The 138,762-nt window shown below is 56.8% G+C and overlaps 4 protein-coding genes across 6 annotated transcripts; 2 read left to right on the forward strand and 2 right to left on the reverse strand.

Annotated features, from left to right (window-relative positions):
- Nucleotides 1-5,278: 5,278 nt before the first annotated feature.
- On the forward strand, nucleotides 5,279-36,269 carry MAEA (macrophage erythroblast attacher, E3 ubiquitin ligase; the record flags this gene model as incomplete). Of its 3 annotated transcripts, XM_079716458.1 has the most annotated exons (9): nucleotides 5,279-5,347; nucleotides 20,669-20,851; nucleotides 22,972-23,175; nucleotides 26,966-27,088; nucleotides 30,478-30,554; nucleotides 31,496-31,604; nucleotides 34,538-34,671; nucleotides 34,960-35,155; nucleotides 35,398-36,269. In XM_079716458.1, the coding sequence occupies 9 exons, from the start codon at nucleotides 5,279-5,281 to the stop codon at nucleotides 35,491-35,493; spliced, it is 1,191 nt and encodes a 396-aa protein (XP_079572584.1). In that variant the 3' UTR covers nucleotides 35,494-36,269. The 3 variants fall into 3 exon arrangements, with proteins under 3 accessions (XP_079572584.1, XP_079572585.1, XP_079572586.1); XM_079716459.1 differs by lacking the exon at nucleotides 26,966-27,088; XM_079716460.1 differs by lacking the exon at nucleotides 22,972-23,175.
- An 8,499-nt stretch (nucleotides 36,270-44,768) lies between these two features.
- UVSSA (UV stimulated scaffold protein A) lies at nucleotides 44,769-69,557 on the forward strand. The gene is made up of 13 exons (XM_079716380.1): nucleotides 44,769-44,869; nucleotides 46,026-46,356; nucleotides 47,454-47,574; nucleotides 48,396-48,686; nucleotides 49,470-49,582; nucleotides 49,675-49,803; nucleotides 57,681-57,798; nucleotides 63,001-63,145; nucleotides 63,557-63,682; nucleotides 64,402-64,585; nucleotides 65,014-65,125; nucleotides 67,741-67,906; nucleotides 68,934-69,557. Exons 1-13 carry the CDS (start codon nucleotides 44,772-44,774, stop codon nucleotides 69,025-69,027), a joined length of 2,028 nt encoding a protein of 675 aa, XP_079572506.1. The 5' UTR covers nucleotides 44,769-44,771; the 3' UTR covers nucleotides 69,028-69,557.
- A 1,727-nt stretch (nucleotides 69,558-71,284) lies between these two features.
- Nucleotides 71,285-72,127, reverse strand: LOC307057992 (TRAF3-interacting JNK-activating modulator-like; the record flags this gene model as incomplete). Its single annotated transcript, XM_079711307.1, has 1 exon — nucleotides 71,285-72,127. One exon carries the CDS (start codon nucleotides 72,125-72,127, stop codon nucleotides 71,285-71,287), a length of 843 nt encoding a protein of 280 aa, XP_079567433.1.
- Nucleotides 72,128-82,990: 10,863 nt separating this feature from the next.
- NKX1-1 (NK1 homeobox 1) lies at nucleotides 82,991-86,539 on the reverse strand (the record flags this gene model as incomplete). The annotated part of the gene is made up of 2 exons (XM_079716446.1): nucleotides 82,991-83,844; nucleotides 86,089-86,539. 2 exons carry the CDS (start codon nucleotides 86,537-86,539, stop codon nucleotides 82,991-82,993), a joined length of 1,305 nt encoding a protein of 434 aa, XP_079572572.1.
- Nucleotides 86,540-138,762: the final 52,223 nt, after the last annotated feature.

A 138,762-nucleotide genomic window follows, 5' to 3' on the forward strand; every position in this document is an offset into this window, starting at 1 on the left:
ACCTAAAGGTGATAACTGAAATACTCTTAAAAACATAAGAATTTTTTTTTTTTTTTTTGCAGTATGCGGGCCTCTCACTGTTGTGGCCTCTCCCGCTGTGGAGCACAGGCTCTGGACGCGCAGGCTCAGCGGCCATGGCTCACAGGCCCAGTGGCTCCGCGGCATGTGGGATCCTCCCGGACCGGGGCACGAACCCGTGTCCCCTGCATTGGCAGGCGGACCCCCAACCACCACGCCACCAGGGAAGCCCAAAACATAAGAATTTTAATAACATATTTTAGTCACCCAGTTAACAAAAAACGTGGATCATCTATAGCTTTAGATCAAAAGGTAGTGGGAGTGCATCTGAACATCAGTGCTTTTAGGTTCAGTGTTCTGTAGTTCCTACCATTGTCCTAATGAATGAAACTAACACAACTTTATCAAAGCAGGAACTAGTTTGAACTCTTAGATAAGAGAAAATCCAAAACAGAAGAAATGTCACTCAATTTTTTCCTCTGGGCCTTTTAAGAAAGCAGGCCAATTTATAAATTATTCAAGGTTCCTGTTGAGCAGTGGCGTTTTTCTGTGTGTAACTGTCTAGAGAACAAACCCCAAAGAACCCCCTAATGTTGTGACAGTGTTGACCCGGCCTTCACTCATTAGGAATAAGGAACCTTGAAGAGCAGTTCAAAGTGTTCTCATACACCCCCATCCACCCTGCTTTTTTGCCAGCTATTATGGCCAATGTGTTTGGGGGGCAGGCATGTTCAACAAATTAGGCTTAAAGACCTTCTCTGGTTGAGTAGAAACCCTTCTAGAAAGAGTTGGCCATGATTTGAAGCTATACTATAAAGCTTTAATAATTAAAACAACATGGTCCTGGCATAAAAATAGACACATAGACCAATGGAACAGAATAGAGAGCCCAGAATTAAACCCCTGCATATACAGTCAACTAATATTTGATAAGGAGCCAGGAACATCCAGTGGGGAAAGGATAGTCTCCTCAACAAACAGTGCTGGGAAAACTGGAAAACCACATGCAGACCATGATATTGGACTCCTGTCTTACACCACTCAAAAATGTTAACTCAAAATGCATCAGATGTAAATGTAAGACCCAAAACCCTAAAATTCTTAGTAGAAAACATAGGGAAGAAACTCCTTGACATTGGTTTGGGCAATGATTTTTTTTTTTTTTTTTTGGTATGGCACCAGAACCACAGACAACAGTGGAAAAAAACCAACAAGTGGGACTATATCAAACTTAAAGTTTCTGCACAGCAAAGGAAGCATAAACAAAATGAAAAGGCAACCTATGGACTGGGAGGAAATATTTGCAAAACATAGATAAGGGGTTAATATCCAAAATCTATTAAAAAAATTAATACCACTCAATAAGAAAACAAAAAACCCATTTAAATTGGACAAGAAAGACTAAACAGGCATTTTTGCAAAGAAGACACCCAAATGACCAACAGATACATGAAAAGATGCTCAACATCACTAATTATCATGGAAATGCAAATCAAAAGCACAATTAGATATCACCTCACACCTGTTAGAATGGCTCTTATGAAAAAGATAAAAGATCACAAGTGTTGGTGAGGATGTGGAGAAAAGGGAAACCTTGTGCAACAGGCTTTCTCTAGTTGCATCGAGCAGGGGCTACTCTTTGTTGTGGTGTGTGGGCTTCTCATTGCAGTGGCTTCTCTAGTTGCAGAGCATGGGCTCTAGGGGCGTGGGCTTCTGTAGTTGTGGCACATGGGCTCTAGAGCACAGGCTCAGTAGTTGTGGTTCCTGGGCTTAGCTGCTCTGCGGCATGTGGGATCTTCCCAGACCAGGGATCGAACCTGTATCCCCTTCATTGGCAGGCGGATTCTTAACCACAGTGCCACCAGGGAAGTCCCCAGAGTATTTTATTTTTATACTTCTGAAATTTGTAAACAAGTCAGCCTAGGTTAAACAATACAGTTTTCCAAAGCTGCATGTGCTCATTTCATACTGTTGAAGTGAAGAGTTTTTCTGCTTGAAGTACAAAAACAATTTCCTAAAGCTCCTAAGCAGGAACACTACTGTTCTTATGATCTGTGATTAGATGAACTGATCAATTTCAGTTGGTAACATCCCTTTTTTCCCTTGGCAAGTGTTTAACAAATTCTAGAACAGATGCATTTTTCCAGGCTTACACCAACAATTTCATTCCAAATGTCTCCTGAGGGGCATGTACCATACACGGGAATCCATCCCTATCCTTCTCACTTTCATACACTCCAGAAATTAGCGTGGACAAGCTCACCATTCTGTGTCTGTTCACCAGCAGGAACAGGGTGTCAGAAGTGGGATCTGAAGGCATCAAATCCCGAGAGGCAATGGCCCCCAGAATTGAACAAGGTACTCACACTGAGCCCCTTGTGCTCATCACTTCCATGAATTGCCACCTGCTTTCATTTTGGTGAATCTCTTCTTAGACTTCAAGCTTTGCTCTTTTTGCGTTTTGAGCTCTCCAACTTCATTTGGGATCTGGAAAGTCTTTGTCGTTTCAGGGGGAAAGTTTTGTCCATTCCAGTTCAAGACTTTATCTTTGGTGAGTACTCAGTTGTTGTCTGGAGCATGGAGTGACAAGATTCTTTCTGGGGGATTGAGCTGTGATCTAGGAATTCGTTTTATTCCTTTTGGAATCTGGGCTAGGACTCTAGCAACTTTATTGGGTTTCCAGGAGAACTAAGGGAAATGGGATCCCAGTCACCTAAATGTTTTGAGGGCAGCCCTCCTTCAGGGACTCCAGCCAGTTTCATGTTTAAAAACTATGGATCCGGGCTTCCCTCATGGCACAGTGGTTAAGAATTCACCTGCCAATGCAGGGGACATGGGTTCGAGCCCTGGTCTAGGAAGATCCCACATGCCATGGAGCAACTAAGCCCATGCGTCACAACTACTGAGCCTGCGCTCTACAGCCAGCGAGCCACAACCACTGAGCCCACATGCCACAACTACTGAAGCCCACGTGCCCTAGAGCCTGTGCTTCACAACAAGAGAAGCCGCCACAATGAGAAGCCCGTGCACCACAATGAAGAGTAGCCCCTGCTCCCTGCAACTAGAGAAAGCCCGCATGCAGCAACAAAGACCCAACGCAGCCAAAAATTAATTAATTAATTAATAATTTAAAAAAAACTATGGATCCCCCACATGCACATTTTTAGCTAAGTGGACTGAACAAACCAAAAGTAATCTGGAATTACAGTGGCCATTATGGGGAACGTTCAATCTCCCTAAACTTGTTTTTCTTAAGATTAAATTGGAGGACCGTGGTTCTAAAATTAAACAAAATGAATGGCATATTTGTTTTCACTGGTAACTGGAAGCTTCCAAACATGCACAAAACTGTAAAATTGCCTCTTTGCAAGATACCATTTCTAAATTGGCTGAAACAACCAAAAAAAAAAAAAAAGTAAAGAAAAAAAGGAGAACAAAATGGCTTACAAAGTCTTGTGCTTCTTGTGTCCCTGCCCTGCCCCTAATTTGTTTGTCTCAGGTAGGGTCTTGTGTGTCTTCCCACTCCCTTTGCCTCAGACTCTGCCCCTAGAAACCATCTTGTGCTCAGGCCCTGCCCCCAACACCACCTTCCTCTCTCCTCCTCCATGAAAACCTGCCTCTTTAAAATGAGAGCCTCTGAAGATCCAAATGCTAACCCTAATTACTGGTTTTAAGTTAACTGGGGCAAACCACTAGGTGAGGAGATCCTGACTCTTGATCAGTGATGCTTTCAAGGAAAGATCTTGAGCAAAAGGGGAAAATGTAGCATTAATTAAGGAGCATTCCTCTAACCTTTGGAGTCAGGACAGGTCCGAAGGGGGTGCTCTCACACCCACCATGCATGTCAATTATCCCAAACAGGAAGATGCCTCTGCCTACTATCCAGCAGGAAGAAGAAAACTTCCCTTCAACCCCACCCCCCAGCAGCCCAGCCAATCAGAGACTGCAGTAGTTCAGCCAATGGGAAGACTCCATGCTTTGCCCCGCCCCCAGCTCTTCCAATGGATTCTTCCGTTATCACAGCCCCTCCCAACTCCTCGTTTTCCCTGTAAAAGCAAGTCCCCATTTCTTGTTCTCTGGGTTTGCCTGTGGTTTGTCCTTGTTTGCATATTCCGAATCGAAGTTCCTCCACTATTCCTGAGTAAACTCACTTTTGTTGGTGAAATAACTGGCTGTCATATTATTACAGTTGACAGAGGCTTGAGCTTAGCCTTGAGCTGCACAGGCTCTGATTGCCTTGATGCTGTTACTCTGGTTGATGTGATCAGGTTCCAGGAACTTGGTTTTATCCAGGACAGGAAGCTTCTCATCCACCCGTGGTTCTGTTATTGCCATGATTCTGCTAGAATGCTGCAGGGCATGGGGGCTGGTGGAGGTGAGGGTAGAGTCCGAGTGGCTCCCATTGCGACAGTGGCTTTCTTGTGTCACCTTAGGTGATTTTTTCAATGCTCAACTTAATATTTCTTTTAAAAATCGTTTCAGAAATGAGTGTGAGATGTGGCTTAATTTGAAAGTCTTCTCTTAACTAGTGAAACCTAATTTAATTTCTATTTTTAAAAGGAATAAAAGGGAATAAGAATGTGAAGTGGTTGAAAGGAAACTAGAGTTGGTGTGGATGCCAGGGATGCTGGATGCTCTCCCCGCACCGGGTCCTTGTTACACTGTGGGAGCCTCTTTCCTTAACCAGTTCAGTTCTCCTCCTCCCCAGCGGGAACCTGCGGCTCCGTGTCAGGCTCCAGACGCATTCCTCTGCGGAGAGGGGCCCATGGAAAGTAGCCGGCTGACAGGCACCCGTGGCCTGCAGAGATTCTGGCCACGACTACCACGCGGGGTCACTGCAAGGAGGGGTCCTAATCAGGAGGGAGGGGTCACTGCCTCCAGGGGCCGCCCCACGCGAGCCCAGTCACCCCCATAGCCGCGCTCCTCGCAGAACCCCGGCCCTCGACCCCCGGGGGAGCTCTGGGAAGGCAGCACTGGGGCTAGGGCAGCAAGCGAGCGACGGGTGGAGAGAAGCCGCCCCGCCCCGCCTCAAGTTCAAGGGGAGACCACGCCCAGCCATGCTTCCCTCTGATTGGCTGAACGAGAGAAAGGCCGGCGATGATTGGGTGGAGCGGACGCCTCTCGGCGCCCATTCTCCGCCACGGGGCGAGGGTGGACGTGACTGGTGCAGGCATCGGCCCGCCCCGCCCCGCGACGTCACTACCCGGCGTGCCGCGCGCCGCGCTTCCGCTCCGCCCGCTAATGTTTTGGCCGGTCCAAGATGGCGGTGCAAGAGTCCGCGGCTCAGCTCTCCATGACCCTGAAGGTTCAGGAGTACCCGACCCTCAAGGTGGGGTCTGCGGCCGGGGAACGCCCGCGCCTGGCCGGGCGGCCTCTGGGGGGAGGGGGAGGGGCGGGGCGAAGGCCGGGGCGCGGCATGGGGCGCCGGGCGGAGGCCGGGGGTCTGGGGGCCGGACTTCCCCGGGGCCGGGGGTCTGGGGGCTGGGCTCCCCGAGGGCCGGACTCTGGTGGCCGGGCTCCCCAGGGGCTGGGGGCCCGTCTCTCTGGGGTCCGGGGCTGGCGGCCGGGCTCCCCGGGGGCAGGGGACCTGAGGGCCGGGCGGGTGTGGCGTGTGGCTATCCATGCTCCCGCCTGCCTTCGTGACAGGGCGGGGAGCGCGTCTGCCTGGCGCCCCGCTTCTCCCTCCGGAGCCCGATTGTGGCCCCTTCGTCCTATAATACCGTGAACTGCATCAGCGACAGTCCTGGTCGTAGACAGGCTGGTGACTTTGGAGGCTGGGGTCTCAGGGCTGTGGGGTCGCGGGCGCCCAGCCAGAGTGCCCACCGTGACTGGCGGTTGGTGTCCAGCTATCCTCCCGGAAGCTCGTGTCAGACTGTGTTGATGGATGGCTTCCAGCCTCTAATTAGGGAACCTGTGAGGAGAGACCTCACGACCCAATGGGAACCCATTTGCGGGGCGTCACCAAACCTGAAATACAGCCTTTGCCACTCGGTCGCCAGTTGGGTGACCTTGGATGGTCGCTGAGGCAAGTCGACTTACGCTGGGATGAAATCGGTGTTCCCGGGAGAGGGGCCGGTGCTAGTTCTTGCCTAGTTAGTAGAGGATTCAATGGTGATTGACTACAGTGAAGCACCTGGGAATAAATTCCTTCAACGCTCAAGGTTATAACATCCCCAGGAGAGCTGCGGCCGAGCCTACGTGCGTCTGAATTCCTTTCCCGGGGGCCACGTCGCATCTCTCCTCCCGGAGGACCCAGCATCCCTGTCCACGTCAGTGGTGACAGAGGGTGGGTGCGGTGTGGCCAGGTTGCTGTGAGCTCTATGTTCACTTCCTGGGAGACCTCGGGAGGGTCCTCAACGCCTCTGAGGTTGTTTACTCCTGTCAGACGAGCGCGCCTGGGTGGGCTCAGGGTGAAGAGAGGGCTCTGGCTGTGGGAAGGTAGCTGAAGGGAAGGCAGGGAAGTGCTGCTGGCCTGAGCCAGATGCCTGTTTGCTGGACCGCAGGTGTAGGGCGTGCTGTTTTGACACTCCACTCCCGCAAGACCCTGCGGCTCATAGGCCACGATTCTCTGCTGCCCGAGGCACCCGACCAAAACAAAGGGGCGTGAGTGGGAACCGCTGACTGTGAGCTTTGGTCTCAGCCCCTGCCAGGCCTGCCGCTTGACGGACAGACAAGAAGGTTCAGAGATGAAAACTGTGGTGGTGAATGTGGGGAACACCAGACAGGCAGGATCCCTCCTGCGAGTCCTCCTCTCTCGTTTCATAATCGTGAACGGAGTCTGAGTTGCAGACTTATCAAACAGGCTTTGATTAATGTAGTTAGGCAGATACTCCTAGAGGTAAAGGATTTTGTTTTTGTTTTTGTTTTTTTTTTTTGGCTGCATTGGGTCTTCGTTGCTGCGCGTGGGCTTTCTCTAGTTGCAGCGAGTGGGGGCTACTCTTTATTGCGGTGGCTTCTCTTGTTGCACAGCACGGGCTCCAGGCACGCGGGCTCAGTAGTTGTGGCTCGCAGGCTCAGTAGTTGTGGCTCATGGACTTAGTTGCTCCGCAGCATGTGGGATCTTCCCGGACCAGGGCTCGAACCCGTGTCCCCTGGGTTGGCAGGCGGATTCTTAACCACTGCATCACCAGGGAAGTCCCAAGAAATATTACAGTATCATTTCAAGTGAGCTTGCCAAATAAAGACATTTTACTTCTTTTCTGGAATGATTTTAAAAAGTAGAATTTTTGCAAGGTACTCTCTCCGTTTTCCTTCACAGATTATTTAGATCCCACAGGATAATTCCTCTGTTCTCTTGACACGTGTGTCACTGCTGAGTTAACATTTTTATCAGGAGTAATTCCTACTGGATAATGAGGAAGTTTCACCAGGAACATGGGAAGAGCTGTTGGCTCGTGAGCTGTGCTCTTCATGGTCTGGAGGGAGTCCAGAGGCAGGGGGTGTGGGGAGAGGGGGCGGGGGGACAGGGCCGGGGGCAGGGGGTGAGGGCTGAGGGTGGGCGTTCTGGAAGGCATAGGTTGTGCTTCTCTAGTCTGAAGGCAGCTTCTCCTGCAGGGTAGCAGGGACGAGCATGCAGCGGGCAAGTCCCCTTCACACAGGATGGGGACTCCTCCCTGTTGGAGGGCTGGGCAGCCTCGTCACAGCCTCAGGGCTGGTAAGCTCTTCTGCTCTTCTCTCCTGGCAGAGTGGCCAGAGGGTGGAGCGGCCCTCAGCTGCGGCTCGCGGTGCGCTCTGACTGGGCCTTCTCCTCCCGGAGCCCCTGCTCCCCCCGGGGCGGGGTGGGATGGGGACTGGCCCAAGCCTGTGGACGTTTGGATGTGTCTTGGCGACGGGAGCTGTAGGATGCTGAGCAGCAGCCCCCGCCTCGGCCCCCAGATGCGAGGAGCACGCCTCTGGTGCCTCTAGCTTTGCCGCTTGTCCTGGGCCGGGGGCGCAGGTGGTCCCCATGAGAACCACTGGTCTGCACCTTGCTGTGGGGAACTCGTTCTTACCGCACCGGGCGTGTCCAGGCGCCTTGTGCTCCGGCCCTAGCTGGCACCTTTCCCTGCAGTGTGTTGGGTTGTGGGTCGTGCCCCTCAGGCCTCAGGGAAGGAGAAGTGGAAACTTGAGTGCATGACCCACCATCGTCAACCGGAAACCCTGTTCTAAGTATGTTTTTAGAAGTTTTTTCTCATTATAAAAGCAATTTGTGTTTATTCTCCAAATTACTTTGCTAATTATCCCATTCGTTTTTGGAGTTTTTACTTCTGTTTTTTTCCTTTGGACAGCTGAAGGAAAATCATATTTTGGAGGCCTTCTTTGTCACCGTCCAGATAGGTGGGAGTTCGCTCAGCCCAGGGGAGGGACCTGGCATTGTAGCTGGAAACCTGCTTTGGACCCTGACTCCTCCCCCTGAGCTCACCTGGGCCCACCTCTGGGAGCCTCATCCTGGCTCCCCAGCCCCTCTCCCAGCTGTCCCCTCCTCGTCACATGTGACAGGCTGGGAGTGTGGCCGTTGCTCCCAGCTGGGCCTGGAGGCAGATTCTCCTGTGTCTTTGAAAAAATCTGCTGCTTTTAATGTGGTGACGGTCTTGTAGACCAAGTACTGCCCTGCAATTTCAAATCCTGGCTTTGTACTTGTAGAGAGTTTGTGTGCCAGCTACATGCTAAAGTTATAACTTTCAGTGCGGTTTTACAAACTTGGTCTCAGCTGGGCTTGGGGGATCACGTGTTCTCAAGTTTGAGAAACGCTGGTAGCATAAAGTGTTTGGGCTTTTGAGACAAGTATCTGATTATGCTGTGTCCCAGGTGGTGGCCGTGGCTGGGGCCTAACCTCTTTTTACTTTAGGTTTTGTGATTTCCTGAGTGAGCCAGTCCCTCCCTCAGACGCTGGCCATCTCTGGTCCGCAGCTGCATGCACCATGATTGCCTTCTTCTCAGGCTGCAACCTCATCACACCTTCAGGGCAGTGTTTGTTCTCAGCTGAAAGAGCCCGCACGTGGCCTTGGCTTCCAGAGCCCCACACACCCAGAGCTCGGCTGCGTGCCCCTCTCTGAAGTGTGTGCCTGCCCCGCGCGTCCTCCTGGCTTCGCGCTCCCCTCTCTCTCACTGTCGCTGGAGGGATGTTTGACCACACAAAGGCAACCTGGTGGCGTGTCCTGTCCTTGCATCCTCTGCGCCGGGCCCTCCCAGAGAGACGTGGGTTGACGTGAGGGGTCCCTGCTCGCTGCTTGTGTTTTTAAGTATTGTTAGTGTTTTAAACAGATTTTAAGTCTGGAAAAGAAAGGGCTTTCTAATCTCCATTTCTCTGTAAGGGGTGGGCTGTTGGAGCCAGCGCTGACCCCCAGCCCTGGGCAGGTGGTGGCAGAGCTGGTGGGGGAGCCGTGTGGCTGCCACACACGCCTCGGGCCCCTGGCTTCCGGCCGGGTCTGTAACAACCATGATCACTGAGCACGTGACAACTGCGCTCTTGGAACTCTCAGAACAAACCCAGGAGAGGGGGTCCCCGATGGTGCACGACAGCGGGGCGGCCTGATGGAGAGACGGGTGAGGCCCCGTCCTGGTCACACGCTTGGTGGCAGGAGGCATTAAACGAGGGACACAGGGTTTCAGCGCACTGGTTCGGGGGTGGCCAGGGAGGCGTGTTTCGGGGAGGAGCCATGTGGGCTGAGTTTTAAGTCTTGGCAACCCTGACACGGAAGGCTCACGCTCCCACTGGAGCGAGGCAGCTTGGACGTCCCCAGAGCCCTGCAAAGAGGGCAGGGGCCACTGAGTGCCCAGCTGGCGACACGGGCCGGGGGGCGGGGCGGGAAGATGGGCCGGGAAGAGGCCTCAGGCAGGCTGAGGTGGGATGTTTGATGCTGACCTGAACCTGGCCAAACAGTTTCCGCCGGGGTAACAGTTGGTTATTTTCAGGTGTACGTTTTTTACAACCTTTTGAAAACTAGAATTATTCACTGTTTCAATCACTACTAACCAATAGTTAACAACTAAATATTGCTGAGTAGTTTGATAACTGGACTAGCGCGCAGAATGTGGCCGAGGGGAGAAAACCCCCAGCTGGGTCGATGGCCTCACTGTCCACAGAGCCAGCCTTCCCCTGCCACCACATGCAGCCCCTGGGGCCTGGCCTCGTCCCCTTTCCCATCATGACAGCGGCCTCCCTGCCCTGCCCCATCTGAGCCAGACCTCCCCCCGGCTCCCCACCCCATCCTGTGTCCCTCCCAGGTCTCTGCACATGGGAGCCAGCATCCTAGCGCTCCACCAGCTGGCTGGGCCAGGGCACTGCTGATGTGTCGTTGCCCATGTGGCCCCAGGCCACCGCCCTGAGCCGGATCCGGCCCTGTGGCCCCTGCGCTCTGGCCCTCGCCCTGGTGTTTTCTTCCTGGCTTCGGTCACCCTCTGGCGCTTTTTCTGTCAGATGCCCCCTTGGGACGCTGGTCCTCAGTGAGGGGCCGTGTCTGGGTGGTTGTTGCCCTCCCAGCGCCTGGAAGAGCTGGCCCGTGGGGGGCACTGGCGGTAGCTGTTGGCCGAGCGAGCGTCTCCTCTGTCTGGGGGGAAATCCCTTAAACATTCACATCCGGGTGTGGCAGCCTTCGGAGTTTCCTTTCTCACCCCCCCACCCCGGCCCGCACCCCTCTCTCCTTCCTTCACGGCTCAGCTGCTGGGGAGGAGTGTCTGCACCCTGCCCCTCTGTCCACTCATGGTGTGCATGCCGTGACCTTCTAGGTGACAACTGGACAGCACCCTCGGGGCACCCCCTTTGAGATGGCCACCTCCCGGTCTCATGAGCGGTCTCCAGGCTGGTTTTGCCCCATCACTCCCTGGCAGGCTTCTGGCCAGGGTCTCCAGGTGACCCCATGGTGCTGCCTGAGCCCCTGACAGCGTCTGGTGCCCGCCCCCACCTCTTACCACGTGTGCCACAGGCTGCCCTTCCTTCCCGGCGTAGGGTCCCAGGTGGCTCCCGTGACGCCACCCACGCCTGGCTCCTCGCAGGCTCACAGCCGCCCCTCATCCTCCTTGTTGGGACTGCTCGCTGCCTTGGTGACCTTGTTTGAGGACCCCCGTGTGTACCGATGACTCCCAGCTGGATCCCCTCGCCAGCACCAGAGCCTTGGACCCGGGAGCCTGTCAGACGTCCCCTCTTGGGTCTGTAAGGTGTCTCAGCATGTGGAAGTCTGAACTCGTTGTCTTACCCAACTCCTCCGCAAACCCGCTCCCCCATCTTCCTGGTCTCAGTGGGGGACAGCACTTCCATCCCATTTGGCTCAGGCTGGAACCTTGGAGCCAGCCTTGACCCCTCCGTTCTCAGAGCTCACATCCAGCCTGTCCTCACATCCTTTTCACTCTGCCACCGTGGCCTAAACCAGTCCCTCTCCGGGTTGTTGAAGGAGCCCCCAGCTGTCCCTAGCACTGCCCGTGCTTCTTCCTGGCAGCCTCCCGTCTTACTCGGGGTAAAGTCCAAGGTTGTTAGAGTGGCCCTCCAGGGCCTCATAACTTGGCCCCCTCTTCCTTCTCCCCCACGACCTCCTCCCCCACGTCGTCCTCCTCCCCCTCCCCCTCCCACCTCCTTGCCTGCCCCTCCCCCCGCCACCTCCTCCCCTCCCCCACCTCCACTCCTTTGGACACTGAGACACAGTGGCCTCCCCGCTGCTACAGGATGTGCCAACATGGGGGGCCTCAGAGTCTTTGCTCTTGTTTACTTTGTCCAGAATCCTTTCCACCAGATGTCAGTCTGGCTTATTCCCTCACCTTCCCCTGTCTCTGCTCAGGTATCACCTTCTCAGTGCGACCACCTTATTGAGACTGGGAGTCCCACCATCCCCTCTTCTGCTCTGTTTTTCTCCTTAGCTGCCACTGCCATTTGACTTAACTATGTTTTGCTTCTTTGTTTCTAACCACTGGGATTATAAGCTCTTTGGAGGGCATAGAAGAAATAACTCTTCAAATAACAGATTAATTATTAAATATTATTTTGGCAGTTCTATCCAAAGAAGATTGAAACAAGTAAATGTAACTATTAGAACGAATGAGACAGAATATGTTTATGTACCCAGAAACACAAGCAAACTAACCAGAAAATGACTGCAATTAATTAGAAAGGTCAACACAGTAACTGGGTACATGAAAAATAGACAAAAGTCAGTCACTTTTCTGCATCCCAGTAATAACCAGTAGAACATCTCCCGGGAAAATGCCAGGAAGAGTAAAACGTTAGGGTGACTGCAGCACACCAGCAGTGGGCACCAGTGGAGGTGCCATGGCTGGCAGCAGCAGAGGGTGCTGGGTTTCTGTTTGAAGATGCTAACAGTAGCTGTAAAGATACCATCTGACTTCTCTGTGTGCTTGATCAGACCTTTCTTATTTATCATGAGGGAAGCTCCAAGAAGGGTGTCTCTGCTGGACACCAGGGTCTGGTATGAAACTGCGAAAGTAACAGCCTTGTTGCAGAATTGCTGGCTTTGGTTATGTGTTGTATGGAAAAGGTGAGACAGTGTTTCCCTGGTGTTATGCATACAGTCGGCACTGGTGCCTGCTCGGGCTCTGTGTGTCGTGTTTGGTCAGTGAGCCATCCCGGGCCTGGAGACGCTCACGTGGAGGCCTGGTGCCAGGATGCCTTGTGTGCATGACGGCTAACTCAGCATTTGCAGCGTGTTCTGTTTTACCTGTACAGCCCTTGCTGAGATGGACCAGTGGCATGAAAAGATGCCTGTGAGTAACCAGCAGTCGCGGATGAGAGGACCCTGCCCCCAGGAGGGAGAATATGGAGGTGCTGACAGTGCCCTTCCCGCCTCCAGCTTTGTCAGCACTCCATGGAGTGAAAAGTCCATCTCATCACATCCCCTTAGAGGTGGACCAGCAACATGTCACTTTTCAAGAAGCCGATTTGAAAGAGGGGGTTTGAAGCACTCCTGCCCTTCATGAGCCTCCCTCAGCTGTGTGCTGTGGCCAGGGAGGTCAGCCCAGGAGAGCGTGGAGCCACTGTGATTTGTGAGACTCCCGTGCCACATGCCGGAACACGAGGCACAGCTCTCCAGGCCAGGCAGGGGCGTCTGCTGCCATTCAGGGCTCAGTCCAACACTTTACAAGATGTTGTTAGCTTTGTGATAAATATTTAGAAACCTCTTCTGAGGTTTCTTAATTGTGAAAGATAAAAGGCCTCATGCCATTGGGGAAATACTTCCTTCCTGTGCTGGTAAAAATGGCTGAAAACATTATGAGAACAAACTAAAATGCATCTCTTTGTCAGCAAATACTGTGAGAAAACCCACAGCAAACACTGGAGAAGGTTTGAAGAAATACGTACCAAAGCAAATGGCACAGTGTGGGAAGGCTGCTGTGGAGCTGGATGAGAGTACAGATGTTTCATACAGGTCTCGATTAGGGTGTTTGCCAGATTCTGTTTCAGTTATGAAAACAGGAAGGATTACTTTTTGCGAGTCACTTTTTGCGAGTCACTGAAGGGGAAAGAGGTACTGGAGGAAACATAATTTAACATTCAACTAATTAAATGGAGAAATTCTATGATCTTAAAAGCTGTAGTGAAACAAATTACCAAGGAAACATTAAGTAGATTTGGCTAATACAAATTTAATTTTTTGGTATAACCAGATAAGATAAAACCAGAATTTAAAAGCAAGTAACAAACCTTTAAAAAATCCACTAAATGTGAACCATAAAAAGCTGGTTCAAATTGATGAGAAAGCTCCAATACCCTCTTCCTTGTTGAGTATTGGGTGAGGAATACAAACAGAAAATATGTAGAAGGAAAAATGTGTTGAGTTGAACCGCATAAAATCACCCTTTTGTAAAAATGATGGCTGAATAGCGTATACCATGTAAAAAGATTAAAAAAAAAAAAAACTTCCCATAAAGAAAACCCCCAGGACATGATGGCTTCACTGGTGAATTCTATTAAATGTTTAAAAAAGAGTTAACATTGCTCCCTCACAAACAGCCAGAAAATGGAAGCGGAAGGAAGTTTCCCAGCTTGTTCTGTGAGGTCAGTTCTACCCTGATACCAAAACCAGACAAACAGTACCACAAGAAGACTACACATCAGTCCTTATGAATGAATATAGGTGCTAAAATCCTCAACAGCATGCCAGCAAACTGAATCTGACAACATATAAAAAGGATTATGTACCATGACTAAGTGGGATTTACCCCAGGAATGCAAGGTTGGTTCAACATGTAAAAGTCAATGCCATACTAATAGTATAAAGGACAAAAACCACATGATCACCTCAATAGACACAGATAAAAACACTTGACAAAATCCATCACCCTTTCATGATAAAAACACTCAACAAACTAGGAATAGGAGAGAACTTCCTCTACCTGATAAAGGGCATCTCTGAGAAAACCACAGCCAACATCATGCTTAGTGGTGAAACACCAAAAACTTTCCCCTAAGATCAGCAAAAAGACAAGGATGTCCACTCACCATTTCCATTCAGCATTGTCCTGGAGGTTCCAATTGGGCCATTTGGGCAAGAAAAATAAATAGCAGGCATTCAAATTGGAAAGGAATAAGTAAAATTCACTTTGCAGATGAAATCATCTTGTGTATGGAAAGTCCTAAGGAATACACACACACACACAACACACACACACACACAAACCTGTTAGAACTAATAATCTGGTTCGGCAAGGTTGCAGGATACAAGATCAGTTTATATAATAGAAATAATTTGTATTTCTGTATCCTAGAAATGAACAGTGAAAAGGGAAATGAAGAAAAAAGTTTTATTTACAATAACACTGATAAATTGGATTTCATTAAAGGGAAGAAGCTTGTGTTTCAAAGGTATGCTGTTAAGAAAGTGAAAAGACTACTCACAACAGAAAATATTTGCAGTTTTTTTTTTTTGCGGTATGCGGGCCTCTCACTGTTGTGGCCTCTCCCGTTGCGGAGCACAGGCTCCGGACGCGCAGGCTCAGTGGCCGTGACTCACGGTCCTAGCCGCTCCGCGGCATGTAGGATCTTCCCGGACCGGGGCACAAACCCGCATCGCCTGCATTGGCAGGCGGACTCTCAACCACTGTGCCACCGGGGAAGCCCTGCAGATCACTTTTGATAAGGATCTAGGATCCAGAATATGTAAAGAACTCTTACAGTTCAATAATATAAAGACAAATAACCAGATGTAAAAACAAGCAAATGGTTTGAGGAGACTCCTCTGAAGAAGAGATACAAATGGCTAATGAGCATAAGAGGAGATGCACGACATCATTCATCATTAGTGAAATAACGAAACCATGATGAGGCACTGCTTTTACCCATGGGAATGACTGTGATCAGAAAGATGGACAGTAACAAGTGTTGGATGAGGGTGTGGAGAAACTAAAGTCCTGATAGACTCTGAGGAATGTAAAATGGTGCAGCCACGGCGGAAAGCAGTCTGGTAGTTCTTCAGAAAGTGACACAGAGTTACCATATGGCCTAGCAGTTCCACTCCTAGATAATCTACCCAGGAGAAGTGAAAACGTGCCCATACAAAAACCTGTGCAGGAATTTATAGGCTTATTATTCATAATAGATCCAAAGTGGAAGCAACTAAAATGTCCATCAACTTATGAGTGTACAAACAAATGTGGTATTCGCATAATGGAATACTATTCAGCCATAAAAAGGAATGAAGTACATGCTACATCATGGATGAGTCTTGGAAACATTATGCTAAGTTTTAAAAAAAAAGCCAGACACAAAAGGCCACAGAATGTATGATTCCATTGATACGAAATGTCCAGAATAGGCAGGTCCATTCAAGTAGACAGTAAATTAGTGGCTGGTTGCCCGGCTATGGGGAGTAATTCTGTAGGCAGCAGGTTTCTTTTTGGGGTGATGAAAATGTTCTGGAAGTAGATGATGCTGATGGTTGCACAGCCTTGTGATGATACTAAACACCACTAAGTTGTCTACTTGAATTAAAAGGGTGAATTTTATAGTATCTGAATTATATCTCAATTAGAAATTGGTAAAATAAAAAGTGATGCAGGAGGACTTCCCTGGTGGCACAGTGCTTAAGAATCCGCCTGTCAATGCAGGGGACACGGGTTCGAGCCCTGGTCCGGGAATATCCCACATGCCACAGAGCAACTAAGCTTGTGTGCCACAACTACTGAGCCTGCACTCCAGAGCCTGCGAGCCGCAGCTACTGAAGCCCATGTGCCTAGAGCCCGTGCTCCGCAACAAGAGAAGCCACCTCAGTGAGAAGCCTGCGCACCGCCACAAAGAGTAGCCCCCGCTCGCCGCAACTAGAGAAAGCCCACACGCAGAAACGAAGACCCAATGCAGCCAAAAATAACTTACAAAAGGGGGGGGGTGGTTTAAAAAAAAAGTGGTGCAGCTTACCTTAAATTATCTTTCAAAGGGCGAAAGTTTTAGTTTTGGTAAAGACTAATTTACTGATTCCTCTTTTACAGTTAGTGCATTCTGTATACCTGCAAGAAATCTTTGCCTATTTCAAGGTTGTGAAGATTTTCTTCTATGTTTACGTCGAGGATTTTTACAGTTTCAGCTTTTATGTTTAGGTCTGTGGTCCATGTCAAGGGAATATGTGCAGATTGTATGAGGCACAGGTTGAGGTTTGTCCTTTTCCCACGTGGGGTCCAGTCCCGGCACCTCTGTTGCGGAGACAGCCGGTCTTCTCTGCCCTGAATTACCCTGTCTCTTTGGTTGGCCACACGGGCTGTGCACGTGGGTCCACCCCCCGGGTCTCCCACCCTCCTTGGTCTCCGTGCCTTCCTGGACCAGTGCTTTGAATCAGGCACCATTGCCCGTATGTCACCAAAATCATTCAGGATATATTTTTATCCAGGTAGAAAACAAATGAACCATCTCCATCATTTCTAAGTGTCTAGCAGTGCTGTATCACGCTCAGATCTCTAGGACTCTCTAAGTCAGCTTGGGCCACTCTGACAGAACGCCCCACAGCACACACTGTTCCTTCGGGTCCTGGAGGTGGAGTCCCAGAGTAGGGGCCGGCACCCCCCAGCACAGCTGCTTCCTGTTCCCGCTGGGAGCGTCCCGAGGTGTGCGCTGCTCTCCTCGTGGTTGTGACTGGCGTTTCCCCGAGTGTTTGTGGTGCTGAGCGCCTCCCACACGTGTCGGGGCCGTGTCTCTCTTCTTCGGAGAAATGTCAGTTCAAGTCCATGGCCCATTTCTCAGTTGGGTTGTCTCTCTGTCATGGAGCTGTCGGGGTTCCTTATGAAGCCTGGATAGTAACCCTTATCAGGTGTGTGGTTTGCAAACGTCTCTTCCCGTTCCCGTGTTTGCCGTTGCACTCTGATGATTGTTTCCTTTGCTTTGCAGAAGTTTTAAAGTTTAGTGTAGTCCCATTTGTTACCCTTGTTTTTATTGCCTGTGCTTTTAGGAATGTATTTTTTCTCTTGGTCTGGCTCTTTGTTGGTTTCCCACCTCACTGACATTTCTCATGTCTCTGATTTTGTTGTCTCACTGAGGACTGTCTGAGTAATTTTCCTCCCAGAAGGGGTTTGGCTGCTAAGGGGTTTGGAGCCTTGCCTATCAGAAAGCATCTCAATTTTGCCTCGTTCTCAGTGATATTTTGGCATGGTTTAGAGTCTTCAGCATTTCTGAAATTCCACCCCTTCTTTTGGCAAAAGCCCCTTGGGAAGGAGCCTGTGGAGCTGTTGGTGACAGAACAACAGGGGACAGTTGGGGAAAGGCAGGAGAGGCAAGGCCTGGGCGGCCCAGTGTCCCCGGGAAGGACATTGATTCCAGGTGCTCGTGCAGGGGGGTGGGTGGCCGAGCTCGGGGTGGGGCATGGGCAGCAGAGGGTGGGACCCGAAAGCTCAGCCCTGCAGAGCGCGTGGCCCAGCTGGCGTGGCCCCCGAGCATGTGGACCGGTGGTCTGGGGTGTGGGAGGATGGCCAGGGCCAGGAGAGGCGTGGGGCTGGTGCAGGTGCAGGGGAGGCCTCTGGGGGACGGGAGTGTCCGGAGCTGTCAGGGGCTTGGGCGGGGCAGGGTGTGGGCCACGTGCGGGGGCGGCACCCTCGCTGCCACCACCACCACCGGCCGGGCTGTGCCATGGTTCCATTCCCACACCGTGGACGTATGCCAGATCCTGAGTCGGCTTCTTTCCTCAGAAGAGAAATAAGTAAGCTTGACTATTACCTTACAGTATAAATTGTTGGGACTGGATCCTAACGGTGGACTGAGGATGAATGTGAGAGCATCACCGGCATCTTTTTTGGGTAAGAGTTAAAAGTCGGATCCCCAGCCCACGGAGCTTTCTTCGGAATCCCCCTGCCTTGGTGACGTGCACGGGTGTACCGGTGTGTGCCCAGCCCGTGCAGGCTCTCTGGCCCGGGACAGGGACTCGCGGACTCCTGGCCCATGATCGCACCTGTGCCTGTGCAGGCATGTGACTCTTTTCTCCTGTGTCCTGGTTGTTTTGATTATATTTATTGGAATAGAATTTTAACGTCTGGATGTGATAATAAAAAACAACTTAGGAGCTTTTGTTTGTTGTGCATCGTGGGATTTGTTCAACTTGTTTTCTAGTAATTCCACTTTGTTTTCTTTTATGAATTCATCGGTCCAGCTCAGATTACAAATACACAATGTGTTCACGCAGACGGCCTGCGGGACCCGGGCAGGCTGCCTCCACTCCTGGCCCCGGGTCCTGAGGGCACAGCCGGTGACCCACTTCCCAGTCGTTCTGGAACTGAGTGCTCACTATTTCAAGCAGTAAAATTAACGCCTACACTCACTTGGGCTTAACAAACAGCCTGGAAGGGAGTTTGCGGTCATCAGTGAGACCCCACCAGCCCTGACTCAGCCCACTGCGGGTGTCTCTCCCTGTCTGCGCACCATGGAGGCTGCCTGGGGAGGGCCGTCGGGTCAGGACGGTGGCGTTGGGGGGCAAACCGAAGGCAGCTGAGTACCCTGGGGCATCTTCCCCGGTGCCGGTGTCACACAATCTTGGGGTTGCTCTACGTGCCGCTCCCATTGCAGAGACCCATCCCCCCCCAGTCCTGGTCGTGGAGACCACGGGTGGTGGTTGAAGGCTGGGTTGTGCCTCCACCCTCCAGAAATCCCATCCTGTGGCAGGACACACCCTCCACAGGAGCTGGGGGGATCCTTCACCACACGTGGTTTGCTGTCTGCCATGAGCCTGGCACCGTGTTAGGTGCTGTACGCAGTGGTCACTTTCTGACCAAGTGGACACCGAAGGAGCCCCTCCGTTTTTTCTTACAGGAAGTACTGAGTCCAGAGGAGGCGGCCAGTGTGGGGGGTGGACCACAGAGACCAGGCCGGTGGCCCATGCAGGGGGACCCACGCCGCCCACCAGCAGCAGGTGGCCCCGAACATCCTTGTGAGGCCGTCTCCCGTGTCCTGCTGGGCTTGGTCTCTTAGCTCGGTTGTGCTTTGATATCCACCCCACAGCAGGTCATCAGCGAGCCCGAGTGCCAGCGGGCTGACCACCCCTTGCCGAGCCCACCCCGTCACACATGGCAGATGTGGCTCGGCTCGTGGCATTCTGCCCCTCAGACTACTGATGAGACCCAAGGCGTGAACAGGCATGTTTACGCACTGCTGAATGGGAGTGGTAGCTGATGGCAAGGACAGTGCTGGCCTTGCTGGGTCTCTGGCAAAGAGTCCTGCTGTGGTGGCCCCTCTGTGGCTGGAGCCTGGCCCTGCCCGTCTCTGCCATCACCCCAGGGTCTCTGCTGCTGGGAAGCCCAGGCTCTGAGCCAGGCCTAGGTCTCCTCCCTGCCAGGCACAGTACCTGGCACACGGCTGGTGCCTAGCAAGTGTTGGTGGAGCCAGCAGTGCCCCGGGAGTGGGTGCTTCCCTGCTGGACAGGCCTGAAGACAAAGCGCTCACAGGGCCGGTTTGTGGCAGCCATCGCAGAACTCCACGGAGACCCGCCATGTGAGCGGGGAGTGCTGGCAGGGAGTCCCTGTCTTCGGTGGGTTTCCCTAGGGGTCCCCAGGGTGCGGTGCTGGACCCTGCCTGCTGCGCTGTGATGACCGTGGGGCCGAAGGGTGTGTGAACAGCAGTTCTGCAGACTTTTCAGTGATACTTCGTGGGTTTTCTATCTTCCCGTGCTCTGGAGCGAATGGGTGTTCTTTTAATAACTCAGGGGAATGGGCGTCCTCTCATTGAGATCAGTTAAATGTGTGCCTGTGATCTCCCATGGGTGCTGATGCCGTCACTTTCCTAACCCTGAGGTGCACCTGAGGTGCTGCTTTCTGTCCGGCCTCAACCTGGTGCCCGCCAGGCTCATCAGCATCTCTGCTGCACATCGTGGGCTTCCATGTCCAATCGATTAAAGCCCCCAGTACTGCTCTCCTTTTTGGTCATTTCCTTAACTGTGTTATTCTAGATGAATTTGGTGATCTTTCTGTCTGCTGACTTATGGAGGTTTCTGGGAAGAGTGGAGGCTGCACTACATCTTAGATGTGGGTCAGGGTGCATCTCAGCCTTTGTGTCCTTGTCTAGGAACACAGGTGACCCTCGCTCACATGGGCCTTTTGTGGGCCTCGGGCAGGTTTTAGAGGAGATGCATTTTTAGAGAATGAGAAGCTGAAGCCTCTTGCCTCAAAAAGTGCCACGAAGGAGGCCCGCACATCCCACGTGGACGATGGGTGGTGCCCACCCGCCGACAGTGTGGACTAAGTGGCCTTCTGTCTTCTGCAGGTGCCCTATGAAACACTGAACAAGCGCTTCCGTGCTGCACAGAAGAACATTGACCGGGAGACGAGCCACGTCACCATGGTAGTGGCTGAGCTGGAGAAGACCCTGAGCAGCTGTCCAGCCGTGGACTCTGTGGTCAGCCTCCTGGATGGTGTGGTGGAGAAGCTCAGTGTCCTCAAGAGGAAGGTCAGTGCTGCTTCCAGGCCATGCTGCCTGCCCTGCCCCCAGGCTGCACGCACCCCATGGGCGCACCCTTCACCCAGTTGTCCTGAGAAGGGGCCGCCTCCTGGGGGAGCTGCAGTGGTGGGGGAGCTGCGGTGGAGGGGCCCCCCTCCCCTGCTGTCCGCGCTCTGGAGTCTGTCAGCTGTAAGGCCGGCTTCCCGACCCACATTGCTGTTCCTGTAGGGCCAGGTTATCCTGACTCCAGATGTCCCAGGGAGCCCAGGTGGGGGAGGCCAGGATGGGTAGTAGATTGATTTATTATTTTCACAATTTCACCTCAAAACAGCACATAGGGTATCTTGTTTCTGGGAATGGTAGGTATGCCCACTGGTAGGCCCTAAAAAGTGAGATAAGATATTTGAAAACATTTTATTCACCAGAATTGGAGAGCAGGGTGTCAGGTGGGCTAGAAGGCGAGGGACCCCTGCTGCCTAGAGAGAGCCCCCAGCAAGGGCCTCGCTGGTCAGTGACTCAGGGCCATGAGAGTTGGGGGCCTGATGGCAGGACCCAGCAGCACTACACCTCAGGTGAGGGTGCCCAGAAGTGGACTTGCCAGGAGAAGCACTGCCGCCCACCCCCTCCTTCAACCTGGTCTGAGTGGTCCCAGCGGGTGCTGCCTCCAGGCTCCAGGTAGAGTAAATGCAGTTCTCTTGAGTGGAGGATGCCTTCCATCTGAGCATCAGATTGTTCAACTACAGTAACCAGGACAGGTACACAAGACACCACGACTGCGATACAGCAGGAATAGAAAGAGATCTGCACAGACTTCAGGTACAGAAACTATCAAATACCATACTTTACTGTGCTTAAAGGATGAAAAAATAGCTTGAAAATATCTGCAGGGAATAGAAAATATGTCATTTAAAGTTAAAAAAAACCAAGTAAAAATACAAGAAGTGAAAAATAGAAAATGAAAAACTCAAATGTTTGCTTACAACAAACATTTTAACACTTAACAATCAGACCAAGCTAAAGAGAGAGTTAGTGAGCTGGAAGGTGGTTCTGAGGAAATTACCTAGAATACAGCACAGGGATGAAAAGATGAGAGCACACGAGAGGGTGAGAGATTAGGGAACAGAGCAGGGACTATGCAGTGGGCCAGAGTCCAGGAGAGGCGGGCGGGAGCAGAGATGTGCAGGGAGAATGACAGGGAGACCTAAACAGGTTAAATAAAAGTAAACGTAACTAGGATTTTCACATAGTGAGACTGAAGAAAAGAGAGACAGAAAAATCTTAAAAGCAGGTAGAGGAAAATCTGCTTGTCAAGGAGCAGCAAATATCCTGACAGCTGACTTCTTGGTGGCAGTTGGAAGCCAAACCATAGTGGAATGTGCTGGAAGGAAACAAGGGCCGACCAGAATTCTGGACCTGCTGTCCAGTGCGTAGCCACCAGCCACCTGTGCCCTAACATTTAAATGGAATAAAATCAAGAATTCACTGCTTGGGGCTTCCCTGGTGGCGCAGTGGTTGAGAGTTCGCCTGCCGATGCAGGGGACACGGGTTCATGCCCCAGTCTGGGAAGATCCCACATGCTGCGGAGCGGCTGGGCCCGTGAGCCATGGCCGCTGAGCCTGCGCGTCCGGAGCCTGTGCTCTGCAATGGGAGAGGCCACAACAGTGAGAGGCCCACGTACCGCAAAAAAAAAAAAAAAAAAAAAAAGAATTCACTGCTGGGGTTGTATGAGCCACACTTCAGGTGGTTGACAGTGGCTGCTATGTGACGCGCAGGCGTAGAACACTTCCACCTGGCTGTCTTAATTTTGAGCAAAATTGCCTTTAAGGGAAAGTATTATAAAAGAAAGTCATGTTATAATGACAAGTAGTTTCATTAACCCGGAAGCTATGACAAATTTTAAGTTCTACGCCTCTGGCAGCATAGCCCCAGCGTATGTAAAGCAGTAACATCCCTGAGGAGGTGGACAGACCCTGCCGTCCCCTCGGTAGCAGCAGCCCCGCACACTCTTGCTGCTTGTGGCCCTGGGCCCCAGCTCCCCTCTGACCTCCCTGCCTCCTGGTCCTCGGCGGTCGGGTTGGGGTGCCTGGTCTCTGCCCATCCTGAGCGCCCCCTCTGTTCGCGTGTCACAGGCGGTGGAGTCCATCCAGGCAGAGGATGAGAGCGCCAAGCTGTGCAAGCGCAGGATCGAGCACCTCAAGGAGCACAGCAGTGACCAGCCAGCAGCGGCCAGCGTGTGGAAGAGGAAGCGCATGGACCGCATGATGGTGGAGCACCTGCTGCGCTGCGGCTACTACAACACGGCTGTGAAGCTGGCGCGCCAGAGTGGCATCGAGGTGGGCGCGGGGCTGAGGGTTCCCAGGGCAACGGGCTTCCCAGTCCTTCGTGGAGGCTCCACTCGGCCATTCGTGCGTCCTGAGCTGGGAGGTCCCCTCCCACTCGTGACGGCTCTAGGGGTGCGTTGCACCTGCCGCAATGGTTTACACATGTTCCGAGGAGCTAGAGTGTGGACAGGGATCCCTCCCCGCACTGCTGCCCGCTTTCCTGCTGCCAGGTGCGTCCCGTGACCGTTCTCCTGGGGGTGACGCCTTTCTCTGGGGTCAGGCACGTTTTCCATCTGTCCGTGTGTGGTGGCCCTGGGGGTGCAGGTGTGGAAGTACTTGATACCCTAGGCTGCTGGCCGGTGGTGAAGGGGGCTGTCACCACCCCCCGCCGGGCCTCTGCAGGTCGGCCTGCGCCTTTCTCTGGCCTTCGGAGCGGTGTGGCTGGGGGCAGTGGTACCCTGGTGTCCCAAGGGCAGCCTTCACTGGGGGGCGGGGGGGCAAGGAACAGTTGCTCGGGCTGCTCAGACCAGAGTGCGTGGCCACCCGACCCTGTCTGCATCCTGTGTTGACTGGAGCCTCTGGCGGCAGAATCCGTGTGGACGGCAGTGTCTCCCTCGTCTCCACGTGGGGTCCCGTCTCAGCCTGCTCCTCTGCCACACGCTCGGGACCCACTGGTTCCGCCCCTCCTCACTCTTAAGTTCTCAGTCTGAGCACTGCTGGCCGCCTGGGGCCCACCTGCCCCCCGCTCCCCCCCCACCGCGAGTCCCATCCCCTGGCATGGCTTAAATGTCACCCGTGTGTGCGTGGCTCCCACCCTGGGTTGAGGGGCTCAGCCCTAGTGGCTCGAAACCCCAGCATGAGACCCTGCCCCCTGTCCCGGCAGGTGGCCTTGGGTCCCTGACAGCATCGTGCTGTCACCCCCACACCGGCATCTGCAGGTCCTCGCTGTGCGCCCTGGCCCCACTTCCTGCTGTGTCCATGTCCCTGTCTAGTTCCAGCCCTAGGCCTTTCCTTCGATGTGGCTGACACACTTGTGCAGTGGGGCTGGGGACGGGGGGCTCCTAACTCTTGCACCCCAGCCCCGGGCAGCTCCCTGGAGCTGCGTGTGCCGCGTGCCCAGGCTCCTGCTGTGGACAGCAGGGCCACCAGTCTAAGCTCGGTGCCCAGTGGTCCCTGGTGCCTGCTCTCCTCACCCCTCCCTCCTCTGCCCAGCACGGCCAGCTTCTGACCAACGGGCTCTCCTAGCCTCAGTGAGATTCCTGGCACAGCCTGTCCATCTGCAGTGGGCATCAGGCTTCACTGCCGCGTGCTCCCCCCAACCCCCCTGCACCTGCGAGGGTGCGGCCACGCACACCTGCGGTGGCTGGTGAGGCACGAGCTCCCCACGCCTCCTGGCCCCCAAACGTGCACCTTGTAGAGGGGAGGAGCACGAAGCCAGGTGAGATTTGGTGAAGGTGACATGTCTGCAGAAGTGCCAAGAGGGACCAGAGGGTGGCGGGGGAGGGGCTGGCGGTTCTCAGAAGAAGGTCACAGCCCGAGAAGGTTGGCATGCACCTCGTCGAGGAGACAGTCCTGGAAGGGGGTTTCCACAGGAGCCCCCAGCTTCACACAGAGCGCAGAAATCCAAGTCTCTTTCAGAAGCAGATGCAGGAGGACATCCTCTTGGCCTTGGGGTGGGTGAGGCCTCCCAGGAAGAGGCTGCAGCTGGAGCTCCTTCATATCAAGAACTTCTTTTCATCAAAGGACACCACGAGGAGGGGGAGTGTGGGCTATGCAGATGGCCAAGAAGGGAGGAACGCCCGGTGGAGTCCGCTGTGGTCCCTGCGTTAGCAGCTTCCATGCTTGCGCCTCCCGGGAGCGGACTGTGGTTGGCGCTCACTCTGGCCCACCTCCCACTGGCTAGTTTAACATCTTCACTGTGGCTCCCATAACTGAGGGTCCGAGGATGTCAGAGGACCGTCAGCAGGAAAGGAAAGACCTGGAAAGACCCGGGATGCCGGGGGGTGCAGGCAAGAGAGGCCACCTCTTGGATTTTGAGCAGAACTGGAAAAGATGGGAAATGGGAGAGAAGAAAGAGTAGAATGTCGTCTGGGGGCCTGGCCTTTGCCCAGTGGGAAGGGTTCAGGAGAAAGAAGACAGTGGAGAAATGGCCAAGGAAGCGACATGAGAAAGCAGCCCACCTCTGAAGTGAGGGCGGTGAGCAGAGAACTGGATTAGTGAGTCCTGGTTGCAGCAGCCACGGGGCACCTCGTCGTCAGAGCTCCCCTCGGGAGGGCAACGCCAGGTAGCAGCCGGGAGGAGCAGTGGCCGTGGCGCTCGGCCCGCCACACTCCCAGCCCTGTCTGACTGGGTCCTGTTCCGTAATCGGCAGTCAGGACGGGGAGGTTGGGGGCGCTTCCTGCGGGCCCAGCCGCCGTCCCTACTGAGGACGTGGGTAGAGCCGCCCTTGCGTGGCCACCCTGACCTGCCCGCTGTCTGGAGCGGCCGTGCAGGAGCTGGAAAGCTGACAGGGCATCTCCAGTGTGCCCCCCCCAACAGGAGCACACCCCGGGCCCTCTGGTCAGCTGCTCTTCTGCCCTTGACCCATTTGGTTCCACAGGAGATGCTTCAGGAGCTAGCGGTCCATGGGTGCCACCTTGTTGCCAAGTAACTGTACTCGATTATTCCTGTTAATTTTGCTGTAAGTGCCTGGTTTTCACTGCAGCATCATTAGCTATATGCATTCAGTGACTTTCTCTTGAAATAGAATAGGTGTCTCTTACTTAAAAGCTTGCACCTTAACACTGCATCCACCAGTAGGACTCTGTGTCCTTTTGCAGCACAGCTCCTGCAGGGAGCTTGACGTGGCCCTGGTGCCTGGGTACAGAAGTTCGGTGGCGAGCTCCTGGCTTGCTTTGCTGTGGCAGACCTTGGTTGAGAGAGTGTGGGCGAGAAAGCTCTCTTGTCCTGTGCTCTGCAGTGCCCAGCAGCCCATGAGGCCTGAGTGGGGACTCTGGAGACACGGGGTTCCAGGGATGTTTGTGTTGGGTGTTCCACCTGGTAACTGAGAAAACGATCTTCACTAACGTTTTCTGCTGGAGTCTGTTCCAGATGGAAGAGAAGTTTACCTTTTGAAATTTTCATTTTCTTCTAATGACCCCCCTCCTTTTGTGATGTCTGAGCATTCTTCACCTTGCCGTGTGCGACCAGGGAGGTCCTTCTCGCTGGCTGTAACCCAACCTCTTGCTGGGGGCCTTGCACTTCCTGGCACCACACAGAGCCCCCTTGACTACAGCAGGTGTGCACTTGAGTTGGTGGGTTCGTTACTGTGGGTCCCTGGCCCTACTGGGATCCTCCAGCCCAGCAGATGCAGCTGCACTTGGCCTGCCCTCCCAGATTGCCAGGCCTCAGGGATGGAGAGAAGGGAGCAGACAACGGAGGGCAGAGAGTTGCAGCCCCTAACCACCCTGCTGCCCCTTCTCAAAAATCTAAACTTTAAATCAATCTGCAGAGCAAAACACAGAAAATGAGAGTATGAACTGCTGGGTCTCCGTGGCTGCCCTGAGAGGTGATGGCGGGCAGACCTCTGCCCTTCAGGGCCCCAGGTTCTGGCAGGACCTGGGCTCTCAGGGGGCCTGGGAGCCAGCATCTAACTGGGGCGCAGGCCTGCCTGCTGTGCAGACCCAGCCCACGGAGGGGCTGCCCCGGCAGGGGGCGGGGGTGCTCCTATAAGATGAGACTGCTGGGCACCGGGTGCTGTGTGGGGCCGGCCTTAGGCGGGTCCGGGGTCCCGTTCTCTGAGCCGGTGCTTCCTTCCCTGCAGGACTTAGTGAACATCGAGATGTTCCTGACAGCCAAAGAGGTGGAGGAGTCCCTGGAGAGGCGAGAAACGGCCACCTGCCTGGCCTGGTGCCACGACAACAAGTCCCGGCTGCGCAAGATGAAGGTGTGCGGGGCTGCGCCTGGGCCGGGCTCCTGGGGGCGGGGCTGCGCCTGGGCGGGGCTCCTGGAGGGGCGGGGCTACACCTGACAGGGCTCTTGGAGGGGGCAGGACGCGCCTGGACAGAGCTTGCAGGGTGGGGAGGCAGCTTTGCCACCTGCAGTAGAGCCGAAGTGCTTTCACCTGTTGGTTCAGAGTTCTGGGGTTCTGATTCATAGTGGAGGGTTATTGGGTTTGGTGTGGGTTTTGGGGTTTTATTGGGGGTGGCGTTTGGGTTTTAGGTAAAATCCCTGAAAAGTGCACCCCCTCTACATTATGGTTTGGACAGAAGTTCTGAGCATGAGGTTCTGAAGGCACGAGGTGTTGACCGGGCTTGCGCTGCGCGTGGCCGCTGCGGGGGGTTGGCGCCGGGTCGGCCCCCACACACGTGTGGAAGCCAGTGGGAGCGGGTGCCCGCCTGCCAGGGTGCAGAGTTCCAGGCTGGGATATTCTCCAATACAGCCTTTCTTGAGACCCACAAGCAGCTTAAAAAATAGGCACTTAAACATAAATTGCAGAATTTAAACATGCTTACCGAAAAGTGTCATTTGCCTTAGGGCTTGCAGAAATGCTTGATTGTATTAACCTTTCCTGCCTCTGTCAGAAAAACTTTGTCTTCTGTGTCCTAAACTGAGTGCCTCTAACCCCGCCCCGTTGAGCTTGTCGTGTGCACATAGTCACCAGCCAAGGGTGACACTCTCTGCCACTCAGGGCCGCCAAAGCGAGCACGACGCGAAGACGGGACGGAAAAGTAGAGTGGCCAGTGGCTCCCCTAAAGAGAGTGAGGATCTTGGTATGGAAACCATAAAAGGAAAGCCAGAATTGGTATGTAACCCGCGCCCGCTCTCCTGCTCCACCCCCACGGCTGTGCGCTCGGTGGGGACCAGGGCAGAAGGAAAATAGGCCTCCGGTCGCGACAGGCGGTTTCTGCAAGCCCTGTTCCCTCCCAGAGAACACCGCTGCTTGGCCAGGGCACACCACGTGGGCCGGGTCAAAGCGGGGGCCTTGCAGCTACCAGGGGGTGGGCTGGCAGGGACCGAATCCACGGATGGCACATTGCTGTGACCTCGCCATGTAACTTGAAGGAGCATAAGTAGTCATCCAGAAGCGCACTTGGAGGACAACCTGACGACACCGGAACGTGCTCAGTACAAAATAGCGTCTGAACACAAGTCAGCACGCAGTCACTGTACAGTTCGTACATGTGTGGGCACACATGAGCTCCCGCACTAGATCACACTCGCAGGCCAGGGAGGGGAGGGAGCTGGGGTGGGGGGTCACGGGTGCCCGTGCCAAATGCCAGGGATCCCTCAGATCAGTGATGAGATTCTAGACGAGAAAAGAAACTCTGAGACCCACGTTTCCCACAGTTGAGAAATACTTCCAAGGATAGGCGCAGCAAGGAAAGTCTCTGGAGTTGACCTGGGTCTCCGGACACGTCAGGCTAACAGAGGCAGCAGCGTGTGTGCTGCGTGTCTGCAAACTCGGAAGGGGTCATAAATGGGAGAACACCACGCCTTTCTCAGACAGCACAGGGCGTGTTCAGCCAGCAGCACGTGACGTCACCCAGATCGTAGCCGTCCACGTGGAGTGTGACCGCCTGCGTGTGTGCTTCCCTCTCAGCAGACTGTTTGAAGGTTAACCTGGAGAGAGCAAAGAGCCACCGCAAATAACGCCAACACATTTCCACGTGTCAGTTGTGTAAAGCTGTGGCCCAGCGTTTACCTGTGACGCTCCTCGGCTGCACATCCACTGGCGGCCCCAAGCAGCAGCAGTCACCGGGCCCCCGGAGGCAGGCGGGGCCTCTCCCCGCTGCTCCCCCTCTCGGCCCTGCTGGTCTGGCCTCTGAAGGGGGCGTGTCCTCTTCACTGGTTTGTGCGGCACCTGCCAGGCGGCCCACGTCCTGCCCCACCCAGTCGGGGGTCAGGACAGACTGCTGCCCAGGGCTTAGTCCCCCGTGCAGAGGGCAGGGAGGGGGGCTCGGGCTGGGAGACCGCCTTCCCTGAGCACCTGTGGGGTGGATGTGTGGGCACCAGGTAAGTGGCTCTCTGCATCTCTGCCGTGCCTTGGACGCCCTGGACAGCACGGTCCGGCGGTCAAGTCAGCCTGGCCTCACCCCGTGTCCCTGGGGCGGGGCTGGGGGCTTTGTGGAGGGTGTCCTCCCAGGGTCCGGCCCAGGCGCTTCCCCAGAATGCAGTGTGCACGCCGGGGCTTGGGTGGGGAGCTGCAGGGTTGGCAAACTTGAGTTGAAGCGTCAGGCGTAGAGCACCGTTCACACCATCTTGTGACCTGGGCGCTGTGGCAGTGACAGTGAGGTTTGCGTCCTGTTCTGTTAATTCCATGTATTCTGTCTCTGGTGGAAACCATGTTCAAGATGTGATCATCTAAATTACTTCTTTTGTAAAATAATCCAGGTTTTTCACCTTAGGTCACGCAAGTTCGTTTTGCCTGCTTGCCCTCTACCCCCAACCGCAGGGGTTTTAGCCCCAATTGGATTGATATCGCTAAGATTTCACAGTTAGTTTGGGCTTCCATACAAGCGACCCCCTGGTTGGGGCCCCGTTAGCCGCCCGCAGAGTCTCCCGTGGAGCTTTGGGACTGACGCCTCCCAGGTGACGCCTTTGGGAGACAGCCACCTCATGGCACAGCAGCCCCAGCCCCAGACCCCCTGCACCCTCGGCAAATCCTGGGGCTCCCGCCTCTTCCAGGAACCAGCCCCTGACCGGCTCTCACTACCTCTGCCTCCTTCACCTGGTCCCGGCCAAGTGCCCCAGGCCCCGCCCCCCCAGGGCCTCTGAACTGGCTCATCGTCTGCCTGGAGCATTCTCCTGGAGTTCTCACGGCCCCCACCCTGAGGGTCCTCGCCCAGCGCTCCCTCCCACCCACCGGGTGCCCAGGCCTCAACACGGCCTGGCTCCAGAGCCGCCTGGCGGTGGAAGGCGCCCCGTGTGGCTGAGGGATGCCGGCTGGCGGGGCTGGAGGTAGAGGAGGGTGTGCGCTCGCTGACTTACAGGAACTGGGCCGCTGTGTCTGTGCGGTTACCTGCCGCCCTCTGCGCTGCCGAAGGCTCACTCTGCTTCTCGCCCCCGGCGCCGCCTGCTGGCCCTCCCTGCCCTCCCCGGCCTGGTCCGAGGGACGCACTCGGGGGCACACTTGGCCGAGGCTGCGCTGGGAGGGGCCGGGCCCCAGCCCGTCAGAGCCCAGAAAGCCACGACTGTGGATTGAGATCACGGTTTCAGTGGCAGCCCTGCCTCCCTGGCTACTCGGAGCGGCTGTCGCTGTGCGCGTGGCCTCAAGCTGGCACGTGGCTCCGGTGACCCCGTCTAAGCTGCCCATTGTCTTGTCTTCACCCTCAGAGCTGCCTGGAGTTCAGCCTCAGGATCCAGGAGTTCATAGAGCTCATCCGGCAGAACAAGAGGCTGGATGCTGTGAGGTAGGCCTTTCTCCTGACTCTCGGGGCGGGCATTTTGGGTCCCCTCCCGGTCTGGGTTGGGGGCAGGCAGAGCGGGTGTCTGGCAGGTCTTCTCTGGCTGGCTGGGCCCTGCCCAGGGACGCACGGCCGCTTCTCTCCCATTGCTGAGCAGGGGTGAGGCCGCGGGCGCCCCCGACAGGGCCAGGCCTCCGCCGCACTCTTCCCGTCGTGGTCCCTGGAGCAAATGGCCGTCCCAGGTCAGGCTGTGGGCAGCGGGGAGCACAGTGTCCCCAGGGCAAGAGAGCCCTGGGGAGCTGTGTCGGTCCTCCCGCTGCTGCAGCTTCAGCCTCGCGCCCTGAGCTCCGCCTCCTGGAGGCATGGGGCGCCGGGCTGGGGGGCTCCCAGCCCAGGATGTGGTGGTTAGAGGGTGTGCGGGGCCAGTATTGCTCTCCACAGGGAGCCTCAGGGAAGGAAGCTGGAGTGCAGGCGTCGCGGCAGGGGTCCCCGCCCCCTCCTGCTGTTTCCACCTGCACAGACAGGGCTCAGCGCCCGGGGTCTGATCGATCGGTGGATGCGAGTGAGGCTGTTCTGGGGGTCACTGCAGAGCCGGAAGGCTGGACCCTCTCTGGGGCCCCAGGGGCTGTGCAGGAGGAGGGGCAGGTCGGATCCGGGTGCCACGGATGTCATTGGGCCAGGTTCGTGGCACCCAGGGTCACCTGGAAGGGCTCGGGCAGGTACCGTTTGCGTTCAGGCACTGCCTCTGGGTGTTCTCTGGGTGGGATTCTGTACTTGGTGCCTCGCAGCCCGTCCCCGTCCCCTTGAGGGGGGGGTGCCTGAATACTGAGGCTTTGTGCGTGTCTGGGTGGGGGCGGGGCCCAGGATCCCGCAGCTGCCGTGGAGCCGAGCTCAGCTTCCCGGCGCTGGGAGCGCAGACTTCAACAGGCCACGCTGTCCTTTTCCAGACACGCGAGAAAGCACTTCAGTCAGGCCGAAGGGAGCCAGCTGGATGAGGTCCGCCAGGTCATGGGCATGCTGGCGTTCCCGCCGGACACGCACATCTCCCCCTACAAGGTAGGGTGCGCCTGGGGGCCCTGGGCGCTCGTAAGGTCTGGTCTGTAGTCACTGCCACAGTCGAGCGTGGCCCACGCACGACTTGTTCCTTTCCCGTCTTGGGCCTGATTCGTGGGACCCAGGGTCACTTTTCCCATCTTGTTCCCATTATGCTGGTAAAAAAAACTTAAATCAGAAAACCTCCCGAAGCTCATCAGCTGCAAAGCGCAGCTCCAAGTGCCTGACCGCTCCCTTTCTCTCCCCAGGGGCGCCTCTCTCTCTGGAGTGCCTGGTCAGGGCTGGACAGGCCGGGGCCTCTGCACGGCTCTGCCAATGTCTTTCCCGACCTCGCTTGTTCCTGATTTGCTTTCTCTTCCCTGCGCCAGGATCACTGGGCACATCTGCCCTCGGTCCCTCCCCCTTGGGTGGCTCTCCTTGACCTTGAGGGTCCATGTGGGTCTGGGCAGGGGCATACCCCCCACAGCTGTGGTCCTTTTGAAACCTGGGGGCCGCCCTAATGACCTTTGAACCTTCTCTTGGAAAAACACCGCAAGTCCTGTCCTGTAAAACCTAAGAGGTCTGACAGCCCCCCTTCATTCCTTCCCTTCTCCTTCCCCTGAGGTTCAAACTGGCTGTTTTCCCTGGGGTGGCCCATTGAGTCCTGGGTGCCGCCCACCACTGGTCTCCTCAACAGCCTTTCTCAGTGTTTACAGTGTGAACAGGGTTTCCCAAATGCTGAAGTTGTGCTTCCTTTTGATGAACGATTCTGTCTTTAAGTCATTCCTCTCTTCTTGGTTTTTGTTATAAACACTCAAGAGAAGCCCAGCTACACCTTCAGCACTTTGCTCAGAGACAGCTCATCACCCACAGCTCCCTGTCCACGAATACAGCTCGGCCAGGCTCGGCACGCCTCGTAACAAGGAGCCCTCCCTCCAGTCCCAGTAACACAATCCTCGTTCCATCTGAGGCCTCATCACAGTGGCCTTGACAGTCCACAGCTCCTAGGTTTCTCTGCGGAGCCTGGGGCACTCCCTGCCGCTCTCCCCTCCTCCTCCTAGGCCCACCTTTTAATGGTCCATTCTGTGTGGCGTCACCTCCAAGTTTCTAGCTGCTGCCCATTGCCCAGTTCCAAAGCCACACCCCCGTGTTTAGGTATTTGTTACCTAAAGCATCCACTTCCGGTAGCCGGTTTCTGTCTTAGTCCCTTCTGGAGTCTGCGACAACACACCACAAACGGCTTGTGAACAGCAGAATGTTAGCAAACGGTTCTGGAGGCTAGAAGTCCAAGATCAGGTGCCAGCGGGGTCTGGTGAGGCCCTCGTCCGAGTCGCAGACTTCTGCTGTGTCCTCCCGTGGCGGAAGGGTTGGGAGCCCTCTGGAAGCTCTTCTTAGACGGGCCCTAATCCCATTCATGAGGCTCCACCGTCGTGACCCCATTCCCTCCCAGAGGGCCTCCCTGACCATCGCCTTGGGCCTCGGCATTTCCTCGTGTGCAGGGAGAGGGTAAAACCCCTTCTTTGTGTGGTGAACCAGCCCTGTGCTCCAGGCCTTGAAGCTGGTCTCCGTCCAAGGCCCTGAGTGTTTGCCCTGCAGCCCCGCCTGCCCCGCAGAGTTCTGTGGGGCCTCTGGCAGACCCGGCCCCTGCCGCCCAGGGCGTGTGGCGCAGGCCTTCGGGAGGTGGCTGGAAGCTTCTCGCCCTGACTCAACTCACACCTTCTGTAGTGTTTGAGAATATGAATCCGCAGGTCACAGAGATCTTCAGGTCTAAACTCAGGTTTTAACTCACAGCGTTTGGTCTTCCTGCTCTGGAGATTTGTTAGAAGTGCAAGAAAGGCCGGCCTGCCCTTGGGGCCAGATGTCCAGCTCAGGAGGGCATGGAGCGTGTCCCTTCCTTCCCCGGTGCGGCCTTGCAGGGGCTGTAAAGAGCCAGGCGAGTGCTGCCATCATGGCTTTGCGGACAGGAGGGGCCGAGCCTCAGAATGGGCTCCGGGCCAGGGCGGAAGCCACAGCCGCCAGGGCAGACGACCCTTTCCCGGGGCAGAGCTCTCCACACAGCCTCCCACCTATGAAGGTTGGTCAGACAGATTGAGCAGCACAAAAGAGAAGACCAAGATGACACAGGAGAACCTCGGCTCAGAGCAAGTGGGGGATCTAGGGTGCGGGAAACTCAGAAACAGTTGGGACAGTGGAGTGTCCTGGAAGCAGGAGCAGGGGGCTAGATACTCCTGAAACGTGCTGGAGCAGCCTGGTTAAGGGAGCGAAACCCTTGTCCCTCGTGGTGGCAAGTCACAGGCGTGTCCCGACAGGTCACGGCGGGAATGGGACGAAGTGCTTTGTTTTGAGAGGCTGCGCAGGGCCTCGGAGTCGGCACTGGGCAGTGCCAGCCCCAGGGTGTGGACCTCATTCTCCGTGGGCTTGGATAAAAGAAATATTAAAAGCATTTCTTAAACGTTGGAGTGCGATGTGTACCGTACGCCAGGACTCTTGAGGAGCTCACACAGAACCTCTGACTGTGCTTGTGTGTGTGTCTCCCCCTCCTTCCCTGCGCTCTCTTCTTGAGTCTAAACCTGGGCGGTTTTAGGCATGGACATGATTTAATCTTCTCTTCTAATAAGTGGTTTCCTGGAATAAGGCTTCCCCTTTCAGACCTTAATGCTCTTAGCAAGAGGCTCTGGAGCTCGCTCCGTGCCGAGCTGTCCTTGCAGCCCCAAGTCCTTGACTTGCCTCGAGGCCGCAGGACACATGCTCCAAAGCAGCCGAGTCCCCGCCCAACAAGTCGGTGTCCCAGAAAGCGAGTCAGCAGTGGGCTCGCCGCGGGCCGAAGTCAAGGCTGCCCTCCAGCCGCCCGCCTGCGGGTTAGTGGGGTGACTTCCTCCAGTCACCTTTCATCTGCAGGGAAGAAGATTTCGCGTTTGTTTGCTGTTGGCACCCCAACTCTGCCCCGCTTCTTCCAGGACCTGCTGGACCCGGCCCGGTGGCGGATGCTGATCCAGCAGTTCCGGTACGACAACTACCGGCTGCACCAGCTGGGGAACAACTCCGTGTTCACCCTCACCCTGCAGGCCGGCCTCTCGGCCATAAAGACACCGTATCCTTCGCGCTGGGAGTGGCTCCCCGTGTGCCCCCCTTAGTGTGGGGCTGGGGTCCAAGACCCCGCTCCTTAGCGCCCTCGTTCTCCACCTTGAAACGGGCGCTGCAGCCCCACGGTGTTGAGACTGGGGGAGGGGGTGCCCAGTGGAAACCTGCCCTGAGCCGGGCCGCCTCCAGGTCCTGCCCAAACTCCACGGATCGAACCATTCGGAACAGCCTCCCCCGAGGTGCCCGGGGGACCCCCTAGAACCTCGGCCGGCCCCCGCCCTCCTTAACCCGCGCACAGGCAGTGCTACAAGGAGGACGGCAGCTCGCGGAGCCCCGACTGCCCAGTGTGCAGCCGCTCCCTGAACAAGCTGGCGCAGCCCCTGCCCATGGCGCACTGCGCCAACTCGCGTCTGGTCTGCAAGATCTCGGGGGACGTCATGAACGAGAACAACCCGCCCATGATGCTGCCCAACGGCTACGTCTACGGCTACAACGTGAGGGCGGGGCCTGGGCTGCGGAGGGAGGGGCGAGGCCTGTAGGAAGAGTGGGCAGGGTCAGAGAGTGGGCGGGGCTAGCAGGGCGGGGCCCTGAAGGCTTAGGGCAGGGGTACCTGCCCGAAGTAACTTTTCCGAAATGCAGTGACTTGTTTCCCGAGACTTGGTTCTGTGCGTTTCTCATAGAAACGTTGATTTAAACCATATTGGCTCTTCTTAATGCGCTTGGTCTTTCTTTTCAGTCCCTGCTCTCTATCCGGCAGGATGATAAAGTCGTCTGCCCGAGAACCAAAGAGGTCTTCCACTTCTCCCAGGCCGAGAAGGTGTACATCATGTAGGCGGGTCGCCGCACCCAGGGCGGCTGCAGGCCCCTGCCTGCCTGCCTTTCTGTTTATTGCGACCAAAGATCAGTGAGCAACGACAAACACTCTTGGGAAGAGAAGAAGTAAGATTTAACAAGCTCGTACTTGATTTTGTAACAAGTCAGCTCTTCGACGCTTCTGAAGCGCTTTCACCTTTCAGAGAAACTTCTTTAAAGACTGACCACGCGGAGGGAGGCTAGAACCTTTCACCATAGGAACTGATCCCTTCCCCGTGTTCTCACAGTTCCCTCCCTTTTGCTAACGAGGAACCCCGGGGGACAGGCTAGTCCTCGGCCGTGGCCCGGGAGCGTTGGTGGCCGTGCCAGACCTGCGGCGACTCGGTGCCACGAGGGACCCTGTCACTTCTCTGTAGAGCTGCTGCCAAAACGCCAGCACCGCGGGTGGGGCCGGCCTCCAGGACCGCCGCCTGCCTGCAGCCGCACCCACGGGGCTGTGTTAGGATGTGTGTAGGCTCAGTGTCATGTCACTCGTGCCGCCTTATCTCCTGCCTGAGAATGTATCCGTGGAAATCCACTGGACCGGGGTCTGCAGAGGCCTTGCCGACGGCTCCGTAACTTTAGCTCTAAACACTATTCATTACAGAAGCCAATAGTTCAGTTGAAGTAACCACCGATGACTTTTCAAATCAAATGAACCATTGTAGTTTACACGAAACCGTATTGTAGAGGTTTGTATTCAACGCTTATTTTTGCATGTTGATGTTGATTAGCTAATAAAATGTAAATGTAAGACACGGGAATAAAAGGGTTTCTACTTCTTGTTCCGCGCGCACATCCCACCCCGCCGGTGGTGTCTGCTACCTGGCCGCTGGTCCAGGGTGGGGCCTGGGTTGGCGGAGAGCTGCTCCCACGTGAGCTCCGTCCCAGAGTCCTGCCCCAGGGCCCCTTCAGCCTCACTGCTGCCCCCTGAGCAGCACCTGGTAACTGGGGGTCCCTCTGGGGTCATTTGAGGCACCTGAAGCAGAGCGTGTCTCCTGCTGAGAAGGTGCCAGGCTGGGAGGAGGGGCCACTGCTCAGATCTCCCTGCTGAACTTCGGCAGGGATGGCGCGGCAAGGGGGCTCAGGGTTAGGATGCGGGCGACCACATGAGCCCCTCTGCCTAGCAGGTCGTGCCTCGGTGGAGGGGCCTCCCCCTGCCCGCTGCTTCAGCCCCCTGCAGTCCAGGAGCTGCCCAGTTCCTTTTGGCAAATTCCTGCTTAATTCGCACAGCTTCTGTCACTGTGGCCAAATGGGGCTCAGAAGCAGCTGGAGGCTACTCCGGCTTGGCCGGGGCAGGGCCACCTGCTCCACCAGGTCCCCAGCGCCTGTCCCCAGGTGTGCTCTGTGCTGCGAATCTCTGTCCCCGTCGTTCCTGCAGAAATTTCCTGCTAGGACCGGCGCTGGGTTCTGTGGCCCCTGCTAACCACTCCCTCATGCCTGTTCTCTGCCATGTCGGCCGAGCCTTCTGGGTTCCTTGGCCGCCTTCCTGGCCTCACTGCTGTGCTTCCCCGACCCTTGACCCGCCCGGGCTTCTTGCTGGGTGCTGGCCACTGTGGCTTCCGGCCTTGGTCCCAGCTCTCTGCTCCTCTGCCAGGCACCCACACCGACCCCTACGCCCTGGGTCCACATCCCAGAGACCATGGTCTCCAGGTTGTCGCTGTGTGCTCTGCTTAGTGGGGGCCAAGGATGGCAGTGCCGTCCGAGCGGGGTCTCCCCATGCCCATCTGCCACCAGTCAGGCCCCAGCGCACACGTGGGCTCCCGGCTCCGCAGGGGTGCGGGGCAGAGCTGTCCGCGGGGCGATGGGCTCCTTGCCGCCACCTGCACCCAGGGAGGGGGCAGCGGGAGTCTCTGCTGGCCCCATCCGCATCCTCTCTGCCTGCCTTCCTGCCCTTTCCTTTCTGTAGAAGTAGGTCTTAACTGAGCACATGCACGAGGATGAATTTCTGCACGCGTGCTCGTGCGTGTGGCCCGAGGGCCAGCGGACCCTCAGGGCTGCCTCCAGGTCCTTCCCAGGCCAGTGTTCCAGCAGCGGTGGTTATTGGTGATAGTGGCTCAGCGGTTCTCAGACTCGGTGAAAACAGAACCCTACTGTCGGCTCCCTGGGTGGCTTGCCCACGGACAGGGGCAGCTCATCCTTTCCACTGTGTGCAGCATCCCACTGGACGTGTGGAGGGTGACTTCCCGTCCACACACTGGTGGACACTTGGTTGTTTCCAGATAAACCTGCCCCGAGCGCTCTTGTACGTGGCTTTTGCTGAACACACACACGTGTTTTGTGGGAGGAGTGCCGGTCTTGTGTTACCTTTGCTAGACAGACAGCTGGCCGGCATGGGCCCCCTGCTCACACTGCTGCCGGTGCCTGGCCTTCCACGTGGACTGCACGTGCTGTTGGCTGTGAGCACCAGCTCCCTGTGGGCTTGTTTAGTTGTGAAAATGGCATGTGTGGAAACACAGATCTTAAGTCAACAGCTGGATGAGTTTTGCTAAATAAATGTTCACACACATTAGCCAGTGGGCCCAGGTGGCCAGCGCCCCCAGCCCCTCCAGACTGTCTGCTTGCCCTGCACACAGCCATCGCTCTGGTTTTTGTAACTCGGGTGAGTTTCGCCTTCACTAAAATCAAATCACGGACTGGGCTCTTGATCCCTGACTTGTCTCACCCAGAAACTCCCGTGGTCTCTGTGGGCCGCTGCTTCTCTATGCGCACCCGGCCTGGTTGTCCACCCAGCCATGGACACGCGGGCGGTTCCCGGGACGTTGGCACCCCCGTCTCTGGACATTCCTTCTTCTCTCCTGGGTAAAAACCTGGAAGTAGAGTCCCTGTGTCCTGATGTCGTCACGTGTTTATCGTCGCAGCTGCCAAGGACTTCCTGGAGTGGCCACACAGTCCACACCCCTCCGCTCGCCCCACCTCATTCTTTTCTATGTGTGTTTGTGCTCTGCGTTTCCTGGGCTGGGTCTGCCTCACTACCCACTGATTGGTTAGTCATAACTCTGTCAAGCCTTCTGCCCCTTTTTCGTTGGATTACCTGTTATCTTAATTAGTAGGGATTCATTACATAGTCTGGCTACTGACCCTTTGTCAGAAATATGTATATACACTTTATTGACGCTGTCATTTGATCAGCTGAGGTTTTAATTTTAGTGAAGTTCAATTTATCAATTTCTTCTTTTATGGTGAATGCCTTTTTGTATTCTGCGAAATATTTGCCTATCTCAACATCAGAATGATATTCTCTTATATCTTCTAGAAGATTTAGTGTTAGCTTTTATGTTTAGGTCTGTGATGCATCTCAAATTACCCTGTGTGTGTGGTCTGAGGGAGAGGTTGAGGATCATTTCTCCCCAGTGTGTTTATCCTGTTGTTCCAATATCAGAAGACTTTCTCCCCATTGAATGATGGTGGCTCCTTTGTTGGGAAAACCATTCCCTGACTCTCTGTCTGGGTCCACTTCTGGATGTGCTCACGCCACACTCCATCTCAGTCACTGGAACTTTAATGGAATTCTTGAAACCAGGGAGTGCGAGTCCCTTTTGTTCTACTTATTTTCTAGGTTTTCAAGATTGTGTCAGCTGCTCTACTTCCCTTGCACACACATGTAAATATTAAAATCAGCTCGCAAAATTCTACCGGGAAAAAAAACCAGTCTGCTGGGATTTAAACTGGAATTGCGTAGAATCTCAAGATCAATTTGAGGGCAGTCTTAGTCTGCTCAAGCTGGGCGGCTGAGACAGGAGGATATTTCCTCAAGGTCCTGGAGGCCAGAGGTCCGGGACTACGGTGCTGGCAGTTGGGTCCTAGTGAGACCCCATCGGTCCGGCGCCTTCTCCCTGTGTCCTCCCAGGAGGACACCAGTCCTGCTGCATCGGGGCCCCGCCCTTGTGACCTCATTTAATCTTAATTGCCTCCAAACAGTCACACGGAGATATGGGTTTGGGGGGGGGTGCTGATTCAGTCCGTAACAGGGACTTGAAAATCGGCAGTCCTCAGCCTTCTAACCCGTGAACACAGGCTGTCTCTCCACATGTTTATTCAGATCTACCTTCATTTCTCTCATTTACATTTTATAGTTTTCAGTGTACATACCTTGCACATATTTTGTTAATTTAACCCTAATTATCTCATGATCTTTAACGCTATTGTAAACTTAATCTTTAAATTTACCTTTCCAACATTTCCAATATGGTAACAGACAGACATAGAGTGATTTTGTATATTGACCTTGTATCCTGTGACCTTGCTAAACTCCCTCATTAATCTTAGTAGCTTTTTGGTGAATTTTCTATGTACACAATTGTATCATCTGTAAATAAAGACAGTTTACTTCTTTCTTCCTAATCGCATGCCTTGCTTCTCTTTTCTTCCCTTCTTGTACCAGCCAGAGCCGCCAGCTCAGGGCCAAACAGGAGGGTGGACATCGTTACCTTGTTTCCAATCTTGGGTGGAAAGCATTCTCTTTCACTGTTAAGGGTGATGTTTGCTGTAGGTTTTCCTGGGTGTTCTTTATCAGGTTGAGGAGGTCTCCTGAAAATTATTACCATAAACTGATGTTGAATTTTGTCAAATGTTCTTTAGTTTGTCTAAGGAAATTACCATATGATATTTCTTCTTTATTCTGTTGTCATGGAGAATTACATTCTTAGATCTTGAGTGGTTAAACAAACCTTGCATCCCTGAGATAAATCCCACTTGGTATGTTATATTCTTAATGTATTGCTGGATTTGTTCTGCTAGGCCTTTGTTAAGCACATGATCTATAATGTACTCTATTATTTTGTAATGTCTGTAGGACATGTAGTGATGCCCGTTGTTGGTCATTTGCTTCTCTTTATTTTTTCCTTGATCAGTCTAGCTAGAGTCAGTTTTCTATCAATCAGAATTTCTATCAATTTTATAGATTATTACAAAGAAGCACCTTTTGGATTATTTTCCCCTGTTGTTTGACTGTTTTCTGTGTAATTGATTTCTGCTCTTTATTGTTTTCTTCCTTCCACTGATTTTGGGTTTAAGTGTTCTTTTTCCAGCTCTTGAGGGGAAGATTAGTTTACTGATTTGGGGGCTTTCATTTCTAACATAAACATCCCATACATTTTAATATTGTTTTCATTTTCATGCAGTTCAAAACATTTTAGTTTCCCTTGTGATTTTTTCTGTGACCCATGGACTATTTAGGTGTCTGTTGGCTAATTTCCAAATACGTGGAGATTTTCCAGATATTTTTGTTATTAAATTCTGATTTAATTCTGAAGACCTTCCTGTAACATTTCTTCCACCACAGATCTGCTGGTAATGAATTCCCTCAGCTTTTATTTGTCTGAAAATGATTTTATTTCACCTTAGTTTAGTTTTGGGGGGACATTTCACTGTACATACAATTCAAGGTTAACAGTGTCTTTTTTTTTTTTTACTGATACAAGGGTTTTGTTCCATTGTCTTGGGGCTTGTGTTGTTTCAGGCAAGAAGTCTGCTGCTCTCTTATCTTTGCAACACGCCTTTTCTCTCAGAATGCTTTTAAGGTGCTTCTTTGCCACTGGTTTTCCACAATTTGATTATGACGTGCCTTGAGTGGTTTTCTTCACGTTCACACTGCTTGGGGTTTATCATCCTGAAAAATCCCATTTGGTTGTTTTACAATATCTTTTTAGTTCTCACCACAATTCAGCTTGGCTAATTTTATTTATTGATTCAACATTCAACAAGTATGGAACACCTACTATGTGCCTGGCATCATGATACAAAGACAAAGATCCCTGTTTTCATGGAGCATATGTCCTGAGAGCAGAAGAGGAAAAAGCCCAATAACCTAGTAATAAGATTACAAGCCTGTAATCTTGTGAGTGTGAGATAGAGCTGTAAGAACTGTGAGACAAAGTACAGGAGGTTAAGAAAGGGCAGGCAGGCTGGGCCGGGGGCGGGGTGAGGGGAGGCTTGTCACAGCAAGGGAGGTGAGAGGCTGCAGGAGAAAGTGCTGGGGTGGGATGAACAGACTTCCAGGCACGGGGTGGCTCCAGGAAGCCTGACGTGGCTGCAGGGATGAGGGGAGAGCAGGAGGGAGGAGGTGGGGCGGCCGGCACAGACCAGGAAGGCCCTGTGGGCTGATAAAGGCTTTTGCTTTGCTCTGGGATGGGAGCCACTGCAGGGGCGAAGGGGTGACATGATCTGACCTTAGCCTCTAGGGGGTCCCTCTGGCTGCTGCAAGGTGAATGGACCCTAGGGGTCTGAGGGCGGAGTGGGCAGAGGTGACTGCAGTGACCCGCGGAGGGGGAGGGTGGCAGGGACCTGCTGGTGGCCGTGGGTGATGGAAAGTGCTCGGATTCTGAATACGTTCTGAAAGTGGGCCTGTCTGGACTTCCAAGTCGGGTGAGAGGAAGAGGGGTCCAGGGGGACTCCAAGGTCATTGGCTCGAGCGAGTGGAAGGACAGATGACCATCCATCAGCTGACACCAGAGGGCAGTGGGCAGGTGGCTCAGGTGGTGCGGGCACAAGGCTGGACTGGGCCACACAAGCATCTTGGGCAACCTGGGTCAGGGCAGGGACAGCTCTTAGGAGTTGGGCCCGCACAGGGCTGGGGAGGAGCTGGAAAGAGTCGGGCCTCGTTAGGTCAGGAAACAGTTACCCTGTAGCCGCAGAAGGGAAACAGCTCTTGGTTGCTTGGAGCAAACCAGAGGCCTGAGGTCTGGGCACAGAGAGGGCAGGCGGCCACTTCCTCTCTCTTTTTTGTGTCGTTTTTTAATTCATTTTTGTCTTTTTCCTTCTTTCTTTTCCTTTCTTTTAATGGCTACTTATTAGGATGTAATTCACATACCACAAGAGCCACCCTTTCAAAATGTACAACTCAACGTTTTAATACAGTAAGGAGGTTGGGCAACCACCACCTCTAATTCTAGGTCACGTCTGTCACCCCAAGAAAGAAACCCTGTGCCCATCTGCAGGCGCTTCCCTTCCCTTCCCTCTGCTGTGGGTTTGCCTCTTCTGGACATTTTGTCTAAGTGGCATCACACATTTGCTCTTTTTGACGGCCTCCTTTCACTCAGCGTCCTGTGTTTAAGGTCCCTCGTGTGGCGTCTCAGCGCTTCACGCCGTCTTGAGGCTGGAGACAGGAGTCTGGTCACCGTCGGCCAGGGAGGAGCCCTGCCTGGGCTGTGCGCTAAGGCCGCGGCCTCTAGCGCCGTCACCCCCTTCGGCCCCCACCCCGGGTCGCGGCAAATCCCAGCTGCCCCCTGACGCCGCTCTGTGCCGGCGCCGCGGCACCCAGAGCCCGAGTGAGGCGGGCAAGAGCTGGGGAGGCCGCGGCGCTGCGGAGGGAGGGCCGGGCGCCCGGGGCCGGTGAGCGGGCGAGCGCCTCCCGAGGGCCTGGCTGCGGCGGGGGTCCGAGGACGCCGGGGCCGCCGGGGAGGGCGGCTGGGGTGCGGGGCCACCTGGCTGGGGGTGTCATCTGGCACCTGGGGTCCCCGGCCGCGTGAGGACCCAACGCCCAGCCCGGGGTGTCCCCGCCTCCGGGACGTTCGGCCACCGAGCGGGCGGGAGACGAACCAGGGAGGGTCTGCCGGGGAGGGTCCCCCGGACACGGCTCCCAGCGCTGCCATCGGACCCGGGAAGTGTAGCCGCCCAGGCGAGGCTAGTGCCGACAGCGGGGGGGCCACTCCTTGGGGAGGGTTGGGGGTCATCTGCCGAGGCCCCCAGCCCCGGGGAGCCCGCGCCCCCTCCCAGGCCCTCCGAGTGGCGCCTGGGGAAGGGTCTCCGGCGCTCCCGGAGAAACGCGCAGCGGCGCCCACCCGGGCGTCCCGTCGCAGGGGCGGGGCCGGGCCGGGGGACCGCAGCCCTCCCGGCCGCGACGCCGTGAACGCCGAGCTCGCACCCCTCAGCCCGGCCCCGCCCCAGCCCCGCCCCGTCCCCCGCGCACGCGGCTCCTTTAAGAACTTGCTGCGCCCGCCCGTCTCCTTTTTCTCGCGCGTCGCCCTCTCCGGCCGCCCCGCCCCTGCCGGGAGCGCGCCTGCGTCACTGCGCAGACCTCGGCCCTGACTCCACGTCCGCGCCTCGGAGGTCAGGGCGAGCCATTGCTTGCCGAGCTCGGGGACGCGTGACAGGAGGTGGGCGGGGCCTCCTCCGGAAGGGGCGGGCTAACTTGAGAGCAGCCGCGTCGCGGCGTAGACGCTATCTTGGCCGGGCCGACCTTAGCCCCCGCGCCGCCCGGGCCAGGGCGAGCCAATGACTGTCGCGATCTGGGGCATGTGACAGGGGGCGGGTCCTTCGCCGGAAGGGTGAGGTGAGGCGAGCGGCCGGGTCGGGCGGTAGGTACTGTGGTGTTGCGCCGCCCGGCAGGGGCGACGGGGCGGGGGCGGGGGGCCGGAGGGCGAGCCCTCTCTGGGGGACGCCCCCTGCGTCCCCCCGTGATGCCCCCACCGCACCCCTCCCCGGACGCCCCCTCCTCAGTCCGGCCGCTCCCCGGACTTCAAGACGGGGGCGGAGTCGGCCCTGACAAGGCCGTGGGCAGCCGGGTGCTGGCGTGTGCTCTGGAGAGCGGCTCCCGCCCCGACCGCCGAGGGTCGGCGACGATAAACGTTACTGTTGGCGGGCGCGACGGGAGAGGCTGCGCCCACCTTCCCGGCCCGTCGTTCCACTGATGAAGCCGAGCCCTGCAGCCAGCCAGGCGTCCTCGGTGCCCCAGGCTCAGGGCGACCCCGGCCCCTTCCTTCCTGCGCAAGTGCTGCGCGGGCGCCCCGGCCTCCTCCGTACCCGGCCTCCAGGCGGCTCCCCGCGCGCAGGTCGAGTCGCAGCAGCTCGCTCCGGGTGTAGAGGCCGCCTTGTGGCCTTTGGATGGATAGTCGTGTTGGCGAGGGAAGAGGGGCGGCGGCGGTCCTGTGGGAAAGCTAATTTAATTAAGTGCATCTTAGACTGTTCTGATCCTTGCCTTACCGCAGTGCGTGGGCAGAGGCGGAGAACAGCCGGGGCTGCAGCCTCTGCCGCGCTGGTGGGGTTGGACCGTAGACCTCCAGAGCTCACGTGCTGTTGTTGCTCTTTTCCTAATTTCCACCAAAAAGGTTTTGTTGGTCTGATTTGGAACGTCAGCTTGAATTGTTGTATTTCAGCATCGGGGGTCACCTCCCCGAGGCCAGGGAGTGAGGACCCAGCCTTGCGCCCACACCCCGATTCCCAGTGCACAGTGGAGCCCAGCAAACATTTGCTGTTGAAACCCAGAGCCCTGAAGTACTAGGTGGTCAATTCGCGTGTCTGCGTTCCAGGTTTCTACATATGGATCAGAAACTTTCAGAGTTGGTGGAAGAGCTCACAACTTCAGGAGAGCCCCAAGTGAATCCCGAGAAAATGAAGGAGCTGAAGAATATTTGCAAGTACGTCATAAGCGTTCACGTTTTAGGTGACGGCTGTCTCAGCAAGCCCGTGACAGCCCTGGGAGATTGTGGGACTCCCCCGGGGTCCACCCTCCCCTGCCTGTCCCCACGATCGACCCTCTGCCAGGAAAGAACCAGCAAAGGGACACGCCCGGGACGTCTCCCCAGGGCCCTGCAGCGCCTGGTCGTGTTCTGGGTAGCGGTCCCAGGTGGGGCTGTGTGGCATGGGGGAGAACACAGCAGGGCTGTGGTTGGTGTCTGTTTACTCTCGTGTGTGTGTGTGTGTGTGTGTGTGTGTGTGTGTGTGTGTGTCCGTGTCCTTGAGCGCACGTGTGTGACTTATGGATTAGTTACTGTTGGAACAAAGGATGGGAGGAAGGTTAGAGGTCATAGCAGGCGGGCTCTGCAGGACCTGTTTTTCAGCACCACCCCTTCTTTTCTCCCACTGCCGAGGGCCTCTCAGATGCTGGGAACGTAAGCTGAGGAGATTTACTGATCATTCTTATCCTGTGTTTACAAAACAGGAGAACTTAAGTGATTGTGTTAGTGATTTATGTTTTGATAAAAAATAGTGTCTCAGATCAGGTTTTGCCGCACACCCCAGAATCCCCCCAAACAGCAGGGTGTGTGGAGGGGCGGGGATAGCCGGGAGGAGGAGCAACGAGGGGTCAGGGTGTGTGCCGGCGGCTCCCAGAGGCCCACAGAGCTTTCTGGGGGTGCTGGGACGTGTGGTCTCCCCTTGGGGTGGGGTCTCTGCTACGCGAGTGCAGGGCCGGCAGACCTCTACCCGCGGGCCAGCCGGGTGGGGAGTCCTTCAGGCTCCGCAGGCGGTCAAGTCTGCTATGGGCACTGGGCTGTGGACGGGCGGTCAGCCGCTGAATGAATGAATGAGCCTGGCCGGGTCCCAATAAAACTGGGTACCCACGCTGAATCTCATACATCAGGAAGTGTTACTCTTTTGACTTGTCTTAACCAATAAAAGGAAAAACTGTTCTTGGCTTGTGGGCTCTGCAGAAATAGGCAGGGGCTGGGTTTGGCCCACGGGCAGTAGTTTGTCCACTTTGCTCTGGAGGAAGGGCAGAGGGCTGTGGGAGGGCCCGCGTCCCTGCCACCTGTGGGTGCGTCAGGCGCCTGCTGAGGACGGCTGTGTCCTCAGGTCTTCAGAGGAGCAGCTTGGCCACACCTACCACCTGCTGATGGCCCAGCTGAGCCAGGAGCACGCCGAGGTCCGCCTCTCCGCTTTCCAGGTCCTGGACCAGCTCTTTGCCAGGTCTCACCATTTCAGGATGCTAGTCGTTTCCAACTTCCAGGAGTTCCTGGAGCTCACACTGGGCACCGACCATGAGCGGCCCCTGCCTCCCCCCAGGGAGGTGGCACAGAAGCTGAGGCAGGCTGCCACCCGGGCCATCCGTGGCTGGAATGAGAAGTATGGCACAGCCTATAAGAAGCTGGCCCTGGGCTTCCACTTCTTAATGCACAACAAACAGGTAAGCAGGCCCCAAGCTGCACTGCCCCTCCCCGCGGGGAGACCTCCCTGGCCCCCGGGGGTACTGAAAGGGGCGGGCCTCAGGGGCTCCCAAGACAGGAGGAGCAGCTTTGGGGGAAGAGCCGCAGCTCGTCCCCACGTGTAGGTGGTGCTGAGCCTTTGGACCTGGTTTCTAGGAAAGAAGAAAAGGAGGAGGGAGATTCAGCTGCTCAGACGTAGCCCTTTTCTGTGCTGGGCTCTGCGCTTGGGCTGTCCCCCGCTTTCACTGTGAGTTGCTGCCTGGGCTGCCACAGGCTCTGGCCGGCCCGGCTGGGTGGTACCTATGAGTACCGGTAGTGCCAGCCTCTCCCACGTGCCCGTGCTCCCGGCCTGTGGCTGCTGCCTTTCCTGCCGCTCCCTAGGGGTCCACTCGAGCGTTGTTCTCAAGTCCCTCGGTCCAGCCAGCAGCCTTCCTTCCCACTAATTGGGGCGAGCTTGCTGCCTGCCTGCCTGCAGCACGCGTGGGGCTGGAAGTCTTTTACGTCTTATTTTACTAGGAGACGCCGCTGGCTGTGTTCTTCCCGGGGGTTAAGCATCGCAGCTGAGCGTGTCGCTGTGTGTGTTAAAACAGCGCATGTGAACTTGAGATCCGTAGAGCTCATGGCTGTAGCTGACGCGGCTGCGTCTTCCCTAACGCCAGTTTTTGTTTTTTTTAATTTAGTTATTTTATTTATCTTTGGTTGTGTTGGGTCTTCGTTGTTGCGCGCGGGCTTTTCTCTAGTTGCGGTGACGGGGGCTACTCTTCGTTGCGGTGCATGGGCTTCTCTTGCTGTGGAGCACGGGCTCTAGGCTTGCAGGCTTCAGTAGTTGTAGCACACGTGCTCAGTGGTTGTGGCCTCACGAGTTCTAGAGCACAGGCTCAGTAGTTGTGACGCACAGGCTTAGTTACTCTGCGGCATGTGGGATCCTCCCAGACCAGGGCTTGAACCCGTGTGCCCTGCATTGGCAGGCGGATTCTTAATCTCTGCGCCACCAGGGAAGTCCCCTTAGGGCCGTTTTTTATTCTTGTTTTACTTGGGTTCATCACGGGCAGATCTGATCTTTACCTCAATTTCTCAGGTAGATTTCCAAGATGTGGACGCTAGGACTCTGGCAGAGAGAAAGCGAGCAGATGAGAAACAGAAGCGCTTGGATAGAATCTACAAGGAGAGGTCTGAGCAGGCTGCGCGGGAGATGGAAGGTGAGCTGTGGGGACCGGGGGTGCCCCCGCGCCCACCCGCTGCACCTTCCCAGGCAGATCTCGGGTCTCCGCCCAGCTCTCTGTTCTCCCGTCCCAGGGCCTGGTCCCCGACAGGGTGGGGGGGGTGGGTGGAGGCAAGTGGGCAGGCTGGCTGGGCGGAGCTGGCTCAGGTTGAGGGCTGGGGGAGGCACTCAACGACAGACCCTAGCCTTCCCCTCTGGAGGCCGGGCAGCAGGAGGCACCCTGCAAGCCATCCACGCCTCCCCCGCGGCCCCGGCGGCCGTGCTTGAGACGTGTACCCTGCGGTGGTCTGCGCACCCCATGCGTTTGACGCTCCCCTACCCCCCAGCTGTGGTCTTGCTGGCCTTCTCCCCAGATCTCCACCATTGGCCAGCCCTTCCCGTGAAGGGCAGCCAGGGTGGGAGCACCTGGGGAGGAGCCCTGGCCTCAGGACAGCCGCAGAGCAGGGAGAGGTGGTTGGCCCCGGGGGAGATGCCGGGAGGGTGGGGGGCGGCCAGAGTGGGACGGTGGCGGTGTGCCCCCTCGGCTGGCTGCTGTCTTCCAGAAGTACTGGCCACAGAGGCTCTCGCTGGGTGTCCATAGACGCTGCCAGGCGCCGTCGCAGCATGAGTCAGGGCTGAGGGTGGTACCCGGGACATCCTGAAGGATGGCCTTGCCGCGGCCGGCTGGGTGGTCTCTGGAGCAGGGCGCCTGTCTGCCCCTGTGGAGGAAGTGGGGGGCGGGGCGGGCAGCTGGCTGCATCCCCACCCTCGACGGCGAAGTCCTGATGGGACCCAGCGAGCCCCGTCTCATCCTCCCAGAAATGTCTGGGGAGATCCGGAGCTGCCTCATGGAGCTGGAGAGCTGCTTCCGACTGCTGGTGCCCTTTGACCTTGACCCGACCCCGGGGGCTGCCTTGCCCGCCACGGCCGAGGAGGGTGGCAGGGACGAGGAGCAGCCCTGCTGCAGCAAGACTCTGGCCACCTGCGCCCGCCGCCCGGGAGCCGCGGGGGCGGAGGGGCTGCCCTCGGAGGACAGCGACCCAGAGGGGTTTGTGCGGCACCACGGCCTGGGCTCCCGCGAGTACACGCTCGAGGTGGAGTTCTCCTCAGGTACGGGCTGCGCTCACGCCCGGCCGCCTTGGCCACGGCCCCGGCGCGTCCCAGAGCTTGGGCTTCTCAAGCTGTGGGGTCGGGTGACTCAGGCTTGTGGGTCCTGTGGCCCCCGCCCCGCAGCCCTCATTGCGACACGCAGGCCCGACGGTGAGGGTGGGCCTGACGCGCCAGTGATGGGGCGCCTCTGCGGAGGGGTCGGAGGGTGGCTGGGAGAAAGAAGTCATTGAGAAACAGCTTGTCACCACGTTTGTGACGACACAGGTGGTGACAGGCTGGCCTCACGTGGCTCCTGCTTTCCAGCCACCGGTGGGGTAGGGGCACTGACCCCCGGTCCGACCCCATGTGGCCCAGGCCCCTCGGGCGGGGCTGGAGGATAGCCGGGCTGCAGGAAGAGCCCTGCAAGCCCCAAGGAACCGACGCCCTCTGGCCAGGGCCATGGAGGCAGGGGCGTGCTGGAGGTTGGGGTGCCTGGCTGAGGCTTGTAGGCGTGGCAGAGCTCAGAGGGAGGACCCTGGGGCCCAGGGGCGGGTGCGGCCTCCATCCTGCGAGTAGTGCGGGGAGGGGTGTCCCGACCGCCTGGTGCGGAGGGAGGCGTTGGGGTCAGGCTGAATCCATCGTGGCCGAGATCACAAGGCAGTGAGTCTCCTTAGGGAGTCAGGTTTGGGGTCCCGGGTGATGCGTGGCTGGGGCAGGGTGGGTGGCAGTGCAGGTGGCCCGTCTGGGGTGCCCAGTGACCTGCCCGGACGGTGGTCCCTCTGATGACCCGTGTGCTTGCTGCAGACAGCTTGAAGGTGCATGAGGACGAGGACAACCTGGTTATCATCCACGTGGTCCGGGACACGCTCAGGCTCATCCAGAACAAGTTCCTGCCGGCCGTGTGCTCCTGGGTCCAGGTGGGCCAGGCGTGTGGGCAGAGGGTGCCAGGGCGACCCCAGGGGAGGGAGGGAGGGTGCCTGGCCTGCTGAGTGATTCCCCATCCTCGCAGCTGTTCACCCGCGCAGGGTCGCATGGCGGGCACTTGGAGGGTGCTATCGACCTGAAGGCCGAGCTGGAAACTGCCCTGAGGCGATCTCAGGAGCTGGACGTCATGCCCGAGGAGGGCTGCAGGAGGGAGGTGAGTGCCGCCGGCCCGTCCACCCGTGAGGACAGCCAGGGGACCTTCCTCTGATACCAGCTCGGCCTCCTAAGCAAGCAAGCATCCCTGGGGCCCCAGCGTTGTTCCTTCTCTTCCTCTCTGGGAACCGACTTCCTGGAGCGGGAGCCCTGGACTGAGCACCAGAGGCCACAGCCAGGCCTTTGCCACACGTGGAGGGACTGGGACCGGGTCTTGGCAGAAGGGCGAGGGAGGTGGGCTGGGCAGCGGGCGGAAGGCTCTAGTTGGGGAGGGGACTCCCAGGGCCCAGGCAGGGATGTGCGGGAGGCGGCCTCGCTGAGACTAGGCTGCCGCCCGGCCCGAACACCTAGTAGGCCCCTTCCCGTGAACTCGGTAGCAACTTCCAGCCTCGGGCGTTTCTCCCGTCTGTGCACTGGAGCCGAGGGTGGCTGCAGGACACGGAAAACCAGGATATCTCTTACGTACAAAGCAGTGTCCCAGCCTAGGGCAGCCGAGTGGGGTGGATGTGGGGACTGGTGCCCGGTTTTGGGAGGGTGCTCAAGCCCCGCCATCTGCTGGGCATATGGCGCCACCTCCCAGGTGCCACGTGGTTCGGGAGCGGGGAGCTGATCTTCGATGGCTGTGTCCCCAGCAAGGCTTGTGGGGCGGGGGCAGGTGTGTGGCCCTGGTCCAGGGGCCCTGGGGACTGGGCAGGGGTAAAACCACCTGCTTCCGGACACCAGGCCCCCGTGTGGTGACCCCGAGCCTCAGAGGTGGTGGCGTCCAGGCCCCCTCCCGTGGGCTTGCACCAGGAGCTGGACCTTCGTGCCTGAAAGGGACCGAGAGAGCTGGGTCCTCTGAGGGTGTCCCAGGGGGCCGTGGGGGGGGCAGGGAGCCGCTACAGCTGGAGGGTGTGTGTGGGGGGAGGTGACAGCCACAGCTGGACGTCGTCAGCGGTCAGAGCCAAGAAGCCTCTGGTCAGAACCAACGAGAAAACAGGCAGCAGAGTGCACTGCGCCCCAGGGGCACCCAGAGCCCGAACCCCACAGGGTTGAGCCGTGGCACCTGAAGGGGGAGGGAACGGGCGGGGGCAGGTCCCTCTCTCGTTTCCTGAGGAAGCCCTGGGGTGGGGAGAGTGCTGTTCCTTGCTGAGGAAAAGGTCAAGTTTGAAGCTCCTCAGACTTAGAGGGGAGAGGGACCAGCACCCTGGGCCTTGGTGCCTCGTCCTTGCCCCCAGGGGCCCGCGGGGATGGGCCCTGCGAGAGTTTCTGAGAGTTTCCGAGCCGAGGGCCGTCGTCTGCCCTCCTCTTTGCAGGTGTGCAGCCCCCGGGGACCGGCAGAGGGCGATCTTGACCTTCTCCCGCGACACGTGGGCATGAGGCCTGGTCGTCAGCTGGGGGCCTGGCCCTGCTTCCGTGGCCGCTAGGGCTTTACTCGGTGCATAACTGAACCGGAAATAAGTTCTGTGAATTTTGACCGAGATACTTGTTTCACAATGAGAAAGGGTGCTTTCTGGGCCCGGGGGAGGAATTGGTCTGGTCTGTGCATCCTCTCAGGTCTGGGGGGGGGGCGTGTTTCTGAGCCTCAGCGGACTCCCGGCGCGGCATCAGGGTGGAAGGCTGGGCCGAGAGCAGTGAGGGGTGTGGGGATCAGGGGTTGACACCGTGTGCCCCCTTCACAGGCACGTGAGGCCGGCCTATCTTGCTCGAAGGCCGCCTTTCCCTCACTGTGTCTGGCGGGGCTGGGGCAGCTCCCCCCTTTTCCGAGCAGCAGGCGCCCTGGAGCAGCCAGGGCTTTGGGGGAGAGCCTCAAGGAGAGACCAGGCAGCACAATCTGGTCCCTCCAGGTCTGGGGCCAGCATGCACTGCCCGGGCTGGCAAGACTCGGAGCCCAGAACTGGTAGCAGAACCTTCCGGATGTCTTGACACGGCTCCCTTGAGGGCCACTAGGTGAGGCCAGCTGCTGGGAGCGAGCCCTGAGCGCCCCACTGGGTCTGGTTCCAGCTTGAACATCAACGCATCCTTGACGGTGGCCGGGCAGCCCCAAAGCCCGGGAGGCACGTGATGACATGGTCAGGTCAGAGTGCACTCTGCAGGGAGGCGGCTGAGGGCACGGGCTGGGGTGGCTGGGGTCTGTCGGGGTGGGTGCGTGGTCGGCTGTGGCAGTGGCGCTGCCTTGTCAGGCTCCTGCAGGAGTTGATTCCAAAGGCCCTGAATCCTTGGAGAGCGTGCTCGCTGGTTCACTAGCAGTGGCGGCGGGCCTGCTGATGGAGTGATTGGGGCTCGGCCGCTGAGTGGCAGCGCCCCGCTCGCTCGGGCAGCCTGCTTCCCAGAATAGACGCGGCTGCGGTATCTGCACATCTGCGCCCGCTCCATGCGGCCTAGCGGTGATTAGAATTACGGACCAGTGTTTCTCGCTCGCTCGTTTTCACATAGAATGTCCGGGGCTTAAATCCTTTGCCTGGTGTTTCCCCACTTAGCATGAGCTGAGCTGGGAGCGTGTGGTTAAATATTTGAGAATTTTAACAAATGTGGAAGAGACCGAAGCTGATGTGAAGGTCGTGCTGAAGCTTAGACGATGGCTTCGGCCTTGGAAAGCGTGGGTCGTGCAGGGGCTTCTCCTGGGCAGCCTGACTGCAGCCAGGCCAAGGGCCTTTTTTTCAGATTTCCTGTTTCAGTCTGTGTGTTGCCGTATTGTTTTCCTTTTGATGTAGACGTTCTGTCTTTAAAGAATACTTAAGCCAGCTTAAATACGTTTAACCGTTTGTTTTATAGAGTGTCTGTCCCAGTTTCTTGTGGAAGCAGGCCGGGGATAAATCTTAACTAGATCAATATGGAGCATCGTTTGGTAGATTTAGTTTCCAGTTCTGCTGCTAGAGGAGAGGTCTAATAATCCGTGGCTGCTACATCTGTTAAACTGATAAAAATCCTTTGAAAACTTTTAAATTGCCTGCTGTTTAACTATTTAGCTACGATCACCACATAACTTTGTATTGTGTAATTAACAAAATATTAATCTTCCCCCAACCAGTAAGCCAGAAAAAAATAATTCCAAGCATCAATCTGTTTAAGCTGTGGACAGTGTGGGTGTCTTCTCAGTTGTCGGGTTCCTCGCTTCCACGGCTGGAATGCCCACGCGGATGCTCTCGTCCTCACCCATTGGTGGTCTGAAGTGGCAGCCACAGGGTTTTAACTCAGACACACCCCCTCTCATTGCAAACGTGGAGATCGCTCCTCTTAACTCTGGGTGAGGTTTTCTTCCTGTTTTGGTCGCCCAGGCGGGTGCGCGGGCCGCGGCCAGGCTGCTGTCACCGCTGTGCTGTGACTGTGCTATGCGCTGGAGGCGTTTCTCTGCTGCCGGAGCTGAGTGCTGGCTTCCTGTAGGTGAAAAAGAAGGAGCAGGGAACAAGGGGAGTGAAATGTTGACCGCGTTGGGTGCCCCAGGGAAGCAGGGGAACTAAATCAGCCGGCAGTCAGGACCTTGTGTTCGGCAGGGCCAGTAAACAACCTTCCTGGTGACACGCCCTTTCCATCACCACCACCCTCTCCATCACTACCGCGCTGAAGGCTGCTGCGTGAGGGCTGGAGCCGGGGGAGGGGGCTGCACACGTTCTCGCGAGGACTGGGACCAGGAGCGTGTTAGCTGCTGGGGGGGCTGGGGTCAGCCGTCTCTCCCCGAAGCCCCTGGGCCCTCCCTGCCCTGCAGCCCAGCCTCCCCAGCACCCTCCAGGGTGGCCGCTGTCTTCCAAACACTTTTCACGTGTGGTCCCGTTAATTCCAAAATCAGCCCTATGAGGTCGATTCCGTTTTCACCGTCCTCTTACAGATGGGAAGATTGAGTCTAGGTGCAGCCGCATGGGTCTTCTCACCAAGGCCGAGGCGGCACAGCAAGCACCTCGCTCTTCTAGGAGGTCACACTGAGGGAGGAGAGCGAGCATCAGGGCTGCGTCGGGGCACCCGGGAGGAGAGTGCTGCTCATCTGGATGCAGAACAGACTCAGGCCACCTGGCCTCGGCTTGGAAATGGATGTCCAGGCGTTTGGTGGCCTCCTTGCACACCCCCGGCAGGCTGGCCAGGGTGCCGGAGCAGCTCCCAGGGCTCGGCCGCATGGGAGTGGGTGAGAAAGGGAGTCAGTCTGACTGTTGGCTCTCAGGCCCCTGTGCAGGAGGTGAGCACATGCCCCACGCCCCGTCCGCCTCCTGTTCGCGGGCCCGTGGTGGTCACCGCGCGTCCTCTGTCCTCTGAGGTGCGTCCCGGCAGTGGAGATGCGCGTGAGATATTGGCCTGGCTGGGCAATTTGCACCGCGTCCAGGGAGGGCATTAGCATATAAATAGCAGATGTGATGACGACCATCACAGCTGAGCACGTTTAATTTTTAGTTTATAAGATAGAATGGGGTTTTAAATGCGTTGCCATCAAGCTGCGGAGACAAATGCAGCTTGGAGCTCACTTGTCTGACGAGGCCTTACATCATTTTTTTTTTTAAAAAAGGGAAACAGACACACATGAAACTGAACAAAAGTGATTTCTTGGGTGAAAAGTAATGGAGATGGCGCCCCGAGTTAATTAGATCGCACAAAATTTATTTAATGGTCCAGCTGTATCTCGGGCGTGCCTTGGGCGGGCAGACCTGGGAGGTGGCTCTTCCCGTCCTTCTCAAGTAATTAGCAACCTGCTGCCCTACTTCTGTAAACAGATTACGTTGTATATCTTAGCTGTTTTTATTGCTTGTTTAATTATGATCGGGGAGCCTCATTTTTCTAAATCCTTTTAACTGTGGGCGAGAATCAATTTGTGTGAAACCAGAGGAAAGCCCAGGGCATCCTCCACACCTCCCTGCGGCCTTGGGAGGGTTCAATTTGGGGCCTGGCCCTCACCCAGACGGTTGACCGCAGGGCTCAGACCGCCTGCCCGGGCCTCCGAGGCCCTGGGACTTGACCTGTTAGGGAGGGTGGGCGCACCCCCGGGGGCGGCCTGGCATGGTCTCCTGGCCCCCAGTTGAGGGCGGGCTGCTTTCTTAAGCATGTCTGGTAGTCTTTCTTCCCGATTGGGAAGCTCAGCTCCAGCAAACTGCTCTTGAGAACCAGTGGTGAGTCTGGCCCCGTTTTGAAGGCCACCCACCCTCAACCGATTCCTCCCTAGGGCGTGACCTTCTCCTAGGATCCTCGGGCCTCTCCTCACCCCTCCTCTGCCCGTAGTGCCTCTACCAGCACCCAGTGTGGCGTCTGACCTGATCTGTGACCTTTAACCTTGAAGGGAGGTTGCCACCGCGACTGCCTGGGACCCCTGGGCTGGCCCCTCGAGCACAGGTGGATGCTTTCTCGTGGGCCTCGGTGTCCCCAGCCATGTGCTTTTCGGAGGCCTGGAGAGGACTGTCCAGCCTGCGGGCAGGGGGTTTCCTTCCTCTGAACAGGCCCTTGGCCCCAGGTGTTCCGGCCACAGGGATTGTGCCTTGGGACATCTGCACTGCTGTTCTCCCGTGCGGGTAGTGTGCCCAGAGCCGAACGCAGAAGGTCCCGCTGTGTGCTCAGGACAGCAGAGCCCAGCCCAGCCCATATGAACTAGAACTCGAGAATGGGTTCATTCAAGCTTGAGTTCAGTATCAGCAGCGAAGCCCCTGCTTCCTTCTGCAGGGCCGTGGTTTGAGGGTCACCCCAGCTGCTAAGGGGTTTAGGACGCGAGCGTGGCAGCGATGGCCAAGGTAGCTCTCGTACGAGGGCCCCGGGGCCGCTCACGGCAAAGCTGTGCCCGAGGACCTGGCCGGGGGCCCTAAGGAGGCAGCTCTTGAGGGCCAGACGGTCTTCCTGGGTGCCATACAGCCTCATGGCCTCGTCAGTGAGAATTTAAGAACAGGGGGAGCCAGAGCTTAGTGTTTAATCATGGGGATAAACAACTTTAGTTGGGGAGAAAGAAGGTATAATTTCTAATAGTTAGCTAAGCAGCTAATTATTTTTTAGGAAATGAAAATTTAATAAAAGTCTCAGGTGAAATTCAAGGGTGTGAGCAATAAGCATAATATTTTATGAAAATGAGCCCCATATTTAAAGTCTGGCACTATGTGTTATGCATTGTAGCACCCGGTCCCCATCTACCTTTTAGAAAATTAAAACACATAAATTCTGTTTAGTGTTTGATACGCACTGCACTAGCCGGGACCGTAATGCCCTAAAACCTTGGGCTGCTTTCCACCTTTCATAAATTCCTGGGTAGATTCTATACAAAAATAATTTTCAGGTCCGCAGCTCATTGTTATTCAAACGTGATTGATCGTCGTCATTTGCTCAGCTCTGGAGTTAAGTGCCCCTGTCATTTCCAAAGAGTATAATTGGGACGTTTCACAGGTCAGCGGCGGAGACAGGCTTCCCTTTTGATCAGTGTTAGACCGATAACAAAAATTACAGTTTCCAATGATTAATGTCTCCGTGCTTCCCAGAAGGACGCCGCGGGGTGTGCCCAAGCTCAGTGCATTTGCATCTGATTAGGCCTCGCGGGCAGCTCCTCCGTGGATTTCGGGTCCGCAGGGCGTGGGGCTTCCCGGGCCTGGTAGTGCCAAGGGCAGCTGCGGCCTGGCTGGCCTCCTGCCCTGGGGGTCGGCGGGCTGGGCCCTCCGTCCTTCTTCCGATGTGCCTGTGTGCCCCTGAGGCGTTGCTGTCGAGATGGGCTCTGGAGGGGAGGGCAAGTCTGATGAATACAACCATTGGTTGCTATCACCCCGGCAGCGGGCTACCTCTCTGGACGTTTCCTTCGGGTAGGCCTGGGGGCAGCAGCCCCTCCTGGCCTGAGAGGCTGGAAGCAGGCAGCGCCCCGCGAGTGTTTCAGGATGGCGCTGGCAGCGGGGCCGGGCTTCTGGGTGCCTTCCTGCCATGACCCTCTCAGGAAGGACAGGCCCCCACGCCCTGTCCTGGAGTGCAGGGGGGTCGTTGAGGATGGGTGAGGGAGAAGGGGAGCAGGAGGCTGCTCTGGCCTTGGAGGGGCTGTGCTTCCGGGTCTGAGCAGCATGGGCTGCCAACATGTCATTCATGCTGCACGTGGCCCCAGCACATTGGCACCTGTGCGAGGCCGTCGGTCGTCCTGCTTTTTGGAGGGCCCTCTGGTCCCCACGAGGTGAGCCCTCTGTGCTCAGTGTCCCTGCCGCTCCTACCCAGCCGGGCACTGCCCAGGAGGGGGTGGGGGCAGAGGCGGAGGGGACGGGTCTTGAAAAGAATGCCCTGGGTGGTTCTTGGGTCCCTGGGCAGAGCAGGCGGGGAGGTTGGCCTTGTCCAGAGGAAGCTTCCTCTTCGGTGGTTTTTTTTTTTTTTGCAGTATGTGGGCCTCTCACTGCTGTGGCCTCTCCCCTTGCGGAGCACAGGCTCCGGACGCTCAGGCTCAGTGGCCATTGCTCACGGGCCTAGCCGCTCCCCGGCATGTGGGATCTTCCCGGACCGGGGCACGAACCCGTGTCCCCTGCATCGGCAGGCAGACGCTCAACCAGTGCGCCACCAGGGAAACCCTGGTGGTTTTTTAACAAGCCATCTTGAGGGTAGAGTATTCCAGAAGTGCTGTGGTCACACTGGCACCACTGGACGCCCAGGTGGGGAGCCAGCCCGGGGCAGGATGAGGTGCTTTGGCCTGGCTGGAGCTGGATGGAGGGCCGTCATCCAGGCCCTGGCTGTGCGGGTGAGACCTGCCGCTCGTGGGGGCTCTGTGGGCTGAAGCAGTGCCCATCCGTGCATCTCAGAGGGCCGGCCGGTGGAGGAGCACATGCGGCTCGTGTAGTTTAGGGACAGGAGCGGACCTCAAACACGGCCATCACGGTCAACAGTAAACCCTGATTTGGAGAAAGTCCACAGAAGCAGGACTGGGGTTGTCCGGGTCTCTGCCTGTGGTGTCCACTCACAGGTCTGGGGGTGTGTCCACAGGCGGCAGCCCCGGGGGACAGGGACGAGGACGAGGATGAGGACGACGAGGACTTTGTGGAGGTCCCGGAGAAGGAAGGGTATGAGGCCTGCATCCCTGAGCACCTGCATCCTGAGTATGGTGAGTGGCCAGGTTGGGGCCGGGAGGAGGTCCCGCTCAGGACGCTGCCCTTCAGGGCAGACCTCACGTCCGGCCTGGGGCCCGCCAAGCAGGGAGCTGGCCATGGTAGGCACCCCGAGTCTGTGCCACCTGGTCCTGAGGTTCACTGGACCCCACCCGTCGACCCCACGGAGCCACTTTCATTGAAAACCATGTGACTCTCATTTCCTGATCGGGGCGCTCACTGGCCTGGGCCCCTCCCTGAGGCCCGGCCTGGGTTCCCGCGGTCCACTTGGTGGGCAGGCCCTGCTGCCAGTTCCTGTGGGTGCGGCCAGGCTGTCCACACACGGAGGCCTCCGACCCACCCCCACAGGCCCATGCTGACCCCCCCCCCCGCATCTTCAGGCCCCACCACGGTGAGGGGCAGCCCTGCTTGGGGTCACGAAAGTCTCAGCCGTCGGGAGTGAGTCCAGGGTTGGAAGGGCACCCTCAGAGCAGAGAGCACCTCCTGGGCTTGGGGGAGGGTGTTGGGGGCACGCGGTGTGGTTCCCACGGCGGTAGGGCCCTTTGGGCTGGGAGGGAGTCAGGGGGGACGCCACTGCCTCGGTGGGTGGGGGGGCAACCACCCCACATTCTCTGGGCTCCCTTGCTGCCCAGTCTCCGTTTCTCAGGGGCGTCACGGGTCAGGCGGTGTCCTCCTTCCCGTTGATGGAGTCGCAGCCTGATGTCTGGCCCAGGAGCAATGACACACCTTGAGAAGGCGTGCTACCCCCGACCTGTCTTTCCCTTGTAGCATTCTTTTCTTTTCCAGAAAATTTCCAAAAGCCTCGTCTGCACAGGAGGCATCTCTTTTCCAGAGGAAGCTAATAAAACCAAGATTGCATGCGGGGTTGTGGCGAAGTGGACAAATTGATTTGAGTCGGAGTGTGTGAGATGAGATGTGAATTTGTTAGTTTAGACGCTCAGGCAGTTGGAGTGTGAGGACATGACCCGTTAGGTGTGTCACACCAAGTTACCACACCAGCTTCACAGCTCTCCAGTGTTTGGGTCCTGCCGTCTGCGCCACGTGACCCTCCCTGGGTGCCTGAGGGTGCACCCTCCGCCCGCCTCCTGCCCTCCTGGCCCCCGCCCCGCCCTTGGTCCCGGCTGCGCTGACCGCACCGACCACGCCATCCCAGCAGTGGGGCTCCTCTGACCACTGGGCTACTCCCTGTGCCCTCTGTTCTGCCTCGTCCTCCAGGTGCCTGGCCCACCCCCCGCGAGGCCTCGTCCCACACCAGTGAGGCTGCCACGGGTGCTGAAGGCCCTGGGGTGCCATGACTGCCCTCCCAGGTCTCCCCTGGCTACCCCGCCTCGAGGGAGCTCCAGCCCCGCCAGGAGGCTCCCAGGTCTCCAGGCACCACTGTGGGTGACCACCTCCAGGTGTCACCGACCCGACGTTTGTCTTCCCAGCGGGGCCCCAGGTGTGACAGAGCGGAGCTGAGCCGTCCCCTGGTGGTTTGTGGGCCAGGCAGCCTGGAGCCCTTGCACGACAGGACCTGCTGAACTCTGGGTCTGTCCTGCGGCAGTGGGGGGCTGGGTGCCGTCCCCTCGTTCCCTGGAGGGGTCTGGGGCCTGGTCTGGAGCACAGAGTTTGGGGCCATGGGGCCCCTGCAGGAAGTGCTGGGCACGCCAGTTCATAACTGTAGTTGATAGTTCATCACTGGTTTTTCAGTTAAACTCAGGTGACTCTGCAGTAGATTCGGCCTAAATCCACAGCTGAGGAGACGGGTGCCCATTTTCTTTCTCATTTCTTTCTCTGAATTTTCACTGAGGGGCTTTTATCTTCCCGTTAATCCTATGATTTCTGTCAGGACGTAATCTCTTTCTCAAATTTACATTTTAATTACAAGGCCAGCTGAACTAGGTAAAATCAATAGTGTCAGGCTCGCAGCCGAACTCCACGCGGAGCCCCCACCCCTCCATTTCCTGCCATCGATCCTGCCCGCCCCATCTGCTTTAGCGCTGCAGGCACGGAGGTGCCACTTGGTCAGTTTAAACCAGCCCAGGGGGTTTGGGCATTCTCATGACTCTTCCTCAGAGCCGCCGAGGGAGCACATTTGAGCTGAGATCTGTGTTTGAGGCAGACGCCCCTGCGCGGGTGGGTGGGGCTGGCGGGGTTCGCCGTGACCTGCGACCTCTGGTCTCCCCGGACTCAGTGTTCTCCCCGAAAGCACAGCACCCGGGGCCGGGGGACACGTCTGCTTTTCGGACTTTTACCTTGAAAGTATGTCAGGGAGATTGATTTTCTACAGCAGTGTGAGAACGGTAGTGTTTTTTTAGTGCTGTGAGTGTTTACCCTGCTTCAACATGCTCACCCATCTTTTTAATGGTTTAAAACAACAAATCGATGAAAAATATATTTCATTCTTGTAACTCTTAGGAATTCTCGTATCAATCTTTGGGTTGCGATTGTAGCCACCTACATGAGTGCCACAGCGGCCACTTATCAGTCCCACCTCCCCGTGTGTGCGCATGCCCGTGTCGGGGTCTGCACCAGTTGGTAACGCTGCATTGTCGGCATCCCGAGTGGGGGTATCTGGAAGGCTTTGTGAATGGACCCGGGATGTGTTGGTGACGGGGCCGGGTCCCCACTGGCCTTCCGAGAGCACCCAGGTCTCAGAGCTCAGGGTGCTGCCGGGTGACCAAGGTGGACCCTGCCACGCCAAGTGGCTCTGCCCCATGTCCTCCACTCTCAGCCACGGGCACCTGAGAAGCAGGGGTGGACCCTGTACTCTGAGGGCCGTGCACAAACTTGGAGGGCGTCTGGAGCAGGCAGGGCAGGCGTTTTTCGTGAAGGGCCTGGGGTAAACGTTTTCGGATTTGTGGGCAGTATGCGGCCTCTGTCGCAGCTACTCACCTGCTATCGTCTACAAAAGCACCAGACAGGATGCCAGCTGTGCCCGCGGGGAGGCCACGTGCAGACACCGGGAGGACTTGGCTGCGAGGTCTGCCCGCTCTGCTGCAGAGAGCCCGGAGCTGATGGTGGCCTGAGCCAGCCTTCCCAACCCGTCCTTTTCGCCTTTCTCCCCTCCCACCCCCTCCCACTTCCCCTTCCTCCCCCAGGAAGCACTTCCCCTGGCGTCCAGCTCTCAGTGCTGTGTCATTTGCTTTCTGGTTTCTCTCTCTAAGCGGGGGATGTTCTCGAGTCTGTGCACGTGGATGGAGGGATGGAGACGCCATCAGGAAGGCCAGGCTCATGGCGTCGCGGGCAGCGCTTCGTGTCAATGTTGGTGCTGCTCTGCTCCCGTGGCGGGCGGCTCTTTGGCCCCTGGAGCTGCCTGCCTGGCTCTCTTGTCAGTTTTCCATGTGTCCTGGGAAGGACTTCTCAGACGTGAGGCCCCAGGGTCTGTCATAGAAGCCACGACCTCCCTCACTGACCCTTCGTCCAACCCCCACCGGCCAGGGTCCGGCCGGAACTCCCAGGGCGCTCATGAGGCAGAGCCATTCACGTCCGTTAACACCTTCACACACTCTTCTTACGCAGCTTTTTGATGTAGAACCCAGTTTTTTTTGTGGTGACATCGGCTCAGCTTCCTTCTAGTTCCCATTGGCACAGCGAGTGTCTTTTCATCCTTTTATTTTCTTTTAGTTTTAGTCTCTGTTAACCTTTTGTTTTAAGTGGTTCTCGCCAAAGTGGTAAATTGCTGATTGTTTTTAATTTCATCAGTGTGTCTTTTCGTTGACTTGAATCCATTGAGTTACTACTGTGTTCTCAGCTGGGGTTGCCAGTTTGCTGCACATCTCTTTGCCAGCCTTCCTCTTTAGTTTGCTGTTGTTGCTACTGTTTTGTTTTTTTCTTTTCCTACCTTTTATTTGCTGGGTAAACTTTTTTTCTGCTGGTTTTGAAAGTGTTCATCCAGTATAAATAAAACGATACGAGTATTTTCGCTTCTGATGGTGACGCCTGCTCGGGAGAGTTGCACTCACACTTCCCCTCACCATGCACCTCCCAGCACGTCCCTGTCCCCACGTCCTGCACAAGATGGGGGACATGCTGTCTCCCGCTCGCTCAGGCCCCCCAATCCGGCACATTGGGTTGTCCAAGTACCAACTTACTTCTGACAGTTGCGGGTACTCGGGTTTCGGGGGAGGTGGGAGTGAATCTTACCAAGTCATTTCTTGGCCTTTTCTCTCCATGTCCCGCAAACCCTCCTGAACCTCCAGGTGGGGCTGTGTCCTTGACCTGCATGTTGAAACCTAGCGTAGCTGGGTATAAAATTCTGAGTTTGACTGTTGTTTCCGAGACCTTACACTCACTGTTGTTTTAAAGACACTGGTGCCTGTGGGAGGCTTGTGGCTTCCGAAGGAAAGCTGCTCAGACCTTTCTGTTCATCTCTCGCGTTCCTAAACGTCCTTGTAAGAGCCTTGCACGTTCTTCCTTTTGTCTCCTTCCTGATACTCAGTGAGCCCCTCGGTCTTGCTCTGATTCCAGGAAGATTGGGCTCTTTATTTCATCCACTCCAGTTATCTTTTCTCTTTCCGGGGTCCAGTAATGTGGAAGCTGATGCCTATGTGAATGCCCTTCACATCTCTGACCAGAGAGAGCTGCCCATGGGTGTGCAGCCACCCTCCTATCCTTCAGCACGGCCTGGACTCGTCCTCTCCTCCGCTTGCCCGCTGTCTTCGTCTTCCTGGCTCCCTCTTTGTGGGGCCCTGGTGGGTCTCCAGCTCCTCTTTCTTTCTCACTTTCCAAATATTTTGTTTCTTGTTCACCTCTTTCTTGGCAGTGGTTCCCTGTCTGGAGGAGAGTTTGGGGAGGGAGGCGCTGCCCTCGCTCTCGGGATGGAGTGCCTCTGAGGTCCTAACCCACACCCTGCCCCGTGCCTCCTGGGCAGCCCTTGGCCCAGGTGCCCAACTGGGAGGGGCTGGCAGGGGTCAGGGACAGCCCGGGAATCGGCACAGGTGGGCCAGTGGGGCCCAGTAGTGTCAGAGAAGCTGCCCTCCCCCTGCCTTGGGGACCTGGGCACGGACCCTGGCCTGCAGAGGTGGCCTGGTGGCCTTGCCAGTGAGATGCTGGCATTGGGGCCTCATCTGGCTGGCGGGGCAGGTGCTGTGCTGATGGAGGGTTCGGCGCCCTCACACATGCTGTGCCGTCACTGTAGGATGGGGACACGGCTCCCTCCAGGGGTCTGTCCGGGTTCATGGGGATGGTGGTCAAGAGCAGATATGTCTCTGTCACAGGGCTGGAGAAAGACCCGGCCACGCTGGCCTCGCAGGCGAGGAAGAGGACGGGGAGCAGCGAGGAGGCCTGCGACCCCACCTCTGCGGCCGCCCAGCTGCATTGGCTCCAGCGCCACTTGCCCCCAGCCTCGCTCCCGAGCCCCAGGTGATGCCCAGACACCTGCCCCTGCCCAGGCAGCCCCGTGTGTGCACCCCTGGCCGGGCAAGCACCTGCCAACATCTGTACTGGGGTGGGGGCTGCAGGGGCCGGGGGTCCTCAGCACTGGTGTGTAGGCCAGGCCATGGGGGCGGGCCAAGGCTCGGGGGTTCAAGGGGGCAGGCGTCAGGACACCCCTGGGCCCAGCGTGAGGACCGCAAATCTGAGGCCAGCTCCCCGTGTGGTCTTGGGATGGCCAGCTTTTTCATAGGGCTTCGGTGGCTGCCCTGGGTTCCAGGCCCATGGTGGCAATGGTCGCAGCCCAGGTGTGTGACCAGGAGCCCCGGGGCATGTGGAGAGGCAGGTGGCCGAGGCTGGCTCCCGGCAGCACATCACTGAATCCTTCTCTGCTGTCTCCAGGGTGCCGCTGGGTCCAGAGGAGGCTGAGAAGCTGGCAGCAGAGCGGGCCCGGGCGCCTGTCGTGCCCTTCGGGGTGGACTTGTGCTACTGGGGCCGAGAGGAGCCGATGGCCGGGAAGATCCTCAAGTGAGTGCGGGCGGCCCATGGGTCCTGTGGGCCAACCAGCCTGCCCCCGGCCTGGGCGCAGGGGACACAGCCAACGCAGGGCCCAGCTCTGCCGCGCAGACCCTCACACGTCCCACTGAGCGCAGCTCTCGGGCTCTCATAGGCATGGTGTCCGGGGTCGTACAGCCCTGCCCAGAGGCCTGTGGACCTTCTTTGAACCTCCTTGTTACTCCCTGGGGGGATGTCCCCTGTTGTCCGCCCTGATGGTTGGCCATCATGACAGACGGCATGAAGGCTTGTCTGCCTAGGACTGGGGTCTGGCCCAGCCCAGCCCACTGCTCCAGGCTCTCTGCCCAGGCCCTCGTCACGACCACCCTCTGGTCCTCTGACTCGGATCTCTGTGGGCCCGGCCTGGGGCTCCGCAGAGAGTTTCTGGGAAGCCGCCACCCCCGTTGCGCTGGACACTTTCTCTCCAGAGTGGACACGGGGGTGGGGGTGGGCGGATCTGTCCTCTGTTAACCTCCGTCAGGGAGCCCCTGCCCCGAGTCCAGGCCAGGCTAGGGCGGCAGGCCACCGGGGTGGGGTGCCTGCTGGTGCCCCCGCCATGCTATGTGTCTCTGCTTGTCCTGGATGGGCTCACAGGCCCAGGGGTGGCCCCTGCTCAGCCGCCCAGGCCAGCCTTGCTGCGGGTGCTGCGGTGGCCACCCCATGACGGTGCTGAGCATCCAGTCCATGTGCAGGTCCGACTCGGAGCACCGCTTCTGGAAGCCCCGCGAGGTGGACGCGGAAGTAGAGAGCGCCGCTGTCTCTGAGTCTCTCCGGAGCCGCCAAATCACCTTTGCGGGGCGATTCGAGCCTGTGCAGCACCGGTGCCGTGCCCCCCGGCCTGACGGCCGGCTCTGCGAGCGCCAAGACCGCCTGAAGGTGAGGAGGGTGGGGGGCTGGGCAGTGGGGTGGCCACCTCGGCCAGGCCAGGATGGGGCCGGAGGGGGCGCTGAGCTCCAGGCTGCTGGTGCCAGGACCTTCCCCTGGGTGGGTGGTCTGACATGCAGGCACAGGGCTGGGTTGCTCTGTCCTGGCCCCTGCGTCCCCACCCACGTATGTCTCCTGAGCTCACTCTGTGCTGGGCTGGGGGTCCACGGAGGCGGCACTGTGCGCCAAGCAGGGCTTTGGCCAGACTGACACCAGATCTCCCTCCGCTGCCTGGCTCTGTCGCGGCTGTGCCGGAGGGCCCCTCCTTTGAGGGGTGTGTGAGCAGAGAGTGGTGTGGGCTGGCCGTCCCCGAGAGCCGTGAAGGTAGGGATGGCCGGTGGCCCGCTCCCGCCTCAGAATTGCTCTGTTCTCTGCCTCAGTGCCCTTTCCATGGGAAGATCATCCCAAGAGATGACACGGGACGGCCCCTCCATCCGGAGGACAGGGTCCGCGAGCAGAAGCAGCAGCTGCAGAGGGTGGCGGGGCGCCCAGGTAGGTCCGGGGGACAGGGTAGGGGCAGCCATGGCGTGGGGAGCACCCTGGACCCCGGCAGCCTACAGGGTGGCCCGTGGTTTCCACATGTGGTCGCCTGCCACCTCCCACTCAGTCATAACTCACAAGCGTGGCCGGGACACACTGTCCTCGGGGCTAGCAGGATCCTGAGCACCAGCCTGACCACATTTTCACACGGCTCCTGATGGGCGACGTGGATACACACTCACGGCCAGAAATCACCTTATCCTCATTTGTTTGGGTTCTGGGTTCTTAAACCTGTTTTTAAGCAAATGGAAAAACCGGGGCATGAAAAGTTAACTTGGCTGAGCCCCGAGCTGCCTCCAGGACGCCAGCTGCCCCCCTCCGTCACCTGCTGTCTTGCAGAGCCATGCACGAGGGGCCGGGCAGGAGGGCTGCGGCGTGTGTGGTGTGCGATTTGCGTGCACGTGGACTGTGTGGGCAGAAGGTGAGGGTCCTGCCCGGTGGTCCCAGGCATCCTTGCTGAGCCTCTGAGCCTGGGGCGCTCTCTTGGGGTCCTACTCAGGGCCCCTGTTTTCCGGCCTGTAGGCCTATTTCATGCCAAACAGAGAGGGGCTTTCGTGCCAAAGCCACCGAGACGCTGTTCTCCGCCATTCAGGGAGCTCATCTCATCCTAGCACGTGAGCCGGTGCTGTGTTCTGGCACGAGCTGTGGGGTGGCGGCTGCCTGGCCCCCAGAGGGCCCTGAACAGCCGGGCAGGATGGTGACCCGCAGAAGCGGCATCCTTGACAGGGCAGCACCTGGGCATGCTTGGGGTGGGGGTGGTGGGCCCACTGGGGCCGCCCTGACCCATGTCGACGTCCTGTGGTTTGTCAGATCTGGGCTGGGGTCTGGAGGCCATCCCGCCTTGGGCCCCTTTTCTTAAAAGAAAGGCCAGGCCCACGGTGCAGAGCCCCCCGAGGCAGAAGGCGGCTGTGTCTGTAGGGGTGGTGCTAGTGTGGGTCTCAGCTGGGCCGTGTGTCCTCTTTAGCAGGGTTTTTCCCTTTGTCACGAGAGACAAATGTTAGATTTCGGCCTCACACCCAGGGTTGGCGCCTGGAGCCCTGGCGGGCGGCGGGGAGGGGCCCTGACCCATTAATCCGCGGGCGAGGCCTTCCCTGGTGGCCCACGCTCGGGAGCAAATTAAGTGCCTATTTTTGTGTCAGCCCTGAAGAGTATCAGGATCTGCAGCCCTCGGTGACTTGTTAACAACAGGTATCATGCCGGGGCCGCGGGCCAGCGCTGGCCAGTCAGATGTGAAATAGCATCTCTTTACTAACTACAGTATCGATCCCCACCTCCCTCACACGCCGGGCAATTTTCTTTTCCCTGGCGTTAACCTCGGTGACAATGCGCGCGGAGCTCCAGGGCCCGTCAGCACGCAGGACGGCCCCGTGGCCCGGCTCTTATTGATTTTTTTCAAAGGCTTTTAAATTGCTCCTTCATTTTACTGAGATGCTCATTCTATCTCTACTGGGTGCCGGCGTTTTTCCGTTGTGTTTAAACAATTGCTCCATTCACCGGGTTCCTAAACTGTGACGCCTTCTCATTACTGGGAGATAAACTGTTTGGACAGTTTTCCTTAATCTTGGATTAATCGTTCCTGTATCTGGATTGTGCCACCCCGTATTCCTTCACTTCAAAAATCAACTTGGGGAGGCCTCGCTATCTGTCTGGGCGCGTGGCTTCTCCCCCCGCTGGACGTGCCCTGCTTGCCACCCGGCCCCTCTGCTGTAGCTCCCTGTGGGGCTCTTGTTTGCATGGTGGGCGCCATCGGGGTTTGGGGTGTCCAGCCCCCTTCTGCCAGCCAGGGCCTGGGTCCGTAGGTCTGGGCACGTTGGGGGGCTGTGCTGTCACACTCCTGACCAGGGTGGCCTTCCTGAGCCAGCAGGCTAGATGGATCCTGAATCTCAGGGACCTCCACACGACCCAGCCCTGCCCCCCGATACAGCAGAAGGAGACTGAGGTGGAAGTCGCTGCCAGGGCAGTGGTGCGTGGAGTTGGGACGCTGGCCCCTGACTCCGATGCCTGTGCCCGCTGCGTTGGGACCCCTATTTAGACAGTTAACGCTTCCCGTCTTGGCAAACACGCACACTGACCTGTCTCTGTTGCAGCCGGGTCTGGTGAGACCAGGCCTTGGGGCTGGGTGACATTTGTTTCCCCGCGGAGCACCGTCTTCTGACCTGAAGGGCCTGGGCCGTGGCGGGAGGAGCAGGGCTGCCTGCGTGAACCCGACACCCTCATCGCTGGAGCCTGGAACCAAGTTATCTTTGGACCAGTAAAGAGGCCGTGGCCACCCTGCTGTGCACACCCTCTGGCCAGCAGACGGGTCCGGAGGCCGGCCACGCCTGGGTTCTGGCGGGGCACCGTCAGCCTGGAGGCCGAAGCAGCCTGCGCGTGGCACTGCCCCTGGCCGCCAGCCTCGGTTGCCTTCCTGCCTAAGGGGTCAGTGGAGGCACCCACCTTGGCCTACGGGGGCCTTGTGCCCACTCCTCGGGCAGCCGGTGGCCCTCCCTGCCCCCGTGTCAGGGAGGGCTCAGGGCTCAGGTGAGGTCGGCGCCGGGAGTTTTCTGCAGTGTCGGGTGTGTTTGCAGCTTGGCAGGACCCTGAACTCATGAGGGACGTGGAGGCAGCCACTGGGGTGGATCTTGGCTCATCCAGGCCCCGTGGGAAGGGCAGGCGGCGGCGGTCCGGCCTCACCGACCTCAAGCGGCAGGCGGACACAGCGCGTGCACGCATCGCCAAGAAGGTCTTCGCCAAGTAAGAGCTCCTCGCGGGGTCCCACCCTCCGCCCCAGGCCCGGTGTTGCTGGCAGCGAGAGTGGAGAGGCCGCCAGCCTGCGCCCCCACCCCGCCGCTCTGGCGGCCAGAGGCGCTTCTCACGGTGCTGCCAGGTGCCCTAGAAGGCACAAGGGTGTCTGTGCCCAGGCCCCATGGGCGCCGTCCACCCCGGGCAGAGGAGGCGGCGCCAGGGCCCTGCCCGAGTCAGGTGAGCAGGAGGGTGGCTTCCTGAGCACCCCCGCGGAGCCCCCACAGCTCCTCGCTGCCAGCCTGCCTTGTGTGTCTGCATCCAGGGGAGGGCTTGGCCCCTGGGCTCCGGGCACGAGGCTGGCTCCCCGTGGCTCAGCCAGGGGTGATGGTGCCATGGGTGCTGGCGCCCGGAGGAGCGGGGACCGGGGGCATCCTTCGAGGGGCCGGGAGCTGTGGCCAGAGCCTCTGTGATCTGTGAGGGAGGTCGTGCCTGACCCCTGGAGTGGTGGCCGTGTCTGGGCCTCCTCACTGCCAGGCCCCAGCGGCTTCCTCCCAGGCACAGGCGCTGCCTCATCACGGCAGCCAGGCTGTCCGCGAGACGCACGTTCCTCGCCGGACGTCGAGCTCTGTGCACAGTGGGGCAAAAGCAAGCTGGGCTGAGTGGATCCAGCGTGTCTTGACCGCCTCTGCCCACACGCTGCTTCCTGCCCGGTTGCTGGGCAGGCTGCACCCTCGTTCTGGGGTGCACCCTGGTGCTGGCAGGATTGGGGATCCTGGGAGCTGCCTTCAGGGCTCAGGGAGCGACAGGAGAGATGCCAGGACGCGGCCAAGGCCACGTTTGGGGGCAGCGCCACTCACTGTGGTGTCCAGCTCTGGACGGGGAAGCTCTGGCTATTTCCGAGCTGTATTGCCCATCCGTAGGGAGCGGACGGGCAGCCGGCCCAGGACCCATGCCTGAGCCCAGCCAGGCTGCAGTGAGCAGCCCGGAGCCCTGGCCGGTGCCTCCCTGATCACATCTCGCTGTGCTTTCCCTGCAGGGCCGCTGTGCAGAGGGTGGTCACAGCCATGAACCAGATGGACCAGAAGAAGCATGAGAAGTTTGCAAACCAGTTTAACTACGCGCTGAATTAGAGCGCCAGGCCGGGTTCACTCTGGTCGTCAGCTCCTCTTCTGCTGATGAGCTAGGATGGGAAGGCAGACCCAGGTCTGGGCTGTAACAACAGCCACAATTATATTGTGTATTTAACGTGAAGAAATGGTGCACTTTCTCCTTAAAGTGCCCCAGAGGTGTGGACTCTCCCCTGCTGCGGGGGACCACGGCCATCGCTTACGGGTCTGACTGCCCAGTAGCCCAGGGTGAACTCAGGCAGCCGTGTCCACAGGTGGGCGTCTTGTACAGCCTGTGCCCTTTGTGGTGTGATTCAGGGTCGCTCAACGTCCAGGATGAGTGCGCAGCCTCCAGCCCTGCCCCCCAGCCTTCTCCTCCTCGGAGGAAAACCCACATTTCACGTTGACACTAAGGGGAGCCAGCTGTTTGCTCTTCGCGTTTCCAGCTCACAGACATGCTGGTGGTGGTTCCACATCAGAATGCAGGGAACTACCTCACTCTTTGTTCTTCTAAAATCAACTTTATTGAGACATAACTCATGTACCGTAATGTTCATGCCTTTAAAGTGTACAGTTTGGTGATGTTAAATACACTCACAGTGTTGTACAGTCTCCACCACTGTCTAGTTCCAGAACTTTTCATCACCCTAAAAGAAACCCTGCTCCCCCAGCCCCGGCCCCCTCTAGTCTCCTGTTTCTGGATTTGCCTTTGCTGGACGTTTCCTGTGAATGGAGTCATAGCAGCCTGTGGCCCTTTGTGTCTGGCTGCCGTCACTTAGCACAGCGTTTTCAAGATTCTTCCCTGCTGGGGCGTCTGTCCGTGCTTCATTCCTTTTTATGACCGGATAACTCACCACTGTATGAACATACTGCACTTTGTTTATCCTTGCATTGTGGACATTTGGGTTGTCTGCACTTCAGGGTTATTATGGATGATGTTGCTGTGACCATTTGTGTACAGGTTTTTGTGTGGGCGTATATTTTCATTCCTTTTGGGTTTATACCTAGAAGTGGAATGGCTGGATCACGTGGTAACTCTGTGTTTAACTTATTGATTGAATTGCCAAAACATTTTCCAAAGCAGCTGCACTGTTTTCTGTCCCCACCAGCAGTGTATTAGGGTTCTCGTTTCTCCATGTTCTTGCCAACATTTGCTTTTGTCAGTCTTTTTAATTTTAGCCAGCTTAGTGGGTGTGGAGTGGTGTGTCATTGTGGTTTTGATTTGATTAAGGATATTGAACATCTTTTCATGTACTTATTGGCCATTTGTATATTTTCTTCGATGAAACATCTAGATCCTTTGCCCATTTTGAATTGTTGTTTTGAGTTGTAAGAGTAATTTATATATTCTGGATACTAGATCCTTATATGATTTGCAAATATTTTCTCCCATTCTGTGTTTTCACTTTCTTGATTATATTCTTTGAAACACAAAAATTATGAATTTTGATGATATCTAATATATCTATTTTTCCTTTTGTCACTTGTGATTTTGGTGTCATATCCAAGCAGCTGTTGCTTACTCCAAAGTCATGAATATATACTCTTATGTTTTCTTCTAAGAGTTTTAAGATGTAGCTGTTCATTTTAGGTCTTTGGGCCATTTTGAGTTAATTATTTTTTTAATTTTATTTATTTATCTTTTATTTATTTACTTTTAGCTGTGTTGGATCTTTGTTGCTGCACACGGGCTTTCTCTAGTTGCGGCAGGCGGGGGCTATTCTTCATTGCAGTGCGCGGGCTTCTCATTGTGGTGGCTTCTCTTGTTGCGGAGCACAGGCTCTAGGCGCGCGGGCTTCAGTAGTTGTGGCTCACAGGCTCTAGAGCACAGGCTCGGTAGCTGTGGCACACGTGCTTAGTTGCTCCGTGGCACGTGGGATCTTCCCGGACCAGGGCTCGAACCTGTGTCCCCTGTATTGGCAGGCAGATTCTTAACCACTGCACCACCAGGGGAGCCCCATTTTGAGTTAATTTTTGTCTGTGCTTCATTCATGTGGATATTCAGTTGTCTCAGCATCATTTGTCAAAAAGATTATTCTTTCTTCCATTGAATTGTGTGCACTTTTCTTGATCATCAGTTGACAATAAATGTGTGAATTTATTTCTGGACTCTCACTTCTATTCCTTTGACCTATATATCCTATGCTACTGCTACAATGTCTTGATTAATGTAGCTTTTTTTTTTTTTTTTTTGCAGAAAAGCTAGTTTTTATTTAGAAAAGTCTGAACTTGGTTCCACTGTGGGCCTGATGATAGTCGTGGGGCAGCTGTCACCAGTTCTTCAGAACTTCAGGGAGTCCTTATTGGCCAGGAACACTGCCACTGCTATAGCCATCAGTGCCATCAGCATCAGGAACTTCGGCCACATTGCCTCCTTTTCCTTGGCCAGGGGCTGCAAAGTTTTCTTTTGGAGCTGGTCTCTGAAATTCCAGTCCTTCTTCCCTGGACCCTCAGGCTCCACTTCGTTATGGGAGGGCTTTGGACTCCACCCAGGCAAAGCTTGATTCTGCAACTGCTGTACTTTGGTCACCAGGGCAAGTTTCTCCTCCTCTGACCTCTTTAGTTGATCTTGTAGGTGCTGGGTATCCGAGCTGCACAGGTCTCTGTCCCCCTGCAGGTGTTCAGTCTTGGCCTGCAGCTCCTGGCACTCATTCTCCAGAAGCCGTAGGGCCTGGTTCATCTGTAAGTCTCTACTGTCTGCTCCCTGCAGTTTGGACTGAAGCACGTGGAGCTGGCTCTCCAGCTCCCTGTGCTGGGTCCCCAGGGTCCTCCAGTCCTCCTTCAGAGCCTCGTACTGGCTCTTCCGCTCTTCACACTTCTGCTCGGCCAGAGCCAGGGACCGCTGTTTGCTCTGCAGTTGCTGTTCTGCACTCATTTTCTCCTCCAGCACTTTCTGCAGTGTCTCCTTGGCCTTCTGCTCATAGCTGTTTTTCTGGTCTTCCATCTGGGTACAGGTGTACAGCTGGTTTTCCAAAGATCTCAGTTTGCCCTTCAATTTGTCTTCATTAAGCTGGCCCTGGGGAAGCCCGAAGCCTCCCTGCCTGCCTTCCTTACGGGGCTCAGAGCGATTAATGTAGCTTTGTGGTAAGTTTCGAAATACTCCAACTTTGTTCTTTTTAAACATTGTTTTGGCCATTCTGGGTCTTTTGCATTTCCAAACAAATTTTTGAGCCACCTCACGTGTCTGTCGCTGTTGCTAAAAATAGTAATGGAATCCCAAAAATAAATGAATGAATGAATGAATGAATTTGTGCCACCAAAAAAAAACAAAAAAAGGGCATCTGAGATTTTAGGGATTGTGTCGACCCTAGAGATCACTTTGGAAAGTATAGCTGACCTTAGAAAACCACGGGTTTGAACTACACAGGTCCACTTACACAAGGACTTTTTCAGCAGTAAATACCACAGGGCCCCGTGAGCCATGGCTGGTTGACTCCTTGGAGGAGAACCACAGACGCAGGGGCTGATGGTGCGGTTACACGTGGATTTTTGACTGCATGGAGGTAGGCTCGGTAGGGTCCCCTCAACCCTGAGATGTTCAAGGGCCATGTGTAATGTCATTTTAATATTAAATTTTGTAATTAGTGAACTTAGAATATCTTTTATTTAGGTTTTCTTTTTATTTATCATTTATTTAGGTTTTCTTTATATTTTCTCTGTGTTTTGTAGTTTTCAGTATACAAGTTTTGCATTTATTTTGTTAAATTTATTCTTAAATGTTTTATTCTGTTTGATGTCATTGTAAACGCAGCTGTTCTCTGAATTTCATTCGTAGATTGTTCATTGCTAATGCATAGAAATACAACTACTTTTTTTATGTTGGTCATATCCTGAAACCTTGCGGAACTCACTTATTAGTTCTAATAGTTGTATGTGTGTGTAGATTCCTTAGGATTTTCTATACACACTGTCATGTCATCTGCAAGAGAAAGTTGTATTTCTTTCTTTGCAGTTTGGATTTCTTTTATTTTTCTGTCTTGCCTGGGTGCTCTGGCTAGAGCCTCAGTACAGTGCCGGATAGAATTGGAGAGAGCAGACATCCTCGTCTTGTCCTTGATCTGAGAGGAAAAGCTTTCAGTCTTTTACCATTGAGTGTAATGGTAGCTGTTTTTTTTGTAGATGGCCTTGTATCAGGTTGAGGAAGTTTCCTTATGTTCTTAGTTTGTTGAGTGTTTTTGTCGTGAAGGGAGTTGAATTTTTGTCAAATGCACTTTCTACATCTATTGAAATGATCATGTGGTTTTGGTCCTTTATTCTTTTCGTATGGTGTGTTACATTAAGTGTTTTTCATATGTTGAACCATACTTACATTCATGGGATAAATCCCACATGGTCAGTTTCAGTAGTCTGTATATTTCTAGGAATTTGTCCATTTCATCTAGGTTATTTGTTATCGTTTGTTGACATACAGTTGTTCATAGCATTACTTTATAGTCATTTTTATTTCTGTAAGGTTGATAGTAATGTCTCTTCTATCATTCCTGATTTTAGAAATCTGAGTCTTCTCATTAATTTTCTTGGTTAGTCTAGCTAAAGGGTTATCAGTTTTACTGATCTATTCAAAGTTGTTTTTCTGTTATTTTTCATTTTTTACTTAATTTCCACTTTAGTCATTATTTCCATTGGGTTGCTTTGTATTTAGTATTTTTCATTCTTTTTCTAGTTTCTCAAGTGGAAGTTTAGCTTATTGATTTGAGATCTATCTTCTTTGTAACGTAGGTGTTTACAGGTATAAATTTTCATCTAAGCACTGCTTTAGCTTCATCCCATACGTTTTGGTATGTTGTGTATCCATCTTTATCTCAAAAGTATTTTCTAACTTCTCTTATGATTTCTTATTTTACCCATTGTTTATTTAGGAGTTTGTCGTTTAATTTCCACATACTTGTGAATTTCCCAAATTTCCTTCTGTTATTTGATTTCACATGTCATTCTGTGTAGCCAAAGAACATGTTTTGTGTGATTTCAGTTCTTTAAAATTTGAGACTTATGATCTATGCTGGAGAGTGTTTTATGTGCAGCTGAGAAGATGAGTATTCTGCTGTTGATGGGTGTTCTGTAGAGTCTGTTAGGTCTAGCTGGTTTATAGTGTTGTTTAAGTCTTCTTTTCCTTATTGATCTTTACCCCAGCAGTTAAATCCATTATTGAAAGTGGGGTATTGAAATCTCCAACTGTTATTGTTAAATTATCTATTTCTCCCTTGTCTGTCAGTTTTTGCTTTGTGTATTTGAAGGCTCTGTTAAGTGCATGTATGTTTATACTTCTTATTTCTTCCCGATGGGTTGACCCTTTATAGCACAGCCTTCTCTATCTCTAGTACTAAACAGTTTTTGCCTTAAGGTCTCTTTTGTATGATGTTAGCGTAGCTTCTGGTGGTTTGCATGGTATATCCTTTTCCAGCCTTTCACTTTCATTATATCTCTGAATCTAAAGTCTTATGGACAGCATATATTTGATCATGTTTTTATATCTGTTCTACCAAGTCTCTGCTGCTTGAGTGGAGTGTTTAATCTACTTACCTTTAATGTAATTGCTGATAAGGTAAGATTTATGTCTGCCGTTTTTCTGTTTTTCTACATGTCTTTTTAAATCTTTCTTCCTCTGTTACCTTTTTTTCTTGTGTGTTAAATGGCTGTTTAATTCCCTTGTAATACTTTAATTCCCTTGTGTCTCTACCACTATTTTTTAAGTAATTTTTTTCAGTGGTTGCTTTGAGGATTACGATGAACAACTTAATACAATCTACTTTGGATTAATAACAATTTAATTTCAGTAATGTACAAAAACTGCTCCATTAGAGCTCTGTTTCCTTCCAGCTCTTTTCTGCTATTTTTGTCATACAAATTGCATCTTAATAGATTGTAAGCCCATCAACATAGTTTTGTAATTATTACTTTATGTAGTTGTCTTTTAAATCAGATAGGAAAAGAAGACGTTTACAAACATAAGCACATTTATACTGTCTCTTATCTGGCTCTGTAGTTCCCTTTCCCAGTGCCCTAATTTCTCTTTGAGGATTTGAATCTGGTATCTTTCACTTCAACCTGAAGCACTCCCTCAGTGTCTCTTGTAGGGCAGGTCTGCTAGCAGTGAAGTCTCTTCATTTCTGTCTCTCTGGGAATGTCTTCATTTCTCCTTCGTTTTGAGGAATAGTTTTGCTGGATGTAGAATTCTTGGTTTAACAGTCTTTTTCTTGCAACACTTTTTTTTTTTTTTTTTTTGCGATATGTGGGCATCTCACTGTTGTGGCCTCCCCTGTTGCGGAGCACAGGCTCCGGACGCGCAGGCTCAGTGGCCATGGCTTACAGGCCCAGCCGCTCCACGGCACGCAGGATCTTCCCGGACCGGGGCACGAACCCGTGTCCCCTGCATCGGCAGGCGGACTCTCAACCACTGCACCACCAGGGAAGCCCTCTTGCAACACTTTGAGTGTGTCATCCCACAGCCTCCTGGGCTGCAGGGTTTCTGGAGAGAAGCTAGCTGTTAGTCTTTGGAAAGAAGCCTTGAACACGAGTTGGGTTTTTAATTGCTACTTTCAAGATGCTCTGTTTGTCTTTATCCTCTGACTGTTTTAACCACGAAGTGTCTAGTTAAGGTCTCTTTGTGTGTGTCCTACTTGGAATTTGTTGAGCTTCTTGGTTATAGAGATTGTTTCTCATCAAACTTGGCCACTGTTTCTCCTAAGATTCTTTCTGTCCTGTTCCCTCTCTCCTCTCCTAGGACTCCCATCATGTATACACACTTGGTTGATGGTATCCATTGGCCTCTGAGGCCTGTTCATTTTTCTTCATTCTTTTTTCTGTGTCTCAGACTGTACCTGTTGACTTGTCTTCAAGGCAGCTTAGTGATTAGCTAATGATTGGACAGAGATTTCCTTAAATGCTTTGATCCAGTGAGTCTGGTGGTTTTCCGACTAGCTGTGTGTGCGTGTGTCTGTGTGTTGGGCACACCTTCAACGCTCTGCCAGCCAGTTGCTGACTCTGCCTTGGCTCTCACTTGATGAGTGTTTTGGTCTTTGCTCCATGAGAAAGTAGCATGTTATAGTTTTAATTGACGTTCCTCTTAGGAGTGAGAGCAAGCATTTTTCATAATGTTAAAGCATTCATTGTTTATCCTTTTCTGTGAATTGTATTCCATACCCTTTGCCCATTTTTCTGTTAGCTTATTGGTTTCTTATTAAACTGTGGGAGCTCTTTATTCAGTAACAAGCTGTACATGATGAGTCACAAATATTTCCTCATTTTATCTTCTGACTTTGCTTATCTTGTTTTTTGCCATGTAGATTTTTTACGTAGTTGTTTTTACGTAGTTGAATTTAGCCAACCTTTCATGGCTTCTGAGTTTTGTATTCCTTCCCCACTCAAAGATTGTATTAAAAAATTCTTCCATCTTTTCTTCTAGTACTTTTATAGGTTGCATTTTCATGTTTAAGTCACTGATCTACTTACCATTTATTTTGATATAAAATATGGCTCTGGAAATTCAGTTTTTTATTTTAGATACCCATCCAGGTGTCCCAACACTAGTAATGAATTCGTTTGTTTTTGCAAATTTAAAATACTGCCTTTATCATTTGTTAAAGTCCCTACGTACAGTGGTTCTATTTCTGAACTTTGTTCTATCTCATCAACTCGTCTACCTATTTATATATCATCATACTGTTTTAATTACTGTGCCTTGGTAGTACATGCCTATGTCAAAGACCTCTTATATTTCTGTTCTCTTTTGTATAACTTCAGGTAAAGTTAGATAACTAATGTTTTTATAAAATTTAATTCATGACTGATTTGTGACTGGTGCTCTTTGCATCATATCTTTTAATGACTCTCCATGAGTGTTTATTAAGACAAACCCACAGGTCCATGTGTTTCTGGCTGGCAGGAGCAGCAGTGGGAGCTGGGCTGGCCCTTCTGGCCAGTGGGGCCCAGTGGACTGTACCTCGGGGAGCAGGCTCCACCACTCTGAGCCCAGGGCCCCCAAGAAGTGACTTGATGCTGAGGGGGTCCTGGGTGGGTCCCACTTTCCTCAGAGGCCCCAGCGGAAGCAGAGGAAGCTGCACCCCCTCTCTTGGTGCCCTCAGTGTCCTGCCTTCCCACCTGTCTTGTCACATGCTGCTTGGGACCCCATGAGTCAGGGAGGGTCAGGGGGGCCTGGGAGAGCCTGGGCAGTAGGTGGGTGTGGAGCCAGCAGGGGAAGGCTGCACCCCGTGTGCCTTGAGGAGCCCACTTGCATGTGGGAGAGCAGGGCGCCCCAGTGAGGACCTGGCAAGCAAGAGCGGGACTTCCTGGGGGATGGGGTCCCAGGGCCTCCCAAGGCCGTGTAGCAGAGGGGTGTCAGTGCTGGCGTTTGGGCTAGGCAGGTTCTCGTCAGGAGGGCGGGAGCAGTGAGTGGGGAGTCCCTGTCAGCGCGGGTGCTGTGGGGCAGTGCGGGCAGGGCTGGTGGGAGCGGTTGCTCACGTGGCACTGAGGGCTCTGGCTCCAGCCTGGGAGCATGGGGGCTGCCGTGGGGTGCAGGGTGGGATGGTGCTGTGCCCTGGTCCAAGGCAGACTGGCTGGGTGGGCTCAAGGAGTGGCAGAGGGACGGCAGGAGGGAGGACTGGCAGGGCTGTTACAGCGGCACTCAGAGCTGGCTGCACAGAATGGAAAACTCTTGAGTAACAGTGGCTTGTGAACACAAGGCTTTAAATGTGCTTCTGTTCTAAGGTGGTGCCCAGGCTGGGGAGGAGGCTGCACAGAGCCATTGGGCCTCATCCCTTCCCAGTATCAGAGTACAGGGCCTGTATCCCCAAGACTACATCTTGGCCCAAAGTGGCTGCTGGAGCTCCAGCCATCACTGGGTCTGCAGAAGGGGGGCAGGGGTATGTGCCTTGGGCTCAGCCATTTCCTGTAAGGAGCCTCCCTGGGAACCCCTCCAGCAACATACACTCTGCTCATGCCAACTTGGCCAAACCTAGTCACATGGCGTTGTCCAGCTGCCCTGAAAGCAGGAAAAGTTGTCTTTATTCTGGGGATGGGCGCCCACTGCCATCAGCTGTGTCCTGGCAAGAGGAAGAACCTGTCAGTGCCCAGCAGGGGCTTCTCCAAAGGGGGCCACCACACAGCTGTCGGGTATGGGGTGAGACATGGCACCCGGAATTGTGGCCTGCCTACAGGGGATGTGGTCGTGGAATGGACGGGACTTCCCCCTGCTACCCCGTGGACCTGTGTGCCTCAGCTCTGCACCCTCCCCTTGAGTGACAGTCCCTGGGTCCCTGAGAATGACCTGTTTGATTCCTCCCCACCCCCTCCCTGCTACTACTACCCTGCCTGCCCCAGGTGCCCCGAGTTGTCTGTCCAGCCTTGCCCTTCACCATGGAAACACCACACCCTCCAGGAAGCCACACCTGGCTGGGGAAGGTCCCCCAGCTGAGTGACACTTAAGTGGTCCAGGATGGAGACCTGGGTGCCACCCTGGGATGGGGGACGTGGTAGGTCACGCTGGCTGACCTGGAGCAAGGGGTGGGAAGTGGGGAGGGGCACAGGAGGCTGAGTGATGGGCCAGCACCACTGGCCTGGGGAGGGCTGGGGGGCCTGGAGAGGGGGCCACAGGAGAGCTGCCCTGTGGAGGGGGGATGGAGCGGGAGTTCGGTGGGTCCTGGGAGGGGAGTGAGGTGCGGCTGGGGGCACGTCTGAGATGGGGCAGAGCTGGGCTTGGCCCCTGGGGCTCATCCTTGCCTCTGCAGGACAGGGGTGGGCACAATGGGTTCCCCCGAGCTTTGAGAAGGAACCGGCAGCATCCGCAGCAGGAAGGAGCAGCAGCAGACCCGGCAAGGGCGCAGGATGGGCTGTGGGCGGGCAAGAGGGTGGCGTGATGGGCGGGGGAAGGGAAGCCATCGTAGACAGCTCTTCAGTAACTTCGGCTCGGCTCTGAAAGGGGGCCACACTGCAGGCAGCCGGAAGAAGCAATCCCGGATCGGGTGGAGACACTAGAGCGTATTTGGACACCAGTACAGCCCGGCAAGGAGGGGTGGAGGTCCTGGGGCTGTTCCAGTCCTCATGGCACTGACACCAAAGTGGGACCTTGGTGGGGACAGGGATGAAGTGCCAGCAGGGCCACCGTTGAAGGGGGAGGGGAGGGCTGCGGCAGGACGGGCAGGTGGCATGAGCCTGCCGTGGGGGTGGGGCGGTGGGCACTGGGAGTCCTGAGCGGGGAAGTGAGCACAGTGGGCCAGGGGCAGGCTGCAGTCCAGGTGAGTGTCCCCTGAGGGTGTGGCTGTGACTGGGTAAGGCTGAGGGTCCCCAACATGCCCAAACGGAACAAAGCTGGTTAAAGTTAAGTGGGGCAGGCAGGCAGGGAAGCGGGTGCAGCTGCTAGGGTGCTCTGCAAGGGTGGCAGGTCTGTTAGCATCCCCCACAACCGCTCCCCTTTTTACCAGGAATGAGAGCGCATCCTCTAGAAAAACTACGTTTCCCAACCTCCCTTGGCTAGGAGTGGTCATGTGACCAAGTTCTGGCCAATTGAGATGTGAGCAGCTGTTACATGGGCTTCTGGAAATCACCTTAAAAGGAGGCAGTTTTGCCCCTCTTCTCTCTTCCTGTTTGCTGCCTAGAACGTGGATGTGATGGCTGGAGCCTCACCCTCTATATGGGTCCATGAGGATGAGGCAGTGGAGAGCTGGACAGAGCTGGTTCTCCAAGGACCCTGGGAAGGTGTCCTAGCTGCCCAGGGCTGCCAAAGGCCAGCATTCCCTCACACAAGAGAAAATAAACAATCTCCTTTCAACTTCTGTTCATTCAGTTTTTCTCTTTCATGCAACCAAAGCCTAACACACAGCAAGGGACCACAGCCAGCCAGCTGTGGGCTGGGCACAAGCAGGGGAGGAGGGTGGGGCTCAGCAGTCCCTGGGCAGGAGACTGGGGGGCAGTGTGGGGAGGGGAGCCCCCCAGGGCGGGCTCTGGGTGCCTGTGCTTGTCCAGGCTCATCCCTACAGGGCCTGTGTCTTGCTTGCTCCTTCCACATGATGGAAACTACTTGAGTACCATTCTGGGATTGGGGGTGTATGCTGTCTGGGGCCAGGGCTGGTCCTAGGGGCTGGAGGGGGGCCTTCCCAGAGCACATGAAGATCCTGGGGCTGTGCCAGTCCTCATGGCACTGACAACAAAGTGGGACCATGGCGGGGACAGGGATCAGATACCAGCAGGGCCACCACTCCCCTCTGCTTCCAGCTCAGGAACCCCAGGCTGAGAACTGGGCAGGCAGGGGCCCCCCATAGCCTATTGGGAGCAAGGGTGGTAGGGCCAGCTGGAGGGTCCCTGAGGAAGCAGCCAGAGGAGCCTGCACCCCCAAGTTACCCAGGTCCGTGGCGGATTCTGAGCACCTGATAGGAGAGTGAGTGGGAGGGCTGGGGTGGGAGCTGGGCCTGTGGGCACCTCCAGGAGGGGCAAGGGCACCCAGGCCGGGGCCAGGGCCTGTTTCTTCCCATGTGACCATGTGCAGATACCCGCAGCTCGGATGCCACTCGGGTGTGGGGAGGCTCAGATGGGCTGACACAGGGCCCAGCACATGGTAGGCATGCACCAAAGAGAGACTGGAGGGGCCCAGGGAAGTGACAGGGAGCTGTCCCCGCTCCCACAGCAGGGCCTGCACAGGTGCTCAGAGCAGCCCAGTGTATGCCTAGCCTGTGGGCCAATCACGGCTGTGGTATCAGCTCAGGGCTGAGTCTGCGATCCCAGAGGTGGAGCCGGGCGGGTGGGGGGCGTTGATTCCCTGCCTCATGGCTTCCAACGCCCCCCTGCACCGGTGTCCTGAGCCATGGTTTACTGATGTTGAAGGGTCCAGCGGTGTGGCCGCCTTGTTTCTGGGCGACCTTGGTGAGTGAGGGCAGGATGTGGGATGGGGAGAGGAAGGAGGCCAGAGCTGTCGCGTCTCGAGTCTGAAACTCCCTCCCTCTTCCTCCCCTCCTGCCCCACCGTGGACAACGCTGCAGGGCCAGGCCTCGTGGAGGGTCGGGGGCACTGGTCTTCCCTGACCTCTCCCTCTGTTCCAGCAGGTTCCGGCCCAGCAAGGTGGGCTTAGGGGAGCCAGGGGGCCCCTGAGGGACAGGTCCAGCTCCTGCAAGGTCCTGATGGTTTGCCCTCCTCTGGCCTCTCCCCCCAGCTCCTGGAAGTGGAGGCTGTGGCTTCTTGCTTGGCAGCCCCCTGGCATCCTGTTTGGGCTAAGTGCACAGTAATGCTGATGATTTGAGGCCAAGAGCCTTCTGGAACCTTCTGGAGCTTTCTGGGGCTGCTCTGTCAGCTGTCTACACCCTGGAGGCCCAGGCCTCAGCAGTGAAACCAGGGGTGTCCTCACCCTTCTGCACCCCGGCCGGTTGGATTCGGGGACATTCCGGCTGCCCGCAGGTTGGGTGGAGGATTCGGATGGCGGCTGACCACCAGGAGCGAGGATACTCCGAGAATTTCAGCAGCACCAGCCCCGAGCTGACGGGGAGGGCAGAGGCGGAGTGTTGCATGGGGCGGGGGGGGGGGGGGGGGGGGCGGTGACTCGGGTCTGAGGCAGGGGTGGAGCCGCCTGCGGGAGGCCAGAGGCCCAGGCGGCGGGGGCTGCAGCAGTGGGCAGGGCGGTTCCAGCTGCCTCCGCCCCTCCCCGCTGCGCGGTGGTCGGGGGCTGCTTCTCCCCCACCCTTTGCCCACTGGTGATGGAGAGGACAACGTGGGGCGCCCTCTCGTAGGTGAAGGCGGTGCGTGCGCGCCGCGGCTTCCCGGACTTGGGCCTGGACGGCGGTGGCTGTCACTCACACGCCGCAGTGTCGTCCTTCTCCCCAGCCCTGCCCACGGTGGTGGGTGATGAGCTGAACAGCGCAGGGAAGAGTCCCTCTGAGAGTTCGCTAGTCGCACACGGAGCGGGATGTCCCCTCTGCGGGCGCAGGGCTCGGCCGCGGAGCAGCCACGGGGCGGGGCAGGCGCACGGCTTCACCGCGCTGGCGTCCAGCGACAGTGGACACCCACCTTGAGTGCCGACGGGGCTGCGGCGGGAACCCCCTCACCGCGCGGCAGTGCCCGCGTCCCCGAGCCTCGGCTCTCGCCTCGAGTCGGCCACCCGGCCCAGGCGCCGCCGCCTCTTGCCTCCCCTCGCTCCCCAGGGCTCCAGGAGCCCGCGTGGGGACCGCGCCCAGGGCCGGGCTGCAGGCTGTTGGAGGAGAGGTGGCCGCGCCGGACTCCCGCGGGCCGGGCTCGGGGTCCGGCTCAGGCGCCGTTGGGCAGGTTGCTCCCTCCCGGCCAGCCCCAGCTTTCCTCCATTGGGAAGCGGCTGGAGCCCCCTCCTCCTTGGGCCGGCCTGGTGCTCGGGGAAGGCCGCGTGGATGCGCATTGGGGCGGGGGCGGGGGCAGGGTCGGCGCCCAGCGCGAGCGCTACCCTCAGGCTCCACCGCGCGGGCACTGTCCCGCTGGGCTTCCCTCACCCCCAAGCGCCCCGGGCGGAGAAGGGGTAAGGGGAAGGGAAAGAGCAGGGACCCGGGACTCCTGGACCGGAGCCTCAGCGCACACAGCACCGAGGCCGCGCGCCTGTTCCCAAGCGCGTGGGGGTACCCGGGCGACGCAGGATGGGGCGAGCTTGGCCACGGGACGCCGGGCGGCGGGGAAACTGGGGGGGGCCAAGGCCCGCGCCGGGTCGAGCACCCCGGAGCGCCTCGGTCACGCCGAAATCCCCACCGAAGGGCGGCGAGGACGACGGGGCGCGGGCGACGCGGGAGCCTGAGGGGCTTGGGCGCGGCCTCGTGCGGTTTATTGATTGAGTTCGGCAAAGTGCTTCCCAGAGGGCCGGGCTCGGCCCCGACGCGCGCGGACAGTAGTTTATAAACTTAAAACTCTTCTGTAGCAATCGGCTATATACAGAGTCAGCGACCGCAGCCTTACAAAAGGGCCGACCGGCGGGCGCCCTCGGGTCCTGGGCGCGGCCTCAGGGGCGCGAGGGCCGCCCCGCCCGGCGTCCCGTCCTGTCCCGAGGCCGTGCTCAGAGGTGCGGCGCGTAGAAGGCGGGAGCGCCGTAGGTCTGCGAGCCCAGCACGAAGGGCGACAGCACCGCCGGGCTCGACAGGAAGGGCAGCTGCGCGGCGCACACCAGGCCGCCGGGGCCGTGCGCCGGGTACCCGGCCGGGCCGTGCATGGCGATCGGCGCGCCCATGGGCGGCGACGGGCTGAGCGAGCTGAGGCCACCGGGCAGCCCCGCGCCCGGCCCGGAGCCCGGCCCCGGTGCCCCTCCGCCGCCGGTCGGCGCACTGGTATCGGCGCCCGGGTTCTGCTTCTTCCACTTGGTGCGACGGTTCTGGAACCAGATCTTCACCTGCGTCTCGGTGAGGCTCAACGACAGCGCCAGGTTGAGGCGCTCGCACACCGACAGGTAGCGCGTCGCCTTGAACTTGTTCTCCAGCGCCACGAGCTGCTCGTAGGTGAAGGCGGTGCGCGCGCGCCGCGGCTTCCCGGACTTGGAGTCGGAGCCCGTGCGCTTCCGCTTGGGCTTCGTCGCCGTCGCCGCGCCCTGCGGGGTCGTCCCCGCGTCCCCAGGCGCCGCCGAGGCTCCCGGCGGGCCCGGGGCTCCGGGAGAATTCCCACGGGGGCCGGGGACAGCGGCCTCATCGACAGCGCCTGGGGGCGCCTCGGCCACGCCCTGGCAGCCCGACCCGCGGGCCCCGAGGCCGCTGCCGCCTCCCCGCGCCTCCGCGCCGTGCGCCGCCCCCGCCTCGGGCGCCTCGTCCTCGTCCTCGTCGTCGGGCGCCTCGTCCCCGCTGTCCGCGCTCGGGCTGCGGCCACCGCCGCTGCTGTAGCCGTTGGCCTCGGCCTCGTCCGCCTTGCAGGGGTCGCCGGCGTCTGCGGGCGGGGACAGGGCGGGGAGGGAGGACAGCACAGTTAGGACCCGGCGCCCTCCCTTCCGCTCGCTCGCCCCTCCGGCGCCCTGCTCCCCTTAACGAATCCCTTTTCCTGTTGCGTTGCTTCTCTTCTTGCCTCCCTTTCCCCTTAGCGCATTCGTTTCTCTGCCCTCTCCCCTCCTTTCCTTCTCACCCTCCCGCGCTTTCTCTCTCCGTCCCCTGTGCATTCCTTCTCGCCAGAGGCCCCCCTTCCCGCCATCTCCCGAGCCCTGCGCCTTTGCCCCAGCAGGGCAGGACGGGGCCGCAGGGCTTATGGCGGAGGGAAAGATCCCATCGATCCATGGGGCAGATACAAACTTAATTAAACTCATTTTGCGTAATGTACAAACTAGTTAACGGCCATTTAATTTATTTCAGCGTACATTACCCTCCAATTACCACAAGGCTCCAACAGAGCCAGCCAATTACCGGGCATTTAAGAGTGGGCCGGGCCAGAGTCCTGGGGTGAGGTTGGAGCCCGCTGTGGGGAGGCGATTTCCGGGGACCAAAAAAGTTGCCCTGGATCCATCCCTACCTCAAGACTTGTGGCCCTGGAACTTGGCCACCCTTGGCCCCTCGGCTGAGACCCCAGCAGGTCCAGGCTGGTCCCGACCAGGAGGGCCTGGCCTGGGCAGTGGGGGTCTAGAGCAGTCAGTGCTGAGACCAGCCGGGATGGGAGTCCCCACTAGGTGAAGTCTGAGCAGCAGCTCCGGACCCTCCAAGCAGAGGCCCGTGCGGCGGCTGCAATCTGAATCTCAGAAATTTGGAAGAAAGCATCTGTCCTGGTCAGGGCCTGGCAGGGGTGGCGGGGAGGGGAGGGGAGGGGTGTTTGTATGCAGCCAGCCCCTGCTCCCACAGGTGGTCATACAACCAGGAGAGAAGCCAGGGCAGGCGCCCAACACCATGCCGCCCCGTCGGGCACCAGGGCCCAGTCAGGTTGGCACGGAGAACTGGAGAATAAGGGACAAATTCAGTCCTGGAAGATTCCTCCAGGGTGACCACGGGCTGCGCGGAGGCCGGCAGGGCAGATATCCTGGCCCCCACCCATACCCCTTAGCAGGAGGAGAGATGGTCCCCCAGGTGACCCTGACAGCACTTTGCCATCCAGCTCCTGCTCTGTCCTGGGGTGGGCTGAGGAAGTAGGGGCCCTGACCCAGCTCCCTCCCTAAACTACCAAGAAACTGGGCCTTCCGACTGGGATGTCTTCCCCATTTGATGAAGGTTCCGAGTGGAAACTCCCAGAGCCCTGGCCAGGCCGAAAGCCTGAGGGGCTCCCCTCCAGCCTTCCCGAGATTGTTCCTCCTTCATCTCCGCCCAACCGGGAGGAAGCCCAGTGCAGGTGCTGGGAGGCCCCTCGCCTGAAAAGGCCCACCCGAGCCCTGCCGGCCCTGCGTGCCTCTCCCCGCGGGGCAGAGGGCCCAGGAAGTTGGAGGGAGGAGGGCCGGTGGAGGGGGCACCAAAAGCAATCAGGAGCCGGTCGAATGCAATTCTCGATCACTAGCGGCCCCTAATAAGTGTAATAGGTTTTAATCGAGTAATTATCCGAATTTTGACCCTATAATTTAGATGTTCGGGGGGAGTTTGCAAGGTGCTTGAAAGAGATATGCATGCAGCCGTAATGGGATATCGACCAGGCCGGGGTTGCGGGCCGCCCCATTACCGGCCGCTTTCCGCCGCTAAGCACATTTCCCCTTAACTGTAATCGAAGGGATTTAATTGTTTTTCCAGAGATAACCAGTGTTTTGTCACAATTAGTCCGATTTGTCCAAAAAAAAAAGAGAGAGAGAGAGACAGAGAACGGAAAAAAAAAGGAAATAAAAGAATGGAGGGAGGGAGGTCTCCGGAGGCTGCGGCGGGAGTGGGGAGGTCACGGGCTAGCCGCCGCGCACGACTCCCCCTCCTCTGCCACCTACTGCCCTCCAATGCGGGGGGTGCGCGGTGGCCAAACCTGGGCCGGCCATGCAGTCCGTAGCCCTGGGCCCGGCCTGGGGGAGGCATCCCGGGAGGCACCGGGCGGTGCGGGCCCTGGAGTCCGGGTCGGACGCAGGCGGCGGGTGGGCTGGTGCGGGCCCCGCGCGCTGCGAACTTTCCACCGAGCCTTGGCGCCGGGCCGGTCAGGTTCGCCGAGGGGTCCCGGGAGCGCAAACGCGTAGATGCGGCCCGTTCCTCTACCCCCGCGACCCGGCGCCGGCCGTGCCCTACTTACGCGGCGGCTCAGCTCCGGTACCGGCTCCAGCTCCTCCGGCGGCGGCGAGGGCACGGCGCTCCAGCTCCTCTGAGCGCGGCGGGCGTCCCGGGGCGGCGGGGGCCGGGGCGCACGGGACGCACGCCGCGGGCGCCACGGGGCCCAGCAGCACACAGCGGCGTCTTCTGCTGTTGAACTTGTTGGGGTCCAGGATGTCCAGCACCGAGAAGGAGGTGGGGCGCGGCGGCGGGCCGGGCCGGGCCGCCCCAGCCCCCTCGGGCGCCGCGGGCACCGTGTCGCTGGCGGCGAGCGGCGGGGCTCCGGCCCGCGGGAAGGCGGGCACCTCAGCGCGCCCGTCCATGGCGTCCCGGGCGGCGGCGGCGGGCGCGGGCGGTGCGGACCCCGGACTGGGCCCGGGCGGCGGCGGCAGCGCGGGGCCGTCCCCGGTAGCCGCCGGGCCGCTCGCGCTCATGCCGGCCTCCCGCCGCTCCGGCCGCTCGGGCCCCTCCGGCTACTGGGCTCCCATCCCCGGCGGCTCGGGCGCCGCCGCACGGTCTCGCGCCGGCGGCCGCGGCTCGGCTCGCTCCCCGTGCCGCCCCGCGCTCGGCCGGTGCTGCCTGGCGCCGCCGCCGCCGGCTCAGGAGCCCGCCGCGCCCGGCCCGCTCATTTATGGCGGCCCCGCCGGCGGCGCCCACGCGCCCACTCGCCGCACACACGTGCGCCCGCAGGCTGCCGCGGGCTCCGCCGCCCTCGTTAGCGCGCGCGCCTAATTGGCTGAGAAGGGTCCCGGGCGGAGGAGGCGGGTCCCGCGTGGGACACACGGACTGCGCCCCGGGCCCGACCGACAGACCCACAGCCCAGAGCCGGAGTGCGGTCCGCGAGCGGCTGTCGCGGTTCGCGGCGTGCCGCTGCGCCTCCGCTGGTCCGGAAACGGCGCGCCGGCCTCCTGGGCGGAGGGGGAGGGGACAGCCCCGGCTTTTAAATAATTGCGGGATCCGTCTGCGGACGGGCCGCGGAGGTCCCCGGGCGCGACTTAAGAGTTGGCTGGGGCATCCCGGCGGCCGGCCGGCCTTTCCCCCGGCTCCCGGCGCTCGGGGCCCTGGCGCCCTGGCGGCTCCCGAGGCTTCGGCGCCCCTCGGCGGCTGGGGCGAGGAGTGGGGTCCTCGCGGGCCGACTCTCGGGGTCTTCGCCGCGTCGTAAGCCCCCTCCCAGGCGTTCCGTGGACCTCGGTCCTGCCTCTCTCCGTCGCTCCGCTCGAGGTCTCCTCTCGTGTCTCGGGGTCTCCCTCGCTCAGGGTCTCCGGCCCTCTGTCCCCTCCCGCCCCCGCCCCCGCCCCCTTCGCGTCTTCAAATTAGGGCCTGGCCTCGAGTCCCCGCCGGGGGCGGGGCCGGCGGCCCTCAGGGTCGCTCATTAGACGTGGAATCGAAAATGGGGACGGCTGGAGGGCCCTCCTGTCCCCGCCCCCGCCCCCCCCCCAAAATGGGGACCGAAAAAATCGTACAGACGGCAGGAGGCCTACACAGAAATCGATAGCCTCAAGGAAGGAGAAACGTCGCAGCAAACTCCCCCTTCCCACGCCCGGAGAAATAAGTCCTTCGGTCCGGATCTTTATGTGTGTACATTTGTCTACAGCGGCGAGGTTTGCACCCCAGGGCCCTGGCCCTCGGGGTGGAGGGACCGGCTGCCGTCCGAGGGCGGAACCGCCGCTGTTCCCTCTGCACTGCGCCCGCCAACGGGCACACCGGCCGACCGCGGGACCCAGGCGGGAGCCGGCAGTGGGAGTGCGCGTGCGAGTGTCTTCAGGGTGTGCGGCTGTGTGCGCGCGGGCGTGTGCACGAGCGGTGTGCGCCGCCTCACACTGCGGTCCCCGGAGCCTGCTCTGCGCACAAGGACGGGTCCTTTGCAATTACCGCGGGCAATGATCCTTTGGAAGCAGAAATTAAAAGTTGGGAGAAATAATGGGGGACCGATTGGCTGTAATTTGGGCCAAGCTCGGACATGCTTAGCCTCGAGGAGGCGGGGGGAAGGGGGCGGCGGGGGGGGGGCAGGCAAGACCTCCCCTCCCCCAGCCGGTTCCCTCCCCCGCGTGCTGGTCGGTCCCGAGATTCTAATCAGACCCACAACACTGTGTCCTTCCTTGCCAGGACTTGATTATTCTTTATCTTTAAATTATAAATCACCTCTGGGGGAAGGAGGGTGGATAATCTCTCATCACAGAGAGGTAATTATCTCCTTCCCACCCCCACCTTCCTGGAGGGACTCTTAGGCTCTCTCCACCCCTCCCCCAGCAAAGTTTGAATATAGATGTGCACACGCATTCACACGCACTCACACAAACACGCATTCTCCAGCACGTGCCACACACGAGCGCAAATCCATTCATGAGCACCCGGGCACACCGTGTGGAGCTTGTGGCTCATAAATGCACCCACCAGCACGGGCCTGGTCTTGGAGGAGGGGCACACAAGGTCCCCTGTCCCCTGAGCTGCTGCCTGACCCCCCATGAGGCACGGCTACTAGGCATCCTAAGGGGCCAAGTCCCAAGGGCTGGGCCCTGACCTGGCTCTGGGTGGCCGAGTCTCAGTGTGACATAGTGTCACAAGCTCCTCAAAGGCATGCTCACACTCCATGCCTGTCCCTCCGCAGGTCACCAGGCGAGGCACAAATGCAGCAGTCCAAACTGCCACACCTTGCTGGGTGGGCAGGGGGCGGGCAGGGGTCTGCTTTCACCCCCGTTACACGCACACGTGAGGAAGAGAAACGTGAGCTCTCTTGGTACAACTTTCATTCAACATGAACACAAACGCACATAAAATGATGTTTTATATAATGTGGATGTAGTATAACGTATGGTGATTACCACTAAAGCATAGTAAGTAGAATACAATATGTTAAGTACGATATGTAATAAGCATAATGGAATACTATACTGTAATATACAACCACACTGTGCTCCTCTTCAAAGCACATGCCCACACTCAGCACAGCAAAGTGCTCTCCCTGCCGAGAGGTGTGGGCTGATCCAGGGCTGAGTGCTACTTGGATGAAAGCACTGTGCCTGTCCTGGAGTTTGGAGGTCCTTCCCTCCCCTTTCTTCCCTGCCCCTAAACATTCTACCAGGAGCTTGGCAGGCAGGGAGTGAATTGCAAAGTCTGCATCTGCAGTCTGGAGCAGGGACAGGGCAGTGGGGTGTGAGGGGGACCTCCAGAGCTACACAGGAGACCTCGGGGCGCTTTCCCATAGGGAGGGGGGCTGCTGTGCATGGACAAGGGTCAGGAAGATCGTGGCATCCTCTACTGCCCCACCCCTCTCCCATCTCTAAGGAGCAACCTGTCGTGGAGAGGCCCACACCCCTCCTCCTCTCCCAGATACCTGGAAACAACCTCCCATCTCCCCGACTTCAACCTAGAGCATCTGGGTCTATAAAGACGTCCTTTTGCTCCTAATCACAATTGATTGTCAATTAGACCGTCATTTGTGCAATCTCTGCCCATCTGCCATATCAGGTTATCTCCAAGCCACCAGCTTCACTTGTGGGGCCCCAGGTGGGCAATGACAGGTGAAATCAGTGCTTAAGTTGGGGATGCCTCCACCCACCCAGTGGACAGGAAGCCGCCTTCGCTGCTAAGCCCACACACACTGCACATCAGTCAGGGCCAGATGGGGTCATTGGCGGGCTGGCGGGGGTGGGGGGGCGGTGTCAAGGCAGGAACCGACATGGACAAGGGTAGAAATCTGGGGAGAGACTGGTGATAAAAGGCCTTCAAAGTGGACCCGGGAACATGAGTGAGTGGGGGCTGAGACTATGCAGAAGAGGGGAGGGAAGGGAGGTGTTGGAAGGGGAGGGAAGGGGGAGAGCGGAGCACTCAATCTTTTCAACCCGTCGCCAGTACCCTCTCCTCAGCAACGGAGTTTTGGGAGGTTTTGGAGCAGGAGGGAGACCCACCATCTCTGCCATTAACTCACCATGTGTTTGTGAACCCCCTCCTCAATTTTTCATCTGTGAATTATGGGGGTTGGATTCCATATGACCTCTAAGGTCCCCATATCCTCAGCTCGAAGGTCGAAGGGTGACAAGATTACAGCCTTCATTGTACATGGTGGTGGGGTGAGGGGCCTCCCTTCTCGTCTTGCACCTGGAAGGGCAGCAGTGCTTAGGTGTCCCCAGGGCGCATGGATAAGTAACGCCCAATTTGAAGTTTGATTCATGCAAAGCTCACCCCACTCCAGACCGCCCAGGGTCCTCTCAACATCGCTGTGAAATATGCAGGGCAGGGGTTACCATCCCCTCTGCAAATTAATGCTTCGGCTCCTCCAGTCCGCCTGGGTCCCGCGGCTGACGCTGTGCTCTCTCTGAATGGGCTGCTGTCCTGTGCACGTGTGGGAGGGGGCAGAAGGTGGAGGCAGAGCCTGGAGACAGAAGCCCCCATGCTCCCTCCTCCTGCCTCTCCACCCCCAAATGACCCACACAACCGCTTTCTCACCTGGAGTTTGGCAAGTGAAAGGGGAACTTTCTGCTTATTTGTGTCCTCATCTTCTCTAAGGTATACCTCTCCTGGGGTCTCCTGACTACTCGAGAAAGTGTACCTCACACTCAGAACACCAGAGAAGGGAGAGCATACGGGCTGCTGCGCTGCAGATCTGGGGACAAGAGGGCCCCAGCCCTGCGCAGCCCGGGCGTCGGGGCGTCTTCAGAACCATGGGCAGCGCGTGCGGAGCCCATGTTCAACACCGCGGACAGCGCCCCAGGCGCCTTCGCCTCCCGGCACTGTCAACGCGTTGTCAGCAGCCCATTCACCAAGGCCAAACCACGACCTACCAAAGGGCAGGAGTTTTCACTGCCTGGGTTTGAATCCGCCTGCTTGTAAGCTGCATGAGTTCAGAGAAAGCATGTAGCGCTGGGCCTGGTTGGAGGCAAGGAATCAGATACAAAGGTGAGGTTTAAACCCTTTAAACAGGGCTTCCCTGGTGGCGCAGTGCTTAAGAATCCGCCTGCCAATGCAGGGGACACAGCTTCGAGCCCTGGTCCGGGAAGATGCCGCGGAGCAACTAGGCCCGTGTGCCACAACTGCTGAGCCTGTGCTCTAGAGCCCGCGAGCCACAACTACTGAACCCGAGTGCCACAGCTGCTGAGGCCCACGTGCCTAGAGCCCGTGCTCCGCAACAAGAGAAGCCGCTGCAATAAGCCTGCGCACCACAACGAAGAGTAGCCCTCGCTTGCCCAAGCCTGCGTGCAGCAATGAAGACCCAATGCAGCCAAAAATACAACAAATTAAAAAAAAAAAGATCCATAAACCCTTTAAACAAAACCAAAAACAAACAAAAATCAACAACTGGGAGTGATTTCAGGCTGTGGGGGACCAAGGGTGCTGGTGTGGAGGGCAGGGTCACCTGGCTTCAGCACCCGGGCTGTAGAGGCAGCCAGCTCCCTCTCCCAGCCTCAGAGGGCACCCTGGCTTCAACAGGCTTTCTGACCAGAGGGCAGGCCAAGGGTGGGAGTCACCACCTTGCAGACAAACTGAGGCTGGAGAGGATGGGTGATGTGCTCACGCTCAGCCAGCCGGCAGGTGGTGGAGCTTTGATGTGAATGCTGGGTCCTTCTGGTGCCAGCATCTTTAACATGCACAAACAGGTGCCACAGGGAAGATAGTTCAGGTGGGGTGCCCGGTGTGGTGGGGGAGGTCCCTGCCTCTGCAGGCCTTGTCCCTCCTTGTCCCCCTTGTGGCCTCTGTCCTCTCCACCCTCTTTGCCTATCGCTGTCCATCTCTGAGAGGCAGCAGGGGTGTCCAGGTTTGACCCTGCCCAGCATGGCCACCTTCCCTCCTGTCCCTCAGGGTCCTGCGAGTACCCAGAGCTCCAAGCTTAGGCATTTTCACTGTCAGTGGTCTCTAGAGTTATTTGGGGTTTCTATGGATGTTTTTTTCCCAGGGTAATGCCCAAGACCCCTCTGTCTGGAGGTGAATGGTGAGAAGACCCTCCCGAGTGGAGGGTCTGGGGTGCCTTTGGCCCTGGGTATCAGGATCTTCTGCTGGTGACCGCCTCTCCTGCCCCTGCCAGAGCCCAGCCCTCCAGTCTATCCCCATCATTCTAAAACACAAATCCAGTCACACTCCTCCTCTTCCGGAAACTCCTTAAGGCTGCCACGGCCCAGGGCCGACTCTGCAGCCTTCCTGACCGGGGCCTGTGGGATGTGCTGCCTGGCTCCAAAGTCTGCATCCTGTGCCCAGAGTTACCGATGAGCCTGGATGGTCTGGCTGCCCAGTGCCTCCATGGGTGGTGCCCTTGGCTGTTGTCTACACGGATGCTTCCTACCCACCTTGGTGGCAGCACCACATGGAGGGAGGCACCATCTTGGGTGCCCATCCAAACCCCGAGCTTCACTCCGTCATGTCTTAACGTGTCGTGAGACCTTTATGTGTTCACTTTTGGCTCTGGCCCCGGACTGTGGGCTCTTGGACATTATGTGTGTGTCTCACTCAACTCCGTGTCCCCCATCAAAGGAGATGCAGGATGCAGAACGCAAAAGCATGTTTACACTGATGAGGAAGATCGGAGGAGGGGCTTAGGGGGCGGAGCCTGCGGCCGTGCATCGCATGTCCACCCCCGTAGCGCTCTGACTCCCTTGTCTGTCTGTCCTGCCCTAGCCACCTTGGCTCTGTCCTCCACTGACAGTGTGACCTGGCACTGATCAGTTTTCTGCCTGGTGCAGTGGATGCAGGTGGTGCCCTGCCCAGACCCCCAGTTCTAGCTGCTGAGTATGGTGGGTCAAGCTCACACCATGAGTTGCTTGGGAGAACTGGCCCTGGCTAACAGGCGGTACCTGTCCCCAGGGACCACCCTTCCTCCAGGGGCAGGGCTACAAGAGGGCATCCTTGCTCTGTTCTGTCCCTGCCTTTCCTGCACTCCCTCCTGGATTTCTCCTGCCTCAGTGAATCCCCGGCGCCTGAATCGCTGCCGCTGGCTCTGCTCGGGCCTCTCCGGGGGTCAGTGGTCAGGAGACTGACCTGGGGAGTCTTTGTACAGGGAGGAATTCCACCCCTGCTGTGCCGAAGGCGTGTGTGGACATTTACAGTAATACGTCTCCCCTACCCCCAGCCCCATGCAACTGGAAAAGCTCCAGTTAAATCAGAAATGTCATCGATTGGATAATTTAGCCCCAGCTTTCCCTTCCCTTCATTGTCCCTCCCCGCCAAGGCCTTCCAACGGGGAAAGGATGCTTCCTACCTGCTGAAGCTGGGCTTGACCACGTGACCTGCACGGGCAGGAGTGACCAGGCCTTCTACACTCCGGCCTTCAGGGGCCTCTGAGTTTCTGCCCCTTGCAGCTTCCAATCTCTTCCATCAGAACCTGCTCCAGAGCGCTGATGGTCCCTCAGCTGGGAATGGGAATGAAGGCGTGGAGGCTGCCTGAACCCCACCTGATGAATCCGGCAGGGGAGGGGGTGCCAATTGGCAACTGATCCTGGTCGGCCAACAGGAAAGGAATGACCATTGCTATAGACCACTGAGAGCTTTGGGGCCGTTTGTTACACAGCGGGATTGCAGCAGAACCCTGACTGATACAGTCCACGCAGCAGGGCTGAGAAAACGTGGCCTTGTCAGCACCCACCCACTTGTCTGTTCGGTTCCCGGCTCACGTGGCTCTCCCATCCATTTCTCCCTCTGTGACCAGACCTCCACCTGTCCACCAGCTGGCTCAGCCACCACGGTCACAGTGTGTCCCTCCCGTATGCCCATGCTTCTGCACTCCCCACAGGCCTGACAGGGTGAGTCCTGGCTGGGTCTGGAGGCAGCAGAGAGCAAGATGGGCAGGTCTGCCCTCGAGGAGCCTGGGCAGTCACCCAGCCACCAGGGAGGGCAGGTGGAGACCACCCACCCGACACCACCTGAGGGAGGGCGGGTGGGAGGTGAAGGTCAGGGAGGTGAGAAGGTGCCCTTTCTGGCCCAGAGAAGAGCGAGCAGGGAGCTGGGTGGGTGCTGGGAGGAAGGGGTGGGGTGGGTAGGGAGCGTCCAGCGGGGTCTGAGGGTGCGGGGAGGGCGCGAAGGCCGGGTACATAGGAGGCGCTCAGGAAATGAATGCACAGGAGTCGTAGGTGCCCAGCGGCCCTACCACACTCACGGGGCCTGCGGCCGCGGGCCAGGAGGGCACGTGGGGGGGCAGTCAGGCGGCGTAATGAGCTTAATTGAGGTTAATGCCCCCTGCGAGGCTCCCTGATTATTAAATTATTATTATCACACGCATGAATCATAATTAGAAGTTTGAGTAAGGCTCCGGGAAGCCTCGGAGCAGCGACTCTGGCGCTGCGCAGGGGCCTCCTGGAGTCCCGGGGCGGGGTCCGCGGTGGGGAGGGGCGCGTGCACGTGGGGAGTTGTTGGCGGCCGGGGAGGAGGGGAGACTGCGCGCCCAAGAGGAAGTGTCCGCGGGGTGGGGAGCCTTGTCTGCGGGGGTGGGATGGGCGTGTGTCCGAGGACGGCTGCGCGATCACCACGGGACTACGTGCGCGCCCCTGGGCCGCTGAGCCGCAGGACGGGACCGGAGACGCGGGTGGTGGGGCGGGGGCTGGGGAGAAGGGGCCCCCGCGGCCCCGCCTTCGGCTTCCCCACGCGCAGCTGCCCTCCTGGCCCGAAGCCGGCGAGGGGGAGGCTTCGGGGTGACAGGCCGGGAGGAGCTCACGCTTCTCCATCCCTCCTCTCCCCCCTCCACGGTCCCCTCACGGGTGAGATTCATTCCTGCCCCCATTCTGTGTCCGCTCCCAGGAGGCCAGGAGGCCCGCAGTGAGTCGACACGGTTGAGGATGTGTCCCTGTGGTCCACGCACCGGTGCCAGTGTGTCCATTCACACGTGTGACTCTGCGTGTGTGTGTTTGGGTGTCCACGTGTTTGTGTGTGTCCATCCATGTTGTGTGACTATGTGTATGTGCCCAGAGTGGATCTCTGTGTGTGTGTGTGTGTGTGTGTCTGGGTGTATACGTGTGTGTGGTGTGGGTCTGACTCTCCATCTCTGTAACCTGTGTGGGTTTGGGGAGCTCTTTGGGGTGCAGACCAGGCGGAGCCCACCCTGAGGGGCCCCGGTGGGCTCTCCCTCTCCAGGCCAAGCTGCAGCACGTCTTGTCCGTGTGTTTGATTCTAACCCCTCAGCCCTGTCCTTCAGCCCCCTCCCCCTGCACAGCTCAGCCAGGAGAATCCCTGAGAAGATGTGCTGGGGAAGGGTGGGGGGAGCCAGGGGTCCCCAGGGGAAGAGACAAATCGGTCCTCCCTCCCTGCCCTGAGAGCGCCCTCCCCCTCCCCCTCCCCCTCCCCCCTCCCCCCTCCCCCTCCCCCGCCCTCTCTCTCCCTCTCTCTCCACTTCTCTATTTATTTTCCTCTGTTGCTGAAACATATTGAAGGGGGAGAAAAAGGAAACATTAAGATCCACTGTGAGCCGCACAGTGGTTTAACGATTTCAAATGAGCGCCGGCATGGGTGAGGACCTGACAATTCGCCGTCAGGATGGCAGATGACGGCTAAAATTACCCGGAATCAATATTCTCACCGGGTGTCCCGGGCTGATAAGCGCCGCCAAGACAATGTTGACTATTAAAGTCGACAGCTTGAGATATTACACTATTAGTTATGCTATTTTTAATAATCTATAATATTTGGGCTATAATTAATTAATTATACGGGTCAGATAATATCTCGGGCTGGAATGAGGTCTGAAGGACCTATTACGGTGGTAATGAGAAAGGAGGAATCTAATCTGGGGACAGGTGCAGGAGGGCCGCGTGCAGGCCGAGGACGCTGCCGCCCGCCGCGCTGGCCTCCCCCGGCTGCCCGGGCCCCGAACCCAGCCCAACACAGCTGGCTCCCTCGAACCAGGTGTCTGCGGGGTCACGGGCTGTGGGGCTGCTGTGAAGAGGGTCTCTGCCTCTGAGCAGCTGGGGGAGAGGGAGGGTCTGCAGGCCCTGCAGGGATGTCCTGGTCCCCGCCCACCCCCACTGCTTCCCCATCTCTCTCCGGAAGTGACAGCCTGGACCAGAGGGCTCCTGCCACCGAGGTGCTCGGAGCACGGCTCGCAGGCCTCACCTCATGCTCAGCCAACCTCTTCCCAGCACAGAGAACAAAACCCAAGCCTGCTGCCTTGGTCTGAGGGGCCTGCTCCACCTGCCCAGCCCACCCCCTCTCGTCTCCCTTCCGTGGGCTCCCACACCCCTGCCAGGAGGCCTTCCTGCTGCTGCTCCAGGGTCTTTGCACTGGCTCTTCCCTTGTTCCGTCGCCCAGCCCCCCATCTCCTCGTTGACACTCATGTCGAGTGGCCCCTGCCTGAAGGCCCTGTCTCAGCTACTGCACCGTGTCTGCCCAAAATGATGGTTATTTGTATGCTGGTGGGACGGAGGAACGATGGGCTGGTGCTGCTGCCTCTGAGCGGGGTGGCCTTTGGTGAGCACAGTTGTCCTTGAGCAAAACCAGGACACAGCGGTCTGGACGAGGGCCATGTGCGGGTGCATCACCCACAGGTGTGCTCAGCGATGCTGCTCCTTCCCTGGCCCATCCTGCCGCTGCAGGAGGCCACCCTGCTCTCCCTGGGATCCTCCCCTAAAACTGTGGTGTCAGCTGCTTCTCAGGAGTCGGGCCCCGAGAGGATGGGCCGCTGGAAGGGCGGGGCGGCCCTGGGCCTCAGAGGAGCCTGGGGACCGGACCCTCTGTGGATGCCCTGAGGGGGCATCCTCTGCAGCGCTGTCACCCTTCACGGCTGGTGCCTCCCCTTCCCCGTCAGCCCCCAGGCCTCTGCCCAGCTGGCCCTCTCCTGCCCCTTCCTCACGGCCGGACTGCTGCTGTGTGGGATGGTGGGAGGAGGGCACCGTCTGCAGGGATTTTAAAACACAAATAAAGCCAGCTAGCAGGCTGTCCTCTTCCTGCTGTCACCAGCGCAGTGATTCTGAACAATGTCAGTGATAAATACTCCTACCCAGAAAAAAGTGTTTTGTCGGCCCAAGTTCTAGACAGCAGCTGCGGCAACTGTACAGCTTGTAGGGATGCCTGTAACCCTCCGACTCCACATTATCACCTTGCGCTTTGTAAGCATCATCTCACAGGAAGCCAGTTAGGAATCCAGGGTCTCCAGGCCCCAGACTGGCCAGGACTGAGCACCACCTTGCTTCAGGCCACGCCTGTCTCCATCCTTGTGTTCTACCCGTGACCACGTGTAAACAGCAGGCCACAAATAAAAAGACACAGAGACGGAGATGCAGGATGTGGTGACCTCACTATGTCTTTCTAGGCGCCATCCCCACGGCTCCTGGAGCGGACCCCACGGCGCCCTCTGGTGCCGGGTGATGTCCTGGCCCAGATCCTGGAGCAGGGAAAGGACGTCAGTGGGAGAAAGTTGATGAAACCCCATCTGGGTTTTCCTTAATAGGTTCCCAGCCCTGATGTCTCCAAGGACAGGCATGCAGTGGGCGGCGGGGAGGTGCTGACCCCGGGGGGTGAGTAGGAAGAAATCAGAGCTCTTTGCCCTACTTTGCAACTCTTCTTTGGACCTAAAATTATTCCCAGATTAACAGTTTACTAAATACGTTAATATGATCTAAAAGTACCAACCCATTACCTTTTCCTTTTTTGCATGGTAGTATTAAATTGGTTAATTTCTTACCGATGATATAAAAAAATTCAATAAAAGAAAATTCTCACCATCGGCATTTACTGTCTGTTGGTTGCTTCGTTTCCCAAGGATTGCTGGAAAGAGCTCTGTCCACGTGCTCCTGGTCTCAAATATTGGGTTAGCCAAAAACTTCATTCGGGTATTTTCTGTGATATCTTAACGGAAAAACCCGAACGAGCTTTCTGGCCCACCCAGTACTAGAGGTGGAGCCCGGTGGCTGCCTCTTTGAGCCCCAGGGCAGATGCCCCTGCTGTGCCCCCCGGGACTCCTCCCCGCACCTCTTCCAGGCGCCCTCTGTCACCGCACCCATGGCACAGGTGAGCGTTTGGGTCCCCTCCCGCCGCCCTTGACGCTGCAGATGTGGGAACAGCTCAGGGCACTGTAAGCAGAGAAGGGGGCAGGTGGCATACCCAGGCCTGCAAGGTGGAGGCCAGCGGGGACGAAGGGCCAGGAGCGATGGTTTGGGGGCCACGGCTCCCAGCTGAAGAAGGGAGCCCCATGGCTCCCTGCTGACCCGGCCTGGCCTTGCCGCGTTCTTCTCTGACTGTAGAGGGGACACGTGCTGACAACAGTGCAGAAAAGCCAAAACGTCTCCCATGATCCCACAGCACAGCCGTGGCCCCGCTCACATCTCACCTGTTTCTCTCTTATCCTGTTTTCTGCTTTTTGGAAACACACACGTTGGTGCTGTGTGTCCAGCTGTGGCAGCCGCTCTTCTACCCCACATTACATCACAAGCCAAGACGGCACCATCTGCAGCCACTGCCGGGCCCACTCCATCCCAAGGCCAGAGTTCGTCATCACTGGGTCGCCTCGGGGTGCTCTGTGCGCGGTGGTGGGGGCCCTGGTTTAGGTGATCCCCTCTGTAAGAGGAAACAGACACGAGCTGCTGGGTTAAAGGGAAGGAACTGGACGATGCCTCCAGCAAGGCCCCGCTTGGCCGGAGCTCCCAGGCTTGAGGCGGGCAGATCTGCTGTCTTGCTGTGATTTTTGTTCTGCGGACGCTGGTGAGGACACTGGTCCTGTGTTCGTCTTTCATGAACTGCCTTTTGCCTTTTTCTATTTGTTCAGCTGTTGGGGTTATTGTGTTGTAATAGATTTTTTAAAATTCTTTATTATAAAATATTTCAAACACACGCAGAAAAACAGAGAAGAGTACAATCAGCTCCCCTGTACTGTCACTCAGATTCAACAATTATCGACGTTTTGTCACTGTGAGTTCATCCATTCACAGCCACACTTTTCTTTCTGGAATATTTTAAAGTGTATCAGATATCAAGTCCCTTCACCTGTAAATATTTCAGGCAAGAAAAACAAGCCAAAACAGGGTATCCAGATTGGGAAGGAAAAACGAAACTACCCCGCGTACAGATGACACCATTACCCACACAGAAAATCCCAAGGACTGACTTCCCGGGACTCAGAAACTAGGAGGCTCAGAAGATATGACCTCAAAAAGTCAATCACATTTCTATCTACTAGCAATCGACCACTGGAAACTGAAATTTAAAAAATGTACGATAACCATGGGCTTAGGAGTTCCTTCCTATTCCTAGTTTTCTGAGTTTTTATCATGAATGGATGTTGCATTTTATCAAATGCTTTTCTGCATCTACTGATGTGATCATGTGGTTTCTTTGGTCTGTTCCTCTGGTCAATGGTGATAATTGGTGTTGCAATGTTGAACCAGTCTTGCATTCTTGGGATAAACCCCACTTGGTCATAACATTTTTGTTCTTTTTATATGCTGCTAGACTTGATTTGCTAGTATTTTGCTGAAGATTTTTGCATGGTTGTTCATGAGAGGTATTGTTCTGTAGCTTCTTATCTGGTTCTGTCTCTGTCCGCTGTTGGATTTGGGATAATGCTGGCCTCATAAAATGGGAAAGTGTTATCTCTTCTATTTCTCAAAGAGATTAGGTAGAATTGGGGTTACTTTTATCTTTAGATATTGTGTAGAATTTGCCAGTGAAACTATCTGGGTTTGGAGTTTTCTCTTTTGAAAGGTCATTAGCTACGGATTCAATTGCTTTAGTAGATAGAGGGATATTCAGGTTATTAGTTCTTGGGTAAGTTTTGATAGTTTGTGGATTTCAAGAAATTGGTCCATTCATTGAAACTGTTGAATCTGAGTGTGTGGAGTCATCTCTAATCGTCCTTTTAATGTCTGTGGGCTCCGTAGTGATGGCTGTCTTTTACCCCTGTTATTGGTAGTTTGTATCTTCTCTCTCTCTTTTGCTTTTTTTCCTTTTCAGTCTAGCTAAAGATTAATCAATTTAATTGACTTTTCCAAAGAACCAATTATTGATTTCATTGATTTTATCTAAAGTTTCTCTGTTTTTAATTTCAATGATCTGGGCTTCATCTTTATTATTTCCTTTCTTCTGGTTGCTTTGGGTTTCTTTTGCTCTTATTTTTCTAGTTTTATAAGAGGGAAACTTAGATCATTGATGCAGTCTTCCTCTTTTCCAATAGAAACACTTAATACTATAACTTTTCCTCTAAGCACTGCTTTAACTGCAATCCACAAATAATTTTGATACTTAAAATTTTTCTTTTTCATTTAGTTCAAAAATGTTCTCTAATTTCCCCTGAGACTTCTTCTCTGATCCATGAATTATTTAGAAGTTTTTTAAGCACTAAGCATCTGGGGTTTTAAAGATATCTTACTGTTATTGATATCTAGTTTAATTCCACTGTGGTCAAGAACATATTTTTATGTAAGTTGAATTCTTTCAAGTCTCTTAGGTTGGTTTCATAGCCCAGGATGTGGTATCTCTGGAGAGTGTTCCATGTGCATTTAAAAAGAATATGTATTCTCATGTCGCTGGATGGAGTGTTGTTCTATAATGTCATTTAGGAACATTGGTTGATGGTGTTGTTCAGTTCTTCTATTTCCTTGCTGATGATCTGTCTGCTTGTTCCACTGATACTGAAAGAGGACCGTTGAGGTCCTTGCATAGTTGTGGGTTTGCAATTTCTCCCTCCAGTTCTGTGAGTTTTTGCTTCATGTGTTTTGAAGGTCATGTTGGTTATGTTGTTAAGTGAATACACATTTAGGCTTTTATGTCTTCTTGATTAATTGGTCCTTTTATCATTATGTAATATTTCTATTTACCCCAATAATTTTCCTTCATCTAAAATTATTATAGCCACTTCAGCTTTCTTCATTACTGTTTCCATGGGATCTTTTAAATTTATTTATTTATTTATTTATGGCTGTGATGGGTCTTCGTTTCTGTGCGTGGGCTTTCTCTAGTTGCAGCGAGTGGGGGCCACTCTTCATCACAGTGTGTGGGCCTCTCACTGTCGCGGCCTCTCTTGTTGCAGAGCACAGGCTCCAGATGCGCAGGCTCAGTAGTTGTGGCACACGGGCCTAGCCGCTCCGCGGCATGTGGGATCCTCCCAGACAAGGGCTCGAACCCGTGTCCCCTGCATTGGCAGGCAGACCCTCAACCACTGCGCCACCAGGGAAGCCCTCCATGTGATCTTTATTATGTTGAGGTATGTTCCCTCTATAACCACTTTTTTGAGAGGTTTTTTAAAAATCATAAATGAATGTTGAATTTTTTTCAAAAGCTTTTTCTGCATCTATTGAGATTATCATGCGATTCTTATTCCCCTATTTGTTAATGTGGTGTATCACACTGATTGATATTGAACAATCCTTACATCCCTGGGATATATCCCACTTGATCATGGAATGTGATCCTTTTAATACATTGTTGAATTTGGATTGCTAATATTTTGTTGAGGATTTTGGCATCTATGTTCCTCAGTGGTATTGGCCTGTAATTTTCTTTTTTTGATATCTTTGTCTGATTTTGGTAGCAGGGTGATGCTAGTCATAGAATGAGTTTGGAAGCATTCCATCCTGTGCAGTGTTTTGGAATAGTTTGAGAAGTACAGGTGCTAACTCTTCTCTAAATGATTGTATAATTCACCTGTGAAGCCATTTAGTCCTAAACTTTTGTTTGTTGGAGTTTTTTAAAAACTACTGATTCTGTTTCATTACTGGTAATTAGTCTTTTCATGTTTTCTATTTCTTCCTGTTCAGTCTTGGGAGATTGTGCATTTCTAGGAATTTGTCCATTTCTTCTTGGCTGTCCATTTCATTGACATATAATTGTTCATAGTAATCTTTTATGATCCTCTGTATTTCTGCGGTGTTAATTGTAACTTCTTTTTCTTGGCTGTGCTGCACGGCTTGTGAGATCCTACTTCCCTGACCAGGGATCAATCGAACCCACACCACCTGCATTGGAAGTGTGAAGTCTTAACCACTGTACCGCCAGGGAAGTACCTCCCTTTTCATTTCTGATTTTATTGATTTGAGCCCTATTTTTCTCTTAATGAGTCTAGCTAAAGGTTTATCAATTTTGTTTATCTTTTCAAGAAACAGCTCTTCATTTCATTGACCGTTTCTATATTTTTTAGTCTTTATTTCATTTATTTCTGCCCTGATCTTTATGATTTCTTTCCTTCTACTAACTTTGGGTTTTGTTTATTCTCTTTCTAGTTCCTTTAGGTGTAAGATTAGGTTGTTTATTTGAGATTTTTCTTATTTCCTGAGGTGAGATTTTATTACTATAAACTTCCCTCATTGAACTGCTTTTGCCATGCCCTTAGATTTTATTTTTGCTTTTTGTTTTTTGGGGGTTATTTTTGGCCATGCCACACAGCATGTGGGATCTTAGCTCCCCAACCAGGGATCAAACCTGTGCCCCCTGCAGTGGAAGCAAAGAGTCCTAACTACTGGACCACCAGGGGATTCCAGATTTTGGATCGTTGTGTTTTGGTTTTCATTTGTCTCCAGGTATTTTTTATTTCTTCTCTGATTTCTTCAGTGATCCACTTGTTGTTTACTAGCATGTTGTTTAACCTCCACGTGCTTGTGTTTTTGTTGGTTTTTTTTCCTCTTAGAGTCGATTTCTAGTCTCATAGCATTGTGGTCAGAAAATATATGATTTGATATGATTGCTATGATTTCAGTCTTCTTAAATTTGTTGAGATTTGTTTTGTGGCCTACCATGTGATGTGTCCTAGAGAATGTTCCATGTGTGCTTAAAAAGAATATGTATTCGGGCTTCCCTGGTGGCGCAGTGGTTGAGGGTCCGCCTGCCAATGCAGGGGACACGGGTTCGTGCCCCGGTCTGGGAGGATTCCACATGCCGCGGAGCAGCTGGGCCTGTGAGCCATGGCCGCTGAGCCTGCGCGTTTGGAGCTTGTGCTCCGCAACGGGAGAGGCCACAACAGTGAGAGGCCCGCGTACCGCAAAAAAAAAAAAAAAAAAAAAGTGTATTCTGCTGCTTTGGATGGAATGTTTTGTATATCTCTATTAAGTTCATTTAATCTAATGTGACATTTAAGGCCAGTGTTTCCTTATAGATTTTCTGTGTGGATGATCTGTCCATTGATGTAAGTGGGAAGTAAAAGTCCACTATTCTTATTGTGTTACTGTCAATTTCTCCCTTCATATTTGTTAGTATTTGCTTTATGTATTTAGGTGCTCCTATGTTGGATATATATATATATATATATATATATATATATATACCTCATGGAAACCACAAACCAAAAGTCTATAATAGATATACACACAAAAAAGAAAAAAAGGAGTCCAAACATAACACTAATGATAGTCATCAAATCACAAAGGCAGAGAGCAAAAGAAAAAAGGAACAAAAAATAATTTTATATATATATATATATATATATATATATATATATATATATATATAATTTTTACTCCCCCACCCATTTAATGTTTTTACATCATATTTTACATTATTTTGTTTTATGTATCCCTTAACTACTTGTTGTGGATATAGATGATTTTTACTGCTTTTGTCTTTTAACCTTCTTACTAGCTTTGTAACTGGTTGATCTATTGCTTTTACTGTATATTTGCCTTTACCAATGAGATTTTTCCTTTCGTAACTTTCATATTTCTAATTGTGGCTTTTTCTTTTCTGCTTAGAGAAGTCCCATTAACATTTCTTGTAAAGCTGGTTTTATGGTACTGAACTCTTTAACTTTTGCTTATCTGTAAAACTTTTCATCTCTCCATCAAGTCTGAGTGAAAGCCCGCCAGGTAGAATATTCTTGGTTGTATGTTTTCCCTTTCATCACTTTAAATATATTATGTCACTCCTTTCTGTTCTGCAGAGTTTCAGCTGAAAAGTCAGCTTATAGCCTAATGGGAGTTCCCTTGTATGTAACTTGTTGCTTTTCCCTTGCTGCTTTTAATATTCTCTCTTTATTGTTAAGTTTTGCCATTTTAACTACAATGTGTCTTGGTGTGAATGTGTTTGTGTTCATCTTGTTTGGGACTCTCTGTGCTTCCTGGACTTGGATGTCTGTTTTCTTTCCCAGGTTAGGGAATTTTCTGATATTATGCCTTCAAATATGTTCTCTGTCCCTTTCTCTCTCCTCCTATAATGCAAATATTAGTACACTTGATGTTGTCCCAGAGGTATTTTAAACTGTCCTCATTTATTATTATTTTTTCTTTTTTCTGTTTGCTTCAGTGATTTCCACTACTCTGTCTTCCAGCTCACTGATCCATTCCTCTGTATCATCTAATCTACTGTTGGTTCCTTCTAGTGTATTTTTTATTTTAGTTATTTTATTCTTCATCTCTGTTTGGTTCTTCTATTTTCTAACTCTTTTTTAAAAACTTCTATCTTCTCACCCTGTTCATCCAGTCTTCTCCCAAGTTCCTTGAGCATCTTTACAACCATTACCTTGAATTTTTTCTTAGGTAGATTGCTTATCTCCAATTCACTTAGTTTTTCTTCTGGGGTTTTATCTGTCCTTTCATTTGGAACATGTTCCTCTGTTGCCTCATTTTGCCTAATTTGCGCTTTTTATTTCTATGTATTTGGTAGGTTGGTTCATTTCCCAACCTTGGAAGAGTGGCCTTTTGTAGGAGATTCCTCTGGGGTTCAACAGGACCCTCGCCTCTGATCACTAGAGATATATGCTCTAGGGGTGCCCCCTATGTGGGCTGTGTGGGTCTTTCCGTAGTGGCAGGCCGAGGGCCCAATGTGTCCCAGAGCTGGTGTTGTCCTGCTGGTGGGCAGTGCTAGGATCCAGGGAATCCTGGGATTGGTGCCTGCCCACCAGTGGGTAAGGCTGGTCCCAGGGTGGTGCACTGGTGTGTAAAGCCAGGTCCTGGGCCCTCCGGTGGACAGGGCTGTGCTCAGGGGTGTCTGTGGGCTCAGGGGTCTGTTGGTGGGTGGGGCTGGGCCCCAGTGGGCAGCGGGTGGACGGGCCTGGAGCCCAGGAAGAAGGCCTGCCTAGGAAGCCTGCAGGAGACAGGAGACAGGAGAGGGCTAGGGGGCTGGGGGGCGCGGGGGTGACGGGAGAAAGCCAAGCGCACGGCCGCAGTCACAAAGGGGTGGCAGCAGGAGCCCCCAGGGAACGCAGCCGCCGAGCTGGGCCCAGCCTGACCCAGGGCCATGTCAGCACAGATACCCCAGAGCACCTGGACCCCCACCATCAGACGGTTCTGGCAGCCCAGCCAGAAGGCTGCTCACACCCAGCAGGGCCCTGAGGAGGACAGAGTGGGGCACAGGCTCTGACCTGCCAAGCGTGCACACTCAGGCCTGGCCTGGTGCCTGAGGGCAGTTTAGGGCCCATTGACCTCGGCCTTGACCCGGAGGCAGCACTTGGCTGCACAGGGAGAAACACTAGCGGCTCCCAGACCACCCGCTGCTGCAGAGAATTGATGCCTCAGAATCAATCGAAGCCGGCAGCTTCTCGGCCAAGTAGAACCTCGGTCCCGAGGCATTACCTACCCCTCCTGCCCACCTCTCCTCTCTTCCACTCTGACTCTCCTGCTCTGGACCCCTGGGTATTGGCTGAGGGGGCCGTCCCTGGGGACCCTCCTGAGAACCCCAGTGCTGGCCAAGCCCTCTTCACCTTGGGCTTAACTGCACACAGATCAGGAGGTGCCCTCCACATCCGCCTGCATGTCCAGTGCAGCCCCGACTGGCCCCCTCTGAGGTCCTGCAGCCCCTGCTGGGCGCCGCCTCTTCTCTGAGGCTTATGCAGACCTCCCGCCAGGGGAAATGGGGTCCCCCTGGGCACGGCTCGGGATGGGGCACTGTGTGGTGGGAACGCCTCTGTCCCAGGAGCAGGTGCCCAGCGCTGAGGCCAGTGACCGTGCAGGACAGATCGGCCGGTGGCGGCATGAGACTCAGCCTCTCGACCTCCAATTCAGGTGGAAAAGCCCCGTGGGAGCCCTGTCTTGCCCGCCCGGGAGTGCGACCCTGTCGGGCCGCAGAGCCCCCAGACACTCCCTGGCCAGCGGGTCAGCTTCTGGGACCTTAGGCCGCAGTCTGTGGGTGGTTTGGGGTCCTGGGGATGGCGTGGCCCAGCCCCGGGCTTTCACGCAGATGGAAGCCCAGCACCGCGGGCAGGTGTGGAGCTGGCGGCCCGCGTAGGCACCCACCTCCCGGAATGAGGGCCTCGTAAGTGGGCTAGGCAGCTTCACATAAGTGACGTCTTTGCGAAACTGGGGACCAGAAACAGGAGGCCCCATAAATGGCACTTTTATTACTGTTGCCAGGAATAGAATAAGGCCCGGGAGATGAAGCCACTGTTTTACAGGGGCCATGAGTCCCCTTCTCTGCTTTAAGTGTCTGTCACATTAAGGGGAAAATACAGCCCACCTGCCACCTCCTGCAGGCTGAGCTGACCAGCCTCAGCCCCCCAGGCCACGGGCCTGTCTCCGGCCTCCCTCCTGCCAGGATGGGGGGCTCAGTCCTGGCCCCCAGGCTGCACTTGGGCTGGGGAGGCCTGGAGCCAGCACAGCTGTGGGTCAGCCCACTGAGCCCGAGCTGGGGCCGAGGGAGCTGCATCCTCACGGGCCTGTGGCCAGGAGGGTAGATGCTGAACCAGCACGTGGTGATGGCTCTGCTGGCTTGGGGGTCTGGTGCCCCACGCGGCCAGGGGGAGACGCCAGGCTTCTGAGAGGAGCCCGCTGTAAGCAAAGCACCTTGTCCACAGGGCACTGGGTGGGAGAGCAGGTGGGCAGGGACCGGCTGCCTCAGATCCCAGGCCCCTCCGGAGGGCTGAGAGCAGTGCCGAGCGCCTGGGGCCCCATGGAGGGCTGGGGACCCAAGAGCTGGAGTGAGCTCGGCCGAGGCTTCGGGCAGTGACCGGACGGGGTTGGGGGAGGGGGCGGCGGCGACCAAAGAAAGTCCTTCAGATGGAGGCGTTGGTGACTTTCCCCCGGCATGCTGATGTCCCTCTTCTGCCGTCTGTGGGGCAGGCAGGTCTGGACACCAGGGTGTGTGTGTGTGTGTGTGTGTGTGTGTGTGTGTGTGTGTGTGTCCTGTGCCTCCACCACACACAGTGAGGCCTGGACAAGGGGCTGGGATTGGAGGAGGGAGCTGCGGGCTCCGGGTCCAGCTGCTGCAGCCAGAGGATTGGGGAGGGGGCTGGAAAGACGGGGGCACCAGGCTGGGTGGGGTCACGGCCAGGTGAGGAGTTCTGTTCAGAGGGCAGAGGGGGCCTTGGGAGACCCCGGGGCTGGGCCTGGAGATGAGGGAGCCAGAGAGATGCTGGGGGTGGGAGCAACACCACCCACAGGCCCGGCGCAGGGGTCTGTCCGGGGCTGCCGCCGCGTCCTCCTCCAGAGCCCCCACTGCTGAGCCAGTGAGGGGGACACAAAGCACAGCCGCTGCTTGAAAAGCGTCGGCCGGATGGTGAATGTGAGACTCCTGTTTGGAATAAATGGTGCTGAAGCCGATTCTCACTGTTAGTGGCTCTGGCATCCACAGTTTGCTGTCTCGTGGCCTCTCTAACCCCCTGCCCACGACTGGCATTGGCTTCTCTGTGGCAGTGTTGCCAGATCGCCCTACAGCTTGGAATCGCGCGTGGACTGCATGCTCTGCCCACCGTCCCTGTGGCTCTGCACCAGGTTGGCCAGGACACTGGCCTCCCCCAAGGGGCTCCTGCAGTTCCCAGATGCCCTCTGCTGGGTGGTGCTGGGGCCACTTGAACCTGGGCCCTCTCACCAGGGTGGCCATGTTCCTGGTTCGTGTCCAGGCACAGAGGCCAGGAAGGATCCCAGGGTGTGAGCCTCTCAGAGGAGAATGAACCTGCTGGGCAGTCTTGACTAGAGGCCCCTCTTCTCCCTGGGGCCCCTGCACCACCCCCCATCCCTCCTCAGCCCTCTGGCCCAGCAAATTGATGACCCCTTGACACCTCTCAGGCTACATCTCTTGGGAGAGTGAGGGGTGGAGGGCACCCCTCTGCATCCCACGCACTAGAGGGACAGAAAGGGGGCTTCATGCCGCTTCAGATGGAGAGAAGTTTTTGATGGGCAGCCGAGCTGATCCTATGGGCAGAAGTTGATCCTGGTGGGCAGAAACATGGGTGCCAAGCGACTGAGTGTGATGCTATCACACATCTTCATGGCCTCAGCAGCTGGAGGTTTTGTTCTTTGTCTATCTCTTGTCCAAGCTGTACCACCACCACCATCATCATCATCACCACCATCATCATCATCACCACCACCACCATCACCTGTGACATTTCTCAAGTGTCTCCTGCAGGCTAGATATTTTGCACATTTATTCCTCACCCTAAAACAACCCAGCCAGAGGGCTGTTACTATCCTCGTTTTGTAATATATATCCCAACCTTCCTCATGGAGATGAAGAAAAGTGCTGAAGGTCACAGAGCTTTTAGGTGGAGGAATTAGAGACTGCATAAACATCTCTCTGATTCTGGAGCCTTCCCCATGACCAAAGGGTACAGCTTCCTTGTCCCTCTGGCCCAGTCTGGCATGTGTTCAGAGTGCCCAGCCTCTCCTTCTGTCATGTGGCCCTCAGTAGGCATTGCAGCCTGTCTGTCTTGTTCTTCAGACCATGAGGGGAGGGGGTCGAGGAGGCCAGACTGGGGACAGCAGTAGGAGATGGGGCTGGGGGCGGCCTTCCTGGGCTCCAGCAGGGGTGAGCACCTCCCTAGAGGGGGCGGGAAGCCTTCTACCTCTGACCCCTCCCTGTGGGGGGCATGAGTAAGCCACGTGGTCAGACCATGAGCAGTAAGGTGCCCGCGGGGCCTGTTTACCAGGAGGGGGGCTGATTGTGGGTCCTCTTCTCCCTCCCACCCTGTGCGGCCGTGGTGGGTGTGGGCTCCAGGCTGCCCCCGGCAGGCCAGCATCTCTTCTGAGTTCCCGGCCCGCTTGCTCCGCTGTAGGTGGTGGACGGCCCCTCCCTCCTGCCCCTCCGCCCCTCCCTGCGGTGGCCCCGGATGCCGCGTGGATGCCGCGTGCCTGCCAGTTTATCTTCGTCTCACCTTGCGGTCAGCTCATGGTCGTCTCACTATTTCTCGCGCACAGAAATAAACTTAGTGCCGGCCCTTCCACCGTGGTCTCCACATCTCTTTTGGTTGGTTGAGTCAGTTTTCAGTGAGTCCTTCAGGAAGTGTCTATCTGATGCTTGAGAAGGTGTCATTTCTGGTTACCTTTCTTCCCTGAAGAAATTTGAGACCATTCCCGTGGTTTCTAATTCTGAGTGGTTTTGCTGACACCAGCTGTTTTTCTCCCCTAGATGTGACTTGATTGTTTTCTTTTTTGGCTTGGGTGTCCTGGACCGTATTTTTCAAGATTCAGTGTTGATTGATCTCTATCCATGTTTTTCCTAGGGACACTGTGTCCTTCCAAATCTTTCCTTCTTCAGTAATGTTTTAATTTTTAAAGTTTCCTGGAATTTTGGTGTCATGGTTGGTTTGGTTCACGCTCAGGTGTGCTGTCAGGCAAGTGCGGGTGTCCTTGCCTGTCTTGTGGGGGTCAGCTTCTCAAACCGGTCCCAGCAGCCCCGGCTCCATGGCCCTGGCTCCGCTGCATCCGACGTGCGTTTGTTTGAATCAACAGGTCGGGCAGCTCACATGCAGCTTGTGTTTTTCGCTCTCACGTCCTCCCTGAGATCCGTCAGCTCGTTAGTCATTCCCTTTCGTTGTCTTTCTTTCTTGAGCTTTTGTATTTCTGTTTTGAACTATTGATTCATCTCTTGAAGCCCCTTTTATCTGCAAATCCATTGCTTTTTATAGAGAACCGTCTGGTCAGATTTTTGTCTCTTCTTTGGCAAAATGTTCCTGGTGTTGTTTTGCTTCTGTTTGTTCTCGGTCTGTCTCTCTGTCTGTCTGTCTCTGTCTCTCCCTCCCCCTCTGTCTCTGGCTCAGGCTGGCTGGCAGACTTTCAGGGTAGATTCTGTCCTGGACCCCTCATCCCTTCCTGTCACTGCCACTTGTCTTTGAATGAGGGAACCCTGCAGAGTCCGTTACCCGTGGAGCCTCCAAGAGCCTCTTCCTGCTGTGATTCCAGGTCTAGGAAGCAGGAGAACCCACTCAACCTGCAGTGAAGCTCAGCGTGAGGCAGGCCATGTGTGCATGTGCGTGCATGTGTGTGCATTGTGCATGTGTTGTGCGAACACAGGTGCGCGTGTGCGCGTGTCCATGTGCGTGTGTGCGTGTGAATGTGTGTGTGCGTGCGTGTGCATGTGCGCACGTGTGTGACTCCCAGTGGCTCAGGTCATGGAGAAGACACTGCTTACCTACTGTTTTGCCCCCACCAGAGCCCACTGTCACCGCGGGGCCCCGTCCAGTCTAAGCAGAGGAAGCTGGCCCCGCTTGGCGCTGCCCGGGAGCTTGTCCCATATAGATGAGCAGTTGGGCGCCGATCCTCACATTCTGGGGAGCTGTTCGCAAGGCCCCCAGCCCGTGGCCTGTGCCGGGGCAGGTTGACATAGGTGACAGGGCACAGGACATAGGTGACAATGCTGGGCTTGGGTCTCCAAAAGGACTCAGCACTCTGTGCGCCCTTGTGTCCCTCCATGTACCCTTGTGTCCCTCTGTCTGTCCTCGCCATACCCTGCTGGGTGCAGCTGCTGCCCTGGCCCTGCACCGTGCGACCCCTGCCCGTCCCCGCAGGCCTATCCCTCCTGTCCCCTCTGCTCTCCTCTGAAGGGGTTAACTCTGCATGGTCTTTGGGCTCGGCCGCTCTGCAGGGTGGCCCTGCGCTGTTCTCCACCCCGTATCCGCGCAGGACCCCATCCAGCCTCTGCTGCACCACTGACCCTGCTCCTGGCACGGCCCTGCCATTGGGGCTCCCTGAGAGCGACACACAGGGTGGTCATCCGAGTGGCCCAGCAGAAGGGTCTTTGGAGAAAAGAGGGGGGCCAGGGTCACGACCTTCTCTCTCCCACCCCTGCTTCTTGTGACGTCCCTTTGAGGAGCTGGGCCCATCTTCCAGGGCCCTAAATGTGGGGATGGCTGACGGGGCCTGGGCAGGTCTGTGCTCCTGCCCTCTCTCGCTCCATATCGGCCACAGGACTCAGGCTGCACAGCCAGCTGGGCACGAGTGACCGCTGGTTTCATTTGTCTCTGGAAGTGGTGGCCCCCTGTAGGGTGCAGGAGGCGAGAGGGGAGCAATGGGGGTGGTGGGAGAGTGGGGAGGAGGGTGCGCTGGGCCTCCTGGCCGCCCCATGTGGGGCAGACCCGGGAGCGTGCCTGGGCGAGGCGATGGGGACCTTCCCGCAGGGCAGGAAGGGGCGGGCAGGCTCGCGCCCCCGGGCTGGCTGGCCGGACCCCTGCCCTGGGCCCAGCGCCGCTGGGCTGAGGCCAGAGGCCCCGACTGGGGCTTTCTTACAGAGTGGGGCTGCGGCTCACCCACGGTGAGCCCACCTCCTTGCACACTCATAACCATTGTTAATTAAGACTGTCTCCATTATAGGGCTAATTAACAATTAGCATAAACATAATTAGCCAGCGCTGACATTTAACTCATTACATTGTTTAAATAATTTTCCGAAATTACCCCAAGCAGCATTCTGTCAGCTTGCAATAATGGTGCCACTTTGTCATGTAAATTAAATAACATTTGTGTTACTGTCTCCCTGCCCTGTGGGAGACACTGGCCCCCAGGTGCCCTGTCCTGTGGCCACTGCCTGGGCCCCTCTACCCACAAGTGGGGAGGGCAGGAGCCCAGGTCCGGCACCAGCGCCCCATGGCCACCTGCTGCACGAAGTGTGGCTGGATTTTCCACCACCCTGTGGGCAGCGTTGGTCCTAGGCCCCAGGACTGAGGGAGACCCCCACGGCGTCCTGGGCACTGAGGGTTCCGGGGCCTCAGCTTCCAGCAGGTTCCCGGGGACGACCCTGGCACCCAAAACTGAAGCCTGTCCTGTCCCATTGGCGCTGCCCCTCAGGCCCCTACTGCAGGGGCGCAGTCTTGTGTGTCCAGGAGTGGAGGGGACACATCCAGTTATCCCTGCTGGAACCGGCCAAGGCCATCCTCAGGACCGAAGCCCAGGACGCCTCCAACACCAGGACCGCTGCAGCCCCTGCCTGGGGTCCCTCATCACCATCCCCTCCCCGATGGTCCTCACAGCCCTAGTTTGGGGGCACCACGGGGCATCTGGCCTGGAGCTGGGGACCTCCTCCTCATCATGAGGGACCCCCGACAGGGGCCCAAAGGGACCTGGCTGGACAAGGGGCCGTGTCTCTCTCTCAACCGCCAGCCCAGACCCCCACTTGGAAGTTCTGCAGGTCTGGGGTCCGGGAGGAGTGACCCCGTATCTTCACCATCATTATAACTGCCAGGCGGGTCCCCTGCGTCCTCCTGGGAGACCCTGAGCACAGCCCTGCATCCAGCAGCCCCCTCCCCTCCCAGCCGGGCCACCCCTTCCCCCTGCACTCCTGCCCCCTCCCCCTGCCCTGGCCTCTGGCACCCCACCTCTGGGCTCCGGCCCAGGCGCCTCGCCAGGGCAGAGGGAGGCTGGCCTGAGGTCCCCACAGGGAGGAACGGGATGCCCTCCTGGGGTTCACCTCAGCCCAGGCTGACCACCCTCCTCCCCACTGCTGCCCCCGAGTTCCCCCGCTCCTGACTAGGTGGGCTGGGGGTTCCCCCAACCTCCTCTACACGGCAGGCTCTGGGTTCACTCATTTGTTCGCTCATTCTCCTGTTCATTCATTTGCTCATTCTTTTTGTTCAGACAGTGGGTTGTAGCTGCAGGCAGGGCTTAAAGCACGGCCCTGAACTCCCTACCCGATGCTCCCTGCCCTGGGGTGAGTCTGGCCTCTGGAGCCCTGGTCCACCTGCCCGCCACAGACTCACACCTAGCGTCCTGCTGAGATCACCCCCGGTGAGGCCCCGGGTCCTCACTTGTCAGGGTTAAGGAGGGTGCTCCTGCTGGCTGAGATTTCTGGCCTTTTGCTGTATGGCCCCCTCTGGGCTGGGCCAGGTGAGCCCCAAGGGCCCTCCCTCCCCCTGGAAGGTGTGCAGCTACTCAGTGAGCCCCACACTGGTCGGCACCGCCCTTCCCTCTGGGCCCCTGGACAACAGCCCCACCGGGCAGGCTGCTCTGCTGCTCCTGGCAGGTGGCAGGTGTGTGTCTCCAGCCCCGAGAATGACAAGAACAGACAAATGAAGACTGTGAGTCCAGAAGTGACTGCCCACCAGCGCCCACCCCTGAGGCAGAACGGAGTGGCCCGCGATGCCCGGGGAGCCTGAATCACACGGCCCCGAGAGTTGTTGGGGACCAGCTCTGGCTGTTAAGTGCTTGTCAGCGTCCACAGGCCTCTCCTGACTCTATAAAATTCCCAAGAATTATAGGAGCGCTGGGGTCACATAACTCATCGCACAGTAGATTTAACCTGGCGGCCAGTAATTCATATTTGTGGCGATAATATTGTTTTCCACTTTCCGAGAGTTATCGCCGTGTCTCCCTTCCAGGTCACTATGGATATCAAAAATCAATTTGGAAAGATGGATACTGTCAGGGAATAAAGCATGAAGCCGGCGGCCTCCCCTTCTCGCTCCTGAACCTTGGCAGGGGCTCTGATTGCTCGCCAGCGGGACCTGACTCGGGAAATCATGGCTTGTTCGCTCTCACGGGTCAGCTTCTCCCCAGGCGTTCCCCCCCTTCCCCTGCTCCAACTCCCTCCAGATCCGGCCTGGCTGCGGCTCGTGGCTCCAAGGAGGCCCCATTCTGGCGTCTCTGAATCCTGTTCCTGCGTGAGCACACACAGGGTGACCGGCTTTGGTGATGCGCCCCCGACCCCGGGCTGGGGAAGAAGCCCCACCGACCTGCTGCACCCGCCCGCCCTGTGACCACCCGGGGGTCCTGGACGTGGTGAAGGACCCTGAGATCTGCTCTCCAGGGAGGCCCTGCACACACAGGACAGGGCTGGGCCCGGCTGGCTCTAGGGCCACAGAGAAATGCACAAGAACCCTCCTCCTGGGGAGAAGCTCCCTCAGGGGCAGTGGGTCCTGAACAGGCATCAGGAGCCCAGAAAGCGAGGGGCCACCAGCCAGTGCGGTGAAGGGACGAAGACGCCTGGGGTTTCAGCCCTGGGTGGGGATCAGGGACGGAGCCCGAGAGGCTGTGGCTGCCTGGGATATGGAGGGATGGCTGGGAGCGGACAGGCCTGAGAGGAGTCATGTGCGGAGGCCACCGACCCTGCGCCAGGGACAGGCTGGCAAAGGGAAGGACTGCAGGATGCCTGCTGGGATGGGGCTCTGCCTGCACCCTCCCTGTGCTGGAAGTTTGGGGTACAGCCTGGTCCCAGCCTGCCCTGGGGCCGCCCTGTGAGCTCCAAGTGGCCCGTCCAGATGGAAGCACCAGAGCCCAGACTCCTCCACCAAGCGCTCTCCTCCAGCCAAGGGCCAGGGGTGGCGTTTTGCTGGACCGTGTTTCCCCCTAGACAAGGCCTACAAGTGTGAGCACCTTCAGTCTGGGAGGCAGCTTCCCGAGGGCGGCCAGCGAGACGGAGGCCTCACCCGGCCATGGTTGTGCCCTCCGTCTTCCCCGTGACTGCTCCCAGGCCTCAGAGCCGCCTGGCTTCCCATGAGGCACCCGTGGTCCCTGTTGTCACATGAGGGTGCCTGGAGTGTGGGTCAGCAAGGGAGCGTGTGTCTGCAGCGTGCCCCTGTGTACCACGTGGCGGTAGCAGGCTGGGCGTGAGCTGGTACAGCTGCTGGGAGCTGTGTGCATGTGTTAGTGTGCCTGTGTGCGTGTGCTCACGTGTGTACGTGTGTGCGCACTAGGGAGCCTCCGTGTGCTCACAAGGGTGAGCCTTTGTGGGCTGGCGACCCGAGTGTGCTGCTGTGTGTCACGAGTGTGAGCGTGTGCCGGTGGTTGTGTGTCAGTGTCGTGGCTGTGTTGGCGTCATGGGCGTGTGTCTCTGCAGCCCTCCCGTGCAGCCCACCCACCCCGTCTCCTTCCCCGTCTGCCATGGAAGCCTTTGTGTGTGGTCCCCGCTGCTTCACTTGGGGGTCCCGGGAGCAAGGTGTTGTCCAGGCAGCGCCTGCTGGTGGGCCCTGAGGGCGAAGAATCCTGTGGAGCTGCTGCATCCCCAGCGGCACCTGCCTGCCCTCAGGGGCCAGCAGGGCAGGGATTCAGGCTGCCGCTGGGGACGTGGCCTGCAGAGCCTGCTAGGGCGGACCCGACATCCATCGGAGCTCCGCCTCACCCCTCCCTGTGCCCACCCCCCCACACTCCCTCACCCCCCTCCCGCCCCTCCCTGTGCCCCCGCCCCGCAGTCCCTCACTCCCGCCACCCCCAGTGCCCCCCCACTCCCTCACCCCCCCCTTCTGCCTTTCCTCTCCTCCCAGTCACATGCTGCTCACGCTTTAGCCATGCTGACCTCCGGCCACCCTCCGGCCTGAGGACCTTGGCCTCAGTTCGGTGCTGCCTATTCTGGGAGCCCCCCGCTGCCACCTGCCCAGGCTGAAAGGGCGCCCCTCTATCTGCGTGTGCCGTCCACTCTCCCCACCAGACCTCTGCCCGGGAGGACGGGGACCCAGGCCGGCACAGGCCTGCACGCGGGAGTGGGCCTGGGTTCACATTCAGGGAGCTTTGTTGCAGGGAGTTTCTGGTGCCCCAGGGACATTCACTGCGTAACCGACCCACTGCTGGCGCCTCCGGGCCCTTCACCTGGGCAGCCCCTGTCCCAGGGGCCAGCTGGGGTGCACGGCCCCCCACCTCCCCAGGCGTGAACCTGGAAGCAGGTCCCGCTGTGCGGGGCAGGGCTGTGGCCAAGAGCCCCGGCTCCCCCGAGAGGGCTTCCCCGCACCCTGGCCCTCCTGCGGCCTCCCCCCAGCCCCCTCCCACCTTGGGCGTCCCCTCCCCGGCCCTGCCCTCTCCGGAGGCCCCTTTCTCCTGCTGCAGCCTCGCAGGTGCGGACTCGAGACAGAGATTCCCTGTGAGAACTGAAAGAATGGTGGAATTTCTGGCGCCGGGGCTGGAAGGGATGCAGGCCTGAGGCATGCAGGCCTGAGGCGGGGCAGTGCCCGGGGACACGGACCCGAATCAGCCCAGCAGAGCTTCAGAAGGAACAACGCCCCTCCCCCTCCCAGGGCCTCCTCGCTGGGGATGGGACAGCAGACAGTTAATTAAAAAGCAGCTAATGACTGCGCTGAGGTCAGCTGCCACACGGATGCAGGGACACCGGTGATATTGGCCCATGGATCACTGTCCTGCGAGGGCCGTCGGCTCGACGGGAGGAGGTGTCCCTCCAGCTGCCCAGCACTGTCCCCCCACCCCCAGCCCACTGAAAGCAATTCAATTCAGGTCGCCTTTAATTAAGAAGGACGGCGCAGAGAAGATGGTCCAGCAGACGCACCTTTTTAGTACAGAACTGAATCTCCCCAGCTCCCGTGTCAGGCGTCTGCAGGCGCTGGGTGAGGCCTCCCAGCTGGTCGGCTGGTCAGGCTCTCGGACGGCCCGGAGTGATCCCTGCTGAGCGGAACCAAGCGCTGGGTGCCCAGCCAGAGCTGCGCTGGCCCTGGGCTCACCCTTCGCCCCTCTGGTTGATGGGCTGGCCAGGCCTGTGAGGAGGAGGTCGTCTTGGAGGTCGAGGTGACAGCAGTGTGGCCCTGAGCACACCCTCTGCTCTCCGTGGTCCCTGCCTCACATGGGTGTAGACTGGGGATGACACCGAGGGAGCTCTGAGCACGGCGGGAGGGACCCTGCCACGCCACTGTGATAGGGGGCCTCTGCAGCCCCATGACCCCAGCTCGTCCTCGGGGAGCCCCCTGCCCCCCACCTGCTCAGACCCTGGGCTCTTCTCCCCGCCCCACCCCCAGGGTCACTCCTGTCCCTTCTGTGTTTTGCCCATACTCACTCCTGGGGGCACACCCCACACGATGAGGCCCCTGATTCGCGTCTCCCACCTGCTCACTCGTTCAGGTCACTGCGTTCCCAGCGTCTCCTCTGGAATGTGCAGCAGCTCCCCTGGCCCCTCGGCCTCACGGCCACACTTGGCCTCTGTCTCTAGGGTGCTCCCAGGATGCCCCGCTCCAGGGCCACCCCGCATTGTGCCCCGGCCTCTGGGGGTCCTCCTGCTGCCCGGGCTCTGTGCCAGCCCTTCTCAGCAGAGCCAGGAAACACGCACCCCAAGAGCCCAGGACAGGGCCCGGCGTGCAGAGGCCGTGGGTGCCTGTCTGCCGAGAGCTGTCGGGAGACTGAGTGCACAGCCGTCCCAGTGCCCAACCGGGGTCTACAGGTCCACAAACATTGTAGGTAGGGTGGGGGAGACAGTGGTCCACAGACTGGGATGGGGAAGACTTTTCTGATCCTCCTCCTCACAGACCCTTAGCCCAGGGAAGACCCCATTTGGAGGTCCAGCCATGGACCATCACTGGTTCCCCCCTCACTGGCTGCACCCTCAGACACGGACCTCAGCATCAGCTCCCTGGAACCCCCCTTCCACCACCTCTGGGACTGTGGCTGTTTCTGAACATCCCGGGGCGGGGGGAGGGCACAGGAGGCCTGGCCACCAGCAGGCGGGAAGGGGGCAAGTTTGTTTGCTGGTCTGATGCCTGGCGGCCCCGAGCCCTGAGCTTGGAGGAGGCTAAGGAGGTCTGTGAGGAAGAGCCTATTGATTTTAATTACCCACAAACAGCCCACAGGGACAAAGGACTTTGGCTGTTTATGTAGCCGGCCGTGTGCGCTATTGTGGAAGGAGAGATCACATCAGCTGCTCTCATTATGACTATAATAATAAGGCCAAAACGCTGCTCGGGGCTGAGGGCATTTTTTTGAAGCAATAACCTCACCGTTCCGCCCCTCACCACCCCTCCTAGGCAGGCTTGAGCAACAAGGAGCAATTACATGCTGTCGATATTAATTCAATTAAATCCAGGTTATTTATCAGGTATTATGGAAGAGGCTTCTCTAGTCTTATAGAGCCGGGGCATGACTGAGGGAGTGGCCAGGGTACAGGCCTCAAGCAAAATTGATTTGGCACAGGCCAGAAAATCAGCAAGTGTCCAGGAGTGAGGAGGAAGGGGTGGGGGCAACACGGGGGCTGCTTAGGTGGTGTTTCTCCCGGGAAAGAAGAATAGAAGTCAGGCTGGAAGGTGTTTGAGTCCTGGCTTTTCTACAAACCGCTTGAGAGGCCTTGGGCAAGTCATCCAATGCCTTGGCCTTTGACTTTCAGCTGAAAATTGATTTTGGTTGATGATGTGGTGGTGACGATGTTGACAATGGTGGTGATGAGAGTAAGATGACAAATGACATAAAGAGTTGATGGCAGTGACAACAATGGTGATGGTGACAATGATGGTGATGATGGCAATGGTGGTGGATGACAATGATGGTGGTGATGATGGTGGTAGACGTGATGATGGTGGTGGTGGCGGTGATGATGATGACGGTTATGACGTTGACTATGGTGGTGACAAAGATGACAAGGAGGTGATTATCGGGTTGACGACAACAGTGGTGATGATGATGGCGATGATGGTGGTATTAATTCTTAGGACTGCTGTAACAAAGTACCAAAAACTGGGTGGCTTAAGACCATATAAAATTGATTCTCTCACAGTTCTGGAAGGTAGAAGTCTGAAATCAAGGTGTTAGCAGAGCTAGGCTCTCTCTGAAGCCTGTAGAGAAGGCTCCTTCCTTGTATCTTCCAGGTTCTGGTGTTTGCTGTCAATCCTCGGCATTTGCTTGGCTTATAGATGCATCACTTCATCTCTGCCTCTGTCGTCACATGACTGTCTGCCCCTGTGTGTCTGTGTGTCTTTGAGTGTCTGCCTGGCCTCCTGTTCCTGGTGTCTCTGTTTTTTTCTTATAAAGACATCAGTCATACTGGATCAGGGCCCCCCCTAGGCACCTCACCTTAACTTGATTACATCTGCAAAGATCCTATTTCCAAAAAAGGTCACAGTCTCAGACCCGGGGGTTAGGACTTCAACATTTCTTTGGGGGGATGCAATTCAAACTGTAACAATGGTGATGGTGGTGGTGATGGTGATGGTGGTGGTGATGGTGATGGTGGTAATGATGGTGGTGTGGTGGTGATGGTGGTGGCAGCTGTGGTGCTGGTGGTGCTGGTGGTGCTGGTGATGGTGGTGGTGCTGGTGCTGGTGCTGGTTCTGGTGCTGGTGCTGGTGGTAATGATGGTGGTGTGGTGGTGGTGCTGGTGGTGCTGGTGGTGCTGGTGCCGGTGGTGCTGGTGATGGTGGTAGTGGTGGTGGTGATGGTTGTGGTGGTGGTGGTAATGATGGTGGTGTGGTGGTGGTGATGGTGGTGCTGGTGCTGGTGGTGCTGCTGATGGTGGTGGTGCTGCTGATGGTGGTGACGGTGATAGTAGTGGTGATGGTGGCAGTGGCAGTGTTGGTGATGGAGGTGTGGTGATGGTGGTGATGGTGGTGGTGGTGGCAGTGATGGTGATGCAGGTGTGGTGACGATAGGTGGTGGTGGTGGTGATGGTGATGGTGGTGATGGAGGTAATGGTGGTCATGGTGAGTGAATATGGGTGATGGATGATGGGAATGACAATGGGAATGCCTGCCTTGCTGACCGTACTATGTTGCCATTAGATTAAGTGGGATCCTAGGTTTTTAATAACTTGGTAGAATGCAAGGGGCAGTTCCTCAAGCGGGAGCGCCTTCCTATTTGGCAGGACACGGATGAGCGCCAGTGCCCATGTAACGTTTGGGGCGTGGCTGCAGGCCGAGAGCAGCCCGCGCGTGCTGGTGACACCTCCTGCCCCAGGCTGAGCTGCTGGGTCCTGGAGGAGTCCCTGGGCGGCTGCCAGCACTGAGGGGCAGAGAGCAGTGTCTGCTGAGCACCGGGGTCCAGAGGCTGTGCTAAGTGTGCTTTTGAAGTCCCCTGGGGTGGGAGTGGGGACCACAGGGGATCGGCCCTTGCCGGGTAGCCTGGCTGAGACCGGCAGGAGTGGCTGAGGGTTCTGGGTGGGTCGTGGGTGGCTGGACCAGGAGGCAGGGCAGAGACAGGCTCCAGACAGCAGGGTCTGGGTGTGGGAAGCGAGAGGGCCACGGGAGAAAGGGGGCCTTTCGCCAGCACACTGGATACACTCATCTCCCCCGGTGGCGTAGCAAATACCGCAACCCGGTGGATTAAAAGGACAGAAATCTACTCTCTCCCAGCCTGGAGGCCAGGAGTCAGAAACCAAGGTGTCAGGTTCCAGAGCCGGGTTCCAGGGCAGGGCTCCCTCTGGAGGCTCTCAGGAAGCTCCCTCCTGCCTCTGCCCATGTCTGCTTGGTCTTCCTTCCGATCTCTGCTGCGTCTTCTCCCCATACGTGTCTCTTCTTTTCTTCTTATAATGACGCCTGTCATTGTATTAAGGGCCCTCCCGACTCCACCATGACCTCAGCTTAACTAACCACATTTGCAAAGACCCTGTTTGTGCAGGCAAGCCACAGTCGTGGGTTCTGGATGGAAGGGAATTTTGGAGGGGTGCTCCTGTGGCACCGACTGAGGAGCTGTCAGGAAGCCTGGAGGTCCCAGTTGCTGGTGACCTTTCTAGAGACCACTGCCCTCCTGTGCATGCCTGACCGTGCCCTGCACTCCCAGAGGATGTTCTCTGACCTGGCCTTGAACCGCAGCCAGAGCCGACACCACTGTGGAGCTGGGGTCCACTGCGCTCCCCGGGCCACGCTCGCTGCCTCTGGCTCCCGAGGCTGGCTGCCTGTGGCCTGACGTCGGACAGCGTGTCTAACCTGCTGAGATTGACCCGTTTGGGGCTCCTCACTGCAGCTGAGTGATTTGATCTGAGCCCCAGACAGCAGTCAGCGCAGTAATTGGATGAGATGGGAGGGCCACTGTCCAGGGAAGGGGCAGCTCAGCAGCTGCTGGGCAATTGGGGGAGGGGCTCCGGCTGGCAGGCGGGGCGTGGGGCAGCCACTGTCTGCTGGAGATAAGCCCCTCATCCTCAGCCCCCTAATCACCTGGCTGGGGTCACGGACACAGCCTGAGGGGAGATGGAATGAACACAGCCGCTGTCCGGCGCTGCCTGGCCCGGCTGCCCCGAGGGCGCTGTACAATTAGTTTTAAATATCAATTTCACAGCTGCTCAGGGGAGGAGAGAAGCGGGCAGGCATGCCTGATGCAAACTGCGTGTTTCTTGCTGGCTTGAACTTTGTAAGAAAAGGCGGAAGCTGTCAACGACGCATCCAGCAGAGGGGATGCCAGCCCACCTCTTCTGGGGCCTTCCAAGATTTACCTGAGTCCCAGTGGTCCCATCCTGGTCCTGCTCCATCCTGACTGCAAGGTTGTCGGCCCCTCCCTTCCCCCTTCCAGCCCTACTTGGGACTTCTGTGCCTCTGCACCCTGTTCATGCTAGTCCCTTCCCGTTCCTTCCTCAGGGTTGGCTGAGAAAGCCCCCTCCTCCAGGAAGCCCTCAAGGAGAACTCCTTCTCAGACCACTGGTCCTGCTGTGGCCAAGGCTCTAGGCCAGCGCTTGTGCCTTCTTTCAGAGACTGGGCATGCCCATGTCCCATCTGTCTCCCCAGAACCCCCCCTGACTTGGTGCAGCTGTAGCCAGCCAGGTTTTGATGTCAGGAAGCTGGACGGAGTGAGGCTGTGCCTTGGAGGGTTTGTGGAATGGGTGGGGGACTGGCTGGGACCAATGCTGGGGATGGCTGGGGGACAGAGGGGACCCTGGGAGGGGGGTCCAAGCCCTCCTCCAAAGACAGGTGCAGGAGAGTGAAGGGCAATGATGGGAACGGCACTGGAGGGCAGGTGGGTGACGGAGTTGGGGGGTGTACCACGGGGAAGCCTCCATCAAGGAGAGGGCTTTGGGACAGGGAAAGCCTGGTGAAGTTTCCCCCAGGCAGCCCACCGCACCCCTCCCCCAGGCGCCTGACCCCACGTGATCAGGCACCCAGCCCACCCTCCACCTGAGCAGTCCAGGGGGCTGCAGAGGCGCCTGTGGTCCTGGCTAGACCCTGACTGCGTGCGGAGCCCAGCCACCACTTTCCACTACGGGTGGTGGAGCATCCAGGCAGATGCCGCAGAGCAGGTGTTCGAGAAATGTCGCTGAACGAAGGAACCTGGGGCTGCGAGGGCCCGGGGCCCGCATTCCTTCCCTCCTCCCCTCCGCCGGACTGGGCCCGGCTCGAAGCCCCAGTGACCGGGGCGGTGCAGGCGCCCAGGGCGCTCCCAGCTGCGGCAGACCGGGGAGCGTCCCACGGGCGGAGCCGGTGTCCCCGGACGCGCTGCGGAAGCGCCAGGCTCCGACCCGCTGTCCGCGTGCCTCTCACCCGCGGCGCCGCCGCGCAGGCAATTTATCTCCGTCTCCCCTCTCTTAAAACACTTTTATCAAAATTGGCGGTCACACCGCGCTGAACCGTGGTGGCCTCAATCTTAAACGCCGCGCTGCAGATTTTAATTTGGGGAAGATTAATGCGCTCGCGGCGTCGGCGGCGCTGCGCCCGTTATCGGGCCTGACGGGTGTCAGCGTCCCCGCGCGCGTGTCCCCGTGTCCTGGGTCCCGCCGGGCCGCCGGCGCAGCGCCTATCGGGTTGGGGGCAGGGGGCGCAAGATGAAGCCCCGGGCCCCAGGTGTGTTGGGGGATGGGCGCCGGGTGGGAGCCGGGTCCCTGCGCCGCCCTCGCACACGCCGCCGGGCCCCCTACCCAAACCCTGTGGCCGGTCGTCCTCCACCGCAGAGTCCAAGGCAGGACCTCCAGATGCGACCCCCTGCGGTGCACACCGGGACCTCCACCCTCTCTGAGCCCCGGGATCCGAATATTGGTGCCGGGGGCGGGGCCTGACCTTGAACTCCAGACTCCTAAATCCAAGGCCGGGAGTTCCCCGCCCCGCAAGTACCTGGCTTCACCCTGCCAGTTGCCTCGGCCCACTCACTCCAGCCCAGCTCTTGCCCACAGCCTCTCCTGGCTCCACCTCCGGGATTTCTCCAGAGCTGCCTCCTCCCCCTTCCAGTTGAGCCCCTGCCCTCAGGGCTGTGGCCCTTGACCCCGCGCTCAGGTAGCTGCACGGAAGGGGGAGGGGCACGGTCAGCTCACGCCCTCTTCTGTTCAGCGCCCACAAGAAGTCCTGCTCCCCAGTGCCTGGCCAGCCCTGCCGCAGCCCACCTGTGCCCCCCGCCCCTTCCCCCTCCCCCTCCCTTTCCCCCCTCCCTCCCCTCAACCCTGCCCCTGACCCCAGGCCCGGATGCTGTCCTTGAATGCTGGCCTGCCCCACGTGCTCCTGTCACCACTGCCTCTCCAGGCCTGGAACCCTCCTGCCAGGTATCCTGTCCTCCTCTCCAGGCCCCACTCCCTCCTGCACCGTGACCCTCCCCCCGGCACTGTCTGTCCCCGGCAGCCACTGACAGCTCATGGTGTCTGTCTGTCTTGGCCCCCAGCACACAGTAGGTGCTCAGTGAGTGTGTCCCTGGCCCACCCCACCCGGGAGCACTGGCCCTGGAGAAGGGACTGGCCCAGATGTCCTGGACCCGAGGCGGCCCTGGAGGAAGGCCAGGAGCCGCCCAGGTGGAGGATGGCAAGGCTAGGGAGAGGCCAAGCACAGGGGTCAGTGAGGATGCCCTCTGACCCCAACACTCACTGGAGGTTCTGGGCCCACATTTGAGGGGCTCCCAGGCAGTGGTGGGGTGGGACATCAGCCTGTAAATGGCTGCTCTTGGGTCCCTGAACTCTGGGCTCCCTGACCTGCCACCCAGCCCTACACCTACCTTGCCCTTGCCCTGGACCAACCCTGCTGTCCTGAGGAAAGCCTTCCATCCTCCCCACACCCACTTGGAGTTGGGCAGGGCGCCCCGCTCAGCCCTGGCCCTTCCTCACCGGCCACTCTGGGCACGAGGGAGCTGCAGGTGCAGGACAGGGCTGGGTGGTCATCACAGGCTGGACCATCCGAGGCTGGACCGCTCTGTCCAGTGACTCCACGTGGCCAAGCGTCTGCTCCCACGGGTCTTAGAATACGTGGCTGCTTTTTGTGTAAAATTAGTGGACAGGAGAAGTTTGAAACCACCGATTCCATTGATCAGCTGTGTGACATTCATTCATTCATTCAGTGCTATTCACTGGATTCTGGCTACGAGGTGTACTGAGGGGGTAGCAATGCTCCGTCCTGCTTGTGAGCCACGTGTGACATCCCCAGTGATCGGAGCTGAGAGAGCGATAAGGGGGAGAAGGCCCCAAAGTCTAGTTGACAGCGGAGGGCACTGCGTGTGCGATGCTGGTGGTGTGCGGGGTTCCCGAGGCTGCCGGCTGGGCAGGAAGCTGAGGGCGTTGGGCAGAGTCTGGACCACAGATGTGTGGGATGGGCAAGAGGGGCACTGTGCCATCCCAGCAAAAGCTGGGGGCCAGGCAGTGTGTGAGGGTCAGCGGGCGCGGAGGGATGGGGCCGGGGGTGAGGGAGGGGTCCAGAAGAACCCCTGCTTGGGGCCTGAGCCCCAGGAGTGTGTGTGTGTGCTGAACTGAGCTGGAAGGACCGGTGTCCAGTTTGGGCACTCGGGGAGCGGGGGAGGGCAGGCAGCGGGGGCAGCAGTGTTTGACCCCTAGCATCTGTAGAGCCGAAGTGGGCCCATGGGGGAGCTGGGCAGGGGCCCTGGGGCTGCGTCCAGAGAGGAGGGAGGGGCATCCTGGGTGTGTGCACACTGGGCTCCGAGGTCTGGCACTTGTAGGCACTCATAGCCCTGCGTGAGTGGTCAGGGAGGACTTCCTGCGGGAGGGGAAGACCTGGGGAGAGGTGTCCAGAGCTAAGGACCTGGAAGGAGGGAAGCCGGAGGTCAGTGGTGAGGGAGATGAGGCAGGAGCTGCTGGGGTCTCAAAGGCCATGCAAGGGGCTGTGCAAGGGGTTCATGTCACCCTTGATCCCATGGGTGACATGTGCCACCTCGAGTGACTGTCATACTGGTGGGCGTAGGGGGATGGGTGGAGGGATGGGATGGGAGATAGATGGGCGGGTGGAGATGCATCTATTCCCAGGTTCCCTGAGCAGGTGCTGAGGGTCCATCCCTCCTTCCTGCCCAATTGGGAGCCAAGTTTTCTTCAATGAAGAGGAAGGACAGTCACAGCGGACCCCTCCCCAGGCACATTGTGGCCTGGCCTCAGCGAAGAGGTGACAGTGAAGTAGGGTCTCCTGGCTCAGCTGGGTGGAGAACCTTCAACCCCATCACAACTGCCCTGTCCATAGCTTAGCTTGGTGGGGAGTACGGGGAGCTGGGACCCCTAACCAAGCTCCCCCCACGCCCCTCTCTAGACCGGATGGTGACTAGGTCAGTAGGGGTCCTTGTCACGAACTGTGGAATCCACTCCAGCTAACTCCTATGGTGGGCAGTGGAGGGCTTGGACAGGCTGGAACCCCTGGCAGCATCTCAGGGTCCATCTGTCCTGCCAGCTATGCTGCCCAGCTGCTGTTGCCATGGCACCCATACCTCCCAGCTTTTGAGATGGCCTGTAGGTTTGGGGTCCTGGGAAGGCGCATCTGATTGGCTGAGCCACGGTGCTGCCAGGGCACAGCTGGGGTGGGATCTCAGGGCCTCTCCTGTCTCCCCCTGCACAGGAGAGGTGCTTTCCCAGGGACCCTGGGAACCTGCTGGGAAGGTGACTGCCAGTGATGGCATCCGAGGGCTCCCTGGACCTGACATTTGATACCTGAGTCCAAGGTCTGGCACCTGGAATTCAGAGGGAGGTCCCCTCCCCACCCTCAAGGCCACCAGGACGCCCATGCTGAGAAAACTGTCCAGCACGTGCTGTGGGTGTCATTCATGGGCTTAATTTGGTGGAGAAAGCTCGTTTAGGTTTTCCAAGATTATTCATGAAATCCTCATGTACAATCTGGGAGCCTAATAACTCATCAGGAATTCATTAAATAATAGACCTATAAGCTCCTTGAAAGCCCTCAGGGGCTCCGCTCTCCCAGCCCTGCCAGAAGCGAGGTGCTGGGGTGGAGACAGGCCCCCAGCCCCCCTTGGAGGGCAAGGCAGCCTTCAGAGCGGGGAGTCACCGAGTGTGGCAGAAATGAACTCGGCATCTTTCAGGGAACAAAATTGTTGAGCTTACAGACTAAATTTAACAGCCTAATAGAAATATGCAGGTGAAGGTACAATTAATTTTAATTACAAGACTATACACTGTTGGTTGCACAGCCATGAGTAAAATTAAAATGGCAATCACAATTAGGAAATTGCAACCTCATTGTGCAACAAATTAGTCACAAATTACAAGTGCGCCCAGTGCTGCCTCTCCTGGAGCTTTATGACCATTCCTGCGCTGCAGCCTTTGTCCTCCCAGTGGGGGAGCTGATCTTGTGGACTGGAAATGCACTCAGGTGGCCGGGGCTCCGCTGGGTGTCCAGGCAGGTGAGCCAGACAAGGAAGCGGACCCTCTCAGGTTCCCCACCCTCAGGGAGCCCAACCCGCAGGCTCGGCTCACCCTGCTCTCCCTGAGTCCACAGAAAGGCCCGTTCCACGGGCCTCTTAGTTTCCCGCCAGGAGCGGGGTCGCAGCTTCATCAGGGTGGCCATCAGCCCTGCAGAGGAGGTCAGGACGTCCAGAGACCCCCGCTCTGTCTTCCCGGGTTTGGGGCTGCCGCTGTGAGGGCACAGGTGGCCCTTCTCTTCCCTCCCTCCTCAGGAGAGCTTGACCCTGCCTCACCTCTGGCCATACCCCACAGTCCAGTTGGTGTTACCATCTGGGGTCCCCAGGTGCCCCAAACCCAACCCTGAGCACCGCAGGGTCCCTTGTCCAGCCCTTTCTCCCCGGGGCGCCTGCCTCACTGCCCCACTTTCTTCCTAAGGCTCTCAGCTCTCCCCTCCCCTTCCCTCCCGCTGTCTCTCCCCCATCTCGGCCTGGACTCAGACACCTGCCTTCAGCCCTTGCTCGTGACCCTCCAGTGACTCCCTGTGACCCGAGGGTGAGGTCACAGCTTCGCCTCCCCAGGGTCTGGCCGTGCCCCACCCCCTCGATCTGGGCCCCTATTCTCTGCCCTGCAGCCTAGCTGGCCCTGCCCAGTCCTGGTCTTCATAGCTGCCTCCTGGCACAGTGCTTTTGTTCATGCTCTTCCCTCCTTGGAGATGCTGTTCCCTTTGCTCGCGGCTAATCCTTCAGTCTCCCATGGGTCCTGTGCCTCAACAGGTCCCCCTACCACGTGTGCCCCTGGAGGGGGTGTGGGGGTCAGAGGGCTGCGAACACAGCAGCCAGAGCAGCACCCAGGCCAGGTGCTGGGGGTGTGGGAGCTGACGGGGGGCAAGAGGGCAGGGTGGTTGCTGAGGCCCCCAGGCCGGCATGGTGACCGCTGAGCAGTCACTGGGAGGTGCAGGTGATGGTCACGGTTGCACGAGGTCACAGGGGGGTGAGTGGTGGGCCGTCCATGTCTCTCTTACTCAGGAGTCTAAGCTCAGGACTCGTAGCATTCTGCTTTTTCACCGGAAAGCTCATTTCTGCTCCAAGCGCCCAGAGGGGACAGCCACGACCCAGAACTGAGGCATAAATAGGAAGGGAGGGCCGTGGAAATCGCCGCCTGGCCGCTATGTGTGAGCACTCGGCCACTCCGCTGGGAAACGCAGTGGGTGCCCCCCCTTCCCCCCTCCTCCCTTCTGTGCCAGGGCTTGGGGGACTGCGCTGTGTGCTCTCCAAAATCCACCCACCATTTAATTTAGGTCTATGGGGCTCCCTGCCAGAGAACCCAGCTCTCAGTGCCCACCCTCCAAGCTGGGAGGCAACCCAGGCCACAGGGAGGGGTGTGCGAGGTCTTTGCACTGACCCCCAGACCCCCAACCTCTTCATTGCCACCTGTCCTTTTGTGGGGCATTCCCACCTTCTGACTGCTCCTCCCCCATGACCTCCAGGCCAGGCTTGGCGGGTAGTCCTTTACACTGTAGTATGAATGCAAACCGCAAATCACTGGATCCCATCCCTTAGCTCTCCCAGAAGAAGGGAGCTGGTGCAAAAGGGGGAGGGGCTGCCTTCCCTGGTCCTGGAGCTTAAAGAGCACCAGGAGGCACTCCCCTGACACCAGGACTCCCCCCCCGCCACCGATTCACTCAGCCTTACCAGGTCTTCAGGGCCCCAGTGGAAGCCCCTGCCACACTCGGGGGGCTTGCCGTGTGTCCCGGGACAAGCCTCGCCCCTCCGCCTTCTCTCCACCTTCAGCGTGGGTGAGGGTCCAGGCAGTTGGGAGGAGGCTGAAGGTGTGGGTGGGAGGTGACTAGCTCGGGTTAAGGTTCATCCCACGATTGTGCAGGCAGGAAAGGACCAGGAGCCGAGGGGCGTGCAAATGTGGCCTGGGCAGGGAGGGACCCTGAGTGGGGGGTCCCCGGGGGCGGCTGAGTGGGCCCTGACCCTCTTTTCCATGCCGTCCTGACACCCCCTCAACACTGTCCCATCTACTCATGAACCTGGCCCTGAAGACCCCCCAAGTGAGCCCCGCCGCCAGGCCTCTTCCAGGGAGCTGCGCAGACACGCCCAGAGCATCCCTCTGGCCCCAGGAGGTCAGGGCAGCCACCCCTGTGCCTGGTGTGGCAGCGCCGGGACCTTGGCACTGATGCCTGCGGGGTGGACCTGGGTGGAAGCCTGGAGGGGGCAAAGTGGCTGGGCAGGGCCCATGCCCTAAGTAACAGGGAGTGGAGGGCAGAAAGAGGCCCAGGGTGGTGGCGGGAGGGTTGTGCTGCCCGCCCGGTGCATTCTGGAGTCCTCTCTGTCCCGCTGCTGGCGGCGTGCGCTCCCGCACACGGCAAAGCCCCGTGCCCAGCACTGACGCTTGACACCAGCTCCCACTGCCGGCTCCCTCCTCTGTCAGGGGCAGGTGAGGGGCTGGGCTGCCTGGTGACCCTGCCATCGGACCAGGGGCTGGGCAGCGCCTTCCTTCTCCCACCCGCGTTTGCAGAGGTGATCGCAGTCCCAGCTGGCAGAGTGGAGGTGAATCAACAGACTCAGACAGAAACTCTCCCGAATCCCAAAAGGGCGGTGCCCATCCCCCCAACAGGGAGCTCTCAGCACCTTCCTTGTGCCAGCAAGTCCCAGGGCCCCCAGCAGCAGGGGTCCACACCCCCCCAAAGCCACACTCCAGTGATGCCAGTTCCCAGCAGGGAGCCACTGGGGGTCACTCCTCCCAAGGGGGCAGCCCAGAAATGCCCTTGGTAGGGGGTTTCCCAGGGCTGGGAGCTCGAGCTAATCTTGGGTGCTCCAGGGCCACTGGGGTCTCATGTGGCTGGTCCCTCTGGTCAGTGAGTGCTGACATCAGCCCAGGGAGGCAGATGCAGGGTCCTCTCTGACCCACGGACAAGGTGGCCTCCTGGTCTGAGGCTTTCTTGGGCCATCACTTCTTCCCTCCTTAACGTTTCCTTCACCTACCAGTCACCGAGTCCCAAATGGTTACCGCCTGTGTACCCCGCTGGCCTACACCCTCCGTGGGGGATGTCTCCGTCTTGTTCCCTGATGGACCAGCCAGCCTGGACAGGTAGTGAGTGTGGGTACGGACATTATAACAGTATTGACTCTTCTGCCCATGGATGTGGTCTACCTCGCCAGTATTTAGTTCTTCTTTAATTTCTCTCAGCAATGATTGGTATTTTTCAGTGTACAGGTCTTGCACATATTTTGTCAGGTTTATCCCTGTATATTTAATGTTTTTGATGGCATTGCAAATACTGTTTTAAATTTCGAATTGTTTGTTGCTAGCACACAGAAATACAACTGATTTCTGTACACTGATCTTGCATCCTGCATACAATCTGGGTGCTTTTTATTTTTGCTTTACTGAACTGGCTAGAATGTCCAGTATAGTATTGACTAGAAGAGCTGGGAGGAGACATCCTTGTCTTTTTCCTCATTTTGGGGTGAAAGTATTCAGTCTTTCACCACTAAGTGTGACATCAGCTGTGTCAGGTATGCCCTTTATCAGGTTGAGGAAATTCTTTTCTGTGTCTATTTTACTGAGGAATTTTATTAGAAATGATTGTTGGATTTTATCAAATGATTTTTCTGTCTATTTAAATAGTCATCAGGTTTTTCATTTTTAGCCTGTAACTATGGTGAATTACATTTTTGAGAGTTAAACCAACCTTGCATTCCTTAGATAAATCCCACTTGATCATGATCCTTCAAAAATATTGTTGAATTCCATTTTCTAAATTTTAAGAATTTTTGCATTTATGTTCATAATGGATTTTGGTCTGTAGTTTTCTTTATTTTTGTTGCTTAGTGTTGGGGTCAAGGTAATATTTGTCTCATAGAATGAGTTGGAAAGTATTTTCTTCTCTTCAATTTTCTGGAAGAGTTCCTGAAGAATTGTTATTATTCTTCCTTGAGACCTAGTTGGGCTTGGGTTTTTCTTTTTTAGAAGGTATTTAACTAAAAATTCAATCTTTAATAGCTATAGGACTATTCAGCTTTTCTATTTCTTCTTGAATGGCCTTTGATAGTTTGTGTCTTTTGAGAAATTTGTCCTTTTCATCTAAGTTGTCCAATTCACTGGCATAAAGTATACACAATAGTCCCTTAATATCCTTTCAATATCCGTACAATCTGTAATGATGTCACTTTTCTCATTCTTGAAATTGGTCATTTGTGTCTTTCCTCTTTTACTCCTGATTGGTCTGGCTTGTCAGTCTTACTAACCTTCTCAGAAAACCAGCTTTTGGTTTCATTGATTTTCTCTATTGTTTTTCTGTTTTCTATTTCATTGATTTCCGCTCTGATGTTTATTATTTCTGTTCTTTGGTTTACTTTGAGTTTTATGTGCTCTTTTTTCCCCTTGTTTCTTAAGGTAGAAGTTGAAGTCATTGATTTAGGATCTTTGTTTTTTTCCAATATAGATGCTTTCCCTCTCAGTACTGTACTGCTTTAGCTGTGTCTCAGAATTTTTGATATGTTGTATTTTCATTTTCATTTAATACAAAATACTTTCTCATTTCCCTTTCGATTCCTTCTTTGACCCAGGGGTTATTTAGAGTATGTTTTTTAGTTTCCAGATATTTAGGATTTTTCTAGGTATCTTTTCGTTATTGATTTCTAGTTTATTTCTGTCATGGTCAGATAACATACCTTGTATGAATACTTTAAATTTTTTTGAGACTTGCTTTATGGCCCAGAATATGGGTTTTCTTGGTAAGTGTTCCTTGTGCACTTGGAAAGAATGTGAAATCTGCTGTTCTGAGCAAAGTGCCCCATGAATCAATCAGGTCAGACTGGTCGATGGTGTGTTCAAGGCTTCTGTAGTTTTCATGATATACTTTCTACTTGTCCTATCACTTATTGAGAGGGGGTGTTGAAATCTCTGACGACAACTGTGGGTTTATCTATGTTTCCTTGTGTTTTTCTCAGTTTATTCTTCATGTATTTTTGTTTGTTTGTTTTATAAATTTATTTATTTATTTATTTTTGGCTGCATTGGGTCTTCGTTGCTGTTTGCGGGCTTTCTCTAGTTGCGGTGAGCTGGGGCTACTCTTTGTTGTGGTGTGCAGGCTTCTCAATGCAGTGGCTTCTCTTGTTGCAGAGCACGGGCTCTAGGAGTGCGGGCTTCAGTAGTTGTGGCATGCGGGCTCAGTAGTTGTGGCTCAGGGCTCTAGAACGCAGGCCCAGTAGTTGTGGCACACGGGCTTAGTTGCTCTGCGGCATGTGGGGTCTTCCCGGACCAGGGATCGAACCCATGTCCCCTGCAATGGCAGGTGGATTCTTAACCACTGCACCACCGGGGAAGCCCTGCTTCATGTATTTTAAGCTCTGTTGTTAAAATGTTTATGTCTTCTCGGTGAATTAACCGTCTATCATTATGAAATGACCTTTGTTATCCCTGGTAATGCTCTTGCTCTGAAATCTAGTTTGATATTAATAAGTCACTCCAGCTCTCTTTTGATTAGTGTTGGACAGTTTATCTTTTCCCACCCTTTTACTTTCAGTCATGTTGTCTTTATGTTTACAGTGGGTTTCATGTAGGTAGCATGTAGGTTATCCGATCAGACAACCTCGGCCTTTTAATTGCAGTGTTTGGATGATTTGCATTGACTGTCACACCAATATGTCTGGGCTTAAATCCACCTCTTCTTTTTGTTTTCATTTGTCCCATCTGTCCTTTGGTCCCTTTTCCCTCTTTTTCTGTCTTCTTTTGGATTGAGTATTTTTTATGACTTTACTTCTTTCATTAGTTTGTCAGCAATAATTCTGAATTTTGCCCTTTCAGGGATTGCTTTGGGGTTTATAAAGTGCATCTTCAGTTCCTCCCCACCTACTTCCAGGTGACCTTCCACAACCTCATGGATCATGTAGGAGCCATGCCCAGCATGTTCCAGGGTCTCCTTTCCTGGTCTCTGTGCTCTTTATTTCTATACATGTCATAAGTGTTCACAACACATTATTTTTTTTTATTGTTTTGCTTGAAACACTCAACCTCCATAGATACCACACCTGGTGCTCTTTACTCTCTTGTGCAGATACAGGTGTCCATCGGGCAGTGGCTTCCTTCTGCTTGAAGGATGTCCATAACACTCCTGGAGTGTGGTTGATGAATTCTTTCAGCTCTTTTTAACGTCTGAAAAAGTCTTTATTCTGCCTTTGGGTTTGAAGGATATTTTCACTGGCTGACGGTTTTGGTTCTCTGTCTAAAGAGGCTGCTCCAAGGTCACACGCCCTAGGGAGAAAGAAACCTGCTGTCACCTCGTCTTTAGGTCTTTGTACATAACGTGGTGTTTTCCTCTGCCTGCTTGAGGACTCTCTCCTATCACTAGTTTTAATTAATTGTGCTTGGGGTTTGTTGAGCTTCTCGGACCTGTGGGTTTATAGTTTTCATCAGCTTTGGAAAGTTTTGCTCACTGTTTCTTGAAGTATATGCTTCCTGTCCCCCCTTCCGCTCTGGGAGCCCCAATTACACACAGATTTGCTGGATGTTGTCCTGCCGCCCCCGCTGTGCCCCCCTCAACCCCCCAAACCGCAGCCTGGAAACCTTCCAACGTAGGAAACTGGGCACCCCTGGGCTCCCCTCGCTGTGTTCTGTCTCAGGGTCACAGTCCAGCCTTACCTGATGTCCAGGGTCTGCAAAGCCGTGGCTTCACGTATCTTATCTAGTTTTTTCTCTGTTTCCGGTGGAAGGGTAAACGCAGATCCTGTTCCTCCATCCCGGCCCTACGTGGAGCTCCCTCCTCCTTTTAAATCCCCTCAGCCGATTTCCCACCCCTCAAGGTCACCAGAGACCTCTGTGTATTACCTTGGAGCATCCATTCTTGGTCCTCATCTTGGCCCCTCCCCCAGGCCCCCTCCCTCCTCCTGGGGACACTCCCGCCCGCCTCCCCACAGTCCTCCATCCCCTCTGCTGCTTCTCCTCATTCCCTGACCCTTAATGGTGACAGTGATGCACCAGGGCTCAGGCTGGACCCTCCCCTCTCCTCCTGTCCCCGCAGTCTCACCGGGTCACGTGGTGTAACCCCCTGCATACGGGACGCCCACGCTTCTGTCTCCAGAACTCTCTCCGGATTCCCAGGAATCTGGCCACTACTCAGCATCTCCAGCGTCCCAGCACCTGAGGGAAGCGTTGGCCTCACTGTCCTCAGCACCTGCTCTCTCGCCCGTCCCCTCCTCCAGCTGCTCAGGCCAAAACCTCCACTTCATCGAGTTCATTGAGACTCTCTCTCTCTCTCTCCTCTCTCGTGAATGAACCCCATTGCCTCTACTTAAAGCCCATCCTGAGCCTGACCCTTCTTGTGGCCCCGCCGGCACTGCCAGGCCACCCACCGGTCTCACCAGCTGTGGTGGTGGCCCCGGCCTCTCCTTCCTACATCCCCCCAACCCCACAGGCCGCTCTCTGTCTGCTCGGGGTCCTTACACACACCACCCTCGCTCTTCCCTCTCAAACCTTCACTTTGGGAAGTCACAGCCCCTCCGCGGTCCTTAGAGCCTGTGTGTGCTTCCCGGCGACCCCCCGGGTCTCGCTGCCACCCGTCTGCCAGCCTTGCCAGCCTCCCCGCTGTCCCCTCCTTTCCTCCCTTAAGTCGCTGCTCTCACCGGACCACCCCACGGAAGACAGCGAGTCCCTGCACTCCCCCACCGCACCTCCAACCCTGCAGTTGTCACTTTCTGACACCAAGGTTACTTATCATGTTCTTGGGTCATCTCTGTCCCTGGGACGCCAGCTCCATGTGGGTGGGGACCCTCGTCCCTTTGCTCCCTGGCCACACCTGAGCACCCAGCGCACAGTAGGTGCTTGGTCAGCATTTACCTGTTGACAGAGATGCAGGGAAGGAAGACCTGAGGGCCAGTCGCTCATCTGAGCCCTTTGGAGTCCGCCCTTGGCGGGCAGGGAGCCCAACCCAAAATCAAGTTTGTGATGAAAGTTTTAAACCACACTGAGGGTTTTGTTTGTTTGTTTGTTTCTATTTATATTATTTTTTAAATTTTTAAATTAAAAAAAAATTTTTTTTTTGGCCGTGCTGCACAGCTTGCTGGATCACAGTTCCCTGACCAGGGATTGAACCCGGGCCATGGCAATGAAAACTTGGACTCCTAACCACTGAATCACCAGGGAAGTCCCTCTATTTTATTTTATTTATTCATTTTTTATAACCATTTTTTAAATTAAGCTGTAGTTGATTTGGGACTTCCCTGGTGGTGCAGTGGTTAAGAATCCACCTTCCAATGCAGGGGACGCAGGTTTGATCCCTGGCTGGGGAACTAAGATCCCACATGCCACGGGGCAAGTAAGCCCATGCGCCACAACTACTGAGCTTGCATGCTGCAACTAAATAAATAAATGCCAAATAAATTTTTTTTTTAAAGTATAGTTGATTTACCCTGCTGTGTTAGTTTCGGGTGTACAGCAAAGTGACTTAGTTATACATATATATACATATATTCTTTTTCATATTCTTTTCCATGACGGTTTGTCATAGGATTCTGAACATAGCTCCCTGTGCTCTACAGCAGGACCTTGCTGCTCGCTGACTTTTCATGGCCAAAGGTGACCAGGGTATTAGGAAATCTGCTTGAGAGTCAATAAAAGACAAAGCATTTGACGGAAGCAACTAGAGAAAACCAGAGTCTCCTCACGTCCCCCTGCCGACTGGGACCTCCCCGCGTGTGTGCGGCCCCTCCAGCCACGGTGACGGCGGGGCCCCCGCCGCTGCCTTTGACTGAGCCCGGGCTTGGCGCTGGGCAGCCCCGAGACTGGAGGCTCCCGAGACGGGGGCCCCGCAGTGTGCGAGGACCCTGGCTCCCCCAGGCCAGGCGGGCTTGGCCAGCGTGGATGGTCGGCTGCGGGGGCCTCGGGCTTGGCCTGTGGGTGCTGTCGGCTGGACGCCCGTGGTGGTGGCCCGGCACAGGGCTGGGCACGTCATCGGGGGCCTGGCGGCAGGAGGAAGGGGCTGTGTGGGGGTGAGTGAGAAGTGGCCGCGGCCCGCAGGCGCTCCGTCTCCATCTGGTCAGGGCACATCTGCAGACACGCACGAGGGGACACAGCAGGAAGTAACCATCACGCGCATGTCAGCGTGGCCTTGCTCCCGTGACAGACCTCCTCCTCCGGGGCGCTGGAGGGTCCCCCCGTCCAGCCCGCGCCGCATGGGCTGTGGTGGGCCCAAGGACGTGCCTGGAGCAACGGGGCTTCTCTGGGGGTCCCCACCCCTGCTCCTGGGGGAGGGTGTGGCCTGCATGGAGGAGGAGGGGCCAAGGGATCATGGTCACTGGTCCCGGGGCCACGGCAATCCATTCAGAGAGGGTCTGATGCGAGGCCCCCTCCCCTGTCCCCACCTGAGCACTTGCAGGGAGGCACTTGGGGAGACCTGGACCCCAAGCGGGGCACGGGTGTGAGCTCCACCCCAGAGCATTGGACAAGGCGCTGCCGGCCTCAGTCTCCTCACCTGGGAATGGGGCTCAGGGTCCCTGTTCTGCTCACCTGGGCAGGCAGGCGAGGGTTTGATCTGAGCGCAATCCTGGCTGCAGACTCTCAGAGCCGCCAGGAGAAGTCCCACGGCGGGGACATGGCCGAGGCGACACGCCCCTGGGGGTGCTGGATGTGTGTTTGCAGGCTGTGTGGTGGAGGGGCTCCGCTGGACAGAAAGGGGCCCGGGCTGATCGTGGGGGGCGTGAGAGCCCCACGTGCGCTGCCCGCCCCGATCACACCGACATGGGTTCGAGCCCCAGGACCCGGTGGGGCTTCTCGGGGGTGGGAGCCATGGCGCCTCTGGCTCCCCAGTCCCAGCAGGCGGCTCACCCAGAAGTGCCTGGGCCCGAGGACGGCCCCACGGCAAGGAGGTCCGCTCTGGATCCTGCCCCGACGCAGGCAGGCCCTGGGTCCCCAGCCTCAGCTTCCTGGGTCTGTGAAATGGGCCCTCGCATGAACGGTGGGTGTGGGCAGGCGGCCAGGCCGCAGAGGTGGGGATCCCTGACTGCTGAGCCGAAGCCAGTGTCTGTGGCCAACGGTGCAACCGCCCCCGCCCCTGAGCCCGGCCGCGGCCAGGGCCTCAAGGAACCCCAAGCTCCTGTCCGGGCTCAGGGCTGGCAACCCTCCCCCTGAAACGCTCCCCTCGGCCTCCCAGGAGCCCCGGCACACACACGACTATTTAATTTTGCTCTGGCAAGAAATAATAGAGTCCTGTGTATCTATTACAGATGCGGAGAGATTGGGCCACCACAGGCTGTGCTGCACATTCAGGACCCTAACAAAGCTCCGACAATCGCCTCGGCCTGCCATTACCCATTCAGCGGGAGTAATAAATGAGCCGGGCGCAGCCTGCCATACACCACCCAGCCCAGATAACAGCTGAAAGGAGAAAATTAAATTTTGCTTTTGTTGAAACATTATGATTTATGTATTTGTAATATAGTCTGTGGTGGGCAATTGGGGGAAGAAAAGCTTGCTGAGCATCCTTCAGGGTTACTGATGGCCCCACCGGCCACTCAGAGAGCTGGGGCCAGCCCATTGGCCTTTATGGGCAGGGATAATAAAAACCGCAGGCGCCCCGAACCCATTCTTGGCAGCAGGGAGAGAGGCTGGGAGGCCCCCCAGGGAGGCTGGACGTGGGGTCCTCTGAACGGGGGGTGGGCAGGGGCGGCGTCCTGCTGGCTTGGACCCGGAACTGGGCCTTCGGATCGCCCCGTGCCCTATCTGGACCTATAAAAATAATTAACTTCTCCTGCCTGGCCCTGGAGAGACAGACACGTGAGCACATCCCGGTAATTTATAATCTTGCCGTCCTGCCCCTTAATGCAGCAATCAGAATAGAGCTTATCACGTTGTAGAAGTTAATGAACTTACTAACTCCTGGCACCCGAGTTCCTGAGCAAGGGTCTGGGCAGAGTGCCCCGCCCCCGAGACGACCGTCGGCAGACACCTTAGTGGACAGGGTGGGCCTGTGGCCCTGGGCCCATGTGGCCTGTGTGGCCAGGGTGAACCACAGTCCAGCTACTGGGGGGGGCCTGAGTCCCTGGCTGGGTTGGGTGGGCAGAGGGCACACTGAGGGCCTCATGGGGGGACCCAGGCAAAGCCTTCCCACTCAGAGCCTCCGGTCGCCCACCCGTGGTCCCCCTGTCCCAGCACGGCCAGGTGCTGGGGCGCCATGACCTGCCCCCACGTGCTTGTTCATCCGGAGTCCCTGACGGTCCCAGGGAGCTCGCACGTGTGACTCACCTCAATGTCCTGAGCGGAGAACATACCCTACAGGTGGGACTGGGGACCCCTGCTCCTCCAGAGGTCTGCTGTGGGGTGAAGGCCTCTGTGACCCCTGCAGGCTCACAAAGGTGGACCCTCCTCCATTTGGGGATGTCCAGTCTCATGTGAGGGAGGTCAGCCACATGCCACGCTGTGGGGGTCTCCCGTGGGCCTCTTCAGCCCCCTCCCCGCCATCTTCGGGGGGACAGTGCCCATTTCAACTAACTGGGCTGCGCCCCCAGGACCCAGCATGACCCAAACTGAACTCCCCTTTTCCCACCCCTCTGCTCCCCCATAGGGTGCACCTCAGTCCCCTGCAACCCAGGGTGCAAGTGGGGCCTCACTGCCTTGGTCCTTCCACAGCCACTCACAGCCCTGGGCCTCCCTCAGAAAGCCCTCCTGGGTCACCCCAAAGAGCAGGGAAAACCTACTCCTCGCTGACAATCTCTGAGCTGCTGGATCCAACTGTGCCTGAAGCAGATTTCCTTGGCCCACTTGGCTGTTTGAGCCAGAGCTCCCCCTGCTGCCCTGTGCGTTGGGGTCCCTGTCACTTGCACCACAGCACTCCTGGCAGTGCCTCTGTTTGTCTCTGGGACCATGCTGGCCTCTTGCTCTGTCCTGGGACACAGGTTCCTCTGCTCAAGGCCCTGCCTCTGCTCCCAAGAGCAGGAATGCGATTGGTCCCCCTGGGCCAGGTGCCTGGCCCGGCTGTCGGGGTGGGGGTGGGGGGTGCGTTGGCCACACCCACTGCTTCAGGCAGACTTACCTGCTTCACAGGCTCCTTATTGCAACGGCTGCAGATCGGGCTTCTGTGGGGCTGCGAGCACACGTGGCGCCGGCTGGACTGGGCCCTTCCCTTCCCGGCCCGAGAAGGGGAGTTTTATCGCACAGGCAGAGGCGTGGGGCTGGGGGTGGTCATTTCAATAGGAGATGTATTTTGTGTTGGATGCTGATTCGCTCAGAGTGGCTGCACTGTCTCCCTCTGCGGGGGTCCTGCTGACTGCTGGGGGCTCCCAGCTTGTGTGCGGCCCGGCGCCCCGCCCCTGCAGGCTCAAGCCCGGGCCTGCCCCGCCGCTGCCCCTCCGCACTAGGGCCTGAAAGAGGTGGGACTCCTGCCCCAGGGCCTGTTGAGCAGACCCCATGGGGTGGGTGGGGCGGGGGGAATGGGTGGGTGCTGTCCAGGGCACCATGGCCG

Source organism: Hyperoodon ampullatus (assembly GCF_949752795.1).
Source record: "Hyperoodon ampullatus genome assembly, chromosome: 1".
Lineage (NCBI taxonomy): Eukaryota > Metazoa > Chordata > Mammalia > Artiodactyla > Ziphiidae > Hyperoodon > Hyperoodon ampullatus.

Coding starts and splice junctions, on each gene's coding strand:
- UVSSA (XM_079716380.1), top strand. CDS start 44,772: ATGGATCAGAAACTTTCAGAGTTGGTGGAAGAGCTCACAACTTCAGGA. Junction 49,804..57,680: donor AGGAGGGCTGCAGGAGGGAG/GTGAGTGCCGCC, acceptor GTGTGTCCACAG/GCGGCAGCCCCGGGGGACAG. Junction 67,907..68,933: donor GCCAAGAAGGTCTTCGCCAA/GTAAGAGCTCCT, acceptor CTTTCCCTGCAG/GGCCGCTGTGCAGAGGGTGG.